The sequence below is a fragment of the Parambassis ranga genome, chromosome 2 (genome assembly GCF_900634625.1).
Source record: "Parambassis ranga chromosome 2, fParRan2.1, whole genome shotgun sequence".
Lineage (NCBI taxonomy): Eukaryota > Metazoa > Chordata > Actinopteri > Ambassidae > Parambassis > Parambassis ranga.
The window spans coordinates 45464623-45608801 of NC_041023.1; the positions used below are offsets into that span (position 1 = coordinate 45464623).

The 144179-nt window shown below is 44.0% G+C and overlaps 1 protein-coding gene and 12 gene segments (V, D, J or C); 12 read left to right on the forward strand and 1 right to left on the reverse strand.

Moving 5' to 3' along the window:
• The first annotated feature begins 1005 nt into the window (after positions 1-1005).
• LOC114449969 (Ig kappa chain V region Mem5-like) lies at positions 1006-9198 on the forward strand. The segment is given in 4 exon segments: positions 1006-1057; positions 1221-1515; positions 7730-7767; positions 8591-9198. Coding segments are annotated over 4 exon segments (714 nt in total).
• Positions 9199-14323: 5125 nt separating this feature from the next.
• LOC114445129 (Ig kappa chain V region 3547-like) lies at positions 14324-14787 on the forward strand. The segment is given in 2 exon segments: positions 14324-14376; positions 14465-14787. Coding segments are annotated over 2 exon segments (375 nt in total).
• Positions 14788-20449: 5662 nt separating this feature from the next.
• Positions 20450-42238, forward strand: LOC114449838 (Ig kappa chain V region Mem5-like). The segment is given in 4 exon segments: positions 20450-20501; positions 20665-20962; positions 40776-40810; positions 41631-42238. Coding segments are annotated over 4 exon segments (714 nt in total).
• Positions 42239-46776: 4538 nt separating this feature from the next.
• LOC114445140 (Ig kappa chain V-VI region NQ2-48.2.2-like) lies at positions 46777-47254 on the forward strand. The segment is given in 2 exon segments: positions 46777-46828; positions 46917-47254. Coding segments are annotated over 2 exon segments (390 nt in total).
• Positions 47255-58720: 11466 nt separating this feature from the next.
• On the forward strand, positions 58721-59198 carry LOC114445151 (immunoglobulin kappa variable 6D-21-like). The segment is given in 2 exon segments: positions 58721-58772; positions 58861-59198. Coding segments are annotated over 2 exon segments (390 nt in total).
• A 1533-nt stretch (positions 59199-60731) lies between these two features.
• Positions 60732-91111, forward strand: LOC114449878 (Ig kappa chain V region Mem5-like). The segment is given in 4 exon segments: positions 60732-60783; positions 60947-61244; positions 89850-89884; positions 90705-91111. Coding segments are annotated over 4 exon segments (714 nt in total).
• On the forward strand, positions 73277-73799 carry LOC114450168 (immunoglobulin kappa variable 1D-12-like). The segment is given in 2 exon segments: positions 73277-73328; positions 73492-73799. Coding segments are annotated over 2 exon segments (360 nt in total).
• A 2359-nt stretch (positions 91112-93470) lies between the features above and the next one.
• LOC114449863 (Ig kappa chain V region Mem5-like) lies at positions 93471-115818 on the forward strand. The segment is given in 4 exon segments: positions 93471-93607; positions 93771-94068; positions 114356-114390; positions 115211-115818. Coding segments are annotated over 4 exon segments (714 nt in total).
• Positions 115819-116219: 401 nt separating this feature from the next.
• LOC114450117 (Ig kappa chain V region 3547-like) lies at positions 116220-116849 on the forward strand. The segment is given in 2 exon segments: positions 116220-116272; positions 116361-116849. Coding segments are annotated over 2 exon segments (408 nt in total).
• Positions 116850-123468: 6619 nt separating this feature from the next.
• LOC114449813 (Ig kappa chain V-III region MOPC 63-like) lies at positions 123469-133529 on the forward strand. The segment is given in 4 exon segments: positions 123469-123520; positions 123609-123954; positions 132064-132101; positions 132922-133529. Coding segments are annotated over 4 exon segments (765 nt in total).
• A 402-nt stretch (positions 133530-133931) lies between these two features.
• Positions 133932-141537, forward strand: LOC114449949 (Ig kappa chain V-III region MOPC 63-like). The segment is given in 5 exon segments: positions 133932-133983; positions 134072-134386; positions 135665-135678; positions 140072-140105; positions 140926-141537. Coding segments are annotated over 5 exon segments (744 nt in total).
• Positions 141538-141928: 391 nt separating this feature from the next.
• On the forward strand, positions 141929-142407 carry LOC114445161 (immunoglobulin kappa variable 4-1-like). The segment is given in 2 exon segments: positions 141929-141981; positions 142070-142407. Coding segments are annotated over 2 exon segments (390 nt in total).
• A 1280-nt stretch (positions 142408-143687) lies between these two features.
• rnmt (RNA (guanine-7-) methyltransferase) overlaps positions 143688-144179 on the reverse strand; it is a 5541-nt gene continuing 5049 nt past the window's right edge. Inside the window, exon 11 of the mRNA XM_028427018.1 lies at positions 143688-143988. Coding sequence (XP_028282819.1) covers positions 143951-143988 — 38 coding nt within the window. The 3' untranslated portion in view covers positions 143688-143950. The remainder of the gene's footprint in view (positions 143989-144179) is intronic.

Below are 144179 nucleotides of genomic sequence, written 5' to 3' on the forward strand. Positions count from 1 at the left end.
CTCTACTTCCTGAGGAAGCTGAGGTCCTTCAACTGTGCAGCAAGATGCTGGAGATGTTTTACCAGTCTGTTGTTGCAGCACTCTGTTCTCCTCTGTGGTCTGCTGGGGGGCAGCATTGCAGCCAGTGACACCAACAGACTGAACAAACTGATCAGGAAGGCCGGCTCTGTCATTGGCTGCAGACGAGAGACATTTGAAGCAGTGGTGGAGAGGAGGACACTGAACAAACCGTGATCCATCATGGATCACCCCGACCACCCTCTCCTCCCTGTACTGGATAGACAACGGAGCACCTTTTCCAAAAGGCTCAGACAGCTTCACTGTCACACAGAACGCTACAGGAAATCTTTCCTGCCTCATGCTGCAAGACTGTACAACACCTCATCTCTGTGCCAGAGATAACACAGACTCACTGCTGTAAGGGACACGTTCTGCACAAGGTGTTGCACAAGGTTTTTTTTACTTTCAAATTGTACACTGTTGTTCTTGTATATCATATCTCTTCATATCTTCATGCCAAATTGCACAATCCGATTTAGACTTATATGTATACCTGCATCACAAACTGCACATTTTTTGCTTCTACACCCATGTTTATTTTTTTTTATCTTGCTGTAAATAATGTATATACTGTTTAATTTTTTCCGTTAGAGGTATATTTTTATTCTTTGGTTTGCTTGAGTGACTGTACTTTGCTGCTGCAACAGTGAAATTTCCCAGCTTGGGATGAATAAAGTATTTCTATTCTATTCTACTTACTGAGAACAAATGAAGCTCAGAGAATCTGCTCTCTGTTCACCAACAACAGTCAGGGAACCAAACAGTGGACCAGATGTGGTCCTTGGACCAGCAGATTAACCCCTCTGTTTAAAGTGTGTGTGCTGTGATCAGTGAGGAGGAAACAGCTCCAGCTGACTGACTCTGAGTCTTTGCATATGAGTGTCCTGCCTCTCTGCTCCCAGCCCTTAAAGAGTCCAGCGTCCATCAGCGACTGTCCAGGAAACCATGATGATGTCAGAGACTCTGCTGCTGGCTGCTCTGTGGCTGCTGGTTCAGGGTGAGACTCTGTGCTGAGAGCTTTGCTTCAGGGGGCAGCATGATGCTGTGGTGATGGAGGAAGACTGGAAGGAGCAGCACTGACCTTCTTCCAGCTCTTCTCCATGTCACAGAATCCTCTTCTGTCTGGATGTTGATCTTCTCCTCTTCCTCATGTCTTCCAGGTTCATCAAGAGAAATCACCCTGACTCAGTCTGCTGGAACTCAGTCTGCTGCTCCAGGTCAGACCGTCAACATCAGATGTCAGTCCTCCACACTCATAGGCGACGACATAAACTGGTACCAGCAGAAACCTGGAGAGGCTCCTAAACTCCTCATTGTTGACACAACAATTTGTCAGTCTGGAGTTTCTGATCGTTTCAGTGCGACATACAGTAACACTGACTTCACTCTGAACATCAGAGACGTTCAGGCTGAAGATTCAGGAGTTTATTACTGTCAGCAGCACAACAGCTTCCCACTCACACAGTGAAAAAGAGTCGTACAAAAACCTCCCACAGCTAAAGAGGAACTGATCAGCAGCTGCACTCTAACAAAGGTTTGAATAAAAACTGCAGCAATTTACTCTGAAAATACAACAATTCATATTTACAATAAAAAATATTATTACTCTGAAGTTTATATTTATAATAAATGTGAATTATATTCAGATTCAGAGTGTAACTGACAGACACACTGAGTCTGTGTTTGTGATATTAAATGTGGTATATAAATAAAAGAGACAACACAAAAACAGATCATTAATGTCTGAAAAAGATGAATGATGTCTGACACTGACAGCAGTGCTGAAGCAGTCCACATCTACATGAAGTTTAAAGGAGAAAATAAAACACTGAGCAGAACAGAGTTCCTGTCAAAATGAGCTTCATGATAGAAAGTTGTATCGTCTGCATAACACAACACTTTGTATGTTTTTAGAACACATTTAAAATCAACATTTTAAAGAGTAAAGATCAACACTGAGACTTTTTCAGATCATCAGTCTGTTCATTTCCATAGAGAGCCACTTTGCATCAGCAGCAGCATGCTCCAGTGCTCTGACAGACTTTATAGTCCTGACAGTTGAACACTGGATGACTGACAGCTGTCCTTCATCACAGCACAAATCCCCCTCATCAGAAACATGACTCTGACCTGCGTCCTGGTCTGGACTCTCCTCTGCTGCTGCTTCACAGGTAAAGTCCAGAGAATCAAAGTCCTCTGTCAACATCCGTCCCTCTGACGTGAAGACGCTGCTTTATGTCTCTGTCTCTGTGTCCTCAGAGTCCAGAGGACAGGTCACAGTGACTCAGTCTGCAGCACAGAGATCTGCTCCAGGAGACACCGTCACCATCACATGTTCCACCAGTCAGGATGTTCACTATGATTTTGTTGCTTTAGGTGGTAGTGTACAGCCAGGTTACTACTTATCCTGGTACCAACAGAAAGAACCAGGAGCTCCTAAACTGCTCATTTATTTGGCAATTCTCAGAGCATCAGGGATTCCAGATCGTTTTTCAGGCAGTGGATCAAAGTCTAAATTCACTCTGACCATCAGAGGAGTTCAGGCTGAAGATGCAGCAGTTTATCACTGTATGAGTTATAACTATATCAACAGTCAGCATGTGTTCACACAGTGAAAAAGAGTCGTACAAAAACCTCCCACAGCTAAAGAGGAACTGATCAGCAGCTGCACTCTAACAAAGGTTTGAATAAAAACTGCAGCAATTTACTCTGAAAATACAACAATTCATATTTAAAATAAAAAATATTATTACTCTGAGGTTTATATTTATAATAAATGTGAATTATATTCAGTTTCTGAGTGTAACTGACAGACACACTGGGTCTGTGTTTGTGACATTGAATGTGGTATATAAATAAAAGAGACAAGACAAAAACAGATCATTAATGTCTGAAAAAGATGAATGATGTCTGACACTGACAGCAGTGCTGAAGCAGTCCACATCTACATGAAGTTTAAAGGAGAAAATAAAACACTGAGCAGAACAGAGTTCCTGTCAAAATGAGCTTCATGATAGAAAGTTGTATCGTCTGCATAACACAACACTTTGTATGTTTTTAGAACACATTTAAAATCAACATTTTAAAGAGTAAAGATCAACACTGAGACTTTTTCAGATCATCAGTCTGTTCATTTCCATAGAGCCACTTTGCATCAGCAGCAGCATGCTCCAGTGCTCTGACAGACTTTATAGTCCTGACAGTTGAGCACTGGATGACTGACAGCTGTCCTTCATCACAGCACAAATCCCCCTCATCAGAAACATGACTCTGACCTGCGTCCTGGTCTGGACTCTCCTCTGCTGCTGCTTCACAGGTAAAGTCCAGAGAATCAAAGTCCTCTGTCAACATCCGTCCCTCTGACGTGAAGACGCTGCTTTATGTCTCTGTCTCTGTGTCCTCAGAGTCCAGAGGACAGGTCACAGTGAGTCAGTCTGCAGCACAGAGATCTGCTCCAGGACACACCGTCACCATCACATGTTCCACCAGGCGAGACTCCTTATCCTGGTACCAACAGAAAGAACTAGGAGCTCCTAAACTGATCATTTATAGAACAGATGACAGAGCATCAGGGATTCCAGATCGTTTTTCAGGCAGTGGATCAAACCCTGACTTCACTCTGACCATCAGAGGAGTTCAAGCTGAAGATGCAGCAGTTTATTACTGTATGAGTTATAACAACATCAACAGTCAGCATGTGTTCACACAGTGAAAAAGAGTCGTACAAAAACCTCCCACAGCTAAAGAGGAACTGTTCATCACCAGCTAGAAGCTTCTGCACATAGTGACACACTTCACTGAACACACACACACTTGCCTGTCACCTACATTTCCAACATCCATCCACCAATATAACCACCATCTCTCCTCTGACAGGCTGAAACAAAAACCCAGCAGAGGGACTGAAAGGCAGCAGTCCTCCAGGTCAGAGCAGCAGCAGGTCACAGAGAGCCATCTTTAAAAAGACCTGCTCATAAAGACTCAGTCAGGTGAGATCTGAAGACGAAGAAGCAGACAGGATGTTGGACTCCCCCTTTACCTTCCTGTAAGAGGATTCTATCTATTAACCCGCTTTGTCGTACAGTGCATTAGGACTGCAATGATTACTCGAGTACTCGAGTAATATTTGAGGCCAAAATGCATCGACAACTAATTTAGTACTCGATGACTCGTTAGTGGCGTTACTGAGAATGATTCTCTCGTGGAGCAGCGGGATGATCAGTGTTTTGGGTACAAGAGGCCCTGGGTTCAAAACGCGGGCGAGTGCACACACACACACACACACACACACACCAGTTATGGCTTCGGTCGCAGACCAATCAGGATGTAAATGAGTTTTTCTGGCTTTTGCCCAAGCCAGATTACACTCATGTCACAAATTTGACAGTTCAGGAGTAAACCAAGCATTGTTCCGTCCCTTTACTCTGTGTTTTTTGAAACGGGCATGCTTATCGACAATGCTGCTAAAACCATCATAACAGAACTTCCATGCATTTTCTACATCTGCAGTGGTCTCCATATTATCCCAGTTAAAGTTGTGTAGATCATCAAAAATTCTTTGCTCAGAGAAATGTTTCATGTCCCGCTTAAAAATGATACAAGGTTTTGATTTAGGTAGTTTAGTATTCTGAACTGTTGCAACAACACAACGATCACTGATGTCGTAGATGTCTAGGTATGATGACCTGGATGACTGAGAATCTTCATCAACATCACTGATGTCATTCGCAAATATGGAAGCAGTTGAGTATTTGTGAGGGACATTAGTCAGAATTAAGTCAATCAAGGTAGACTTGTCTTCATTTTTTGGGTTTGGTCTAGTAGGGCTGTCAACTATTTGATTGAGATTCACTAAGTCACATTGGGCTTTAAAATCATCAGACACTGGTTGCAACCAGTTAAAATTAAAATCACCAAAAGCTATTATTTCATTATATTTCAGCTCTGACAGGAGCTGTGTTAACTAAGTTAAGGCAACATGATCAGCTGAGGGTGTCCGATAGCACCCAATAACAGTTAGGTGCAGATCTTTAAATACTTAAAATTCAAACTGCTTAACCACTGATTTTTAGATTAAAACATTTACATGGAATTTGTGTTTTATAAAATTTGCTACACCCTCTCCTTTATTGGGACGGTCAGTCCTAAAAACATTATAACCATCAATATGAATATCCAGATTTGTAACAGATTTCCTGAGTCAAGTTTCAGATACAACAATTACATCTGCATCCATCGACTGAGCCCAGATGCGGATCGTGTCCATTTTGGGAACCAAGCTGCGGACATTCAAATGGAAAAAGCCTAGACCAGACCTTGCTTTAAAATCAGCAGGAGTATTAAAACTTAAGACAGAATCTGGACCAGGATTTGGCTGCACATTCCCAGAGATCAGAAGCAACATGACAATTAGCCATCTCTGCTTATATGAGGTACTGCGGGACTTGTTATCCGGGGTTAGTGCTTCTGATACATTGTCACAACAGGACGTAGCAGAGATGTTAAAATTCTCCTTTAAAAACATGACATTACTGAGCTGAACCAGCTCCACAATGTGGAGTTCAGCATGTACGCTAGCTGCCACCAAGGTTTACCTATTGAAGTGACCTCATGATACTCTGCTGGTAATCAGATTACTCCAATTTAACAGTAGATGTTTTCTCCTTAGACACACTTTAAATCACTGATCCCAGACAACTCTTTGTAAAACACTCAACACATGTTGACTGAACTTTTGACCCCGTGTACAGAACAATACTTTACCTTTGGTAAACACAGAGCCAGTAAACACATGATAAATTACAGCCCTTTGAAATAAACTGCTCCCTCTGTAAATACTGTGAACATTACTTTGACCTTACAACCTTACTCGGCACTTCTAACTGGCCTTCTCCCCAAAACATCAACTCATTCATTTACATTTCTCCCAGATCTCTGAAAAACACTCGACCTGTGGATAAAGTCTCTTTCCTCAGCAAAGTAACACTCAACTGGTTTAACTCACAGTTCAGCGTGGAGCCTGAAGAACCAGTCCTCGGTCTGTGGAGAAGAAATGAGATGACAGCGGCCATGGCCTCCTCTCCAGGAAATACACCGAGCCCGCTTCAAGACGGAGCTTGACCAATTACTGCAGGTGACACTGATTGACAGCTGCAGTAACCAATCAGACAGAGCAGCTGAGAATAAAGGCTCAGTCTGTAATGACCTCTTATTCAGATCACTTCAGTTTTCACAGCTTATTCTTGCAGCTTTATTTCTACATTGATCGACCTTTTAATCCTAAATTATCTTCATCAATAAGTTAACCATTTCCTGCCCATTTACTGATATTATTGATATATATTTATGATTGGATTCATGAAGCTACTTTCAGCTGGTTTTCATCCACCACATCATGCTTTCATTGAACAGTGCGGGTTCACCTTATTTAACTCCCTTTCATGTTTACACTGGGCTACATTCACATAGATCAGAGGCTGTAGTTCATCAATACTTTCCTCTGCTGCAGCCTTTAAACAAACAACTGGGATCATTAAGTTGAAGTCATTAAAACAAAAATACACAAAACCAGCAGAACACAACAATCTGACACAACTCAGACACACAACATGAGCTAACAGAGCTTCAAATGATCGCTAGTTTCAGTGTGTGTGAAATGAACTGATCAGCCGACAGAGGTTCACTCTGATGTTTGAAAATGATTTTCATTCAGTGTAAATATGAATTGTTGTATTTTCAGAGTAAATTGCTGCAGTTTTTATTCAAACCTTTGTTAGAGTGCAGCTGCTGATCAGTTCCTCTTTAGCTGTGGGAGGTTTTTGTACGACTCTTTTTCACTGTGTGAACACAGCTTGACTGTTGATTTCATGAAAACTCTGACAGTAATAAACTGCTGCATCTTCAGCCTGAACTCCTCTGATGGTCAGAGTGAAGTCAGAGTCTGATCCACTGCCTGAAAAACGATCTGGAATCCCTGATTCTCTTTCATCTGCTGCATAAATGAGCAGTTTAGGAGCTGCTGGTTCTTTCTGTTGGTACCAGGATAAGAGGTAACCATTATAAACATCCTGACTGGTGGAACATGTGATGGTGACGGTGCCTCCTGGAGCAGATCTCTGTGCTGCAGACTGAGTCACTGTGACCTGTCCTCTGAGGACACAGAGACAGAGACATAAAGCAGCGTCTTCACGTCAGAGGGACGGATGTTGACAGAGGACTTTGATTCTCTGGACTTTACCTGTGAAGCAGCAGCAGAGGAGAGTCCAGACCAGGACGCAGGTCAGAGTCATGTTTCTGATGAGGAGGGTTTGTGCTGTGATGAAGGACAGCTGTCAGTCATCCAGTGTTCAGCTGTCAGGACTATAAAGTCTGTCAGAGCACTGGAGCATGCTGCTGCTGATGCAAAGTGGCTCTCTATGGAAATGAACAGGGATCGGTCTGATCAGCTGCTGATCAATGGATCAATCACTGTATTGGATCATTGATCAGGAATCAATATGTTTTTCAATCAGAACAAAGTGATGGATGTCAGAATCTTCAGTCGGTGTGTTTCATTGATTTGCACATTGATCAGCTGAGTGTGACAGACACAGTGTTTCAGAGTCAGAGTGTGTGTCTGTGTGCAGTCAGAGGTTTTTGTACGACGCCTCCATCAGTCTGAATCACTGTGGTACACGTTCGGTGGAGGAACCAGACTGGATGTTGGAGGTAAGTTGAAACTTTTCATTTCAGACTAATTCTTATTTGTTGTGTCCGTTTCTGATCAGACAGAACAAATAAAAACCATCTTTCAGTCTTTATGTTGAATTTTCTTGGTGCTCAAACACACAGTGACTGTAAAAAGTGACTGTGCTGAATTGAACCCATGAGGATGGTTCAGAGGGGGCTGACTGCTTCTGCTTCTAACGGCTGGATTTTGAGGAGTGTAGCTCGGTCAGACAGTCGGAGCGCCCGTCTGTGTGCAGTCAGAGGTTTTTGTAGGACGCCTCCATCAGTCTGTGTCTCTGTGGTGGACGTTGGGTGGAGGAACCAGACTGGAGGTCGACTGTAAGAACCTCTGACTGCTGCTCAAGCCCACAGAAACAACATGTGTTCAGCTCACAGTGGATGAACTGAGTCTTTACTGGATGACTCCGATCTGTTCTTGTTGTTGGAGGCTGTTTAGCTCATGACTGATACACAGAGAAAGTTTAAACCTGAAAGAAAACACATGTCAGTATTTTAAATGTAGTCATTGTTGAATGTTGTTGGAATCATTTGTGTAAAATGTGTTTTTAAACATTGGAAACATTTCAAATCCTCATTAGAACCATCATCATGTCCCTCAGGAGCTTTTTACCTTCAGTACTGAAACCTGTCTGTTGCCACGGTTCAGCAGTGATGCCTGTCTGTTGCCGTGGTTACCGAGCTCAGAGAGGGAAGTGAAACAGTGAGGAGCAGTTTCCTCCCCTCTGAGGACCAGCAGCTGGACTTTCTGTTCTCTGTCTTCATGTCCTCTCTCTGTCTCCTCCTCCTCCTCCTCCTCCTCCAGTGGGTCCAGTCCCCCCCTCCCTGACGGTGCTGCCCCCCTCCAAAGAGGAGCTGCAGAAGGGCCAGGCCACGCTGCTGTGCCTGGCTGACAGAGGCTTCCCCTCTGACTGGACCCTGTCCTGGAAGGTGGACGAACAGAACAGGGACAGCTCGGAGCAGAGCCGGAGCACCGCGCTGCTGCAGGACGACGGGCGCTACAGCTGGAGCAGCACCCTGAGGCTCTCTGTGGACCAGTGGAGGACGGCGGGCTCTGTGACCTGTGAGGCCAGGCAGGGCTCCCAGAATCCAGTGATACACACACTGAGTACAAACCAGTGCTCCCAGTCCTGAGTCTCTCTCTGCTCTCTGTGACTCTCTGTCTGCATCCCTGTCGCTTCAACATTTAGAAACAAGTGAACAAAGTTTGGACTTCATGTGTTTGTCGTGTTAACTTCAGAGAAGAACCATGATGACTGTAAACAACAAGAACAAAAGAACACTGACTGATGACTGAACATCCAACATGTGGAAGAGTTCCTGATTAGAATCATCAGTGACTTACTCTTTCTTCACTCTCATGCTTCTGTCACATTTTCTATTCTTTCATCACAATAAAGACTTTTTCATCCACTCAGCTGTTTTTGTGTTTGAATCAATAAATGTTGTTTGAGCTGAAGTGAAAGTCAAAGGAGGAGAATAATAAAGAGAGTCTGTCTGAGAGGAAACCACTGCAGCTGAACCACAAAGGTGGATTTTACATGAAGGTTATATCAGCACAGACTCCTCATCCTCATCTTCATCACTTCCATCATCTGCACTGGAGACATTAAACATTATAGGGTGTAGTAACACACTCCCGTCCACTAGATGGAGCTGATGCTCCTAAAACTGTCTGTTCATTTCCATAGAGAGCCACTTTGCATCAGCAGCAGCATGCTCCAGTGCTCTGACAGACTTTATAGTCCTGACAGCTGAACACTGGATGACTGACAGCTGTCCTTCATCACAGCACAAACCCTCCTCATCAGAAACATGACTCTGACCTGCGTCCTGGTCTGGACTCTCCTCTGCTGCTGCTTCACAGGTAAAGTCCAGAGAATCAAAGTCCTCTGTCAACATCCGTCCCTCTGACGTGAAGACGCTGCTTTATGTCTCTGTCTCTGTGTCCTCAGAGTCCAGAGGACAGGTCACAGTGACTCAGTCTGCAGCACAGAGATCTGCTCCAGGAGACACCGTCACCATCACATGTTCCACCAGTGAGGATGTTCACTATGATGAAGTTTTTACTGATGATGGTACTGAATATAATCGTTACTACTTATCCTGGTACCAACAGAAAGAACCAGCAGCTCCTAAACTGCTCATTTATGCAGCAGATCAGAGAGAATCAGGGATTCCAGATCGTTTTTCAGGCAGTGGATCAGACTCTGACTTCACTCTGACCATCAGAGGAGTTCAGGCTGAAGATGCAGCAGTTTATTACTGTATGAGTTTTCATGCCATCAACAGTCAAGCTGTGTTCACACAGTGAAAAAGAGTCGTACAAAAACCTCCCACAGCTAAAGAGGAACTGGTCAGCAGCTGCACTCTAACAAAGGTTTGAATAAAAACTGCAGCAATTTACTCTGAAAATACAACAATTCATATTTACACTGAATGAAAATCATTTTCAAACATCAGAGTGAACCTCTGTCGGCTGATCAGTTCATTTCACACACACTGAAACTAGTGATCATTTCTGGTTCATGGTGAAAACACTCAGAGACACGGCTGATTGTGAACTTAAGTCAACAAATAAAACTGAACATTAATGTTTAAAGAAAGATGAACGATGTCATGAAAACACATTGTGTTCATGTTGTGTGTTTGTGTTGTATTCTATGATGATAACCTTCATGTTGTGTCCAAGAGGTTAAATCAAGGTAACTGGACTTGTAGATCTTTCTGAAGACGTGTCCCCCCTGAGTGTCTTCCTCAGTTCAAAAACACAAAGTCCAAACCACAACAGCATCCAAGTCCAGGTCTCTACTTGAAGGAATATAAATGCGTATTTAAAAATGAATGTAAGTTGTGCACACGCAGAGATTTACACAACACCTTCCTCTGCTCTGTGGCAGCAGCACCAAGTCTGTGAGAATATTTCAGCACCATCATCTGGATTAACAGCAAACGTTCAGCCTCACAGTCAAAGAAGTCAAATGAACATGATGCACAAACAGTCATATTATTTAGCAGCTGTGTGTAGCGTGTTAACACCGACATGAAGGTCAATACATGTGACCCAGCTGCTTTATAACATGGGTTTTTAATTAAGTAACTTCATTTAATTGATTTTAACCCTCGGGCGTCATTGGAGACTTTTTTGTCCATTTGGGTAATTTTTGCCTCTTTACCTGGCCACCATTTTATCTGTGTTGGTGCATATGGCACAATTTTTTCTAACAAAGACTCTCTCTAGACACATTTTAGAATTCCAATTTAAATTTTTCAAATACATCACCAGAACATGGTGAAACAAATTTACTACCCTTTTGTGTCATTAGGGGACAAAAAAGTCCACTTCCAAAAAACTGCTATAAAAACTTAAAAGATTAATGTTTTTTCTTACTTCAGCCCTGCTCAAAACTACCAAACATTAAATCATTTTGAGGAATTTAACCCTTTAAATGCCAGTTTGATTACTTGATGTCACAGTATTTTTTTTATGAAGAAAACACAAAAAATGAGTTATTTTCCACAAAACAAAAGTTAGGTGGCTGAGGCATTATTTTTATATCTGTCATGGATAGGTCAAAGATTAGCCAAAATATTGAGTTTGATGCATAATTAGTTTTTGTGTAGCAGCAGTTTAAAATGGTATTTTCCACTTAGGGCCCATTAACTCCTATTATAATACTACATTTTTTAATATCATAACTATAACAACATATAACCATGCATTTCTTGATGTAAGGGTTTCATTTTTGAAAAAAATAGTTAAATTTGACATTTTCTACTGTTCACCACTAAAATCAGCCATTAACCCATTATATTCCTATGCATAAAATCCTTGTGTTTTGTGGCTGTGTTTTGGATTGTGTTCAGTAGGCTGTTTTAAGTGTGTGTGCATGTGTTTGTACATGTGTGTATGTGTCCATGTGTGTGCATACGTGTGTGTGTGTGTGTGGTGTGTGTGTGTGTGTGTGTGTGTGTGTGTGCGCATGCATCTGTGTGCTGTTTCATGTGTCTTTGCAGTAGTCATTGTTGGTGTTAAAACTTATGTATGTAATGTCTGATGAAGTTACTTCAGTATTTACCATCTACAGACATACAAACACTCTTTCAAGTAAACAAAAACATGCCCCCTTCAATGTGTCAAGGTGAAGAAAACATAATTTTGTTTCTGTGACAACCAAGGAGCAAGATGAAGATGGTGTTTCTATGTGGAAGAGGCTCAGGATGAAATGATGCTGCCTGTAACTGCTAGAGAGATTCAGGGAAGTGAAACATCCAGAAAAAGAGGAGTCTGGACGCCAGGACTGCAGCCAGGTGCTGCTGGCTAACTGCTGTTTGTGTTTTCTCCACATTGACCTCCTTGAAGTGCAGTAGGAAGAGGTGGGGGGGCATGTTTTTGTGTACTTCAAAGAGTGCATTTGTGGCTGTTTGTGACAGTGTACTGCAGAAACTTCATCAGACATTACAAGCTTTACAAGGTCAACATACATACTACAAAAACACATGAAACGGCAAACACACACACATGCACACACACACACATGCACATGCATGCACACATGCACGCACACACACTTAAAACAGCCTACTAAGCGCAATAACACAACCACAAAAAATGATGAAATCACAAGGATTTCATGCATAGCAATATAATGGGTTCATGGCTGATTTTAGTGCTGAACAGTAGAAAATGTCAAATTTAACTATTTTTTTCAAAAATGGAAGGGGGCATGTTTTTGTTTACTTGAAAGAGTGTCTGTGGATGGTATATACTGAAGTAACTTAATCAGACATTACATACATAAGTTTTAACACCAACAATGACTACTGCAAAGACACATGAAACAGCACACAGATGCATGCATACACACACACACACACACACACACCACACACACACACACGTATGCACACACATGACACATACACACATGTACAAACACATGCACACACACTTAAAACAGCCTACTGAACACAATCCAAAACACAGCCACAAAACACAAGGATTTTATGCATAGGAATATAACGGGTTAATGGCTGATTTTAGTGGTGAACAGTAGAAAATGTCAAATTTAACTATTTTTTTCAAAAATGAAACCCTTACATCAAGAAACGCATGGTTATATGTTGTTATAGTTATGATAATAAAAAATGTAGTATTATAATAGGAGTTAATGGGCCCTAAGTGGAAAATACCATTTTAAACTGCTGCTACACAAAAACTAATAATGCATCAAACTCAGTATTTTGGCTAATCTTTGACCTATCCATGACAGATATAAAAATAATGCCTCAGCCACCTAACTTTTGTTTTGTGGAAAATAACTCATTTTTTGTGTTTTCTTCATAAAAAAATTACTGTGACATCAAGTAATCAAACTGGCATTTAAAGGGTTAACCCTTTAAGTGCCAGTTTGATTACTTTTTGAGGAATTTAAATTCCTCAAAATGATTTAATGTTTGGTAGTTTTGAGCAGGGCTGAAGTTGTTTAACATATTTATGCAGAAAAAAGTAAGAAAAAATATTAATCTGTTAATTTTTTATAGCAGTTTTCTGGAAGTGGACTTTTTTGTCCCCTAATGACACAAAAGGGTAGTAAATTAAAGTGACGCCTGAGGGTTAAGTAACAGAGGTCACTGTGAAAGACATGATGTCCAGCAGTACGGCGACCAAGTCTGGCCTCACTGCTGTAATAATACACTGGATAAGTGGTACAGCACGCCGCCCCGTACATACAGACCCTTTCCAAAAAATTTGAATATTAAGGAAAAGTTCATTAATTTCCATAATTTCATGCAAAAAGTTAACCTTTCATAGATTATAGATTCAGGGCCCACATTTTAAATGATTTCAAGTATTTATTTGTTTATTTTTACATAATTTGGGCTCCCAGCTCATAAACCCACGAAAAAAGGAATTCAGAACTGAACTTAAAGCACCTCCACAGATTTCCCCAGGTGTCATTTATTTGCTTTAGTTCAGTTTAATATGGGGAAGACTGCAGACTTGACAACTGGCCAAAAGACCATCATTGAAATTGTTTAAGATGTGGGCCCCAAATCTATAATCTATGAAAGTTTAACTTTTTGAACGGAATTATGGAAATTAATGAACTTTTCCTTGATATTCAAATTTTTTGGAAAGGGTCTGTATTTCAGACAGGTCGCCACACGGGAGCTACGCAAAAAATACAGACAGAGTCACTGCGGAGCTGAAAACAGTTTCTCTCTGCTACAACAGACATGTGGTCAAGCTGTAAAGCAGAGTCCTGTCAGAGTCTTACAGTGCATTTCATTACTGAAGACCTGGAGCTCAAAGCTCGCTGCCTTCAAACTGCAGACTTCCCAGAAGACCACACAGGAGAAAATACTGCAGCCAGCCTGAGAGAGAGGCAAACCAGCTTTCCATCATTTCCATAGAGCCACTTTGCATCAGCAGCAGCATGCTCCAGTGCTCTGACAGACTTTATAGTCCTGACAGCTGAACACTGGATGACTGACAGCTGTCCTTCATCACAGCACAAACCCTCCTCATCAGAAACATGACTCTGACCTGCGTCCTGGTCTGGACTCTCCTCTGCTGCTGCTTCACAGGTAAAGTCCAGAGAATCAAAGTCCTCTGTCAACATCCGTCCCTCTGACGTGAAGACGCTGCTTTATGTCTCTGTCTCTGTGTCCTCAGAGTCCAGAGGACAGGTCACAGTGACTCAGTCTGCAGCACAGAGATCTGCTCCAGGAGGCACCGTCACCATCACATGTTCCACCAGTCAGGATGTTCACTATGGTTACCTCTTATCCTGGTACCAACAGAAAGAACCAGCAGCTCCTAAACTGCTCATTTATGCAGCAGATGACAGAGAATCAGGGATTCCAGATCGTTTTTCAGGCAGTGGATCAGACTCTGACTTCACTCTGACCATCAGAGGAGTTCAGGCTGAAGATGCAGCAGTTTATTACTGTATGAGTGTTAATGTGATCAACAGTCAAGATGTGATCACACAGTGAAAAAGAGTCGTACAAAAACCTCCCACAGCTAAAGAGGAACTGACTGCTGCAGCTTCTGCACATAGTGACACACTTCAGTGAACTAACACACACACACACACACACTCATTAAAACTCATTTAAAACTTGCTGATTTTAATAACCCACGTCTCATATCAATCTTCCATTTCTTCTTTTAAACATTGTTGCTTCTGAACTTCATGCTCACCTCACTGAACCTAAACTTCAGGAATAATTCCAATCTGTCTTCAGACCCCTTCACAGCACTGAGACAGCTTTCATTAAAATCACTAATGATCTTGCAGAGATGGACTCCTCACTGTTCTCATTGTATTGGACTGATATGCAGCTTTCAGTAGAACTTCTCACTCCCCCCTCACTGACAGATTGATCTCAGCTGGCCTCTCACACACAACCCTCCACTGGTTCACTTCATATCTGACCACTCTCAGTGTATTCAGCTTGGTCCAACTTCATCCCAGCATTCCTCTGTCTCCTCAGGTGTCCCCCAAGGCTCCGTCCTGGGCACTGTTTTATTCATTATTTCCCTCCTTCCCCTTGGTCACATTTTCATTGTTATGCTGATGACACCCAGCTCTACATCTCCTCCAGACCAGCCAGTGTCCTTCCTCCATCCTCCCTTATCACCTGTAAAGAAACTACATGTTGGTTCTCCTCCAACTTCTTCAAATTAAACAGCAATAAAACTCAAGTCTCACTAACTGGCACCAAATCCACACTGAACAAAGCTGACAGTCTCTCCATCACCACTGGACAGCACCCTGTCATTATATTCACACATCAACAGCATCACCTGCTCTGCCTGTTTTCACCTCAGAAACATCAACCATCTTCCTCTTCTTTCTTCTGTCTCGTCTTCTGCTCCAGATTCTCACAGTGTTCACACAGAGATGGTTTAAATCAGGAGTGTCAGACTCAGACTGACTTCTGGGAGCCTCTGCTGCTGTTGTCCTCCCATATGAGGGCCCCTTCAGTGTTTACACACTACATTAAAGTGCAGGTGTGTGTCTGTTTTATGTGAAAGACTTTACTGAGATGTTGGTCCTCTCTGTAGCTGTGCGGCTGGTTTTGTCCTCTCTGCTACTTTCATACTGTTCTCTGTGTTTAGTCGAGTGATGGCGCTTGATTTTTACTCCTTTAGGACGGAGACCTTTTCTTCGTATATCAGACTGGCAGCGTTTCCACTGAACAACACTGCACATAAAAATACTGAAGGATCCATGGATCTTCAGACTCTCCTCATTTACTTACTGAGAACAAATGAAGCTCAGAGAATCTGCTCTCTGCTCACCAACAACAGCCAGGGAACCAACCTTTGACCTTTGACCTTACTCTCCCCTGTGTTTTGGACATCAGGTGGAGACCAGATGAAGGACAGCAGTGTACCAGAAGTGGTCCTTGGACCAGCAGATTAACACCTCTGTTTAAAGTGTGTGTGCTGTGATCAGTGAGGAGGAAACAGCTCCAGCTGACTGACTCTGAGTCTTTGCATATGAGTGTCCTGCCTCTCTGCTCCCAGCCCTTAAAGAGTCCAGCATCAATCAGCGGCTGTCCAGGAAACCATGATGATGTCAGAGACTCTGCTGCTGGCCGCTCTGTGGCTCCTGGTTCAAGGTGAGACTCTGTGCTGAGAGCTTTGCTTCAGGGGGCAGCATGATGCTGTGGTGATGGAGGAAGACTGGAAGGAGCAGCACTGACCTTCTTCCATCTCTTCTCCATGTCACAGAATCCTCTTCTGTCTGGATGTTGATCTTCTCCTCTTCCTCATGCCTTCCAGGTTCATCAGGAGAAATCACCCTGACTCAGTCTGCTGGACCTCAGTCTGCTGCTCCAGGTCAGACAGTCAACATCAGATGTCAGTCCTCCACACTCATAGGCGACGACATAAACTGGTACCAGCAGAAACCTGGAGAGGCTCCTAAACTCCTGATCTGGGACACAACAGAGCGTCAGTCTGGAGTTTCTGATCGTTTCATTGCAACATACAGTAACACTGACTTCACTCTGAACATCAGAGACGTTCAGGCTGAAGATTCAGGAGTTTATTACTGTCAGCAGCGCAACAGCTTCCCACTCACACAGTGAAAAAGAGTCGTACAAAAACCTCCCACAGCTAAAAGGGAACTGATCAGCAGCTGCACTCTAACAAAGGTTTGAATAAAAACTGCAGGAATTTACTCTAAAAATACAACAATTCATATTTAAAATAAAACTACAATTATTATTACTCTGAGGTTTATATTTATAATAAATGTGAATTATATTCAGATTCTGAGTGTAACTGACAGACACACTGAGTCCGTTTGTGACATTAAATGTGGTATATAAATAAAAGAGACAACACAAAAACAGATCATTGAGGTCTGAAAAAGATGAATGATGTCTGACACTGACAGCAGTGCTGAAGCAGTCCACATCTACATGAAGTTTAAAGGAGAAAATAAAACAGCTGAGCAGAACAGAGTTCCTGTCAAAATGAGCTTCGTGATAGAAAGTTGTATCGTCTGCATAACACACTTTGTATGTTTTTACAACACATTTAAAATCAACATTTTAAAGAGTAAAAATCAACACTGAGACTTTTTTAGATCATCAGTCTGTTCATTTCCATAGAGAGCCACTTTGCATCAGCAGCAGCATGCTCCAGTGCTCTGACAGACTTTATAGTCCTGACAGCTGAACACTGGATGACTGACAGCTGTCCTTCATCACAGCACAAACCCTCCTCGTCACAAACATGACTCTGACCTGCGTCCTGGTCTGGACTCTCCTCTGCTGCTGCTTCACAGGTAAAGTCCAGAGAATCAAAGTCCTCTGTCAACATCCGACCCTCTGACGTGAAGACGCTGCTTTATGTCTCTGTCTCTGTGTCCTCAGAGTCCAGAGGACAGGTCACAGTGACTCAGCCTGCAGCACAGAGATCTGCTCCAGGAGGCACCGTCACCATCACATGTTCCACCAGTCAGGATGTTTATGCTGCCTTATCCTGGTACCAACAGAAAGAACCAGCAGCCCCTAAACTGCTCATTTATTGGGCAACTCGCAGAGCATCAGGGATTCCAGATCGTTTTTCAGGCAGTGGATCAAAGACTGACTACACTCTGACCATCAGAGGAGTTCAGGCTGAAGATGCAGCAGTTTATTACTGTCAGAGTTATCGTGAAATCAACAGTCAGCGAGTGTTCACACAGTGAAAAAGAGTCATACAAAAACCTCCCACAGCTAAAGAGGAACTGACTGCTGCAGCTTCTGCACATAGTGACACACTTCAGTGAACACACACACACACATTAAAACTCATAAAACTCATTTAAAACTTGCTGATTTTAATAACCCACGTCTCATATCAATCTTCCATTTCTTCTTGAAAACATTGTTGCTTCTGAACTTCATGTTCACCTCACTGAAATAAACTTCAGGAATAATTCCAATCTGTCTTCAGACCCCTTCACAGCACCGAGACAGCTTTCATTAAAATCACTAATGATCTTGCAGAGATGGACTCCTCACTGTTCTCATTGTATTGGACTGATATGCAGCTTTCAGTAGAACTTCTCACTCCCCCCTCACTGACAGATTGATCTCAGCTGGCCTCTCACACACAACCCTCCACTGGTTCACTTCATATCTGACCACTCTCAGTGTATTCAGCTTGGTCCAACTTCATCCCAGCATTCCTCTGTCTCCTCAGGTGTCCCCCAAGGCTCCGTCCTGGGCACTGTTTTATTTATTATTTCCCTCCTTCCCCTTGGTCACATTTTCATTGTTATGCTGATGACACCCAGCTCTACATCTCCTCCAGACCAGCCAGTGTCCTTCCTCCATCCTCTCTTATCACATGTAAAGAAACTACATGTTGGTTCTCCTCCAACTTCTTCAAATTAAACAGCAATAAAACTCAAGTCCTACTAACTGGCACCAAATCCACACTGAACAAAGCTGACAGACTCTCCATCACCACTGGACAGCACCCTGTCATTATATTCACACATCAACAGCATCACCTGCTCTGCCTGTTTTCACCTCAGAAACATCAACCATCTTCGTTCCTCCCTCACCCCTCACACAGCGGCCATCTTTGGTTACCTCCCCAACAAAACTCTCCTCAAACCACAGCTTCTCCAAAACTCTTCAGCCTGGACCATAACCAGAACACCCTCCATCACCCACATCATTCCAGTCCTGCAGCAGCTCCAGCAGCTCCCAGTTCAAGATCCTGCCCCACAGGGCACTGTGCTTTCTCCATTCCTGTTCACCTTATACACCTCAGACATTCAGTACAACTCAGTCATGTCACTTACAGAAGTTTTCTGATGACTCTGCAGTTGTGGGGTGTATAAGTGGTGGACAGGAGGAAGAGTACAGGGGGCTGGTGGACAGATTTGTGGAGTGGGCTGGAGATAATCACCTGCTGCTTAATGTAGACAAGACCAGAGAGATGGTGATTGACTTCAGGAAGAAGGGAGCAACATTGCAGCCCCTTTGCATCCTGGGTAAGGATGTGGAGAGGGTGGAGGAGTACAAGCACCTGGGAGTGACCATCGACAGCAGACTGTGTACAAGAAGGCCTGCAGCAGACTCTTCTTCCTGAGGAAGCTGAGCTCCTTCAACTGTGCAGCAACATGCTGGAGATGTTTTACCAGTCTGTTGTTGCAGCACTCTGTTCTCCTCTGTGGTCTGCTGGGGGGCAGCATTGCAGCCAGTGACACCAACAGACTGAACAAACTGATCAGGAAGGCCGGCTCTGTCATTGGCTGCAGACGAGAGACATTTGAAGCAGTGGTGGAGAGGAGGACACTGAACAAACCGTTATCCATCATGGATCACCCCGACCACCCTCTCCTCCCTGTACTGGACAGACAACGGAGCACCTTTTCCAAAAGGCTCAGACAGCTTCACTGTCACACAGAACACTACAGGAAATCTTTCCTGCCTCATGCTGCAAGACTGTACAACACCTCATCTCTGTGCCAGAGATAACACAGACTCACTGCTGTAAGGGACACGTTCTGCACAAGGTTTAGGTTTTTTTACTTTCAAATTGTACACTGTTGTTCTTGTATATCATATCTTTTCATATCTTCATGCCAAATTGCTCAATCCGATTTAGACTTATATGTATACCTGCATCACAAACTGCACATTTTTTGCTTCTGCACCTATGTTTATTTTTTTTTTATCTTGCTGTAAATAATGTTTATACTGTTTAATTTTTCCGTTAGAGGTATATTTTTATTCTTTGGTTTGCTTGAGTGACTGTACTTTGCTGCTGCAACAGTTAAATTTCCCAGCTTGGGATGAATAAAGTATTTCTATTCTATTCTACTTACTGAGAACAAATGAAGCTCAGAGAATCTGCTCTCTGCTCACCAACAACAGTCAGGGAACCAACCTTTGACCTTTGACCTTACTGTCCCCTGTGTTTTGGACATCAGGTGGAGACCAGATGAAGGACAGCAGGGGACCAGAAGTGGTCTTTGGACCAGCAGATTAACACCTCTGTTTAAAGTGTGTGTGCTGTGATCAGTGAGGAGGAAACAGCTCCAGCTGACTGACTCTGAGTCTTTGCATATGAGTGTCCTGCCTCTCTGCTCCCAGCCCTTAAAGAGTCCAGCATCCATCAGCGGCTGTCCAGGAAACCATGATGATGTCAGAGACTCTGCTGCTGGCCGCTCTGTGGCTCCTGGTTCAGGGTGAGACTCTGTGCTGAGAGCTTTGCTTCAGGGGGCAGCATGATGCTGTGGTGATGGAGGAAGACTGGAAGGAGCAGCACTGACCTTCTTCCATCTCTTCTCCATGTCACAGAATCCTCTTCTGTCTGGATGTTGATCTTCTCCTCTTCCTCATGTCTTCCAGGTTCATCAGGAGAAATCACCCTGACTCAGTCTGCTGGACCTCAGTCTGCTGCTCCAGGTCAGACCATCAACATCAGATGTCAGTCCTCCACACTCATAGGCGACGACATAAACTGGTACCAGCAGAAACCTGGAGAGGCTCCTAAACTCCTCATTTATGACACAACAAATCGTCAGTCTGGAGTTTCTGATCGTTTCAGTGCGACATACAGTAACACTGACTTCACTCTGAACATCAGAGACGTTCAGGCTGAAGATTCAGGAGTTTATTACTGTCAGCAGCGCAACAACTTCCCACTCACACAGTGAAAAAGCGTCGTACAAAAACCTCCCACAGCTAAAGAGGAACTGATCAGCAGCTGCACTCTAACAAAGGTTTGAATAAAAACTGCAGCAATTTACTCTGAAAATACAACAACTCATATTTACAATAAAAATATTATTACTCTGAAGTTTATATTTATAATAAATGTGAATTATATTCAGATTCTGAGTGTAACTGACAGACACACTGAGTCCGTTTGTGACATTAAATGTGGTATATAAATAAAAGAGACAACACAAAAACAGATCATTAAGGTGTGAAAAAGATGAATGATGTCTGACACTGACAGCAGTGCTGAAGCAGTCCACATCTACATGAAGTTTAAAGGAGAAAATAAAACATCTGAGCAGAACAGAGTTCCTGTCAAAATGAGCTTCATGATAGAAAGTTGTATCGTCTGCATAACACAACACTTTGTATGTTTTTAGAACTCATTTAAAATCAACATTTTAAAGAGTAAAAATCAACACTGAGACTTTTTTAGATCATCAGTCTGTTCATTTCCATAGAGAGCCACTTTGCATCAGCAGCAGCATGCTCCAGTGCTCTGACAGACTTTATAGTCCTGACAGCTGAACACTGGATGACTGACAGCTGTCCTTCATCACAGCACAAACCCTCCTCATCAGAAACATGACTCTGACCTGCGTCCTGGTCTGGACTCTCCTCTGCTGCTGCTTCACAGGTAAAGTCCAGAGAATCAAAGTCCTCTGTCAACATCCGTCCCTCTGACGTGAAGACGCTGCTTTATGTCTCTGTCTCTGTGTCCTCAGAGTCCAGAGGACAGGTCACAGTGACTCAGCCTGCAGCACAGAGATCTGCTCCAGGAGGCACCGTCACCATCACATGTTCCACTAGTCAGGATGTTCACTATAGTACTGACTATGCTGCTTACCTCTTATCCTGGTACCAACAGAAAGAACCAAAAGCTCCTAAACTGCTCATTTATGGGGTAACTCACAGAGCATCAGGGATTCAAGATAATTTTTCAGGCAGTGGATCAAATTCTGCTTTCACTCTGACCATCAGAGGAGTTCAGGCTGAAGATGCAGCAGTTTATTACTGTCAGAGTCTTCATAGAACTCAATGGGTGATCACACACTGAAAAAGAGTGGTACAAAAACCTCCCACAGCTCAAGAGGAACGACACCAGCGAGAAGCTTCTGCACATAGTGACACACTTCACTGAACGCACACACACTTGGCTGTCACCTTCATTTCCAACATCCATCCACTAGGGCTGCACGATTTTAAGAATGAATTGAATTGCGATTTTTCTGGCAAATATTGCGATTTCGATTTCATCCACGATTTTTTTCAAATCAAGTTTTAGTGGACATGAGCATTTGCAAAGATCACAGAAACTTACATCATACCAGTCAATAACCAGATCCCGTAACTCTAATGCAAGAATGAAAATTAAAGTCAAGAACTGATTTCAAATGTAGTCCTATTAACAACAAACATGCTATACATAAGCTACATTGAGTGCTTGATCAACAACAGTTATTATAACTGAAAGTGAGCCATCTTTGCCTTAACTTAAAGTAAACTTAAACTTTTCTCAGCTACAAAATATGTCAGACATCGAGCACCAATATATTGCACTTCTGTAAAAAATATAGCATAAATTACAGCAAAAATAGTAAACAGCTTTTTAAAACAAAGGAATTCAACCCTGTATTAAGAAATCTGAAATGGTAATAAAAAAAACGTTTACTAAAATAAAATGACCCTACCTTTTTCGTAGATGGGAAAAGGTAAGACATTAAAATAGGTGGGTTGACTATTGATTGCTGAGAAGCACCAAAATATTGCATGTCTATTTTGTAAAAAATATAGCATTTCAAAAACAGTTAGCGCCTTTTTTTTAAACAAAGACTTTAAACCACAAGTCAGGGTAAAGTGAAGAACAAACACAATCAACACTAACATTTGCGTCCTGACATCTCTACATCACCTTACAGATTTTTAGCCAAGAAAACCAGCATGTCAACCTTTGATGGTTTTAGACTTGAGCGCTGACTAGTTCTACTGCCGCTTTGATGGACTATCAGCCAGCCCTGACACCTCTCCACACCCCATCAACATGGACATCCACATCAAAGATACCCCATCAGAGTCCTCCTTGCCCCCCTCCTCCTCCCCCTCAGCTGCCCTCTCAATCCTGGAGGAGGATGTTAACAGGCTGTTCAGGAGACTGAACCCCCGCAAGGCTCCTGGACCTGATGGTGTGTCCCCCTCCTCCCTAAGACACTGTGCAGACGAGCTGACTCCAGTGCTCACAGACATCTTTAACACCTCTCTGGAGTCATGCCATGTGCCCCCAAGAAACCAAGGATCACTGGTCTTAATGACTACAGACCTGTGGCACTGACGTCTGTAGTCATGAAGTCCTTTGAGCGCCTGGTACTGTCCCACCTCAAGACCATCACAGCCCCCCTCCTGGACCCCCTGCAGTTCGCCTACAGAGCTAACAGATCTGTGGACGATGCTGTCAACCTGGCTCTTCACTACATCCTGCAGCATCTGGACTCCCCGGGAACCTATGCTAGGATCCTGTTTGTGGACTTCAGCTCTGCTTTCAACACAATCCGCCCAGCTCTCCTCCAAGACAAGCTGTCCCTGCTGCATGTTCCAGACTCCTTCTGCCGGTGGATCACTGACTTCCTGACAGACAGGAGACAGCATGTGAGGCTGGGGACGAATGTCTCGGAAACAAGGACCATCAGCACCGGTACCCCCCAAGGCTGTGTACTTTCCCCTCTGCTCTTCTCCCTGTACACCAACTGCTGCACCTCCAGCCACCAGTCTGTCAAGCTGATTAAGTTTGCTGACGACACCACCCTCATTGGACTCATCTCAGACGGGGATGAGTCTGCCTACAGGATGGAGGTGGACCGTCTGGTGTCCTGGTGTGCTGACTACAACCTGGAGCTGAATGCCCAGAAGACAGGGGAGATGACAGTAGACTTTCGGAAAGTGCCAGCTCCATCACCCCCCCTCACCCTGACAGACACCCCCATCTCCACAGTGGACTCTTTCCGCTTCCTGGGTACCACCATCACCCAGGACCTCAAGTGGGAGCTCACCATCAGCTCCCTCATCAAAAAGGCCCAGCAGAGGATGTACTTCCTGCGGCAGCTGAGGAAACTCAAGGTGCCAGCCAGGATGATGGTTCAGTTCTACACGGCCATCATTGAGTCCATCCTCACCTCCTCCATCACAGTGTGGTACGCTGGGGCCACTGCCAGGGACAGGCACAGACTGCAGCGTGTTGTGCGCTCTGCTGAGAAGGTGATCGGCTGCAGCCTGCCATCTATCGAGGACCTGTACGTCTCCAGGACTCTGAGGCGTGCAGGTCGGATCACAGCTGACCCTTCTCACCCTGGACACGGACTCTTTGAGCCACTCCCCTCAGGCAGGAGGTTACGGTCCATTCGGACCAGAACCTCATGCCACAAGAACAGCTTCTTCCCCTCGCTGTTGGACTGTTGAACTGTAATTAATGCACTGCTCTGCACTGTCACTTCACAAGGACACTTTAGTATAGTCACTGCACAATGATGACTATTTGCACTGTTTACTCCAACTTGCACTACTTGCACACGAGTACCACCTCACCGATCCATGTGGTACCTGCTACATTACTACATTATTACACTGTTCCATTCGATCATATAAGGGTCTATGTTTACCATTACATCCGCCAAGTATTTTATGTTCTGTTCATTGTATGTCTGTTACGCCATGTCTGTCATGTAAATTTAGCCTTACTTTAGTTTATTTACTTAATTTTATCTTAGTTTTTATCTTATTTCATGTTAATTATTATATGTTCTTTGTATGCAGCAATCACTAAGGCAAATTCCTAGTAATGTGAACCCCCTTCACTTACATGGCAATAAACACGATTCTGATTCTGATTCTGATACTGTTCTCTGTGTTTAGTCGAGTGATGGCACTTGATTTTTAGGACGGAGACCTTTTCTTCGTATATCAGACCGGCAGCATTTCCACTGAACAACACTGCACATAAAACTACTGCATCCATGGTTCTTCAGACGTTCCTCATTTACAAACTGAAAACTGAAGATTCAGGAGTTTATTACTGTCAGCAGCACAACAGCTTCCCACTCACACAGTGAAAAAGAGTCGTACAAAAACCATCTCCCACTTATCAGCAGCTGCACTCTAACGAAGGTTTGAATAAAAACTGCAGCAATTTACTCTGAAAATACAACAATTCATATTTACAATAAAAACTATTATAACTCTGAAGTTTATGTTTATAATAAATGTGAATTATATTCAGATTCTGAGTGTAACTGACAGACACACTGTGTTTGTGACATTAAATGTGGTATATAAATAAAAGAGACAAGACAAAAACAGATCATTAATGTCTGAAAAAGATGAATGATGTCTGACACTGACAGCAGTGCTGAAGCAGTCCACATCTACATGAAGTTTAAAGGAGAAAATAAAACACTGAGCAGAACAGAGTTCCTGTCAAAATGAGCTTCATGATAATTCTTCATAATTCTGCATAACAACACTTTGTATGTTTTTAGAACACAATTAAAATCAACATTTTAAAGAGTAAAAATCAACACTGAGACTTTTTCAGATCATCAGTCTGTTCATTTCCATAGAGAGCCACTTTGCATCAGCAGCAGCATGCTCCAGTGCTCTGACAGACTTTATAGTCCTGACAGCTGAACACTGGATGACTGACAGCTGTCCTTCATCACAGCACAAACCCTCCTCATCAGAAACATGACTCTGACCTGCGTCCTGGTCTGGACTCTCCTCTGCTGCTGCTTCACAGGTAAAGTCCAGAGAATCAAAGTCCTCTGTCAACATCCGTCCCTCTGACGTGAAGACGCTGCTTTATGTCTCTGTCTCTGTGTCCTCAGAGTCCAGAGGACAGGTCACAGTGACTCAGTCTGCAGCACAGAGATCTGCTTCAGGAGACACCGTCACCATCACATGTTCCACCAGTCAGGATGTTTACTATAGTTATAACGATCCTGCTGCTTACGTCTTATCCTGGTACCAACAGAAAGAACCTGGAGCTCCTGAACTGCTCATTTATAGGACAACTCACAGACCATCAGGGATTCCAGATCGTTTTTCAGGCAGTGGATCAAAGTCTGACTTCACTCTGACCATCAGAGGAGTTCAGGCTGAAGATGCAGCAGTTTATTACTGTCAGAGTTATCATTACATCAACAGTCAAGATGTGTTCACACAGTGAAAAAGAGTCGTACAAAAACCTCCCACAGCTAAAGAGGAACTGACTGCTGCAGCTTCTGCACATAGTGACACACTTCAGTGAACACACACACACACTCATTAAAACTCATTTAAAACTTGCTGATTTTAATAACCCACGTCTCATATCAATCTTCCATTTCTTCTGGAAAACATTGTTGCTTCTGAACTTCATGTTCACCTCACTGAAACTAAACTTCAGGAATAATTCCAATCTGTCTTCAGACCACTTCACAGCACCGAGACAGCTTTCATTAAAATCACGAATGATCTTCCAGAGATGGACTCCTCACTGTTCTCATTGTATTGGACTGATATGCAGCTTTCAGTAGAACTTCTCACTCCCCCCTCATTGACAGATTGATCTCAGCTGGCCTCTCACACACAACCCTCCACTGGTTCACTTCATCTCTGACCAGTCTCAGTACAGTGGTCAGCATAAATGAATACACCACACTACATACCGTACTACAAAATACTCCCACAAATGTGGCTCATTGATTGAAACAAGATTGGTTCATTTGCACACAAAAAGTGATTTTCCTAACAAATTCATTCAAGTCCATGTTGCAAAAATGAGTACACCCCAATTATAGTCTTAGGGAAAAAGCCACATTTAAAACTACAAAATTCTAATGAACAGGCATTCAACCACAGGTGAGTCTAATGATTCATTAAAGAGGTGTCCAGCAGACAGGTGACTATAAAAGGCTGTCAGCAATGGCTCCCTATGGAAGATATGAAAATATTTCTTTACCAAAAAAGGTGAGGGCTACAAGAAGATCAGCAAAGCTTCACATATCTGTCAAAATACTGCAGCAAAAGTGATCCAAGCATTTAAGAAAGATGGAAGTGCAACCATCTTACAGAGACGTCCAGGACGTCCACGGAAGTTAACATCTCGACAGGAGCATCTTCTGATGAGAGGGGTTGAAGAAAATCACCAGCAAGTTCACTGCAGTTAGCTAAAGCAGTAGAAAGCCAAAGTGGAGTGAATGTTTGCTGAAAAAGATGAAGACTACTGGATCTATATACTCTGGAGGGATGAGACAAAGATCACTGTTTTTGGAACTAATGGTTTTAAACCTGTATGGTGTCGTCAAGGTGAGGATTTCAAAGAAGAATGCATGGTGCCTACAGTGAACCATGGTGGTGGCAGTGTCCTCATGTGGGGCTGCATGAGTGCTGCTGGTGTTGGGGAGCTGCATTTCATTGATGGTATCATGAACTCAACACTGTGCTGGTCTGTACTGAAGGAGAAGATGCTGCCATCACACGACAACACGACAATGATCCAAAACACACATGGAATGGAAAAAGATAAATGTTGCAATATGTCACCAACTTGTTCATTCCATGCCTAGAAGACTTGGTGCTGTCCTTAAAAATCACGGTGCTCATACAAAACACTTGATGTAACAGGTTTTGTTGTGGGGTGTACTCATTTTTGCTTCAAGATTTTGTGATCTAAGTTAGATTATTAACCTTAACTTCATGTTATGGAGTTAAATAAGTGTTTAATAAAACTCAGCCTTGTGAAAAGTTTGGAAATTGTTCTTTTGTTCATTGAGCTACTGAATAAATTTTTACTTTTCAAAGGGGGTGTACTCATTTATGCCGAGCACTGTGAGTCTGTGTTAGTGACATTAAATGTGGTATATAAATAAAAGAGACAACACAAAAAAGTCTGAAAAAGATGAATGATGTCTGACACTGACAGCAGTGCTGAAGCAGTCCACATCTACATGAAGTTTAAAGGAGAAAATAAAACAGCTGAGCAGAACAGAGTTCCTGTCAAAATGAACTTCATGATAGAAAGTTGTATCGTCTGCATAACACAACACTTTGTATGTTTTTAGAACACATTTAAAATCAACATTTTAAAGAGTAAAACTCAACACTGAGACTTTTTTAGATCATCAATCTGTTCATTTCCATAGAGAGCCACTTTGCATCAGCAGCAGCATGCTCCAGTGCTCTGACAGACTTTATAGTCCTGACAGCTGAACACTGGATGACTGACAGCTGTCCTTCATCACAGCACAAATCCTCCTCATCAGAAACATGACTCTGACCTGCGTCCTGGTCTGGACTCTCCTCTGCTGCTGCTTCACAGGTAAAGTCCAGAGAATCAAAGTCCTCTGTCAACATCCGTCCCTCTGACATGAAGACGCTGCTTTATGTCTCTGTCTCTGTGTCCTCAGAGTCCAGAGGACAGGTCACAGTGACTCAGTCTGAAGCACAGAGATCTGCTCCAGGAGACACCGTCACCATCACATGTTCCACCAGTCAGGATGTTTACTATGATCATGGTGGTTACGACCTATCCTGGTACCAACAGAAAGAACCAGCAGCTCCTAAACTGCTCATTTATGCAGCAGATGAAAGAGAATCAGGGATTCCAGATCGTTTTTCAGGCAGTGGATCAGACTCTGACTTCACTCTGACCATCAGAGGAGTTCAGGCTGAAGATGCAGCAGTTTATTACTGTGTGAGTGGACATGTAATCAACAGTCAAGCTGTGTTCACACAGTGAAAAAGAGTCGTACAAAAACCTCCCACAGCTAAAGAGGAACTGATCAGCAGCTGCACTCTAACAAAGGTTTGAATAAAACCTGCAGCAATTTACTCTTTAATTTAACCTGAGGTTTATGGTTTGAGTACAAATCCTATTTTTTTGATTATGTAAAAACGATCAACAAATGAACATTTCACATAGATGAATGAAAACAGTTGTTACACCTGCAACCTGCACCTGTTACACCTGTCAGGAGATAACACCAGGAGAATCACACACAAACTTCACAGGGTTGAGAAATTTGTAGAAAGAACGGCAACATGAGGTCAATAAAAACAACAATGAATGAAAACTAAGATCGCACAAACACACAACTAAGACACCAACCAAAACCCACAGAGGGACTGAAAGGTAGCAGCCCTCCAGGTCAGAGCAGCACCAGGTCACACCAGCAGCAGCTCAAAGAGAGCCACCTTAACAAAGACCTGCTCATAAAGCCTTCAGACATCCTGAGCACCAAATAAAAGGAAAATCCACAAGAGCTTTGTTACAGGATCCAACAGAGCAGAAAGAGTTCAACAGAAGTCAGAGTAAAACCCCTCCAACCCCAGAAACCTCATCAGCTCAGAGCTGGGCAATATGGCCTTCCACTAATATCCTGATATTTTTAGGTCATGCCAGTATGATCTGTATGTCTACATTACAACAATATTGTTCACAATGCAATAATATATGCTGGTTTTTAACTAGGGCTGGGTGATAAATTGATTTTATGGATTCATTTCAATTTGCTATTTAGGACGACCTGTTTTCAATGAAAATTGAAAATTTGAACTTCCACCGCAGACACACCCCGCTGTGCTCCCGTAGCCAGCAGAGAAGAGCTCGCCCCTAAGAAAGGCAGTTTGGACTTGGTTCCGTTTTGTGGCATCAGAGCCAGAAGCCAGTGGCTTTTCAAACTTTCTATCATCTGTCCTCAACAGGGTCCAGTAAATTACAAGCCAAGACAGATGCGCTGCACTCAACCGCGGATTCACTGGTCGTGTGTTAAACGGGTTCCAATCTTACATGATAGGGACTACTTTGTGTCAGTTGATAACTATGTCACATGCAGGGTTCCTCAAGGGTCCATTCTTAGACCACTTCTGTTCAACATCTACATGCCTCCCCTAGCTCAGATCATAGAACAGCACAACATCTCTTATCACACCTATGCAGCAACACACAACTTCATATTTCAGTGTCATCACATGACTACAGTCCCTTACACTCACTAAGTAAGTGTACTCAACAAATCAATGAGTGGATGAGCCAGAACTTTCTCCAGATGAATGCTGACAAAACAGAGATGATTGTTTTTGGCCCCAAAAATGAAAGAGCTAAGATCAGTGCTTACCTTGACTCCATGTAACTGAAGGTCACAAACCAAGCAGGATGAATTTTACCTGAATATTAACACCCATGTAAAAGCCATTACTAAGTCTGCCTATTGCCACCTGAAAAACATTGCTAGGATCAAGGGCTTTCTGTCCAAACAAGACAGAGAAAAACTTCATGCATTCATTTTCAGTAGGCTAGATTACTGTAACGGCGTCCTCACAGGTATTAGCAAAAAAATCTGTCAGGCAGCTGCAGCTGGTCCAAAATGCTGCTGCTAGAGTTCTGAGTAACACCAGGAAACTGGACCACATCACACCGGTCCTCAAATCACTGCACTGGCTTCCTGTGAGTCAAAGGATACATTTCAAAACTTTCCTCCTGGTCTACAAAGCACTGAATGGTCTTGGACCAAAACACATCCTGGACTTTAGGTTCCCTATGAACCATCCAGACCCCTGAGATCATCAGGCACAGGCCTACTGTGTGTACCCAGGGTCAGGACCAAACAGAGTGAAGCAGGATTCAGTTGTTCTGTCACTTTATTTAAGTCAGGCCTGAAAACACTGTTTACTGCAGCGTTCTCTTAAATTCTCTAACTCTGCTCATGTAATCATCCTGATTTTATTTGATGTTTTTATTCTTTTTATGATTGAATTTCCTTCTTAATTTAATGTTTTAAAATGTTTTTATTCTGTGATTTCACCTTCTGTAAAGCACTCTGAATTGCCTTGTGTATGAATTGTGCTAAATAAATAAAGCTTGCCTTGCCAAAAGCTACTGTTGCATTTCTGAAGTAGAACAGGCTGAAGGTGATTAAACAGCCGAGTATGTCTCCTGATCTGAACTCAATCCAACACCTGTGGGGAATTCTGAAGCCACAAGTTGAGCATCAATCTCCATCCAGGATCCAGGCCTTAAAAAAAGTGGTTATTCTTGAAGAATGGAAAAAGACAGATGTTGCAAAATGTCACCAACTTGTTCATTGCATGCCTAGAAGACTTGGTGCTGTGATTTTTTAAGGAGGTGTACTCATTTATGCTGAGCACTGTACTGAGTCTGCGTTTGTGACATTAAATGTGGTTTATAAATAAAAGAGACAACACAAAAACAGGTCATTAAGGTCTGAAAAAGATGAATGATGTCTGACACTGACAGCAGTGCTGAAGCAGTCCACATCTACATGAAGTTTAAAGGAGAAAAATAAAACAGCTGAGCAGAACAGAGTTCCTGTCAAAATGAGCTTCATGATAGAAAGTTGTATCGTCTGCATAACACAACACTTTGTATGTTTTTAGAACACATTTAAAATCAACATTTTAAAGAGTAAAACTCAACACTGAGACTTTTTCAGATCATCAGTCTGTTCATTTCCATAGAGAGCCACTTTGCATCAGCAGCAGCATGCTCCAGTGCTCTGACAGACTTTATAGTCCTGACAGCTGAACACTGGATGACTGACAGCTGTCCTTCATCACAGCACAAATCCTCCTCATCAGAAACATGACTCTGACCTGCGTCCTGGTCTGGACTCTCCTCTGCTCCTGCTTCACAGGTAAAGTCCAGAGAATCAAAGTCCTCTGTCAACATCCATCCCTCTGACGTGAAGACGCTGCTTTATGTCTCTGTCTCTGTGTCCTCAGAGTCCAGAGGACAGGTCACAGTGACTCAGCCTGCAGCACAGAGATCTGCTCCAGGAGGCACCGTCACCATCACATGTTCCACCAGTCAGGATGTTCACTATAGTACTGACTATGCTGCTTACCTCTTATCCTGGTACCAACAGAAAGAACCAAAAGCTCCTAAACTGCTCATTTATGGGGCAACTCACAGAGCATCAGGGATTCAAGATAATTTTTCAGGCAGTGGATCAAATTCTGCTTTCACTCTGACCATCAGAGGAGTTCAGGCTGAAGATGCAGCAGTTTATTACTGTCAGAGTCTTCATAGAACTCAATGGGTGATCACACACTGAAAAAGAGTGGTACAAAAACCTCCCACAGCTCAAGAGGAACGACACCAGCGAGAAGCTTCTGCACATAGTGACACACTTCACTGAACGCACACACACTTGGCTGTCACCTTCATTTCCAACATCCATCCACTTGGGCTGCACGATTTTAAGAATGAATTGAATTGCGATTTTTCTGGCAAATATTGCGATTTCGATTTCATCCACGATTTTTTTCAAATCAAGTTTTAGTGGACATGAGCATTTGCAAAGATCACAGAAACTTACATCATACCAGTCAATAACCAGATCCCGTAACTCTAATGCAAGAATGAAAATTAAAGTCAAGAACTGATTTCAAATGTAGTCCTATTAACAACAAACATGCTATACATAAGCTACATTAAGTGCTTGACCAACAACAGTTATTATAACTGAAAGTGAGCCATCTTTTCCTTAACTTAAAGTAAACTTAAACTTTTCTCAGCTACAAAATATGTCAGACATCGAGCACCAATATATTGCACTTCTGTAAAAAAATATAGCATAAATTACAGCAAAAATAGTAAACAGCTTTTTAAAACAAAGGAATTCAGCCCTGTATTAAGAAATCTGAAATGGTAATAAAAAAAACGTTTACTAAAATAAAATGACCCTACCTTTTTCGTAGATGGGAAAAGGTAAGACATTAAAATAGGTGGGTTGACTATTGATTGCTGAGAAGCACCAAAATATTGCATGTCTATTTTGTAAAAAATATAGCATTTCAAAAACAGTTAGGGCCTTTTTTTTAAACAAAGACTTTAAACCACAAGTCAGGGTAAAGTGCAGAACAAACACAATCAACACTAATATATGCGTCCTGACATCTCTACATCACCTTACAGATTTTTAGCCAAGAAAACCAGCATGTCAACCTTTGATGGTTTTAGACTTGAGCGCTGACTAGTTCTACTGCCGCTTTGATGGACTATCAGCCAGCCCTGACACCTCTCCACACCCCATCAACATGGACATCCACATCAAAGATACCCCATCAGAGTCCTCCTTACCCCCCTCCTCCTCCCCCTCAGCTGCCCTCTCAATCCTGGAGGAGGATGTTAACAGGCTGTTCAGGAGACTGAACCCCCGCAAGGCTCCTGGACCTGATGGTGTGTCCCCCTCCTCCCTAAGACACTGTGCAGACGAGCTGACTCCAGTGTTCACAGACATCTTTAACACCTCTCTGGAGTCATGCCATGTGCCAGCCTGCTTTAAATCCTCCACCATTGTTCCAGTTCCCAAGAAGCCAATGATCACTGGTCTTAATGACTACAGACCTGTGGCACTGACGTCTGTAGTCATGAAGTCCTTTGAGCGGTACTGTCCCACCTCAAGACCATCACAGCCCCCCTCCTAGACCCCCTGGAGTTCGCCTACAGAGCTAACAGATCTGTGGACGATGCTGTCAACCTGGCCCTTCACTACATCCTGCAGCATCTGGACTCCCCGGGAACCTATGCTAGGATCCTGTTTGTGGACTTCAGCTCTGCTTTCAACATAATCAGCCCAGCTCTCCTCCAAGACAAGCTGTCCCTGCTGCATGTTCCAGACTCCATCTGCCGGTGGATCACTGACTCCCTGACAGACAGGAGACAGCATGTGAGGCTGGGGACGAATGTGTCGGACACAAGGACCATCAGCACCGGTACCCCCCCAAGGCTGTGTACTTTCCCCTCTGCTCTTCTCCCTGTACACCAACTGCTGCACCTCCAGCCACCAGTCTGTCAAGCTGATTAAATTTGCTGATGACACCACCCTCATTGGACTCATCTCAGACAGGGATGAGTCTGCCTACAGGATGGAGGTGGACCGTCTGGTGTCCTGGTGTGCTGACAACAACCTGGAGCTGAATGCCCAGAAGACAGTGGAGATGACAGTAGACTTTCGGAAAGTGCCAGCTCCATCACCCCCCCTCACCCTGACAGACACCCCCATCTCCACAGTGGACTCTTTCCGCTTCCTGGGTACCACCATCACCCAGGACCTCAAGTGGGAGCTCACCATCAGCTCCCTCATCAAAAAGGCCCAGCAGAGGATGTACTTCCTGCGGCAGCTGAGGAAACTCAAGGTGCCAGCCAGGATGATGGTTCAGTTCTACACGGCCATCATTGAGTCCATCCTCACCTCCTCCATCACAGTGTGGTACGCTGGGGTCACTGCCAGGGACAAGCACAGACTGCAGCGTGTTGTGCACTCTGCTGAGAAGGTGATCGGCTGCAGCCTGCCATCTATCGAGGACCTGTACGTCTCCAGGACTCTGAGGCGTGCAGGTCGGATCACAGCTGACCCTTCTCACCCTGGACACGGACTCTTTGAGCCACTCCCCTCAGGCAGGAGGTTACGGTCCATTCGGACCAGAACCTCACACCACAAGAACAGCTTCTTCCCCTCTGCTGTTGGACTGTTGAACTGTAATTAATGCACTGCTCTGCACTGTCACTTCACAAGGACACTTTAGTATAGTCACTGCACAATGATGACTATTTGCACTGTTTACTCCATCTTGCACTACTTGCACACGAGTACCACCTCACCGATCCATGTGGTACCTGCTACATTACTACATTATTACACTGTTCCATTCGTTCATATAAGGGTCTATGTTTACCATTACATCCGCCAAGTATTTTATGTTCTGTTCATTGTATGTCTGTTACGCCATGTCTGTCATGTAAATTTAGCCTTACTTTAGTTTATTTACTTAATTTTATCTTAGTTTTTATCTTATTGCATGTTAATTATTATATGTTCTTTGTATGCACCAATCACTAAGGCAAATTCCTAGTAATGTGAACCCCCTTCACTTACATGGCAATAAACACGATTCTGATTCTGATACTGTTCTCTGTGTTTAGTCGAGTGATGGCGCTTGATTTTTAGGACGGAGACCTTTTCTTCGTATATCAGACCGGCAGCATTTCCACTGAACAACACTGCACATAAAACTACTGCATCCATGGTTCTTCAGACGTTCCTCATTTACAAACTGAAAACTGAAGATTCAGGAGTTTATTACTGTCAGCAGCACAACAGCTTCCCACTCACACAGTGAAAAAGAGTCGTACAAAAACCTCCCACAGCTAAAGAGGAACTTATCAGCAGCTGCACTCTAACAAAGGTTTGAATAAAAACTGCAGCAATTTACTCTGAAAATACAACAATTCATATTTACAATAAAAATATTATTACTCTGAAGTTTATATTTATAATAAATGTGAATTATATTCAGATTCTGAGTGTAACTGACAGACACACTGAGTCTGTGTTTGTGACATTAAATGTGGTATATAAATAAAAGAGACAACACAAAAACAGATCATTAAGGTCTGAAAAAGATGAATGATGTCTGACACTGACAGCAGTGCTGAAGCAGTCCACATCTACATGAAGTTTAAAGGAGAAAATAAAACAGCTGAGCAGAACAGAGTTCCTGTCAAAATGAGCTTCATGATAGAAAGTTGTATCGTCTGCATAACACAACACTTTGTATGTTTTTAGAACACATTTGAAATCAACATTTAAAAGAGTAAAAATCAACACTGAGACTTTTTCAGATTATCAGTCTGTTAATTTCCATAGAGAGCCACTTTGCATCAGCAGCAGCATGCTCCAGTGCTCTGACAGACTTTATAGTCCTGACAGCTGAACACTGGATGACTGACAGCTGTCCTTCATCACAGCACAAACCCTCCTCATCAGAAACATGACTCTGACCTGCGTCCTGGTCTGGACTCTCCTCTGCTGCTGCTTCACAGGTAAAGTCCAGAGAATCAAAGTCCTCTGTCAACATCCGTCCCTCTGACGTGAAGACGCTGCTTTATGTCTCTGTCTCTGTGTCCTCAGAGTCCAGAGGACAGGTCACAGTGACTCAGTCTGCAGCACAGAGATCTGCTCCAGGAGGCACCGTCACCATCACATGTTCCACCAGTCAGGATGTTCACTATAGTTATAATGATCCTGCTGCTTACGTCTTATCCTGGTACCAACAGAAAGAACCTGGAGCTCCTGAACTGCTCATTTATAGGACAACTCACAGACCATCAGGGATTCCAGATCGTTTTTCAGGCAGTGGATCAAACTCTCACTTCACTCTGACCATCAGAGGAGTTCAGGTTGAAGATGCAGCAGTTTATTACTGTCAGAGTGCACATAAAATCAGTCAGTGGGTGTTCACACAGTGAAAAAGAGTCGTACAAAAACCTCCCACAGCTAAAGAGGAACTGGTCAGCAGCTGCACTCTAACAAAGGTTTGAATAAAAACTGCAGCAATTTACTCTGAAAATACAACAATTCATATTTACACTGAATGAAAATCATTTTCAAACATCAGAGTGAACCTCTGTCGGCTGATCAGTTCATTTCACACACACTGAAAAGCTCAAAGTTCAGCAAGAAGAGTCCACACAAGAAGACTGCATGTTCCTCAGCATGTGTTGAATTAAAGTGCTCTAAGGAAGTGGTGAGTGGGTCCATGTTTGCACAATAAAATGCAGAAAATAGAACAAAGAAATCCTAAAAAACAAAAGTAAACAAAGGTCCTCTGGACAAACACAGACGACACAACTGGAACTTTTAGGAACGTCAGCTCAGGTGTGAGACTCCTGACACACACCTGTCACAGCTGCAGGAAAGCGTTACGTTGCCTCTTGAATTTCTCATCACCTAAAGCCAGGCATACATTGTGCGTTATTTGGTCCAATTTTGACCTGAAATATGAGACGTACGTTTTTTGGGTCGGGCTGAATTTCAGCTTTGTTGTGCGTTTTTAAACGTGCAGTGTACTGGGGCTCACGAGAGGCGATTACCGCCGCACGAACATCGATCGGATGATCGGTAGAATTTCTTTCGATACTGTGAGTATCGCACAGTTACTGAAACAACACGCTTCCTCAACATGGTAACATACAGTATCAGAAACAAGCAGCAAGTGATGAAACTTTAGTCGACTTATTATAAAACCAAACATTTAAACTTCTTCAAGGGGAACTTAAACAAGTTATTCCAGCTGTAGTTAGTCTGTGAGCTCCCCTCTCTACAAGTTTCCCACCTCATCTGTGCAACTGTTGATATGTCATATGTTCTTATTTTAATTCTCTTGTATATTTATTGGTAGTTTTACTTCATACTGTATATTATTTTCTATCTTGTCCTTAGGGAAAATTCTGGGCCGATACCGATGTTTAACATAACAACTTGGCCGATGCCGATATTTTTTATTTTTGTTATTTATTGTGCACAGAAACATACAACAAGTCTTTCAGCTCTTCATCATACTATCCTTGAATGAGCACAAATTCAATCAGACAAATTTATGAAACTACCTTTAATGTCACTTTTTAGTTGACATATAAGATTAACCTTAATTCACATGACAGGTTCTTTTCTTAAAAATTGCTGCTAACTAATCAATGAAAAGATTGTACTTGAATTGCCCAACAAAATTATATGAGTGGTTTTAGCCTGATAAAAACTTAATGAGAAGATTTTTTTATGGCCCAACAAAAAATATTTTTGCGAAACACATCAAGTGTAAATGTAAAAATAAGTGGAAAATAAAAATTAATAAATTATGTTCTTCAATACAAACAGGGCTACCTTTCACCTTGTGTACTTCTCATATTAAAACATTACAGTGGTTCAGAAGTCACAGGTTGGAACGTGGGGCATCTTTAAACAAAATCGGCCTCTCAGGAAGAACAGTCCCATACAGCGGACTTTCTTTTCTGAACATTAATGATACCATGAAGTCACCTGCTGTATCTCTCGCCTACTTTTTAGTAAGATGCATGTTTTTATTTACACAGACAAGCATCTCTGCCTTGTCGCAGCAAAGTCTATTTCTCTTTTCATCCAAGACATGAGACACAGCTGAATAACCGCTCACTCTCTGTGCTGGTGCGTGGCGCACAAAGGTATTTGCCACATCGCCATGGTTACAGTGTTTTGAAAGGGGAGGGGCTCAGTCTGTGGAAGGGCGTTCTCGTGCCACCCGTATTAGCTTCCCTCCGTGCAGTTCCCCCTGATCATACGCTCCTCTTACACACAAAAACAGCACTACAGTCAAATTATGTCATTACTCCACAATATTCCGTGTTAAAATGTAAATTCCGTTTTAATCTGCCAATTCCGCGATAGTCTGACACTCACAACACAGAGAGCCACACAACAAACAACTGAAACCAAACACACACAAAGCCCAGCAGAGGGACTGCAAGGAACCAGCAGCAGGCCAGAGAGCCATCTCTACAAAGACCTGCTCACACAGACTCAGACAGGTGAGATCAATCCCTCAACCATGTAGGAGGAGCCAACCTGGAGGCAAATCATCCAGCAGGCCCAGGGCCGTCACTCAGTGTCGTCATGATGAGTGTTTGTGTTTCATGATGTTAACTTTCATGCTGATTCGGACAACAAAGGGTTACCAGCTGCTCTTCATGTAGCACCCACCGCTCTCTGTGACCTCAGACTCAGTCACCTCACCCTCAGCTGGAATGATGGGGTGTTAGGGTTCAGTGTGTAAGCTAGCTGCCACCAAGGTTTACCTATTGAAGTGAACTCATGATACTCTGCTGGTAATCAGATTACTCTATCCAATTTAACAGTAGATGTTTTCTCCTTGGACACACTTTAAATCACTGATCCCAGACAACTCTTTGTAAAACACTCAACACATGTTGACTGAACTTTTGACCCCGTGTACAGAACAATACTTTACCTTTGGTAAACACAGAGCCAGTAAACACATGATAAATTACAGCCCTTTGAAATAAACTGCTCCCTCTGTAAATACTGTGAACATTACTTTGACCTTACAACCTTACTCGGCACTTCTAACTGGCCTTCTCCCCAAAACATCAACTCATTCATTTACATTTCTCCCAGATCTCTGAAAAACACTCGACCTGTGGATAAAGTCTCTTTCCTCAGCAAAGTAACACTCAACTGGTTTAACTCACAGTTCAGCGTGGAGCCTGAAGAACCAGTCCTCGGTCTGTGGAGAAGAAATGAGATGACAGCGGCCATGGCCTCCTCTCCAGGAAATACACCGAGCCCGCTTCAAGGCGGAGCTTGACCAATTACTGCAGGTGACACTGATTGACAGCTGCAGTAACCAATCAGACAGAGCAGCTGAGAATAAAGGCTCAGTCTGTAATGACCTCTTATTCAGATCACTTCAGTTTTCACAGCTTATTCTTGCAGCTTTATTTCTACATTGATCAACCTTTTAATCCTAAATTATCTTCATCAATAAGTTAACCATTTCCTGCCCATTTACTGATATTATTGATATATATTTATGACTGGATTCATGAAGCTACTTTCAGCTGGTTTTCATCCACCACATCATGCTTTCATTGAACAGTGCGGGTTCACCTTATTTAACTCCCTTTCATTTTTACACTGGGCTACATTCACATAGATCAGAGGCTGTAGTTCATCAATACTTTCCTCTGCTGCAGCCTTTAAACAAACAACTGGGATCATTAAGTTGAAGTCATTAAAACAAAAATACACAAAACCAGCAGAACACAACAATCTGACACAACTCAGAGACACAACATGAGCTAACAGAGCTTCAAATGATCGCTAGTTTCAGTGTGTGTGAAATGAACTGATCAGCCGACAGAGGTTCACTCTGATGTTTGAAAATGATTTTCATTCAGTGTAAATATGAATTGTTGTATTTTCAGAGTAAATTGCTGCAGGTTTTATTCAAACCTTTGTTAGAGTGCAGCTGCTGATCAGTTCCTCTTTAGCTGTGGGAGGTTTTTGTACAACTCTTTTTCACTGTGTGAACACATCTTGAATGTTGATTACATGAAAACTCTGACAGTAATAAACTGCTGCATCTTCAGCCTGAACTCCTCTGATGGTCAGAGTGAAGTCAGAGTCTGATCCACTGCCTGAAAAACGATCTGGAATCCCTGATTCTCTTTCATCTGCTGCATAAATGAGCAGTTTAGGAGCTGCTGGTTCTTTCTGTTGGTACCAGGATAAGGAGCCAGAATCCTCACTGGTGGAACATGTGATGGTGACGGTGCCTCCTGGAGCAGATCTCTGTGCTGCAGACTGAGTCACTGTGACCTGTCCTCTGGACTCTGAGGACACAGAGACAGAGACATAAAGCAGCGTCTTCACGTCAGAGGGACGGATGTTGACAGAGGACTTTGATTCTCTGGACTTTACCTGTGAAGCAGCAGCAGAGGAGAGTCCAGACCAGGACGCAGGTCAGAGTCATGTTTCTGATGAGGAGGGTTTGTGCTGTGATGAAGGACAGCTGTCAGTCATCCAGTGTTCAGCTGTCAGGACTATAAAGTCTGTCAGAGCACTGGAGCATGCTGCTGCTGATGCAAAGTGGCTCTCTATGGAAATGAACAGGGATCGGTCTGATCAGCTGCTGATCAATGGATCAATCACTGTATTGGATCATTGATCAGGAATCAATATGTTTTTCAATCAGAACAAAGTGATGGATGTCAGAATCTTCAGTCGGTGTGTTTCATTGATTTGCACATTGATCAGCTGAGTGTGACAGACACAGTGTTTCAGAGTCAGAGTGTGTGTCTGTGTGCAGTCAGAGGTTTTTGTACGACGCCTCCATCAGTCTGAATCACTGTGGTACACGTTCGGTGGAGGAACCAGACTGGATGTTGGAGGTAAGTTGAAACTTTTCATTTCAGACTAATTCTTATTTGTTGTGTCCGTTTCTGATCAGACAGAACAAATAAAAACCATCTTTCAGTCTTTATGTTGAATTTTCTTGGTGCTCAAACACACAGTGACTGTAAAAAGTGACTGTGCTGAATTGAACCCATGAGGATGGTTCAGAGGGGGCTGACTGCTTCTGCTTCTAACGGCTGGATTTTGAGGAGTGTAGCTCGGTCAGACAGTCGGAGCGCCCGTCTGTGTGCAGTCAGAGGTTTTTGTAGGACGCCTCCATCAGTCTGTGTCTCTGTGGTGGACGTTGGGTGGAGGAACCAGACTGGAGGTCGACTGTAAGAACCTCTGACTGCTGCTCAAACCCACAGAAACAACATGTGTTCAGCTCACAGTGGATGAACTGAGTCTTTACTGGATGACTCCGATCTGTTCTTGTTGTTGGAGGCTGTTTAGCTCATGACTGATACACAGAGAAAGTTTAAACCTGAAAGAAAACACATGTCAGTATTTTAAATGTAGTCATTGTTGAATGTTGTTGGAATCATTTGTGTAAAATGTGTTTTTAAACATTGGAAACATTTCAAATCCTCATTAGAACCATCATCATGTCCCTCAGGAGCTTTTTACCTTCAGTACTGAAACCTGTCTGTTGCCACGGTTCAGCAGTGATGCCTGTCTGTTGCCGTGGTTACCGAGCTCAGAGAGGGAAGTGAAACAGTGAGGAGCAGTTTCCTCCCCTCTGAGGACCAGCAGCTGGACTTTCTGTTCTCTGTCTTCATGTCCTCTCTCTGTCTCCTCCTCCTCCTCCTCCTCCAGTGGGTCCAGTCCCCCCCTCCCTGACGGTGCTGCCCCCCTCCAAAGAGGAGCTGCAGAAGGGCCAGGCCACGCTGCTGTGCCTGGCTGACAGAGGCTTCCCCTCTGACTGGACCCTGTCCTGGAAGGTGGGCGGACAGAACGGGGACAGCTCGGAGCAGAGCCGGAGCACCGCGCTGCTGCAGGACGACGGGCGCTACAGCTGGAGCAGCACCCTGAGGCTCTCTGTGGACCAGTGGAGGACGGCGGGCTCTGTGACCTGTGAGGCCAGGCAGGGCTCCCAGAATCCAGTGATACACACACTGAGCACAAACCAGTGCTCCCAGTCCTGAGTCTCTCTCTGCTCTCTGTGACTCTCTGTCTGCATCCCTGTCGCTTCAACATTTAGAAACAAGTGAACAAAGTTTGGACTTCATGTGTTTGTCGTGTTAACATTAGAGAAGAACCATGATGACTGTAAACAACAAGAACAAAAGAACACTGACTGATGACTGAACATCCAACATGTGGAAGAGTTCCTGATTAGAATCATCAGTGACTTACTCTTTCTTCACTCTCATGCTTCTGTCACATTTTCTATTCTTTCATCACAATAAAGACTTTTTCATCCACTCAGCTGTTTTTGTGTTTGAATCAATAAATGTTGTTTGAGCTGAAGTGAAAGTCAAAGGAGGAGAATAATAAAGAGAGTCTGTCTGAGAGGAAACCACTGCAGCTGAACCACAAAGGTGGATTTTACATGAAGGTTATATCAGCACAGACTCCTCATCCTCATCTTCATCACTTCCATCATCTGCACTGGAGACATTAAACATTATAGGGTGTAGTGACACACTCCCGTCCACTAGATGGAGCTGATGCTCCTGAAACTGTCTGTTCATTTCCATAGAGCCACTTTGCATCAGCAGCAGCATGCTCCAGTGCTCTGACAGACTTTATAGTCCTGACAGCTGAACACTGGATGACTGACAGCTGTCCTTCATCACAGCACAAACCCTCCTCATCAGAAACATGACTCTGACCTGCGTCCTGGTCTGGACTCTCCTCTGCTGCTGCTTCACAGGTAAAGTCCAGAGAATCAAAGTCCTCTGTCAACATCCGTCCCTCTGACATGAAGACGCTGCTTTATGTCTCTGTCTCTGTGTCCTCAGAGTCCAGAGGACAGGTCACAGTGACTCAGTCTGCAGCACAGAGATCTGCTCCAGGAGGCACCATCACCATCACATGTTCCACCAGTCAGGATGTTGACAATGGTTATGTTGTTGCTTTAGATGGTAGTGTACAGTCGGGTTACCTCTTATCCTGGTACCAACAGAAAGAACCAGCAGCTCCTAAACTGCTCATTTATTTGGCAACTCACAGAGAATCAGGGATTCCAGATCGTTTTTCAGGCAGTGGATCAGACTCTCACTTCACTCTGACCATCAGAGGAGTTCAGGCTGAAGATGCAGCAGTTTATTACTGTCAGAGTTATCATTACATCAACAGTCAGCGATTGTTCACACAGTGAAAAAGAGTCGTACAAAAACCTCCCACAGCTAAAGAGGAACTGACTGCTTCAGCTTCTGCACATAGTGACACACTTCAGTGAACACACACACACACACACACTCATTAAAACTCATTTAAAACTTGCTGATTTTAATAACCCACGTCTCATATCAATCTTCCATTTCTTCTGGAAAACATTGTTGCTTCTGAACTTCATGCTCACCTCACTGAACCTAAACTTCAGGAATAATTCCAATCTGTCTTCAGACCCCTTCACAGCACTGAGACAGCTTTCATTAAAATCACTAATGATCTTGCAGAGATGGACTCCTCACTGTTCTCATTGTATTGGACTGATATGCAGCTTTCAGTAGAACTTCTCACTCCCCCCTCACTGACAGATTGATCTCAGCTGGCCTCTCACACACAACCCTCCACTGGTTCACTTCATATCTGACCACTCTCAGTACAGTGGTCAGCATAAATGAATACACCACACTACATACCGTACTACAAAATACTCCCACAAATGTGGCTCATTGATTGAAACAAGATTTGTTCATTTGCACACAAAAAGTGATTTTCCTAACAAATTCATTCAAGTCCATGTTGCAAAAATGAGTACACCCCAATTATAGTCTTAGGGAAAAATCCACATTTAAAACTACAAAATTCTAATGAACAGGCATTCAACCACAGGTGAGTGTAATGATTCATTTAAGAGGTGTCCAGCAGACAGGTGACTATAAAAGGCTGTCAGCAATGGCTCCCTATGGAAGATATGAAAATATTTCTTTACAAAAAAAGGTGAGGGCTACAAGAAGATCAGCAAAGCTTCACATATCTGTCAAAATACTGCAGCAAAAGTGATCCAAACATTTAAGAAAGATGGAAGTGCAACCATCTTACAGAGACGTCCAGGACGTCCACGGAAGTTAACGTCTCGACAGGAGCGTCTTCTGATGAGAGGGGTTGAAGAAAATCGCCAGCAAGTTCACTGCAGTTAACTAAAGCAGTAGAAAGCCAAACTGGAGTGACCGTTTGCTGAAAAAGATGAAGACTACTGGGACTCTATACTCTGGAGGGATGAGACAAAGATCACTGTTTTTGGAACGAATGGTTTTAAACCTGTATGGTGTCGTCAAGGTGAGGATTTCAAAGAAGAATGCATGGTGCCTACAGTGAACCATGGTGGTGGCAGTGTCCTCATGTGGGGCTGCATGAGTGCTGCTGGTGTTGGGGTCAGGGTTGCCAGATCTGAGTGACAGTTTCCAGCCCAAACTGAACGTAAAACCCGCCCAATGCGAAAAACATCAGCCCAAATCACAACCTCCCTAGAATCTTAACGTTCAGACTGCCATATGCAAGAACAACACGTCATAAGCACACGTAACTTTGCTGCAGCACTAAATAACTAAACAAAGTAACACAAACAAGCAAAGAGTGCAATCAGGCAACAGCATAGACTGACCATTCAATACCAACAGACATGTGATTAACCCAACACTAGAATCCAACTTACTGTAAAATAATGCAGGCAGAATCTCAATGACTAGAACCCTGCCCTCGCCTAAAGGTGCACATTGTGCACTCACACACACACACAGGGACATGAGTGTAGGTCTATCAAACGTTTCTCTCTAACATGTTCATCAGGTGAATGAATCAGTCATTATTACTTCGTCACAGTGATTCAGTTCAGACAGAACAGCACAGTGTTCCGTTCATGGAAATGACCTGTGCTCAGCAGCAGTGTTTATCTGTGAGCTTCTCTTGGACTGAACACTGAGGATCAGGCCACCGTCAGTAAAAGCCAGGTCAGCGGGCTGATACGTCAAAACCTCCAACAACTGCCGGTCTGAGTGTGGCTGATGTTTATGTTCATGTAGATTGGTTGACCTCTTCACTCCACTGACCAGTAGGATTTCATGTTGCCATTGGACCAATGACCGTCATGCTTGATGCCACTCGATCAATTTAAAACAGACTGATAATATGAGGGGGAGGGCACCGCCGTTTTTATTTCAATTAATCAAATTGACATTTACTTTTTGCATAAAATGACAACTCGGATATTTTCTAAAAAAAACACCAAATGCTGTGAAAATCAGCCCAAATTTTACTAACCCGCCCAGTGCTATTTTTTTTAGCAAAACGTGTTTAAAAGAAGCGGAAGCACAAGTTGAGCATCACTCTCCATCCAGCATCCAGGCTCTAAAAGAGGTTATTCTTGAAGAATGGAAAAAGACAGATGTTGCAATATGTCACCAACTTGTTCATTCCATGCCTAGAAGACCTGGAGCTCAAAGCTCGCTGCCTTCAAACTGCAGACTTCCCAGAAGACCACACAGGAGAAAATACTGCAGCCAGCCTGAGAGAGAGGCGAACCAGCTTTCCATCATTTCCATAGAGAGCCACTTTGCATCAGCAGCAGCATGCTCCAGTGCTCTGACAGACTTTATAGTCCTGACAGCTGAACACTGGATGACTGACAGCTGTCCTTCATCACAGCACAAACCCTCCTCATCAGAAACATGACTCTGACCTGCGTCCTGGTCTGGACTCTCCTCTGCTGCTGCTTCACAGGTAAAGTCCAGAGAATCAAAGTCCTCTGTCAACATCCGTCCCTCTGACGTGAAGACGCTGCTTTATGTCTCTGTCTCTGTGTCCTCAGAGTCCAGAGGACAGGTCACAGTGACTCAGTCTGTAGCACAGAGCTCTGCTCCAGGAGGCACCGTCACCATCACATGTTCCCCCAGTCAGTATGTTTACTTTGATGATGGTGGTTACCATTTATCCTGGTACCAACAGAAAGAACCAGAAGCTCCTAAACTGCTCATTTATTGGGCAGATCACAGAGCATCAGGGATTCCAGATCGTTTTTCAGGCAGTGAAACAGACTCTGACTTCACTCTGACCATCAGAGGAGTTCAGGCTGAAGATGAAGCAGTTTATTACTGTCAGAGTTATCATGAAATCAACAGTCGGAGAGTGTTCACACAGTGAAAAAGAGTCGTACAAAAACCTCCCACAGCTAAAGAGGAACTGATCAGCAGCTGCACTCTAACAACGGTTTGAATAAAAACTGCAGCAATTTACTCTGAAAATACAACAATTCATATTTACAATAAAAAATATTATTACTCTGAGGTTTACGTTTATAATAAATGTGAATTATATTCAGATTCTGAGTGTAACTGACAGACACACTGGGTCTGTGTTTGTGACATTAAATGTGGTATATAAATAAAAGAGACAACACAAAAACAGATCATTAATGTCTGAAAAAGATGAATGATGTCTGACACTGACAGCAGTGCTGAAGCAGTCCACATCTACATGAAGTTTAAAGGAGAAAATAAAACAGCTGAGCAGAACAGAGTTCCTGTCAAAATGAGCTTCATGATAGAAAGTTGTATCGTCTGCATAACACAACACTTTGTATGTTTTTAGAACACATTTAAAATCAACATTTTAAAGAGTAAAAATCAACACTGAGACTTTTTCAGATTATCAGTCTGTTAATTTCCATAGAGAGCCACTTTGCATCAGCAGCAACATGCTCCAGTGCTCTGACAGACTTTATAGTCCTGACAGCTGAACACTGGATGACTGACAGCTGTCCTTCATCACAGCACAAATCCTCCTCATCAGAAACATGACTCTGACCTGCGTCCTGGTCTGGACTCTCCTCTGCTGCTGCTTCACAGGTAAAGTCCAGAGAATCAAAGTCCTCTGTCAACATCAGTCCCTCTGATATGAAGACGCTGCTTTATGTCTCTGTCTCTGTGTCCTCAGAGTCCAGAGGACAGGTCACCGTGACTCAGTCTGCAGCACAGAGATCTGCTCCAGGAGGCACCGTCACCATCACATGTACAGTCAGACCACAGGTTCATGTTGGACGCAGCAGTGGTAAAGATATTTTATACTGGTACCAACAGAAAGAACCAGCAGCTCCAAAGCCTCTCATTTATAAAGCAGATCAGAGAGCATCAGGGATTCCAGATCGTTTTTCAGGCAGTGGATCAAAGACTGACTTCACTCTGACCATCAGAGGAGTTCAGGCTGAAGATGCAGCAGTTTATTACTGTCAGAGTTATCATGAAATCAACAGTCAATGGGTGTTCACACAGTGAAAAAGAGTCGTACAAAAACCTCCCACAGCTAAAGAGGAACTGACTGCTGCAGCTTCTGCACATAGTGACACACTTCAGTGAACACACACACACACACACACTCATTAAAACTCATTTAAAACTTGCTGATTTTAATAACCCACGTCTCATATCAATCTTCCATTTCTTCTTGAAAACATTGTTGCTTCTGAACTTCATGCTCACCTCACTGAACCTAAACTTCAGGAATAATTCCAATCTGTCTTCAGACCCCTTCACAGCACTGAGACAGCTTTCATTAAAATCACTAATGATCTTGCAGAGATGGACTCCTCACTGTTCTCATTGTATTGGACTGATATGCAGCTTTCAGTAGAACTTCTCACTCCCCCCTCACTGACAGATTGATCTCAGCTGGCCTCTCACACACAACCCTCCACTGGTTCACTTCATATCTGACCACTCTCAGTACAGTGGTCAGCATAAATGAATACACCACACTACATACCGTACTACAAAATACTCCCACAAATGTGGCTCATTGATTGAAACAAGATTGGTTCATTTGCACACAAAAAGTGATTTTCCTAACAAATTCATTCAAGTCCATGTTGCAAAAATGAGTACACCCCAATTATAGTCTTAGGGAAAAAGCCACATTTAAAACTACAAAATTCTAATGAACAGGCATTCAACCACAGGTGAGTCTAATGATTCATTAAAGAGGTGTCCAGCAGACAGGTGACTATAAAAGGCTGTCAGCAATGGCTCCCTATGGAAGATATGAAAATGTTTCTTTACCAAAAAAGGTGAGGGCTACAAGAAGATCAGCAATGCTTCACATATCTGTCAAAATACTGCAGCAAAAGTGATCCAAACATTTAAGAAAGATGGAAGTGCAACCATCTTACAGAGACGTCCAGGCCGTCCACGGAAGTTAACGTCTCGACAGGAGCGTCTTCTGATGAGAGGGGTTGAAGAAAATCACCAGCAAGTTCACTGCAGTTAGCTAAAGCAGTAGAAAGGCAAACTGGAGTGACTGTTTGCTGAAAAAGATGAAGACTACTGGGACTCTATACTCTGGAGGGATGAGACAAAGATCACTGTTTTTGGAACTAATGGTTTTAAACCTGCATGGCTTCATAAAGGTGAGGATTTCAAAGAAGAATGCATGGTGCCTACAGTGAACCATGGTGGTGGCAGTGTCCTCATGTGGGGCTGCATGAGTGCTGCTGGTGTTGGGGTCAGGGTTGCCAGATCTGAGTGACAGTTTCCAGCCCAAACTGAACGTAAAACCCGCCCAATGCGAAAAACAACAGCCCAATTCACAACCTCCCTAGAATCTTAACGTTCAGACTGCCACATGCAAGAAAAACACGTCATAAGCACACGTAACTTTGCTGCAGCTCTAAATAACTAAACAAAGTAACACAAACAAGCAAAGAGTGCAATCAGGCAACAGCATAGACTGGCCATTCAATACCAACAGACATGTGATTAACCCAACACTAGAATCCAACTTACTGTAAAATAATGCAGGCAGAATCTCAATGACTAGAACCCTGCCCTCACCTAAAGGTGCACATTGTGCGCTCACACACACACAGGGACATGAGTGTAGGTCTATCAAACGTTTCTCTCTAACATGTTCATCAGGTGAATGAATCAGTCATTATTACTTCGTCACAGTGATTCAGTTCAGACAGAACAGCACAGTGTTCCGTTCATGGAAATGACCTGTGCTCAGCAGCAGTGTTTATCTGTGAGCTTCTCTTGGACTGAACACTGAGGATCAGGCCACCGTCAGTAAAAGCCAGGTCAGCGGGCTGATACGTCAAAACCTCCAACAACTGCCGGTCTGAGTGTGGCTGATGTTTATGTTCATGTAGATTGGTTGACCTCTTCACTCCACTGACCAGTGTTGGGTGAAAGAATTTATTCTGCATGGTGTTAACATGCAGTGTGTTCAGATATATAAGTATTCATGTTTATATGTGTTTATCGCTTAATAATGTGATTTTCATAAGTGTTTATGTGTTAGGAAATTTTATAGAAAATCAAAGTCATTTGCGGATACTGAATGTATACAAAAGGTTAATAAGTAATTTCATAGTATGTCATATAACGTTGTTTTCTGCAGTTCAGGCTGTGGCAGATGAGATCAGTTGTTTTTCTGTTCTCTGGAGAGAGCTCCGGTTGGTACGAGATGGTCATAAATTCAGACTCAGGACAGCAGCACCTTTGACCTGATAAAAGCCAGATTCTAAAGGAATGTGTTTTTCTCCTGAGTACCCAGTTTTATGGTCACCCCCAGATTGGACTCACAACCTATGAGATTTGAGGAATTGAAGTTTTACCTTATTTGGCAGTAAACACTAATGGTCTATTCGCTGTATGAACCAGGGTCTGCAGGGGGGCGGTAGATGCCCCTGTGGGCCGGCAGGCAGGAACGCCCATGGGGTATATCAATGTGTGAATTCCATGTCCAGTTGTTGCATTGTTCGTTGTTGCTGTGTGGTTGTTTGTTCTTGTTGGTTGTCCTGTTCTTGTGTTGTTCTTGTTTGGTTCTGTGTGTGCAACAACCCAGAGCTCTGCGACTCAGAATTTGCCTCATTGTTTAATAAATTATAATTTTGAGACCAGAATTTATCCGCTCCTTCCTTACAAACTAATTCAGGGGGAGATCAGAAGGAAACAAGGGGATTTTCACCCCGACAATTTGGCGCCCGAACAGGGACACGAAGGAGTGTGGGTCAAATGACATCTTGCCTGACGGAGTGACTACTGGCTGGCCAATAATAACAAGGTAAGCAGATACCTGTTTAATCAAAATTCTGCACATTGGACAATCTAAATTAAGTAGTCACTGGGATGGGTACGGTGTTTTAGAGTTCAAATTGTAAGAGGCAGATTGTAAGTCTTAATAAGTGAAGTAAAATGAGATGAAGTAAAAGAGAAAATGAGATGAAGTAAAAGAGAAAATGAGATGAAGTAAAAGAGAAAAAGGAAAAGTGACACTGAGAGAGATATTAACCAATTAAAAATAAAAAGAATAAAAAAAGGGTTAATACAATAACGTGAATGAGCGTTATGTCATTGGGAGTGGCATCCCCCGCTATATTTGGACGCAAATATAGATAAAGCTCGGTTGAAAGCCCGTGGGATTTGATGACCCCTGAAACGACAGTGATGACCGCCTAAAGCTTAAAAAATAAAAAAAAAGGGTCACACAGAGGAAAAGTGTCACAGTGATCACAAAATAATAAAGACAAAAAAAGGATCACGAGAAAAGAGAAAAGAGAAAAGAGAAGAAAATATATAGCCTATTGTTTAAGTTGTGTTTTATGTATTGAAAATTGTGTTTAATTGTTTTGACCTTGCGCCGTCGAGGAAAGGTGTTTACTCCGTGCCGTCGGAGAAGTGAGTGTGTGTGTGTAGGCCTAAGTGTGTGTGTTGCAGGTTGAATGAGTGTCTGTGTGTGTGTGTGTGTGAAAGTGTGTTTAAGTGAAGGTGTGTGACTCTGTTGCCAGAGTCACAGTGAGGGATAGGAGAAGGCACATATAGAAGGTACATTTTTAACATACAGCAGGTACGCAAGAAGGATTTGGTGAGTGGTAATCATGTCTACGTGGAAGACAATTGATGAACAGATGAGTAAGATGTTGAGCCATTGCTGCGGACAGGCAGGACCAGAGGGACAACAGAAGGCTGCAGCTGAGATGGAAGCAGCAGTGTGTACAGCAATGACAGAGCAGGGAGTGAAAGGAGATGATAAAAAGCCACTAAAAAGTGTGATTGCAACAGTGGAGAATAGAGTTAAACTAGAGAGAGAGAGAGGAGGAGATTATTAGATTATTAGTGTTAGAGACAGTTGAGTTGGAGGAGGCAGTGAAGGCTGATGAGGAGAGACGTAAGATTCTATATCAGGCATATCTGTACTGCATAGATGATGATTGTAAGAAGTCTGGTAGTACCACTGACATTAAACAGGAAGTAGAGAGTGAGGGAACTCAGGGGGCGGAGATACCGCCTGCCTATTCACCAGCCTCTGCTGTAGCTTCTGCTTCGCCTCAGACCCCACTTCCTGGGATGTACCCCATCATGACTGTCCCTGATGGGAGGGGGCGAGTAACAGACAGACAGACAGGAGTGAACTCTAGTCAACTTGGTGCCCAGCAGCACTGGTATAGACAGGCAACAGAGGAGGGGCTTCCCCTGTTGCTTCAGCAGGCCCTGAAAAATGACCCTGATTTACCAGGAAGTGACTCTATTGCTTGGGAGAGACATGTTGTACACCATATGAATTTACACACAGACACAGAGACCATGGAGATGAAAGGGCTGCAGACACAATTATTAAAGCTGCAGTTAGCTCAAGCTAGAAAGAAAGCAGCATATCAGAGGAAAATGAAGAAATACACCCCTGCATCACAGAGGGTGGTTCAGCCTCAGCCTGCTCCCCCACCTCAGCCACAGTCCCCAGTTGTGGGAAATCTTGATATGTATTTAACCCCATCTTGGGTCACCCGCCCCCACTATCAAGGTGGGTGGGGTCAATATCATAGAGGAGGTAACTGGAGGGGAAAAGAGGGTGGCCGTAGGGGAGGGGGGCATGGAAAGGGTGGATACAGCGGTTTGAGTGGAGGTGACTGCTTCTATTGTGGAAAACCTGGCCACTGGGAAAGAGACTGTCACTACAAGCAGCCCCGTCAGTGACCACAAGGGGCTCCCTGGTATCCTCCCCAGGGAAATGGCTGTCAAAGATCACACCGGCATCTCACATCGTTTCGTCGGTTGGCTTCTTTTGGGAAACCTTTGCCATTCACAGAACTTGTGAAACTGTGTTAGCAGCACCACAGACATTGTTTCATTTGCTCCAGCTCATCACCAGTGAATTTGATGGGCAGAGACTTGTTGATCAAAACTGGAACCTCCATTATGTGCTCCCCAGATGGATTAATGGTGACTTTTCTTACTGGACAGACTTTTTATGCTCCCAGAGTGTTGGAGTAGCTGGACAGTGGCTGATGAGAACCACTATGATACAGATGTCTTGTGAAGATATCTGCTGGACTCGTTTTTACCTGAGTCTCCTTAAGGGGGCGGTCTCCTCAGTCTATTCCAGCTGTGGAAACCCTGGATAATGTCTTTCTGACCCTATAGGCTGTCCACTGATCCCTGTAGGTTATTCTCTTCTATGACAGGTGTGAGGATCTCTCCTATCAGGAGAGGTTCTACCTCCTAATGAGAGGGACTACATTGGTCCATCACAGCAGATAAATTGTTTGTGACTGAGGAGGGAGTAGCTGCTGATGTATAGTTAACACCAGAACAGTTTTAAATGGCTCAAAATGGCAGATGATAGTGTGCCACTTGTTTGCTTAGTCATTGTACCACACATAATATTAAAGAATTAGGCTCCATGGTTAGGAAATGTAAAGCTATTTCTAATGAATAGGCACAGAGGATAGGTGTTTAGAATTCTTCATCCTTTAAAGCTTATTATGTTGCCATTCATACAGTAGAGGCATAATAAGGCTCAGGAGATGTTAGCCACACTACCACATAACATCTGGTCTTCATCATTTACTGATGTAGGTTTTGTGCCTCCTGTACTCTTGTCTCTTTCATTGTCTCAACTTCTATAACGATCTGGTTCTCCTAGATCACTTAGTCCCATTTTATCTTGATGTTTCTGAAACAGGTGGAGTTGTGAATGGTGTTCTGTTTCAGAAAAAAGAGGGTGAGACAGGTATTATTGTATTTGAGTTTTAAACCGGACGATAAACTGTTTGATTAACTATTACATTCCACAGCATGGATTCCCAGAATGGATCTCATTTTAAGAGTTCAGACCTGGAAAAGGTGGAGCAGGCTTTAGGCCTAAAACATAGGTATGGTGCAGTGTATCAATCACAGTTACAGGGAAAAGTGGAAAGGATGAAACTACAACCTAAAACAAAAATTGGCTAAAATCTGTGCACAGACCAAATTTATATGGGTTCAAGTATTGTCTATTGTATTGATGTTCTGTTAATAACGCCATATAATGTACACCCTATGAGCTTCTTACAGGTCGACAGTTTCCTGGACCAGCTGGCCGGCTGAGACTGAAGAAGTATGCAGTATGGTATTAATATAAACCATAATATAATGAATTTAAAGCTTTGGTGTTAGTATTTGTATTACAGGAGAAAGGAGAGATGGAGAGTCCAGAAGGAGCCACACACAGCTGAGTGGGTCCTCCTGAAGGTGATAAAGAGAAAGTGGTCGGAGCCACAGTGGACAGGTCCTTACCAGGTGGTGGAGCGCACCTCCCACGCGGTGCGGCTGAAAGGCAAAGGAGACACCTGGTATCACTGGAGCCAGTGCACCCCAGCTACAGAACCAGGGAGAACGCTGAGCGACATCCAACAGCAGCAGGAGGAGGATAAAATGAAAGGGGCAGAATAATCCCCTGAAACCAGGAGTGTGACCAGTAGGTAGTCTACCCTACTTGGTTGAAGAGGATGAGACGGTGAATACACATACATGAGCAATCATCAGGATCAGCGTGGGACTAAGAGTGATAGGCGAAGTTAAGCGCATCACTCCAACTAAGGGTGATAGGCGAAGTTAAGCGCATCACCCCACCAGGAAACGAACCACAGTCATCAGTAAGGTCAGCTGTCGAGAGGAAGGTCTAAAGTTTCAGGAGCAGAGGTTCTAGTTCCTGTATTAAGAAAACTCCGGCTGACAAGATGGGACTGTGGGGTAACTGGAGGGTGTTGGGAGCTTGTGTTTTCATGTCTGTAATTAGTATCTTTGACTTTATTTTTGTGTGTACATAATTATTTTGTCAGTTTTCCAGGATCCAATGGTATATCAAATCCAGGGCCCAGCACACGCAGGGTGAGGAGAGCACCAGGGACAGGAGGAGATGCATGTGTGAGAAACGGGGAGGTATAGAGTTAGACTACTATAAGGGTTCAGAGTTCTCTTTTATCTTTGATTTGTGCGCAGTAATCAACTGCGGGGGATATAATGTGTCGTGGAGACAGTATGGAGAAGTTTGTGGATTGGGGTGGCAGCACACAAATTGGGCACCTAAAAAAGCTAAAACCACCTCAGGCGGGCGGATCTTGTTCAGTGGGTATTTCCATATACAAAGAGATTGGAGCTGCACGCAGAATCCCATTATGTTATCAATTACTGGCCTGGACCACAACCCTTATGTTAAATCTTCCGGAGTGCCTGGCCAATGTTGGGACTCCTAACCCGACATTGTAGTCCATAAGCTCACCCCGTTTGCTGTATTAGCGTAATCTACTGGATATGAGGATGATAATATTTGGCTCGGATGGTAAAACAGGTGAGGGAGCAAAATATGTCAGGTTGTGTTGCCTGTGCATCAGCGAGGCCCCACCTGTGCACTGAACCTGCCCCATTATATCCAGACGATGCATGGGGATTTGATTTCAGTACAGGACCGGATGACTTTGGATATGTTATTGGCAGAGAAAGGAGGTGTATGTGCTATGTTTGATGAAATGTGTTGTACGTTCATTCCCAAAAACACTGCTCCCGACGGTAAGGTCACTAAAGCTTTAGAAGGTTTGAGAACTCTTTCCAGTATGTTGCATGAGCACTCAGGGATAGATAACCCCCTGGACGACTGGCTGATTAGGGTGCTGGGACCCTGGAAGGCGGTAGTATGGTATGTCACTAATCACTTCTTTTGCAGCATTCTTGGGTATTTTGACTATATGTGGTTGTTGTTGTTATATTCCCTGTGTGCACTGTTTAGGTTACAGGTTAATTGTGTCAGCAATTGAAAAGCAGGATTCAGGTTTTCATTCTCCTTCATATCAGATGCCTCTGCTGGCAGCAGAGGTGCCCGTGCCAGGTGACGACGAGGAAGATTTGTTGTGAGCTCTTATAAGAGCTCAAAAGAGGGAATTGTTGGGTGAAAGAATTTATTCTGCATGGTGTTAACATGCAGTGTGTTCAGATATATAAGTATTCATGTTTATATGTGTTTATCGCTTAATAATGTGATTTTCATAAGTGTTTATGTGTTAGGAAATTTTATAGAAAATCAAAGTCATTTGCGGATACTGAATGTATACAAAAGGTTAATAAGTAATTTCATAGTATGTCATATAACGTTGTTTTCTGCAGTTCAGGCTGTGGCAGATGAGATCAGTTGTTTTTCTGTTCTCTGGAGAGAGCTCCGGTTGGTACGAGATGGTCATAAATTCAGACTCAGGACAGCAGCACCTTTGACCTGATAAAAGCCAGATTCTAAAGGAATGTGTTTTTCTCCTGAGTACCCAGTTTTATGGTCACCCCCAGATTGGACTCACAACCTATGAGATTTGAGGAATTGAAGTTTTACCTTATTTGGCAGTAAACACTAATGGTCTATTCGCTGTATGAACCAGGGTCTGCAGGGGGGCGGTAGATGCCCCTGTGGGCCGGCAGGCAGGAACGCCCATGGGGTATATCAATGTGTGAATTCCATGTCCAGTTGTTGCATTGTTCGTTGTTGCTGTGTGGTTGTTTGTTCTTGTTGGTTGTCCTGTTCTTGTGTTGTTCTTGTTTGGTTCTGTGTGTGCAACAACCCAGAGCTCTGCGACTCAGAATTTGCCTCATTGTTTAATAAATTATAATTTTGAGACCAGAATTTATCCGCTCCTTCCTTACAAACTAATTCAGGGGGAGATCAGAAGGAAACAAGGGGATTTTCACCCCGACACCAGTAGGATTTCATGTTGCCATTGGACCAATGACCGTCATGCTTGATGCCACTCGATCAATTTAAAACAGACTGATAATATGAGGGGGAGGGCACCACCGTTTTTATTTAAATTAATCAAATGACATTTACTTTTTGCATAAAATGACAACTCGGATATTTTCTAAAAAAAATGCTATTTTTTTTTAGCAAAACGTGTTTAAAAGAAGCGGAAGCACAAGTTGAGCATCACTCTCCATCCAGCATCCAGGCTCTGAAAGAGGTTATTCTTGAAAAATGGAAAAAGACAGATGTTGCAATATGTCACCAACTTGTTCATTCCATGCCTAGAAGACCTGGAGCTCAAAGCTCGCTGCCTTCAAACTGCAGACTTCCCAGACGACCACACAGGAGAAAATACTGCAGCCAGCCTGAGAGAGAGGCAAACCAGCTTTCCATCATTTCCATAGAGCCACTTTGCATCAGCAGCAGCATGCTCCAGTGCTCTGACAGACTTTATAGTCCTGACAGCTGAACACTGGATGACTGACAGCTGTCCTTCATCACAGCACAAACCCTCCTCATCAGAAACATGACTCTGACCTGCGTCCTGGTCTGGACTCTCCTCTGCTGCTGCTTCACAGGTAAAGTCCAGAGAATCAAAGTCCTCTGTCAACATCCGTCCCTCTGACGTGAAGACGCTGCTTTATGTCTCTGTCTCTGTGTCCTCAGAGTCCAGAGGACAGGTCACAGTGACTCAGTCTGCAGCACAGAGCTCTGCTCCAGGAGGCACCATCACCATCACATGTTCCACCAGTCAGGATTCTGGCTCCTTATCCTGGTACCAACAGAAAGAACCAGCAGCTCATAAACTGCTCATTTATTGGGCAGATCAGAGAGCATCAGGGATTCCAGATCGTTTTTCAGGCAGTGGATCAAAGTCTAAATTCACTCTGACCATCAGAGGAGTTCAGGCTGAAGATGCAGCACTTTATTACTGCATGAGTTATAACAACATCAACAGTCAGCATGTGTTCACACAGTGAAAAAGAGTCGTACAAAAACCTCCCACAGCTAAAGAGGAACTGATCAGCAGCTGCACTCTAACAAAGGTTTGAATGAAAACTGCTGCAATTTACTCTGAAAATACAACAATTCATATTTACACTGAATGAAAATCATTTTCAAACATCAGAGTGAACCTCTGTCGGCTGATCAGTTCATTTCACACACACTGAAACTAGTGATCATTTCTGGTTCATGGTGAAAACACTCAGAGACACGGCTGATTGTGAACTTAAGTCAACAAATAAAACTGAACATTAATGTTTAAAGAAAGATGAACGATGTCATGAAAACACATTGTGTTCATGTTGTGTGTTTGTGTTGTATTCTATGATGATAACCTTCATGTTGTGTCCAAGAGGTTAAATCAAGGTAACTGGACTTGTGGATCTTTCTGAAGACGTGTCCCCCTGAGTGTCTTCCTCAGTTCAAAAACACACAGTCCAAACCACAACAGCATCCAGGTCCAGGTCTCTACTTGAAGGAATATAAATGCGTATTTAAAAATGAATGTAAGTTGTGCACACGCAGAGATTTACACAACACCTTCCTCTGCTCTGTGGCAGCAGCACCAAGTCTGTGAGAATATTTCAGCACCATCATCTGGATTAACAGCAAACGTTCAGCCTCACAGTCAAAGAAGTCAAATGAATATGATGCACAAACAGTCATATTATTTAGCAGCTGTGTGTAGCGTGTTAACACCGACATGAAGGTCAATACATGTGACCCAGCTGCTTTATAACATGGGTTTTTAATTAAGTAACTTCATTTAATTGATTTTAAGTAACAGAGGTCACTGTGAAAGACATGATGTCCAGCAGTACGGCGACCAAGTCTGGCCTCACTGCTTTAATAATACACTGGATAAGTGGTACAGCACGCCGCCCCGTACATACAGACCCTTTCCAAAAAATTTGAATATCAAGGAAAAGTTCATTAATTTCCATAATTTCATGCAAAAAGTTAACCTTTCATAGATTATAGATTCAGGGCCCACATTTTAAATGATTTCAAGTATTTATTTGTTTATTTTTACATAATTTGGGCTCCCAGCTCATAAACCCACGAAAAAAGGAATTCAGAACTGAACTTAAAGCACCTCCACAGATTTCCCCAGGTGTCATTTATTTGCTTTAGTTCAGTTTAATATGGGGAAGACTGCAGACTTGACAACTGGCCAAAAGACCATCATTGAAATTGTTTAAGATGTGGGCCCCAAATCTATAATCTATGAAAGTTTAACTTTTTGAACGGAATTATGGAAATTAATGAACTTTTCCTTGATATTCAAATTTTTTGGAAAGGGTCTGTATTTCAGACAGGTCGCCACACGGGAGCTACGCAAAAAATACAGACAGAGTCACTGCGGAGCTGAAAACAGTTTCTCTCTGCTACAACAGACATGTAGGGTCAAGCTGTAAAGCAGAGTCCTGTCAGAGTCTTACAGTGCATTTCATTACTGAAGACATGGAGATCAAAGCTCGCTGCCTTCAAACTGCAGACTTCCCAGACGACCACACAGGAGAAAATACTGCAGCCAGCCTGAGAGAGAGGCGAACCAGCTTTCCATCATTTCCATAGAGCCACTTTGCATCAGCAGCAGCATGCTCCAGTGCTCTGACAGACTTTATAGTCCTGACAGCTGAACACTGGATGACTGACAGCTGTCCTTCATCACAGCACAAACCCTCCTCATCAGAAACATGACTCTGACCTGCGTCCTGGTCTGGACTCTCCTCTGCTGCTGCTTCACAGGTAAAGTCCAGAGAATCAAAGTCCTCTGTCAACATCCGACCCTCTGACGTGAAGACGCTGCTTTATGTCTCTGTCTCTGTGTCCTCAGAGTCCAGAGGACAGGTCACAGTGAATCAGTCTGCAGCACAGAGATCTGCTCCAGGAGGCACCGTCACCATCACATGTAGAGTCAGACCACAGGTTGCTGTTGGAAGCAGCAGTCGTAAAGATCTGTTACACTGGTACCAACAGAAAGAACCAGAAGCTCCTAAACTGCTCATTTATTGGGCAGATCACAGAGAATCAGGGATTTCAGATCGTTTTTCAGGCAGTGGATCAAAGACTGACTTCACTCTGACCATCAGAGGAGTTCAGGCTGAAGATGCAGCAGTTTATTACTGTATGAGTGGACATAACATCAACAGTCAGCGAGTGTTCACACAGTGAAAAAGAGTCGTACAAAAACCTCCCACAGCTAAAGAGGAACTGACTGCTGCAGCTTCTGCACATAGTGACACACTTAAGTGAACACACACACACACTCATTAAAACTCATTTAAAACTTGCTGATTTTAATAACCCACGTCTCATATCAATCTTCCATTTCTTCCTGAAAACATTGTTGCTTCTGAACTTCATGCTCACCTCACTGAAACTAAACTTCAGGAATAATTCCAATCTGTCTTCAGACCCCTTCACAGCACTGAGACAGCTTTCATTAAAATCACTAATGATCTTGCAGAGATGGACTCCTCACTGTTCTCATTGTATTGGACTGATATGCAGCTTTCAGTAGAACTTCTCACTCCCCCCTCATTGACAGATTGATCTCAGCTGGCCTCTCACACACAACCCTCCACTGGTTCACTTCACATCTGACCACTCTCAGTGTATTCAGCTTGGTCCAACTTCATCCCAGCATTCCTCTGTCTCCTCAGGTGTCCCCCAAGGCTCCGTCCTGGGCACTGTTTTATTTATTATTTCCCTCCTTCCCCTTTGTCACATTTTCATTGTTATGCTGATGACACCCAGCTCTACATCTCCTCCAGACCAGCCAGTGTCCTTCCTCCATCCTCCCTTATCACCTGTAAAGAAACTACATGTTGGTTCTCCTCCAACTTCTTCAAATTAAACAGCAATAAAACTCAAGTCACTCAAGCACCAAATCCACACTGAACAAAGCTGACAGTCTCTCCATCACCACTGGACAGCACCCTGTCATTATATTCACACATCAACACCATCACCTGCTCTGCCTGTTTTCACCTCAGAAACATCAACCATCTTCCTCTTCTTTCTTCTGTCTCGTCTTCTGCTCCAGATTCTCACAGTGTTCACACAGAGATGGTTTAAATCAGGAGTCTCAGACTCAGACTGACTTCTGGGGGCCTCTGCTGCTGTTGTCCTCCCATATGAGGGCCCCTTCAGTGTTTACACACTACAGGAAAGTGCAGGTGTCTGTTTTATGTGAAAGACTTTACTGAGATGTTGGTCCTCTCTGTAGCTGTGCGGCTGGTTTTGTCCTCTCTGCTACTTTCATACTGTTCTCTGTGTTTAGTCGAGTGATGGCGCTTGATTTTTACTCCTTTAGGACGCAGACCTTTTCTTCATATATAAGACCTGCAGCGCTTCCACTAAACAACACTGCACATGAAAATACTGCAGCATCCAAAACAAATGAAGCTCAGAGAATCTGCTCTCTGCTCACCAACAACAGCCAGGGAACCAACCTTTGACCTTTGACCTTACTGTCCCCTGTGTTTTGGACATCAGGTGGAGACCAGATGAAGGACAGCAGTGGACCAGAAGTGGTCTTTGGACCAGCAGATTAACACCTCTGTTTTAAAGTGTGTGTGCTGTGATCAGTGAGGAGGAAACAGCTCCAGCTGACTGACTCCGAGTCTTTGCATATGAGTGTCCTGCCTCTCTGCTCCCAGCCCTTAAAGAGTCCAGCGTCCATCAGCGGCTGTCCAGGAAACCATGATGATGTCAGAGACTCTGCTGCTGGCCGCTCTGTGGCTCCTGGTTCAGGGTGAGACTCTGTGCTGAGAGCTTTGCTTCAGGGGGCAGCATGATGCTGTGGTGATGGAGGGAGACTGGAAGGAGCAGCACTGACCTTCTTCCAGCTCTTCTCCATGTCACAGAATCCTCTTCTGTCTGGATGTTGATCTTCTCCTCTTCCTCATGTCTTCCAGGTTCATCAGGAGAAATCACCCTGACTCAGTCTGCTGGACCTCAGTCTGCTGCTCCAGGTCAGACCGTCAACATCAGATGTCAGTCCTCCACACTCATAGGCGACGACATGAACTGGTACCAGCAGAAACCTGGAGAGGCTCCTAAACTCCTCATTGCTGACACAACAGCACGTCAGTCTGGAGTTTCTGATCGTTTCAGTGCAACATACAGTAACACTGACTTCACTCTGAACATCAGAGACATTCAGGCTGAAGATTCAGGAGTTTATTACTGTCAGCAGCGCAACAGCTTCCCACTTACACAGTGAAAAAGAGTCGTACAAAAACCTCCCACAGCTAAAGAGGAACTGGTCAGCAGCTGCACTCTAACAAAGGTCTGAATAAAAACTGCAGCAATTTACTCTGAAAATACAACAATTCATATTTACACTGAATGAAAATCATTTTCAAACATCAGAGTGAACCTCTGTCGGCTGATCAGTTCATTTCACACACACTGAAACTAGTGATCATTTCTGGTTTATGGTGAAAACACTCAGAGACACAGCTGATTGTGAACTTAAGTCAACAAATAAAACTGAACATTAATGTTTAAAGAAAGATGAACGATGTCATGAAAACACATTGTGTTCATGTTGTGTGTTTGTGTTGTATTCTATGATGATAACCTTCATGTTGTGTCCAAGAGGTTAAATCCAGGTAACTGGACTTGAGCGTCTTCCTCAGTTCAAAAACACAAAGTCCAAACCACAACAGCATCCAGGTCCAGGTCTCTATTTGAAGGAATATAAATGCGTATTTAAAAATGAATGTAAGTTGTGGTAACGGAGGTCACTGTGAAAGACATGATGTCCCTCAGTAAGGCGACCAAGTCTGGCCTCACTGCTTTAATAATACACTGGATAAGTGGTACAGCACGCCGCCCCGTACATACAGACCCTTTCCAAAAAATTTGAATATCAAGGAAAAGTTCATTAATTTCCATAATTTCATGCAAAAAGTTAACCTTTCATAGATTATAGATTCAGGGCCCACATTTTAAATGATTTCAAGTATTTATTTGTTTATTTTTACATAATTTGGGCTCCCAGCTCATAAACCCGCGAAAACAGGATTTCAAAAAATTAGAATACTACAAAGAAATCACCATTTACTTCTCAGTTTTAGCAGAGAAAAGAAAGAAATTAGGATCAAATCAATCAAAATATGGTACTGTCTAAGCGATATGTGAATACTTGGTTGGGAATCCCTTTGCCTTAATCACTGCCTTGGTGCGCCATGGCATTGCATGGGCGTTATGGAAGCCCACATGTCCTTGATACTTCTTTGTTTTTGTGTCTGGTGTCCCTCATTTTCCTCTTAAGAATACCTCAGAGATTCTCAATGGGGTTTATGTCTGGTGAGTTGGCTGGCCAGTCAAGCACTGTGATGGCATGTGCATTAAACCAGGTTTTGGTGCTCCTGGCAGTATGGGAGGGGGGCAGGTCCTGCTGGAAGATGAAATCTGCATCTCCATACAGATCCTCAGCAGAAGGAATCATGAAGTCCTCCAAAACATTCTGGTAGACTTTTGGGGTGACCCTGGATTTGAGAAAGCAGAGTTTACCAACACCTGCACCGGACATCGCACCCCAAATCATCACTGACTGTGGACATTTCACACTTGACCTCAAGCAGCTTGGGTTCTTTTCCTCGCCCGTCTTCCTCCAAACCCTTGGACCTTGTTTCCCGAATTTAAAGGCACAATTTACTTTCATTGGAAAATGAGAAGGAACTTGGACCACTGGCCAACAGTCCAGTCCTTCTTCTCCTTATCCCAGTTGAGATGCTTCCTACGAACCCGACAGTTGTGGCCCATCTCCTGGATGCCTCTGAATGTGGTGGTATTTGACTGTGGTGACTCCTGCCTCATTCCACTCTTTCTGGATCTCTGCCGGATCTCTGACAGAATCCTGTTTGATAATCCGCTGAACCCACGGTCATCTCTTGTGCTGGTGCATTTTCTCCTGCCACATTTTGCCCTTCTACTAGACTTTCCATTGATATGCTTGGACACGGCACTTTGTGAACAGCCAGCCTCCTTAGCTATGAACTTTTGTGGCTTACCCATATGGAGGGTATCAATGATGGTCTTTTGGCCAGTTGTCAAGTCTGCAGTCTTCCCCATATTAAACTGAACTAAAGCAAATAAATGACACATGGGGAAATCTGTGGAGGTGCTTTAAGTTCAGTAGATGATTAGTGGGTGACACTCAGTTTAAAACATCCATGGCCTGCACAATTTGGGCTGATTTCTTCACAGTATTCTAATTTTCTGAATTCTTGTTTTCGTGGGTTTTATGAGCTGGTATCCCAAATTATGTAAAAATATACAAATAAATACGTGAAGTGGTTTAAGAATCTATAATCTATGAAAGTTTAACTTTTTGAATGGAATTATGGAAATTAATGAACTTTTCCTTGATATTCAAATTTTTTGGAAAGGGTCTGTATTTCAGACAGGTCGCCACACGGGAGCTACGCAAAAAATACAGACAGAGTCACTGCGGAGCTGAAAACAGTTTCTCTCTGCTACAACAGACATGTAGGGTCAAGCCGTAAAGCAGAGTCCTGTCAGAGTCTTACAGTGCATTTCATTACTGAAGACATGGAGCTCAAAGCTCGCTGCCTTCAAACTGCAGACTTCCCAGACGACCACACAGGAGAAAATACTGCAGCCAGCCTGAGAGAGAGGCGAACCAGCTTTCCATCATTTCCATAGAGAGCCACTTTGCATCAGCAGCAGCATGCTCCAGTGCTCTGACAGACTTTATAGTCCTGACAGCTGAACACTGGATGACTGACAGCTGTCCTTCATCACAGCACAAATCCTCCTCATCAGAAACATGACTCTGACCTGCGTCCTGGTCTGGACTCTCCTCTGCTGCTGCTTCACAGGTAAAGTCCAGAGAATCAAAGTCCTCTGTCAACATCCGTCCCTCTGACGTGAAGACGCTGCTTTATGTCTCTGTCTCTGTGTCCTCAGAGTCCAGAGGACAGGTCACAGTGACTCAGTCTGCAGCACAGAGATCTGCTCCAGGAGACACCGTCACCATCACATGTACAGTCAGACCACAGGTTTATGTTGGACGCAGCAGTGGTAAAGATCTCTTATCCTGGTACCAACAGAAAGAACCAGCAGCTCCAAAGCCTCTCATTTATAAAGCAGATCAGAGAGCATCAGGGATTCCAGATCGTTTTTCAGGCAGTGGATCAAAGACTGACTTCACTCTGACCATCAGAGGAGTTCAGGCTGAAGATGCAGCAGTTTATTACTGTCAGAGTTATCATGAAATCAACAGTCAAGCTGTGTTCACACAGTGAAAAAGAGTCGTACAAAAACCTCCCACAGCTAAAGAGGAACTGACTGCTGCAGCTTCTGCACACAGTGACACACTTCAGTGAACACACACACACACACACACTCATTAAAACTCATTTAAAACTTGCTGATTTTAATAACCCACGTCTCATATCAATCTTCCATTTCTTCTTGAAAACATTGTTGCTTCTGAACTTCATGCTCACCTCACTGAACCTAAACTTCAGGAATAATTCCAATCTGTCTTCAGACCCTTTCACAGCACTGAGACAGCTTTCATGAAAATCACTAATGATCTTGCAGAGATGGACTCCTCACTGTTCTCATTGTATTGGACTGATATGCAGCTTTCAGTAGAACTTCTCACTCCCCCCTCACTGACAGATTGATCTCAGCTGGCCTCTCACACACAACCCTCCACTGGTTCACTTCATCTCTGACCAGTCTCAGTACAGTGGTCAGCATAAATGAATACACCACACTACATACCGTACTACAAAATAGTCCCACAAATGTGGCCCATTGATTGAAACAAGATTGGTTCATTTGCACACAAAAAGTGATTTTCCTAACAAATTCATTCAAGTCCATGTTGCAAAAATGAGTACACCCCAATTATAGCCTTAGGGAAAAAGCCACATTTAAAACTACAAAATTCTAATGAACAGGCATTCAACCACAGGTGAGTCTAATGATTCATTTAAGAGGTGTCCAGCAGACAGGTGACTATAAAAGGCTGTCAGCAATGGCTCCCTATGGAAGATATGAAAATGTTTCTTTACCAAAAAAGGTGAGGGCTACAAGAAGATCAGCAATGCTTCACATATCTGTCAAAATACTGCAGCAAAAGTGATCCAAACATTTAAGAAAGATGGAAGTGCAACCATCTTACAGAGACGTCCAGGCCGTCCACGGAAGTTAACGTCTCGACAGGAGCGTCTTCTGATGAGAGGGGTTGAAGAAAATCACCGGCAAGTTCACTGCAGTTAGCTAAAGCAGTAGAAAGGCAAACTGCAGTGACCGTTTGCTGAAAAAGATGAAGACTACTGGGACTCTATACTCTGGAGGGATGAGACAAAGATCACTGTTTTTGGAACTAATGGTTTTAAACCTGCATGGCTTCATAAAGGTGAGGATTTCAAAGAAGAATGCATGGTGCCTACAATGAACCATGGTGGTGGCAGTGTCCTCATGTGGGGCTGCATGAGTGCTGCTGGTGTTGGGGTCAGGGTTGCCAGATCTGAGTGACAGTTTCCAGCCCAAACTGAACGTAAAACCCGCCCAATGCGAAAAACAACAGCCCAAATCACAACCTCCCTAGAATCTTAACGTTCAGACTGCCACATGCAAGAAAAACACGTCATAAGCACACGTAACTTTGCTGCAGCACTAAATAACTAAAGAAAGTAACACAAACAAGCAAAGAGTGCAATCATGCAACAGCATAGACTGACCATTCAATACCAACAGACATGTGATTAACCCAACACTAGAATCCAACTTACTGTAAAATAATGCAGGCAAAATCTCAATGACTAGAACCCTGCCCTCACCTAAAGGTGCACATTGTGCGCTCACACACACACAGGGACATGAGTGTAGGTCTATCAAACGTTTCTCTCTAACATGTTCATCAGGTGAATGAATCAGTCATTATTACTTCGTCACAGTGATTCAGTTCAGACAGAACAGCACAGTGTTCCGTTCATGGAAATGACCTGTGCTCAGCAGCAGTGTTTATCTGTGAGCTTCTCTTGGACTGAACACTGAGGATCAGGCCACCGTCAGTAAAAGCCAGGTCAGCGGGCTGATATAGTTGGCTGGCCAGTCAAGCACTGTGATGGCATGGGCATTAAACCAGGTTTTGGTGCTCCTGGCAGTATGGGAGGGGGCCAGGTCCTGCTGGAAGATGAAATCTGCATCTCCATACAGATCCTCAGCAGAAGGAATCATGAAGTCCTCCAAAAGATTCTGGTACACTTTTGCGGTGACCCTGGATTCGAGAAAGCAGAGTTTACCAACACCTGCACCGGGCATTGCACCCCAAATAATCACTGACTGTGGATATTTCACACTTGACCTCAAGCAGCTTTGGTTCTGTTCCTCGCCCGCCTTCCTCCAAACCCTTGGATGACCACACAGAAGAAAATACTGCAGCCAGCCTGAGAGAGAGGCAAACCAGCTTTCCATCATTTCCATAGAGAGCCACTTTGCATCAGCAGCAGCATGCTCCAGTGCTCTGACAGACTTTATAGTCCTGACAGCTGAACACTGGATGACTGACAGCTGTCCTTCATCACAGCACAAATCCTCCTCATCAGAAACATGACTCTGACCTGCGTCCTGGTCTGGACTCTCCTCTGCTGCTGCTTCACAGGTAAAGTCCAGAGAATCAAAGTCCTCTGTCAACATCCGTCCCTCTGACGTGAAGACGCTGCTTTATGTCTCTGTCTCTGTGTCCTCAGAGTCCAGAGGACAGGTCACAGTGACTCAGTCTGCAGCACAGAGCTCTGCTCCAGGAGGCACCGTCACCATCACATGTTCCACCAGTCAGGATGTTTACTTTGGTGGTACTTACCACTACTTATCTTGGTACCAACAGAAAGAACCAGCAGCTGCTAAACTGCTCATTTATTATGCAACTCTCAGAGCATCAGGGATTCCAGATCATTTTTCAGGCAGTGGATCAAACTCTAAATTCACTCTGACCATCAGAGGAGTTCAGGCTGAAGATGCAGCAGTTTATTACTGTATGAGTTATAACAACATCAACAGTCAGCGAGTGTTCACACAGTGAAAAAGAGTTGTAGAAAAACCTCCCACAGCTAAAGAGGAACTGATCAGCAGCTGTACTGGTTTATAGTGAAAACACTCATTCAGCTGATTGTAAACTTATAACTTATATAGGTTCACTTCATTCATAGAACCGTTCTATTTCATATCAGTGAACCTGTAACCCTGTGACAATTGTTTGTTTTAATGTAACTAAGACTGCCCTCTTGGCCAGGTCTCCCTTGTAAAAGAGATTGTTGATCTCAATGGGACAAACCTGGTTAAATAAAGGCCAAATAAAATCAACATTGCCAAATCAGTCACGAACAAGGTGAGTGCCACCCAACAGAAAGGCAGCTGTCAATAACAGAACAGAGCACAGCAACAATTGCAGGCAAATGCAAAATAATCCATTACAAGGTTGTTGAACAGAAAGTGATTCCGGGACAACCATTGAAGTAATGGCCAAGCAATACTACCCAGAACATAACAAGCACCATAATAAAACAAATAAAGTTTGAGGAGGATGCCCAACCAGCAGTGTCACACACCTCTTCCAGTGACGCACCTCAAAACAGTGCCCATGATGCAGCCATCCCCCGTGTAGAGTGGGGGATCACTCCTGAGGGGGAGGTTGCCTCACCTGTGCATATAGGCCAGTGCAAAGAGATCAACCATCATCCAATGGGCAAGACTAGGTTTTATTACAGGCCTGCCCACTGTGGCCTCACCATAAGACACAGATTGTTGGTGGAACAATGGGACTGAATGCAGTCTACATATGACCTAAGAGCCCTCACGGGACACAACACACAGTGAAGGTTTTCACTGTTTCTACCATCCTCTCAGAACACCACTCACCAAACACCCTCCACCTAGGCATACAAGCACTGAGTGGAGTGAGCCTGTTAAGCCTGTAAGGTGTCCACCACATCATTACCCAGCCCAAGATCACGCTAGCGGCGCAGTCCAAGGGCCACACATGAAGGCTCAGGGACTCTGGCTGAGGGTGCCACACTCTGCCTTGTGCTTGCAACAACAAGTCTGGCCTGGTGAGAAGCCGCCAGTTGTCAGCACTCGAGGACATGAGGTGCACTGGCACCAAGTCCTGAGATGGGTGATGGAAAGGCAGGCACCAGGGGACAAGGATTGCCATGAATGCTGATGGGGTTTAACCCCCTGCCACCACATTCACAGGGGCGTGCCTGTGACTGCCCCTGCACATGACTGGGCCCCTGCAGAAGGGTGTTTGCCCACCTAGAGGCCGTAGCGATCACCAAACCATCTGTGGCCCTACACTTCTCATTTGGGTGACGAGCCACCCTGCCTGAGGGGGATGCCCCGGCCAGGAGTGCAAATGTGGAACCAATCTCTGAGGTCCCATCCAACCCATGCTCTGCCGCTCCATGCAAGGCACCAAGTGCTGAGCGGGGGGCCGAGGCTTCCCATGGTTGCGCCCAGGAATCTTGGAGGCAGCAAACAAGATCAGTATACACGGGCAACAACATCCGCCCCTGACGGCCAGAACCATGATCCAATGCAGAGCAGGGTCCCAGCTGCAGCCGCCTTGTGCAGTAGAGTGTCCAGGGAAACACCACAGGACTCAGATGGACCAGCAACTTCAGCGAAGCCACCCAGAGATACAGCGTGGTCTTCTCCACAGCCATCCAGCAGGACAGAGGAGGAGCCAGAACTGTTGGTCTTATCCAGATTACCTGATGCTGCCAAAGAGACAACATCATGATGAGAATGTGCAGGCAGGGGTGCCTGTCTCTGCAGTAGCATCTGCTGGGCTGCTGCCATGACATCCATGGTCTTACGCATGTCATAAAGTTGCTGCTGGAGGAGGCCCACTCTGGGATCATAGACCTGTCCCAGCTTCTGCTTCTTCCCAGACTCTCCCCTCGCCTTGCAGGGTGGGGGCAGATCATGATCTTCCAGGACAGACGCCACATGGTTACTGACCATCTCTGAAACCATCACACTGCGATCACACAAATACAAACTGCAGGGCAACACACACAAACCACCATCACACTCACACCTACGGGCAATTTAAGAGTCACCAATGAACCTAGCATGTCTTAAAGGTAGTGTAGGAGAGTTCATTCTGATGCACTTTTTGTTAAATTAGTGTAACTTCTCTTTACAATCCAATAGCAACCAATTAGTTTGGCAGTTTCGCTTTAAAACGAAGAATATGAATCATCTGTGGAAGCTATAAAACGCAATAACAAACCCTGGATCACCAAAGATCTCAAGCAGATGCTGAACAAAAAGAAGAGGGTCTTCTTCACAGGATCTGAACTGGAAAAGAAGGAGGTCAACAAGGAGGTGAAGCGGGCCACTAAGGATGCCAAGCTTTAGTATCACCAGTGGGAACCTATGCGCAGCTTGGCAGGGCCTCAAAACCATGGCCTCCGCTAACAGTGCTACCACTCCCATCTCCATCCAGGTGGAGGGACACAACACCACATCCCTCCCTGATGACCTCAACTCCTTCTACACCAGGTGTGAAACAGACAACACCACCCAGCTTGAGATTATAACATCCTCACTCAACCCTGAAGGCTCTGCGCTCACCTTCAACACACAGGACGTGGTGAGAGCCTTTAGGGAGAGTAGCTCACCTGGCCCATATATCCTGGCCACTAAACTCTCCTCCTGCTTCCACCTAGAAGACCAGTTAATTCTGTGGATACTGGACTTTCCCACTAACAGGTCCCAGAGAGTACTGGTCAACAACACCTTCTCAGACCTCTGTTCTACCTCGACCGGCTCCAGCTAGGTTGTGTGCTTTCACCCCTACTCTTCATCCTTTAAACTGATGACTGTAGATCCACAAAGCCCAACTGTCATCTGGTTAAGTTCGCTGATGACACCATTCTCCTGTCCCTGCTGTCAGGACCCTCACATCAACATGGTCCAGCTCTTCAGGAATCAATTGAATGTTGCGACAGCTCACACCTGGAACTGAACGTCAGCAAGACCAAGGAGCTAGTCGTGACTTACTCCAAAAAACTGAGGGACTTGACTTCAGCAGCCACCACCATCATCCACGGAGAGCCAGTGGAGCTGGTCGAGGAGGTCAGATATCTGGGCACCATCTTTGACAACCTCCTGAAATTCTCCTCCAACACCGAGGACACTCTCAGAAGGTGCCAACATCTCCTTTGCAGTCAGTAAAGACATTCTATAGACTTTCTACTTCAGCTTTATTGAGAGCATCATCACCTTCTCAATAACCTGCTGGTTCCACTCCATCAGCCTCCACAACAGGACCCGACTGCAGAGCACTGTTTCAGTCAGCTTTGAGATCATCAGCCTGCCTGTAAGAACTCTTGCTCATACTCATGACCAACAGACCAACAACTTGGCAGCAAAAATCATCAGAGAGCCATCACTGATGATTTTACTATAGCAATAAACTGATTTTACAAAAAATTTTCAAAGATGTGCAGACATTTGTTTTTCTGCACTTTTAGTGTTGTTACATCAGTAAGATGTATTTTTATTGATTTATCTATCTTTAAAAAATGCAGTCCACCTGTTTTCATGTTTATTACAGTGACTTTAAATCACCTAAAGTCTGAGTAAGTTAAAGCCAAAAATTAGTTTTACTTGTTATTACTTGTTGAATAATACAGAAAATGAAGGGTTTAAAAAAGCCCAACACACAGTACAAAGTTGCAAAACACAACACTTCGTATATTTTAGAACACATTTAAAATCAACATTTTAAAGAGTAAAAATCAACACTGAGACTTTTTTAGATCATCAGTCAATCTGTTCATTTCCATAGAGAGCCACTTTGCATCAGCAGCAGCATGCTCCAGTGCTCTGACAGACTTTATAGTCCTGACAGCTGAACACTGGATGACTGACAGCTGTCCTTCATCACAGCACAAACCCTCCTCATCAGAAACATGACTCTGACCTGCGTCCTGGTCTGGACTCTCCTCTGCTGCTGCTTCACAGGTAAAGTCCAGAGAATCAAAGTCCTCTGTCAACATCTGTCCCTCTGACCTGAAGACGCTGCTTTATGTCTCTGTCTCTGTGTCCTCAGAGTCCAGAGGACAGGTCACAGTGACTCAGTCTGCAGCACAGAGATCTGCTCCAGGAGACACCGTCACCATCACATGTAGAGTCAGACCACAGGTTACTGTTGGAGGCAGCAGTGGTAAAGATCTGTTACACTGGTACCAACAGAAAGAACCAGCAGCTCCAAAGCTTCTCATTTACAGAGTTGATGAAAGAGCATCAGGGATTCCAGATCGTTTTTCAGGCAGTGGATCAAAGACTGACTTCACTCTGACCATCAGAGGAGTTCAGGCTGAAGATGCAGCAGTTTATTACTGTATGAGTGTTCATTACATCAACAGTCAAGATGTGTTCACACAGTGAAAAAGAGTCGAACAAAAACCTCCCACAGCTAAAGAGGAACTGACTGCTGCAGCTTCTGCACATAGTGACACACTTCAGTGAACACACACACACACACACTCATTAAAACTAATTTAAAACTTGCTGATTTTAATAACCCATGTCTCATATCCAATCTCATTGTCATGCTGATGACACTCAGCTCTACATCACCTACAAACCAGCCAGTGTCCTTCCTCCATCCTCCTGTCGGGTGAAAGACTTTATTCTGCATGGTGTTATTATTTAGTGTGGGTCCACATATCTAGAAGTGTACCCTAACATCAAGTTTTCATTCTTGTTTATTACTCTATACATACTACTGTAATATGTTTTTATGAGTGTTTATGTGTAGTTTTATAGAAGATCAAAATGTGCCAGGTACACTGAATGTATTGAGAAGTGTGGAATTTCATTCTTCTCATAGATTTTGTAATTCACTCCCTCTGTCAGTTGTTGTCTGCTCTTTGGAGACAGCTCTGGTTGATATCAAGCTAAGGTTGTAAATCCAGATCTTGACACAAAGAATGTGTCCATCTCCTAGAATCAACTTTACGACGTGCCCCTCCTGTGAGTTTCTCTTCCTGGTCACTTTAGATCTGACCCACAGCCTATGAGATTTCAGGACTTGAAGTGAACTTACATGGGGAAGAGGTGTAAGCGTTTAAGGCGCGTCATGAAGTCACTCTCTTATGGGAAAGTGATCATTCCTGTGGGGGAAATTATGTTCAACTTAAGCTTATTATCAACAGAGTGGGACCCCCTGCTATTTCCTTCCTGTTTTTCTCCTGACTCTCAGGTTTAACCATTACCAAATAAGGTAAACTAAACAGCAGTTGAGCTGACCCTATTGGTGCAGGATTAGGGGAGGACATGATTTTATGGTACCTCTGGGGATCTCAAGATAGGATAAAAGGTGTTTGTAAAAGAGGAGCATGTTGTTCTCCTGCCTTAATACTGGGCAACCGCAGAGATCTCTGTTTCTGTGACTCAGAATTTGCTTCTTCATTGTTAGAATAAATAGTAATTTTGAGACCAGATATAGTCCACTTCCTCTTAATCAAAGAACCCAGGAAGATGACTAAAAGAATCTAGAAGGTCATCCCTAACACTCCCTTATCACCTGTAAAGAAACTACATGTTGGTTCTCCTCCAACTTCTTCAAATTAAACAGCAATAAAACTCAAGTCTCACTAACTGGCACCAAATCCACACTGAACAAAGCTGACAGTCTCTCCATCACCACTGGACAGCACCCTGTCATTATATTCACACATCAACAACATCACCTGCTCTGCCTGTCTTCACCTCAGAAACATCAACCATCTTCGTCCATCCCTCACCCCTCACACAGCGGCCATCTTTGGTTACCTCCCCAACAAAACTCTCCTCAAACCACAGCTTCTCCAAAACTCTTCAGCCTGGATCATAACCAGAACACCCTCCATCACCCACATCAGCCCAGTCCTGCAGCAGCTCCACTGGCTCCCATTTAGAGATCTTGCTCCAGCAGCTACAGCCAGGGAACCAACCTTTGACCTTACTGTCCCCTGTGTTTTGGACATCAGGTGGAGACCAGATGAAGGACAGCAGTGGACCAGAAGTGGTCTTTGGACCAGCAGATTAACACCTCTGTTTTAAAGTGTGTGTGCTGTGATCAGTGAGGAGGAAACAGCTCCAGCTGACTGACTCTGAGTCTTTGCATATGAGTGTCCTGCCTCTCTGCTCCCAGCCCTTAAAGAGTCCAGCGTCCATCAGCGGCTGTCCAGGAAACCATGATGATGTCAGAGACTCTGCTGCTGGCTGCTCTGTGGACCCTGGTTCAGGGTGAGACTCTGTGCTGAGAGCTTTGCTTCAGGGGGCAGCATGATGCTGTGGTGATGGAGGAAGACTGGAAGGAGCAGCACTGACCTTCTTCCAGCTCTTCTCCATGTCACAGAATCCTCTTCTGTCTGGATGTTGATCTTCTCCTCTTCCTCATGTCTTCCAGGTTCATCAGGAGAAATCACCCTGACTCAGTCTGCTGGACCTCAGTCTGCTGCTCCAGGTCAGACCGTCAACATCAGATGTCAGTCCTCCACTCACATAAGTGATGACATGAACTGGTACCAGCAGAAACCTGGAGAGGCTCCTAAACTCCTCATTTATGAAACAACGGGTCGTCATTCCGGAGTTTCTGATCGTTTCAGTGCGACATACAGTAACACTGACTTCACTCTGAACATCAGAGACGTTCAGGCTAAAGATTCAGGAGTTTATTACTGTCAGCAGGCCAACAGCTTCCCATTCACACAGTGAAAAAGAGTCGTACAAAAACCTCCCACAGCTAAAGAGGAACTGATCAGCAGCTGCACTCTAACAAAGGTTTGAATAAAAACTGCAGCAATTTACTCTGAAAATACAACAATTCATATTTACAATAAAAATATTATTACTCTGAAGTTTATATTTATAATAAATGTGAATTATAGTCAGATTCTGAGTGTAACTGACAGACACACTGAGTCTGCGTTTGTGACATTAAATGTGGTTTATAAATAAAAGAGACAAGACAAAAACAGATCATTAATGTCTGAAAAAGATGAATGATGTCTGACACTGACAGCAGTGCTGAAGCAGTCCACATCTACATGAAGTTTAAAGGAGAAAATAAAACAGCTGAGCAGAACAGAGTTCCTGTCAAAATGAGCTTCATGATAGAAAGTTGTATCGTCTGCATAACACAACACTTTGTATGTTTTTAGAACACATTTAAAATCAACATTTTAAAGAGTAAAGATCAACACTGAGACTTTTTTAGATCATCAGTCTGTTCATTTCCATAGAGAGCCACTTTGCATCAGCAGCAGCATGCTCCAGTGCTCTGACAGACTTTATAGTCCTGACAGCTGAACACTGGATGACTGACAGCTGTCCTTCATCACAGCACAAACCCTCCTCATCAGAAACATGACTCTGACCTGCGTCCTGGTCTGGACTCTCCTCTGCTGCTGCTTCACAGGTAAAGTCCAGAGAATCAAAGTCCTCTGTCAACATCCGTCCCTCTGACGTGAAGACGCTGCTTTATGTCTCTGTCTCTGTGTCCTCAGAGTCCAGAGGACAGGTCACAGTGACTCAGTCTGCAGCACAGAGATCTGCTCCAGGAGGCACCGTCACCATCACATGTAGAGTCAGACCACAGGTTACTGTTGGACGCAGCAGTGGTAAAGATCTGTTACACTGGTACCAACAGAAAGAACCAGCAGCTCCAAAGCTTCTCATTTACAGAGTTGATGAAAGAGCATCAGGGATTCCAGCTCGTTTTTCAGGCAGTGGATCAAAGACTGACTTCACTCTGACCATCAGAGGAGTTCAGGCTGAAGATGCAGCAGTTTATTACTGTCAGAGTTATCATTACATCAGTCAAGGTGTGTTCACACAGTGAAAAAGAGTCGTACAAAAACCTCCCACAGCTAAAGAGGAACTGACTGCTGCAGCTTCTGCACATAGTGACACACTTCAGTGAACACACACACACACACACATTAAAACTCATTTAAAACTTGCTGATTTTAATAACCCACGTCTCATATCAATCTTCCATTTCTTCCTGAAAACATTTTTGCTTCTGAACTTCATGCTCACCTCACTGAACCTAAACTTCAGGAATAATTCCAATCTGTCTTCAGACCCCTTCACAGCACTGAGACAGCTTTCATTAAAATCACTAATGATCTTGCAGAGATGGACTCCTCACTGTTCTCATTGTATTGGACTGATATGCAGCTTTCAGTAGAACTTCTCACTCCCCCCTCACTGACAGATTGATCTCAGCTGGCCTCTCACACACAACCCTCCACTGGTTCACTTCATATCTAACCACTCTCAGTACAGTGGTCAGCATAAATGAATACACCACACTACATACCGTACTACAAAATACTCCCACAAATGTGGCTCATTGATTGAAACAAGATTGGTTCATTTGCACACAAAAAGTGATTTTCCTAACAAATTCATTCAAGTCCATGTTGCAAAAATGAGTACACCCCAATTATAGTCTTAGGGAAAAAGCCACATTTAAAACTACAAAATTCTAATGAACAGGCATTCAACCACAGGTGAGTCTAATGATTCATTAAAGAGGTGTCCAGCAGACAGGTGACTATGAAAGGCTGTCAGCAATGGCTCCCTATGGAAGATATGAAAATGTTTCTTTACCAAAAAAGGTGAGGGCTACAAGAAGATCAGCAATGCTTCACATATCTGTCAAAATACTGCAGCAAAAGTGATCCAAACATTTAAGAAAGATGGAAGTGCAACCATCTCACAGAGACGTCCAGGCCGTCCACGGAAGTTAACGTCTCGACAGGAGCGTCTTCTGATGAGAGGGGTTGAAGAAAATCACCAGCAAGTTCACTGCAGTTAACTAAAGCAGTAGAAAGGCAAACTGCAGTGACCGTTTGCTGAAAAAGATGAAGACTACTGGGACTCTATACTCTGGAGGGATGAGACAAAGATCACTGTTTTTGGAACTAATGGTTTTAAACCTGCATGGCTTCATAAAGGTGAGGATTTCAAAGAAGAATGCATGGTGCCTACAGTGAACCATGGTGGTGGCAGTGTCCTCATGTGGGGCTGCATGAGTGCTGCTGGTGTTGGGGTCAGGGTTGCCAGATCTGAGTGACAGTTTCCAGCCCAAACTGAACGTAAAACCCGCCCAATGCGAAAAACAACAGCCCAAATCACAACCTCCCTAGAATCTTAACGTTCAGACTGCCATATGCAAGAAAAACACGTCATAAGTCAAGTCAAGTCAGCTTTATTGTCAACTCTGCTATATGTGCTGAACATACAGAGAATCGAAATTGCGTTACTCTTCACTCCGCAACATATAACATGTAACTAAAAACTAAAGATAAATATAAAGTGTAAAAAAATGTACCTACAATGAGGCACACACAAAATACAAGGCACATAATGAAGGCACAATGCAGTAAGAGTGCAAAAGATGTATAGTGCAAGTCAGTGCAGTTGGCATAATATAAACAGGAATGGTTTAACTTATAACAGCTTATTGAGACTGGTATGAGAGTGCAAAAGATGCAATGGTGCAAGTCAGTGCAGTTGGCATAATGTAACATAAGCACACGTAACTTTGCTGCAGCACTAAATAACTAAACAAAGTAACACAAACAAGCAAAGAGTGCAATCAGGCAACAGCATAGACTGACCATTCAATACCAACAGACATGTGATTAACCCAACACTAGAATCCAACTTACTGTAAAATAATGCAGGCAGAATCTCAATGACTAGAACCCTGCCCTCGCCTAAAGGTGCACATTGTGCGCACACACACACACACACAGGGACATGAGTGTAGGTCTATCAAACGTTTCTCTCTAACATGTTCATCAGGTGAATGAATCAGTCATTATTACTTCGTCACAGTGCTTCAGTTCAGACAGAACAGCACAGTGTTCCGTTCATGGAAATGACCTGTGCTCAGCAGCAGTGTTTATCTGTGAGCTTCTCTTGGACTGAACACTGAGGATCAGGCCACCGTCAGTAAAAGCCAGGTCAGCGGGCTGATACGTCAAAACCTCCAACAACTGCCGGTCTGAGTGTGGCTGATGTTTATGTTCATGTAGATTGGTTGACCTCTTCACTCCACTGACCAGTAGGATTTCATGTTGCCATTGGACCAATGACCGTCATGCTTGATGCCACTCGATCAATTTAAAACAGACTGATAATATGAGGGGGAGGGCACCGCCATTTTTATTTCAATTAATCAAATGATATTTACTTTTTGCATAAAATGACAACTCGGATATTTTCTAAAAAAAATGCCATTTTTTTTAGCAAAACGTGTTTAAAAGAAGCGGAAGCATAAGTTGAGCATCACTCTCCATCCAGCATCCAGGCTCTAAAAGAGGTTATTCTTGAAGAATGGAAAAAGACAGATGTTGCAATATGTCACCAACTTGTTCATTCCATGCCTAGAAGACCTGGAGCTCAAAGCTCGCTGCCTTCAAACTGCAGACTTCCCAGACGACCACACAGGAGAAAATACTGCAGCCAGCCTGAGAGAGAGGCGAACCAGCTTTCCATCATTTCCATAGAGAGCCACTTTGCATCAGCAGCAGCATGCTCCAGTGCTCTGACAGACTTTATAGTCCTGACAGCTGAACACTGGATGACTGACAGCTGTCCTTCATCACAGCACAAACCCTCCTCATCAGAAACATGACTCTGACCTGCGTCCTGGTCTGGACTCTCCTCTGCTGCTGCTTCACAGGTAAAGTCCAGAGAATCAAAGTCCTCTGTCAACATCCGTCCCTCTGACGTGAAGACGCTGCTTTATGTCTCTGTCTCTGTGCCCTCAGAGTCCAGAGGACAGGTCACAGTGAATCAGCCTGCAGCACAGAGATCTGCTCCAGGAGGCACCATCACCATCACATGTTCCACCAGCCAGGATGTTTATGGTGTTTATGCCTTATCCTGGTACCAACAGAAAGAACCAGCAGCTCCTAGACTGCTCATTTATTGGGCAGATGACAGAGCATCAGGGATTCCAGATCGTTTTTCAGGCAGTGGATCAAACTCTAAATTCACTCTGACCATCAGAGGAGTTCAGGCTGAAGATGCAGCAGTTTATTACTGTCAGAGTTATCATGTAATCAACAGTCAAGCTGTGTTCACACAGTGAAAAAGAGTCGTACAAAAACCTCCCACAGCTAAAGAGGAACTGACTGCTGCAGCTTCTGCACATAGTGACACACTTCAGTGAACACACACACACACACATTAAAACTCATTTAAAACTTGCTGATTTTAATAACCCACGTCTCATATCAATCTTCCATTTCTTCTGGAAAACATTGTTGCTTCTGAACTTCATGCTCACCTCACTGAAAATAAACTTCAGGAATAATTCCAATCTGTCTTCAGACCCCTTCACAGCACTGAGACAGCTTTCATTAAAATCACTAATGATCTTGCAGAGATGGACTCCTCACTGTTCTCATTGTATTGGACTGATATGCAGCTTTCAGTAGAACTTCTCACTCCCCCCTCACTGACAGATTGATCTCAGCTGGCCTCTCACACACAACCCTCCACTGGTTCACTTCATCTCTGACCACTCTCAGTACAGTGGTCAGCATAAATGAATACACCACACTACATACCGTACTACAAAATACTCCCACAAATGTGGCTCATTGATTGAAACAAGATTGGTTCATTTGCACACAAAAAGTGATTTTCCTAACAAATTCATTCAAGTCCATGTTGCAAAAATGAGTACACCCCAATTATAGTCTTAGGGAAAAAGCCACATTTAAAACTACAAAATTCTAATGAACAGGCATTCAACCACAGGTGAGTCTAATGATTCATTAAAGAGGTGTCCAGCAGACAGGTGACTATAAAAGGCTGTCAGCAATGGCTCCCTATGGAAGATATGAAAATATTTCTTTACAAAAAAAGGTGAGGGCTACAAGAAGATCAGCAAAGCTTCACATATCTGTCAAAATACTGCAGCAAAAGTGATCCAAACATTTAAGAAAGATGGAAGTGCAACCATCTTACAGAGACGTCCAGGCCGTCCACGGAAGTTAACGTCTCGACAGGAGCGTCTTCTGATGAGAGGGGTTGAAGAAAATTACCAGCAAGTTCACTGCAGTTAGCTAAAGCAGTAGAAAGGCAAACTGGAGTGAATGTTTGCTGAAAAAGATGAAGACTACTGGGACTCTATACTCTGGAGGGATGAGACAAAGATCACTGTTTTTGGAACTAATGGTTTTAAACCTGTATGGTGTCGTCAAGGTGAGGATTTCAAAGAAGAATGCATGGTGCCTACAGTGAACCATGGTGGTGGCAGTGTCCTCATGTGGGGCTGCATGAGTGCTGCTGGTGTTGGGGAGCTGCATTTCATTGATGGTATCATGAACTCAACACTGTGCTGGTCTGTACTGAAGGAGAAGATGCTGCCATCACACGACAACACGACAATGATCCAAAACACACATGGAATGGAAAAAGATAGATGTTGCAATATGTCACCAACTTGTTCATTCCATGCCTAGAAGACTTGGTGCTGTCCTTAAAAATCACGGTGCCCATATAAAACACTAGATGTAGTAGGTTTTGTTGTGGGGTGTACTCATTTTTGCTTCAAGATTTTGTGATCTAAGTTAGATTATTAACCTTAATTTCATGTTATGGAGTTAAATAAGTGTTTAATAAAACTCAGCCTTGTGAAAAGTTTGGAAATTGTTCTTTTGTTCATTGAGCTACTGAATAAATTTTTACTTTTCAAAGGGGGTGTACTCATTTATGCCGAGCACTGTGAGTCTGTGTTAGTGACATTAAATGTGGTATATAAATAAAAGAGACAACACAAAAAAGTCTGAAAAAGATGAATGATGTCTGACACTGACAGCAGTGCTGAAGCAGTCCACATCTACATGAAGTTTAAAGGTGAAAATAAAACAGCTGAGCAGAACAGAGTTCCTGTCAAAATGAACTTCATGATAGAAAGTTGTATCGTCTGCATAACACAACACTTTGTATGTTTTTAGAACACATTTAAAATCAACATTTTAAAGAGTAAAACTCAACACTGAGACTTTTTTAGATCATCAATCTGTTCATTTCCATAGAGAGCCACTTTGCATCAGCAGCAGCATGCTCCAGTGCTCTGACAGACTTTATAGTCCTGACAGCTGAACACTGGATGACTGACAGCTGTCCTTCATCACAGCACAAACCCTCCTCATCAGAAACATGACTCTGACCTGCGTCCTGGTCTGGACTCTCCTCTGCTGCTGCTTCACAGGTAAAGTCCAGAGAATCAAAGTCCTCTGACGTGAAGACGCTGCTTTATGTCTCTGTCTCTGTGTCCTCAGAGTCCAGAGGACAGGTCACAGTGACTCAGCCTGCAGCACAGAGATCTGCTCCAGGAGGCACCGTCACCATCACATGTTCCACCAGTCAGGATGTTCACTATAGTACTGACTATGCTGCTTACCTCTTATCATGGTACCAACAGAAAGAACCAGCAGCTCCTAAACTGCTCATTTATGGGGCAACTCACAGAGCATCAGGGATTCAAGATAATTTTTCAGGCAGTGGATCAAATTCTGCTTTCACTCTGACCATCAGAGGAGTTCAGGCTGAAGATGCAGCAGTTTATTACTGTCAGAGTCTTCATAGAACTCAATGGGTGATCACACACTGAAAAAGAGTGGTACAAAAACCTCCCACAGCTCAAGAGGAACGACACCAGCGAGAAGCTTCTGCACATAGTGACACACTTCACTGAACGCACACACACTTGGCTGTCACCTTCATTTCCAACATCCATCCACTAGGGCTGCACGATTTTAAGAATGAATTGAATTGCGATTTTTCTGGCAAATATTGCGATTTCGATTTCATCCACGATTTTTTTCAAATCAAGTTTTAGTGGACATGAGCATTTGCAAAGATCACAGAAACTTACATCATACCAGTCAAAAACCAGATCCCGTAACTCTAATGCAAGAATGAAAATTAAAGTCAAGAACTGATTTCAAATGTAGTCCTATTAACAACAAACATGCTATACATAAGCTACATTAAGTGCTTGACCAACAACAGTTATTATAACTGAAAGTGAAAGAGCCATCTTTTCCTTAACTTAAAGTAAACTTAAACTTTTCTCAGCTACAAAATATGTCAGACATCAAGCACCAATATATTGCACTTCTGTAAAAAATATAGCATAAATTACAGCAAAAATAGTAAACAGCTTTTTAAAACAAAGGAATTCAGCCCTGTATTAAGAAATCTGAAATGGTAATAAAAAAAACGTTTACTAAAATAAAATGACCCTACCTTTTTCGTAGATGGGAAAAGGTAAGACATTAAAATAGGTGGGTTGACTATTGATTGCTGAGAAGCACCAAAATATTGCATGTCTATTTTGTAAAAAATATAGCATTTCAAAAACAGTTAGCGCCTTTTTTTTTAAACAAAGACTTTAAACCACAAGTCAGGGTAAAGTGAAGAACAAACACAATCAACACTAATATATGCGTCCTGACATCTCTACATCACCTTACAGATTTTTAGCCAAGAAAACCAGCATGTCAACCTTTGATGGTTTTAGACTTGAGCGCTGACTAGTTCTACTGCCGCTTTGATGGACTATCAGCCAGCCCTGACACCTCTCCACACCCCATCAACATGGACATCCACATCAAAGATACCCCATCAGAGTCCTCCTTACCCCCCTCCTCCTCCCCCTCAGCTGCCCTCTCAATCCTGGAGGAGGATGTTAACAGGCTGTTCAGGAGACTGAACCCCCGCAAGGCTCCTGGACCTGATGGTGTGTGTCCCTCCTCCCTAAGACACTGTGCAGACGAGCTGACTCCAGTGCTCACAGACATCTTTAACACCTCTCTGGAGTCATGCCATGTGCCAGCCTGCTTCAAATCCTCCACCATTGTTCCAGTTCCCAAGAAGCCAATGATCACTGGTCTTAATGACTACAGACCTGTGGCACTGACGTCTGTAGTCATGAAGTCCTTTGAGCGCCTGGTACTGCCCCACCTCAAGACCATCACAGCCCCCCTCCTGGACCCCCTGGAGTTCGCCTACAGAGCTAACAGATCTGTGGACGATGCTGTCAACCTGGCTCTTCACTACATCCTGCAGCATCTGGACTCCCCAGGAACCTATGCTAGGATCCTGTTTGTGGACTTCAGCTCTGCTTTCAACACAATCAGCCCAGCTCTCCTCCAAGACAAGCTGTCCCTGCTGCATGTTCCAGACTCCATCTGCCGGTGGATCACTGACTTCCTGACAGACAGGAGACAGCATGTGAGGCTGGGGACGAATGTCTCAGACACAAGGACCATCAGCACCGGTACCCCCCAAGGCTGTGTACTTTCCCCTCTGCTCTTCTCCCTGTACACCAACTGCTGCACCTCCAGCCACCAGTCTGTCAAGCTGATTAAATTTGCTGATGACACCACCCTCATTGGACTCATCTCAGACAGGGATGAGTCTGCCTACAGGAGGGAGGTGGACCGTCTGGTGTCCTGGTGTGCTGACAACAACCTGGAGCTGAATGCCCAGAAGACAGTGGAGATGACAGTAGACTTTCGGAAAGTGCCAGCTCCATCACCCCCCCTCACCCTGACAGATACCCCCATCTCCACAGTGGACTCTTTCCGCTTCCTGGGTACCACCATCACCCAGGACCTCAAGTGGGAGCTCACCATCAGCTCCCTCATCAAAAAGGCCCAGCAGAGGATGTACTTCCTGCGGCAGCTGAGGAAACTCAAGGTGCCAGCCAGGATGATGGTTCAGTTCTACACGGCCATCATTGAGTCCATCCTCACCTCCTCCATCACAGTGTGGTACGCTGGGGCCACTGCCAGGGACAGGCACAGACTGCAGCGTGTTGTGCGCTCTGCTGAGAAGGTGATCGGCTGCAGCCTGCCATCTATCGAGGACCTGTACGTCTCCAGGACTCTGAGGCGTGCAGGTCGGATCACAGCTGACCCTTCTCACCCTGGACACGGACTCTTTGAGCCACTCCCCTCAGGCAGGAGGTTACGGTCCATTCGGACCAGAACCTCATGCCACAAGAACAGCTTCTTCCCCTCTGCTGTTGGACTGTTAAACTGTAATTAATGCACTGCTCTGCACTGTCTTCAGAAGGTCACTTTAGTATAGTCACTGCACAATGATGACTATTTGCACTGTTTACTCCAACTTGCACTACTTGCACACTAGTACCACCTCACCGACCCATGTGGTACCTGCTACATTATTACATTATTACACTGTTCCATTCGATCATATAAGGGTCTATGTTTACCATTACATCCGCCAAGTATTTTATGTTCTGTTCATTGTATGTCTGTTACGCCATGTCTGTCATGTAAATTTAGCCTTACTTTAGTTTATTTACTTAATTTTATCTTAGTTTTTATCTTATTTCATGTTAATTATTATATGTTCTTTGTATGCAGCAATCACTAAGGCAAATTCTTAGTAATGTGAACCCCCTTCACTTACATGGCAATAAACACGATTCTGATTCTGATACTGTTCTCTGTGTTTAGTCGAGTGATGGCACTTGATTTTTAGGATGGAGACCTTTTCTTCGTATATCAGACCGGCAGCATTTCCACTGAACAACACTGCACATAAAACTACTGCATCCATGGTTCTTCAGACGTTCCTCATTTACAAACTGAAAACTGAAGATTCAGGAGTTTATTACTGTCAGCAGCACAACAGCTTCCCACTCACACAGTGAAAAAGAGTCGTACAAAAACCATCTCCCACTTATCAGCAGCTGCACTCTAACAAAGGTCTGAATAAAAACTGCAGCAATTTACTCTGAAAATACAACAATTCATATTTACAATAAAAAATATTATTACTCTGAGGTTTATGTTTATAATAAATATGAATTATATTCAGATTCTGAGTGTAACTGACAGACACACTGAGTCTGTGTTTGTGACATTAAATGTGGTATATAAATAAAAGAGACAACACAAAAACAGATCATTAAGGTCTGAAAAAGATGAATGATGTCTGACACTGACAGCAGTGCTGAAGCAGTCCACATCTACATGAAGTTTAAAGGAGAAAATAAAACAGCTGAGCAGAACAGAGTTCCTGTCAAAATGAGCTTCATGATAATTCTTCATAATTCTGCATAACAACACTTTGTATGTTTTTAGAACACAATTAAAATCAACATTTTAAAGAGTAAAAATCAACACTGAGACTTTTTCAGATCATCAGTCTGTTCATTTCCATAGAGAGCCACTTTGCATCAGCAGCAGCATGCTCCAGTGCTCTGACAGACTTTATAGTCCTGACAGCTGAACACTGGATGACTGACAGCTGTCCTTCATCACAGCACAAACCCTCCTCATCAGAAACATGACTCTGACCTGCGTCCTGGTCTGGACTCTCCTCTGCTGCTGCTTCACAGGTAAAGTCCAGAGAATCAAAGTCCTCTGTCAACATCCGTCCCTCTGACGTGAAGACGCTGCTTTATGTCTCTGTCTCTGTGTCCTCAGAGTCCAGAGGACAGGTCACAGTGACTCAGTCTGCAGCACAGAGATCTGCTCCAGGAGGCACCGTCACCATCACATGTAGAGTCAGACCACAGGTTTATGTTGGACGCAGCAGTGGTAAAGATATTTTACACTGGTACCAACAGAAAGAACCAGCAGCTCCAAAGCTTCTCATTTACAGAGTTGATGAAAGAGAATCAGGGATTCCAGATCGTTTTTCAGGCAGTGGATCAAAGACTGACTTCACTCTGACCATCAGAGGAGTTCAGGCTGAAGATGCAGCAGTTTATTACTGTCAGAGTTATCATGAAATCAACAGTCAAGCTGTGTTCACACAGTGAAAAAGAGTCGTACAAAAACCTCCCACAGCTGAACAGGAACTGACTGCTGCAGCTTCTGCACACAGTGACACACTTCAGTGAACACACACACACACACACTCATTAAAACTTATTTAAAACTTGCTGATTTTAATAACCCACGGCTCATATCCAATTTTCCATTTCTTCTTGAAAACATTGGTGCTTCTGAACTTCATGCTAGTAACACAAACAAGCAAAGAGTGCAATCAGGCAACAGCATAGACTGACCATTCAATACCAACAGACATGTGATTAACCCAACACTAGAATCCAACTTACTGTAAAATAATGCAGGCAGAATCTCAATGACTAGAACCCTGCCCTCACCTAAAGGTGCACATTGTGCGCACACACACACACACACAGGGACATGAGTGTAGGTCTATCAAACGTTTCTCTCTAACATGTTCATCAGGTGAATGAATCAGTCATTATTACTTCGTCACAGTGATTCAGTTCAGACAGAACAGCACAGTGTTCCGTTCATGGAAATGACCTGTGCTCAGCAGCAGTGTTTATCTGTGAGCTTCTCTTGGACTGAACACTGAGGATCAGGCCACCGTCAGTAAAAGCCAGGTCAGCGGGCTGATATAGTTGGCTGGCCAGTCAAGCACTGTGATGGCATGGGCATTAAACCAGGTTTTGGTGCTCCTGGCAGTATGGGAGGGGGCCAGGTCCTGCTGGAAGATGAAATCTGCATCTCCATACAGATCCTCAGCAGAAGGAATCATGAAGTCCTCCAAAACATTCTGGTACACTTTTGCGGTGACCCTGGATTTGAGAAAGCAGAGTTTACCAACACCTGCACCGGGCATTGCACCCCAAATAATCACTGACTGTGGATATTTCACACTTGACCTCAAGCAGCTTGGGTTCTGTTCCTCGCCCGCCTTCCTCCAAACCCTTGGATGACCACACAGAAGAAAATACTGCAGCCAGCCTGAGAGAGAGGCGAACCAGCTTTCCATCATTTCCATAGAGAGCCACTTTGCATCAGCAGCAGCATGCTCCAGTGCTCTGACAGACTTTATAGTCCTGACAGCTGAACACTGGATGACTGACAGCTGTCCTTCATCACAGCACAAACCCTCCTCATCAGAAACATGACTCTGACCTGCGTCCTGGTCTGGACTCTCCTCTGCTGCTGCTTCACAGGTAAAGTCCAGAGAATCAAAGTCCTCTGTCAACATCCGTCCCTCTGACGTGAAGACGCTGCTTTATGTCTCTGTCTCTGTGTCCTCAGAGTCCAGAGGACAGGTCACAGTGACTCAGTCTGCAGCACAGAGATCTGCTCCAGGAGGCACCGTCACCATCACATGTTCCACCAGTCAGGATGTTCGCTATATTGGTGTTTTTTACCTCTTATCCTGGTACCAACAGAAAGAACCAGCAGCTCCTAAACTGCTCATTTATGCAGCAGATCAGAGAGAATCAGGGATTCCAGATCGTTTTTCAGGCAGTGGATCAAAGACTGACTTCACTCTGACCATCAGAGGAGTTCAGGCTGAAGATGCAGCAGTTTATTACTGTATGAGTTTTCATGTAATCAACAGTCAAGCTGTGTTCACACAGTGAAAAAGAGTCGTACAAAAACCTCCCACAGCTAAAGAGGAACTGGTCAGCAGCTGCACTCTAACAAAGGTTTGAATAAAAACTGCAGCAATTTACTCTGAAAATACAACAATTCATATTTACACTGAATGAAAATCATTTTCAAACATCAGAGTGAACCTCTGTCGGCTGATCAGTTCATTTCACACACACTGAAAAGCTCTAAGTTCAGCAAGAAGAGTCCACACAAGAAGACTGCATGTTCCTCAGCATGTGTTGAATTAAAGTGCTCTAAGCTTCCTTAGAGCACTTTAATGAGTGGGTCCATGTTTGCGCAATAAAATGCAGAAAATAAAACAAAGAAATCCTAAAAGACAAGTAAAAAATCGGCCTCTCAGGAAGAACAGTCCCATACAGCGGACTTCCTTTTCTGAACATTAATGACACATAGGTCACCTGCTGTATCTCTCGCCTACTTTTTAGTAAGATGCATGTTTTTATTTAAAGATAAGCATCTCTGCCTCGCCCCAGCAAAGTCTATTTCTCTTTTCATCCAAGACATGAGACACAGAGCTGAATAACCGCTCATGCTGGTGCATGGCAGGTATTTGCCGCTTCGCCTTGGTTACAGTGTTTTGAAAGGGGAGGGGCTCAGTCTGTGGAAGGGGGTTCTCGTGCCACCCGGATTAGCTTCCCTCCGTGCAGTTTTCCCCGGACATACGCTCCTCTTACACACAAAAACAGCACTACAGTCAAATTATGTCAAATTCTGTGATATCTGTGTTAAAATGTAAATTCCGTTTTAATCTGCCAATTCCGCGATTCCGTCCGCATATGTATATTTATGGCCTGCACTTCATCTGCACAGACAACACAAAAACCAACACAGGCACAGTTCTTAGCACACAAAGTCCAGCAGAGGGACTGCAAGGAACCAGCAGCAGGCCAGAGAGCCATCTCTACAAAGACCTGCTCACACAGACTCAGACAGGTGAGATCAATCCCTCAACCAGGTAGGAGGAGCCAACCTGGAGGCAAATCATCCAGCAGGCCCAGGGCCGTCACTCAGTGTCGTCATGATGAGTGTTTGTGTTTCATGATGATAACTTTCATGCTGATTCGGACAACAAAGGGTTACCAGCTGCTCTTCATGTAGCACCCACCGCTCTCTGTGACCTTAGACTCAGTCACCTCACCCTCAGCTGGAATGATGGGGTGTTAGGGTTCAGTGTGTAAGCTAGCTGCCACCAAGGTTTACCTATTGAAGTGACCTCATGATACTCTGCTGGTAATCAGATTACTCTATCCAATTTAACAGTAGATGTTTTCTCCTTAGACACACTTTAAATCACTGATCACAGACAACTCTTTGTAAAACACTCAACACATGTTGACTGAACTTTTGACCCCGTGTACAGAACAATACTTTACCTTTGGTAAACACAGAGCCAGTAAACACATGATAAATTACAGCCCTTTGAAATAAACTGCTCCCTCTGTAAATACTGTGAACATTACTTTGACCTTACAACCTTACTCGGCACTTCTAACTGGCCTTCTCCCCAAAACATCAACTCATTCATTTACATTTCTCCCAGATCTCTGAAAAACACTCGACCTGTGGATAAAGTCTCTTTCCTCAGCAAAGTAACACTCAACTGGTTTAACTCACAGTTCAGCGTGGAGCCTGAAGAACCAGTCCTCGGTCTGTGGAGAAGAAATGAGATGACAGCGGCCATGGCCTCCTCTCCAGGAAATACACCCAGCCCGCTTCAAGGCGGAGCTTGACCAATTACTGCAGGTGACACTGATTGACAGCTGCAGTAACCAATCAGACAGAGCAGCTGAGAATAAAGGCTCAGTCTGTAATGACCTCTTATTCAGATCACTTCAGTTTTCACAGCTTATTCTTGCAGCTTTATTTCTACATTGATCGACCTTTTAATCCTAAATTATCTTCATCAATAAGTTAACCATTTCCTGCCCATTTACTGATATTATTGATATATATTTATGATTGGATTCATGAAGCTACTTTCAGCTGGTTTTCATCCACCACATCATGCTTTCATTGAACAGTGCGGGTTCACCTTATTTAACTCCCTTTCATTTTTACACTGGGCTACATTCACATAGATCAGAGGCTGTAGTTCATCAATACTTTCCTCTGCTGCAGCCTTTAAACAAACAACTGGGATCATTAGGTTGAAGTCATTAAAACAAAAATACACAAAACCAGCAGAACACAACAATCTGACACAACTCAGAGACACAACATGAGCTAACAGAGCTTCAAATGATCGCTAGTTTCATTGTGTGTGAAATGAACTGATCAGCCGACAGAGGTTCACTCTGATGTTTGAAAATGATTTTCATTCAGTGTAAATATGAATTGTTGTATTTTCAGAGTAAATTGCTGCAGTTTTTATTCAAACCTTTGTTAGAGTGCAGCTGCTGATCAGTTCCTCTTTAGCTGTGGGAGGTTTTTGTACGACTCTTTTTCACTGTGTGAACACTTCTTGACTGTTGATTACATGAAAACTCTGACAGTAATAAACTGCTGCATCTTCAGCCTGAACTCCTCTGATGGTCAGAGTGAAGACAGAGTCTGATCCACTGCCTGAAAAACGATCTGGAATCCCTGATTCTCTCTGATCTACATAATAAATGAGCAGTTTAGGAGCTGCTGGTTCTTTCTGTTGGTACCAGGATAAGAGGTAAGCAGCACCATTATAGAAAACATCCTGACTGGTGGAACATGTGATGGTGACGGTGTCTCCTGGAGCAGATCTCTGTGCTGCAGACTGAGTCACTGTGACCTGTCCTCTGGACTCTGAGGACACAGAGACAGAGACATAAAGCAGCGTCTTCACGTCAGAGGGACGGATGTTGACAGAGGACTTTGATTCTCTGGACTTTACCTGTGAAGCAGCAGCAGAGGAGAGTCCAGACCAGGACGCAGGTCAGAGTCATGTTTCTGATGAGGAGGGTTTGTGCTGTGATGAAGGACAGCTGTCAGTCATCCAGTGTTCAGCTGTCAGGACTATAAAGTCTGTCAGAGCACTGGAGCATGCTGCTGCTGATGCAAAGTGGCTCTCTATGGAAATGAACAGGGATCGGTCTGATCAGCTGCTGATCAATGGATCAATCACTGTATTGGATCATTGATCAGGAATCAATATGTTTTTCAATCAGAACAAAGTGATGGATGTCAGAATCTTCAGTCGGTGTGTTTCATTGATTTGCACATTGATCAGCTGAGTGTGACAGACACAGTGTTTCAGAGTCAGAGTGTGTGTCTGTGTGCAGTCAGAGGTTTTTGTACGACGCCTCCATCAGTCTGAATCACTGTGGTACACGTTCGGTGGAGGAACCAGACTGGATGTTGGAGGTAAGTTGAAACTTTTCATTTCAGACTAATTCTTATTTGTTGTGTCCGTTTCTGATCAGACAGAACAAATAAAAACCATCTTTCAGTCTTTATGTTGAATTTTCTTGGTGCTCAAACACACAGTGACTGTAAAAAGTGACTGTGCTGAATTGAACCCATGAGGATGGTTCAGAGGGGGCTGACTGCTTCTGCTTCTAACGGCTGGATTTTGAGGAGTGTAGCTCGGTCAGACAGTCGGAGCGCCCGTCTGTGTGCAGTCAGAGGTTTTTGTAGGACGCCTCCATCAGTCTGTGTCTCTGTGGTGGACGTTGGGTGGAGGAACCAGACTGGAGGTCGACTGTAAGAACCTCTGACTGCTGCTCAAACCCACAGAAACAACATGTGTTCAGCTCACAGTGGATGAACTGAGTCTTTACTGGATGACTCCGATCTGTTCTTGTTGTTGGAGGCTGTTTAGCTCATGACTGATACACAGAGAAAGTTTAAACCTGAAAGAAAACACATGTCAGTATTTTAAATGTAGTCATTGTTGAATGTTGTTGGAATCATTTGTGTAAAATGTGTTTTTAAACATTGGAAACATTTCAAATCCTCATTAGAACCATCATCATGTCCCTCAGGAGCTTTTTACCTTCAGTACTGAAACCTGTCTGTTGCCACGGTTCAGCAGTGATGCCTGTCTGTTGCCGTGGTTACCGAGCTCAGAGAGGGAAGTGAAACAGTGAGGAGCAGTTTCCTCCCCTCTGAGGACCAGCAGCTGGACTTTCTGTTCTCTGTCTTCATGTCCTCTCTCTGTCTCCTCCTCCTCCTCCTCCTCCAGTGGGTCCAGTCCCCCCCTCCCTGACGGTGCTGCCCCCCTCCAAAGAGGAGCTGCAGAAGGGCCAGGCCACGCTGCTGTGCCTGGCTGACAGAGGCTTCCCCTCTGACTGGACCCTGTCCTGGAAGGTGGACAAACAGAACAGGGACAGCTCGGAGCAGAGCCGGAGCACCGCGCTGCTGCAGGACGACGGGCGCTACAGCTGGAGCAGCACCCTGAGGCTCTCTGTGGACCAGTGGAGGACGGCGGGCTCTGTGACCTGTGAGGCCAGGCAGGGCTCCCAGAATCCAGTGACACACACACTGAGCACAAACCAGTGCTCCCAGTCCTGAGTCTCTCTCTGCTCTCTGTGACTCTCTGTCTCTGTCACATTTTCTATTCTTTCATCACAATAAAGACTTTTTCATCCACTCAGCTGTTTTTGTGTTTGAATCAATAAATGTTGTTTGAGCTGAAGTGAAAGTCAAAGGAGGAGAATAATAAAGAGAGTCTGTCTGAGAGGAAACCACTGCAGCTGAACCACAAAGGTGGATTTTACATGAAGGTTATATCAGCACAGACTCCTCATCTTCATCACTTCCATCATCTGCACTGGAGACATTAAACATTATAGGGTGTAGTAACACACTCCCGCCCACTAGATGGAGCTGATGCTCCTGAAACTGTCTGTTCATTTCCATAGAGAGCCACTTTGCATCAGCAGCAGCATGCTCCAGTGCTCTGACAGACTTTATAGTCCTGACAGCTGAACACTGGATGACTGACAGCTGTCCTTCATCACAGCACAAACCCTCCTCATCAGAAACATGACTCTGACCTGCGTCCTGGTCTGGACTCTCCTCTGCTGCTGCTTCACAGGTAAAGTCCAGAGAATCAAAGTCCTCTGTCAACATCCGTCCCTCTGACGTGAAGACGCTGCTTTATGTCTCTGTCTCTGTGTCCTCAGAGTCCAGAGGACAGGTCACAGTGACTCAGTCTGCAGCACAGAGATCTGCTCCAGGAGGCACCGTCACCATCACATGTAGAGTCAGACCACAGGTTGCTGTTGGAAGCAGCAGTGGTAAAGATCTGTTACACTGGTACCAACAGAAAGAACCAGCAGCTCCTAAACTGCTCATTTATTGGGCAGATCACAGAGAATCAGGGATTTCAGATCGTTTTTCAGGCAGTGGATCAAAGACTGACTTCACTCTGACCATCAGAGGAGTTCAGGCTGAAGATGCAGCAGTTTATTACTGTATGAGTGGACATTACATCAACAGTCAAGGTGTGTTCACACAGTGAAAAAGAGTCGTACAAAAACCTCCCACAGCTAAAGAGGAATTGACTGCTGCAGCTTCTGCACATAGTGACACACTTAAGTGAACACACACACACACTCATTAAAACTCATTTAAAACTTGCTGATTTTAATAACCCACGTCTCATATCAATCTTCCATTTCTTCCTGAAAACATTGTTGCTTCTGAACTTCATGCTCACCTCACTGAAACTAAACTTCAGGAATAATTCCAATCTGTCTTCAGACCCCTTCACAGCACTGAGACAGCTTTCATTAAAATCACTAATGATCTTGCAGAGATGGACTCCTCACTGTTCTCATTGTATTGGACTGATATGCAGCTTTCAGTAGAACTTCTCACTCCCCCCTCACTGACAGATTGATCTCAGCTGGCCTCTCACACACAACCCTCCACTGGTTCACTTCACATCTGACCACTCTCAGTATATTCAGCTTGGTCCAACTTCATCCCAGCATTCCTCTGTCTCCTCAGGTGTCCCCCAAGGCTCCGTCCTGGGCCCCGTTTTATTTTTTATTTCCCTCCTTCCCCTTGGTCACATTTTCATTGTTATGCTGATGACACCCAGCTCTACATCTCCTCCAGACCAGCCAGTGTCCTTCCTCCATCCTCCCTTATCACCTGTAAAGAAACTACATGTTGGTTCTCCTCCAACTTCTTCAAATTAAACAGCAATAAAACTCAAGTCTCACTAACTGGCACCAAATCCACACTGAACAAAGCTGACAGTCTCTCCATCACCACTGGACAGCACCCTGTCATTATATTCACACATCAACAACATCACCTGCTCTGCCTGTCTTCACCTCAGAAACATCAACCATCTTCCTCTTCTTTCTTCTGTCTCGTCTTCTGCTCCAGATTCTCACAGTGTTCACACAGAGATGGTTTAAATCAGGAGTCTCAGACTCAGACTGGCTTCTGGGGGCCTCTGCTGCTGTTGTCCTCCCATATGAGGGCCCATTCAGTGTTTACAGACTACAGGAAATTGCAGGTGTCTGTTTTATGTGAAATACTTTACTGAGATGTTGGTCCTCTCTGTAGCTGTGCAGCTGGTTTCTGTCCTCTCTGCTACTTTCATACTGTTCTCTGTGTTTAGTCGAGTGATGGCGCTTGATTTTTACTCCTTTAGGACAGAGACCTTTTCTTCGTATATCAGACCGGCAGCGTTTCCACTGAACAACACTGCACATAAAAATACTAAAGGATCCATGGTTCTTCAGACTCTCCTCATTTATTTACTGAGAACAAATGAAGCTCAGAGAATCTGCTCTCTGCTCACCAACAACAGCCAGGGAACCAACCTTTGAGCTTTGACCTTACTGTCCCCTGTGTTTTGGACATCAGGTGGAGACGAGATGAAGGACAGCAGTGGACCAGAAGTGGTCCTTGGACCAGCAGATTAACCCCTCTGTTTAAAGTGTGTGTGCTGTGATCAGTGAGGAGGAAACAGCTCCAGCTGACTGACTCTGAGTCTTTGCATATGAGTGTCCTGCCTCTCTGCTCCCAGCCCTTAAAGAGTCCAGCATCAATCAGCGGCTGTCCAGGAAACCATGATGATGTCAGAGACTCTGCTGCTGGCCGCTCTGTGGCTCCTGGTTCAGGGTGAGACTCTGTGCTGAGAGCTTTGCTTCAGGGGGCAGCATGATGCTGTGGTGATGGAGGAAGACTGGAAGGAGCAGCACTGACCTTCTTCCATCTCTTCTCCATGTCACAGAATCCTCTTCTGTCTGGATGTTGATCTTCTCCTCTTCCTCATGTCTTCCAGGTTCATCAGGAGAAATCACCCTGACTCAGTCTCCTGGACCTCAGTCTGCTGCTCCAGGTCAGACTGTCAACATCAGATGTCAGTCCTCCACACTCATAGGCGACGACATGAACTGGTACCAGCAGAAACCTGGAGAGGCTCCTAAACTCCTCATTTATGACACAACATATCGTCAGCCTGGAGTTTCTGATCGTTTCAGTGCAACATACAGTAACACTGACTTCACTCTGAACATCAGAGACGTTCAGGCTGAAGATTCAGGAGTTTATTACTGTCAGCAGCGCAACAGCTTCCCACTCACACAGTGAAAAAGAGTCGTACAAAAACCTCCCACAGCTAAAGAGGAACTGATCAGCAGCTGCACTCTAACAAAGGTCTGAATAAAAACTGCAGCAATTTACTCTGAAAATACAACAATTCATATTTAAAATAAAAAATATTATTACTCTGAGGTTTATATTTATAATAAATGTGAATTATATTCAGATTCTGAGTGTAACTGACAGACACACTGAGTCTGTGTTTGTGACATTAAATGTGGTATATAAATAAAAGAGACAACACAAAAACAGATCATTAATGTCTGAAAAAGATGAATGATGTCTGACACTGACAGCAGTGCTGAAGCAGTCCACATCGACATGAACTTTAAAGGAGAAAATAAAACAGCTGACAGCTGAACACTGGATGACTGACAGCTGTCCTTCATCACAGCACAAATCCTCCTCATCAGAAACATGACTCTGACCTGCGTCCTGGTCTGGACTCTCCTCTGCTGCTGCTTCACAGGTAAAGTCCAGAGAATCAAAGTCCTCTGTCAACATCCGTCCCTCTGACGTGAAGACGCTGCTTTATGTCTCTGTCTCTGTGTCCTCAGAGTCCAGAGGACAGGTCACAGTGACTCAGTCTGCAGCACAGAGATCTGCTCCAGGAGACACCGTCACCATCACATGTTCCACCAGTCAGGATGTTCACTATGATTTTGTTGCTTTAGGTGGTAGTGTACAGCCAGGTTACTACTTATCCTGGTACCAACAGAAAGAACCAGGAGCTCCTAAACTGCTCATTTATTTGGCAATTCTCAGAGCATCAGGGATTCCAGATCGTTTTTCAGGCAGTGGATCAAAGTCTAAATTCACTCTGACCATCAGAGGAGTTCAGGCTGAAGATGCAGCAGTTTATCACTGTATGAGTTATAACTATATCAACAGTCAGTGGGTGTTCACACAGTGAAAAAGAGTCGTACAAAAACCTCCCACAGCTAAAGAGGAACTGATCAGCAGCTGCACTCTAACAAAGGTTTGAATAAAACCTGCAGCAATTTACTCTGAAAATACAACAATTCATATTTAAAATAAAAAATATTATTACTCTGAGGTTTATATTTATAATAAATGTGAATTATATTCAGTTTCTGAGTGTAACTGACAGACACACTGGGTCTGTGTTTGTGACATTAAATGTGGTATATAAATAAAAGAGACAAGACAAAAACAGATCATTAATGTCTGAAAAAGATGAATGATGTCTGACACTGACAGCAGTGCTGAAGCAGTCCACATCTACATGAAGTTTAAAGGAGAAAATAAAACAGCTGAGCAGAACAGAGTTCCTGTCAAAATGAGCTTCATGATAGAAAGTTGTATCGTCTGCATAACACAACACTTTGTATGTTTTTAGAACACATTTAAAATCAACATTTACAAGAGTAAAAGTCAACACTGAGACTTTTTTAAATCATCAGTCAGTTCATTTCCATAGAGAGCCACTTTGCATCAGCAGCAGCATGCTCCAGTGCTCCGACAGACTTTATAGTCCTGACAGCTGAACACTGGATGACTGACAGCTGTCCTTCATCACAGCACAAACCCTCCTCATCAGAAACATGACTCTGACCTGCGTCCTGGTCTGGACTCTCCTCTGCTGCTGCTTCACAGGTAAAGTCCAGAGAATCAAAGTCCTCTGTCAACATCCGTCCCTCTGACATGAAGACGCTGCTTTATGTCTCTGTCTCTGTGTCCTCAGAGTCCAGAGGACAGGTCACAGTGACTCAGCCTGCAGCACAGAGATCTGCTCCAGGAGGCACCGTCACCATCACATGTTCCACCAGTCAGGATGTTGACTATAGTTCTAACCATTTTTCTTACCTCTTATCCTGGTACCAACAGAAAGAACCAGGAGCTCCTAAACTGCTCATTTATTGGGCAACTCGCAGAGCATCAGGGATTCCAGGTGGTTTTTCAGGCAGTGGATCAATCTCTGACTTCACTCTGACCATCAGAGGAGTTCAGGCTGAAGATGCAGCAGTTTATTACTGTATGAGTCTTCATATCATCAACAGTCAAGGTGTGTTCACACAGTGAAAAAGAGTCGTACAAAAACCTCCCACAGCTAAAGAGGAACTGACTGCTGCAGCTTCTGCACATAGTGACACACTTCAGTGAACACACACACACACACACTCATTAAAACTCATTTAAAACTTGCTGATTTTAATAACCCACGTCTCATATCAATCTTCCATTTCTTCTTGAAAACATTGTTGCTTCTGAACTTCATGTTCACCTCACTGAAAATAAACTTCAGGAATAATTCCAATCTGTCTTCAGACCCCTTCACAGCACTGAGACAGCTTTCATGAAAATCACTAATGATCGTGCAGAGATGGACTCCTCACTGTTCTCATTGTATTGGACTGATATGCAGCTTTCAGTAGAACTTCTCACTCCCCCCTCATTGACAGATTGATCTCAGCTGGCCTCTCACACACAACCCTCCACTGGTTCACTTCATATCTAACCACTCTCAGTACAGTGGTCAGCATAAATGAATACACCACACTACATACCGTACTACAAAATACTCCCACAAATGTGGCTCATTGATTGAAATAAGATTTGTTCATTTGCACACAAAAAGTGATTTTCCTAACAAATTCATTCAAGTCCATGTTGCAAAAATGAGTACATCCCAATTAAAGTCTTAGGGAGAAAGCCACATTTAAAACTACAAATTTCTAATGAACAGGCATTCAACCACAGGTGAGTCTAATGATTCATTTAAGAGGTGTCCAGCAGACAGGTGACTATAAAAGGCTGTCAGCAATGGCTCCCTATGGAAGATATGAAAATGTTTCTTTACCAAAAAAGGTGAGGGCTACAAGAAGATCAGCAATGCTTCACATATCAGTCAAAATACTGCAGCAAAAGTGATCCAAACATTTAAGAAAGATGGAAGTGCAACCATCTTACAGAGACGTCCAGCCGTCCACGGAAGTTAACGTCTCGACAGGAGCATCTTCTGATGAGAGGGGTTGAAGAAAATCACCAGCAAGTTCACTGCAGTTAGCTAAAGCAGTAGAAAGCCAAACTGGAGTGACCGTTTGCTGAAAAAGATGAAGACTACTGGGACTCTATACTCTGGAGGGATGAGACAAAGATCACTGTTTTTGGAACTAATGGTTTTAAACCTGCATGGCTTCATAAAGGTGAGGATTTCAAAGAAGAATGCATGGTGCCTACAGTGAACCATGGTGGTGGCAGTGTCCTCATGTGGGGCTGCATGAGTGCTGCTGGGGTTTGGGTCAGGGTTGCCAGATCTGAGTGACAGTTTCCAGCCCAAACTGAACGTAAAACCCGCCCAATGTGAAAAACAACAGCCCAAATCACAACCTCCCTAGAATCTTAACGTTCAGACTGCCATATGCAAGAACAACACGTCATAAGCACACGTAACTTTGCTGCAGCACTAAATAACTAAACAAAGTAACACAAACAAGCAAAGAGTGCAATCAGGCAACAGCATACACTGGCCATTCAATACCAACAGACATGTGATTAACCCAACACTAGAATCCAACTTACTGTAAAATAATGCAGGCAGAATCTCAATGACTAGAACCCTGCTCTCACCTAAAGGTGCACATTGTGCGGTCACACACACACACACAGGGACATGAGTGTAGGTCTATCAAACGTTTCTCTCTAACATGTTCATCAGGTGAATGAATCAGTCATTATTACTTCGTCACAGTGATTCAGTTCAGACAGAACAGCACAGTGTTCCGTTCATGGAAATGACCTGTGCTCAGCAGCAGTGTTTATCTGTGAGCTTCTCTTGGACTGAACACTGAGGATCAGGCCACCGTCAGTAAAAGCCAGGTCAGCGGGCTGATACGTCAAAACCTCCAACAACTGCCGGTCTGAGTGTGGCTGATGTTTATGTTCATGTAGATTGGTTGGCCTCTTCACTCCACTGACCAGTAAGATTTCATGTTGCCATTGGACCAATGACCGTCATGCTTGATGCCACTCGATCAATTTAAAACAGACTGACAATATGAGGGGGAGGGCACCGCCGTTTTTATTTCAATTAATCAAATGATATTTACTTTTTGCATAAAATGACAACTCGGATATTTTCTAAAAAAAATGCCATTTTTTTTTTAGCAAAACGTGTTTAAAAGAAGCGGAAGCACAAGTTGAGCATCACTCTCCATCCAGCATCCAGGCTCTGAAAGAGGTTATTCTTGAAGAATGGAAAAAGACAGATGTTGTAATATGTCACCAACTTGTTCATTCCATGCCTAGAAGACCTGGAGCTCAAAGCTCGCTGCCTTCAAACTGCAGACTTCCCAGACGACCACACAGGAGAAAATACTGCAGCCAGCCTGAGAGAGAGGCGAACCAGCTTTCCATCATTTCCATAGAGAGCCACTTTGCATCAGCAGCAGCATGCTCCAGTGCTCTGACAGACTTTATAGTCCTGACAGCTGAACACTGGATGACTGACAGCTGTCCTTCATCACAGCACAAACCCTCCTCATCAGAAACATGACTCTGACCTGCGTCCTGGTCTGGACTCTCCTCTGCTGCTGCTTCACAGGTAAAGTCCAGAGAATCAAAGTCCTCTGTCAACATCCGTCCCTCTGACGTGAAGACGCTGCTTTATGTCTCTGTCTCTGTGTCCTCAGAGTCCAGAGGACAGGTCACAGTGACTCAGTCTGCAGCACAGAGCTCTGCTCCAGGAGGCACCGTCACCATCACATGTTCCACCAGTCAGGATTCTGGCTCCTTATCCTGGTACCAACAGAAAGAACCAGTAGCTCCTAAACTGCTCATTTATTGGGCAGATCAGAGACCATCAGGGATTCCAGATCGTTTTTCAGGCAGTGGATCAAAGTCTAAATTCACTCTGACCATCAGAGGAGTTCAGGCTGAAGATGCAGCAGTTTATCACTGTATGAGTTATAACAACATCAACAGTCAGTATGTGTTCACACAGTGAAAAAGAGTCGTACAAAAACCTCCCACAGCTAAAGAGGAACTGATCAGCAGCTGCACTCTAACAAAGGTTTGAATAAAAACTGCAGCAATTTACTCTGAAAATACAACAATTCATATTTACACTGAATGAAAATCATTTTCAAACATCAGAGTGAACCTCTGTCGGCTGATCAGTTCATTTCACACACACTGAAACTAGTGATCATTTCTGGTTTATGGTGAAAACACTCAGAGACACGGCTGATTGTGAACTTAAGTCAACAAACAAAACTGAACATTAATGTTTAAAGAAAGATGAACGATGTCATGAAAACACATTGTGTTCATGTTGTGTGTTTGTGTTGTATTCTATGATGATAACCTTCATGTTGTGTCCAAGAGGTTAAATCCAGGTAATTGGACTTGTAGATCTTTCTGAAGATGTGTCCCCCCTGAGTGTCTTCCTCAGTTCAAAAACACACAGTCCAAACCACAACAGCATCCAAGTCCAGGTCTCTACTTGAAGGAATATAAATGCGTATTTAAAAATGAATGTAAGTTGTGCACACGCAGAGATTTACACAACACCTTCCTCTGCTCTGTGGCAGCAGCACCAAGTCTGTGAGAATATTTCAGCACCATCATCTGGATTAACAGCAAACGTTCAGCCTCACAGTCAAAGAAGTCAAATGAATATGATGCACAAACAGTCATATTATTTAGCAGCTGTGTGTAGCGTGTTAACACCGACATGAAGGTCAATACATGTGACCCAGCTGCTTTATAACATGGGTTTTTAATTAAGTAACTTCATTTAATTGATTTTAAGTAACAGAGGTCACTGTGAAAGACATGATGTCCAGCAGTACGGCGACCAAGTCTGGCCTCACTGCTTTAATAATACACTGGATAAGTGGTACAGCACGCCGCCCCGTACATACAGACCCTTTCCAAAAAATTTGAATATCAAGGAAAAGTTCATTAATTTCCATAATTTCATGCAAAAAGTTAACCTTTCATAGATTATAGATTCAGGGCCCACATTTTAAATGATTTCAAGTATTTATTTGTTTATTTTTACATAATTTGGGCTCCCAGCTCATAAACCTGCGAAAACAGGATTTCAAAAAATTAGAATACTACAAAGAAATCACCATTTACTTCTCAGTTTTAGCAGAGAAAAGAAAGAAATTAGGATCAAATCAATCAAAATATGGTACTGTCTAAGCGATATGTCAATACTTGGTTGGGAATCCCTTTGCCTTAATCACTGCCTTGGTGCGCCATGGCATTGCATGGGCGTCATGGAAGCCCACATGTCCTTGATACTTCTTTGTTTTTGGGTCTGGTGTCCCTCATTTTCCTCTTAAGAATACCTCAGAGATTCTCAATGGGGTTTATGTCTGGTGAGTTGGCTGGCCAGTCAAGCACTGTGATGGCATGGGCATTAAACCAGGTTTTGGTGCTCCTGGCAGTATGGGAGGGGGGCAGGTCCTGCTGGAAGATGAAATCTGCATCTCCATACAGATCTTCAGCAGAAGGAATCATGAAGTCCTCCAAAACATTCTGGTAGACTTTTGCGGTGACCCTGGATTTGAGAAAGCAGAGTTTACCAACACCCGCACCGGACATCGCACCCCAAATCATCACTGACTGTGGATATTTCACACTTGACCTCAAGCAGCTTGGGTTCTGTTCCTCGCCCGGCTTCCTCCAAACCCTTGGACCTTGTTTCCCGAATTTGAAGGCACACTTTACTTTCATTGGAAAAGAGGAACTTGGACCACTGGCCAACAGTCCAGTCCTTCTTCTCCTTATCCCAGTTGAGATGCTTCCTACGAACCCGACAGTTGTGGCCCATCTCCTGGATGCCTCTGAATGTGGTGGTGTTTGACTGTGGTGACTCCTGCCTCATTCCACTCTTTCTGGATCTCTGCCGGATCTCTGACAGAATCCTGTTTGATAATCCGCTGAACCCACGGTCATCTCTTGTGCTAGTGCATTTTCTCCTGCCACATTTTGCCCTTCTACTAGACTTTCCATTGATATGCTTGGACACGGCACTTTGTGAACAGCCAGCCTCTTTAGCTATGAACTTTTGTGGCTTACCCATATGGAGGGTATCAATGATGGTCTTTTGGCCAGTTGTCAAGTCTGCAGTCTTCCCCATATTAAACTGAACTAAAGCAAATAAATGACACATGGGGAAACCTGTGGAGGTGCTTTAAGTTCAGTAGATGATTAGTGGGTGACACTCAGTTTAAAACATCCATGGCCTGCACAATTTGGGCTGATTTCTTCACAGTATTCTAATTTTCTGAATTCTTGTTTTTGTGGGTTTTATGAGCTGGTATCCCAAATTATGTAAAAATAAACAAATAAATACGTGAAGTGGTTTAAGAATCTATAATCTATGAAAGTTTAACTTTTTGAATGGAATTATGGAAATTAATGAACTTTTCCTTGATATTCAAATTTTTTGGAAAGGGTCTGTATTTCAGACAGGTCGCCACACGGGAGCTACGCAAAAAATACAGACAGAGTCACTGCGGAGCTGAAAACAGTTTCTCTCTGCTACAACAGACATGTAGGGTCAAGCTGTAAAGCAGAGTCCTGTCAGAGTCTTACAGTGCATTTCATTACTGAAGACATGGAGATCAAAGCTCGCTGCCTTCAAACTGCAGACTTCCCAGAAGACCACACAGGAGAAAATACTGCAGCCAGCCTGAGAGAGAGGCGAACCAGCTTTCCATCATTTCCATAGAGAGCCACTTTGCATCAGCAGCAGCATGCTCCAGTGCTCTGACAGACTTTATAGTCCTGGATGACTGACAGCTGTCCTTCATCACAGCACAAACCCTCCTCATCAGAAACATGACTCTGACCTGCGTCCTGGTCTGGACTCTCCTCTGCTGCTGCTTCACAGGTAAAGTCCAGAGAATCAAAGTCCTCTGTCAACATCCGTCCCTCTGACGTGAAGACGCTGCTATATGTCTCTGTCTCTGTGTCCTCAGAGTCCAGAGGACAGGTCACAGTGACTCAGTCTGCAGCACAGAGATCTGCTCCAGGAGGCACCGTCACCATCACATGTTCCACCAGTCAGGATGTTCGCTATATTGGTGGTTTTTACCATTTATTCTGGTACCAACAGAAAGAACCAGAAGCTCCTAAACTGCTCATTTATGCAGCAGATCAGAGAGAATCAGGGATTCCAGATCGTTTTTCAGGCAGTGGATCAGACTCTGACTTCACTCTGACCATCAGAGGAGTTCAGGCTGAAGATGCAGCAGTTTATTACTGTGTGAGTTTTCATGTAATCAACAGTCAAGCTGTGTTCACACAGTGAAAAAGAGTCGTACAAAAACCTCCCACAGCTAAAGAGGAACTGATCAGCAGCTGCACTCTAACAAAGGTTTGAATAAAACCTGCAGCAATTTACTCTTTAATTTAACCTGAGGTTTATGGTTTGAGTACAAATCCTATTTTTTTGATTATGTAAAAACGATCAACAAATGAACATTTCACATAGATGAATGAAAACGGTTGTTACACCTGCAACCTGCACCTGTTACACCTGTCAGGAGATAACACCAGGAGAATCACACACAAACTTCACAGGGTTGAGAAATTTGTAGAAAGAACGGCAACATGAGGTCAATAAAAACAACAATGAATGAAAACTAAGATCGCACAAACACACAACTAAGACACCAACCAAAACCCACAGAGGGACTGAAAGGTAGCAGCCCTCCAGGTCAGAGCAGCACCAGGTCACACCAGCAGCAGCTCAATGAGAGCCACCTTAACAAAGACCTGCTCATAAAGCCTTCAGACATCCTGAGCACCAAATAAAAGGAAAATCCACAAGAGCTTTGTTACAGGATCCAACAGAGCAGAAAGAGTTCAACAGAAGTCAGAGTAAAACCCCTCCAACCCCAGAAACCTCGTCAGCTCAGAGCTGGGCAATATGGCCTTCCACTAATATCCTGATATTTTTAGGTCATGCCAGTATGATCTATATGTCTACATTACAACAATATTGTTCATACTGCATTAATATATGCTGGTTTTTAACTAGGGCTGGGTGATAAATTGATTTTATGGATTCATTTCAATTTGCTATTTAGGACGACCTGTTTTCAATGAAAATTGAAAATTTGAACTTCCACCGCAGACACACCCCGCTGTGCTCCCGTAGCCAGCAGAGAAGAGCTCGCCCCTAAGAAAGGCAGTTTGGACTTGGTTCCGTTTTGTGGCATCAGAGCCAGAAGCCAGTGGCTTTTCAAACTTTCTATCATCTATCCTCAACAGGGTCCAGTAAATTACAAGCGAAGACAGATGCGCTGCACTCAACCGCGGATTCACTGGTCGTGTGTTAAACAGGTTCCAATCTTACATGATAGGGACTACTTTGTGTCAGTTGATAACTATGTCACATGCAGGGTTCCTCAAGGGTCCATTCTTAGACCACTTCTGTTCAACATCTACATGCCTCCCCTAGCTCAGATCATAGAACAGCACAACATCTCTTATCACACCTATGCAGCAACACACAACTTCATATTTCAGTGTCATCACATGACTACAGTCCCTTACACTCACTAAGTAAGTGTACTCAACAAATCAATGAGTGGATGAGCCAGAACTTTCTCCAGATGAATGCTGACAAAACAGAGATGATTGTTTTTGGCCCCAAAAATGAAAGAGCTAAGATCAGTGCTTACCTTGACTCCATGTAACTGAAGGTCACAAACCAAGCAGGATGAATTTTACCTGAATATTAACACCCATGTAAAAGCCATTACTAAGTCTGCCTATTGCCACCTGAAAAACATTGCTAGGATCAAGGGCTTTCTGTCCAAACAAGACAGAGAAAAACTTCATGCATTCATTTTCAGTAGGCTAGATTACTGTAACGGCGTCCTCACAGGTATTAGCAAAAAAATCTGTCAGGCAGCTGCAGCTGGTCCAAAATGCTGCTGCTAGAGTTCTGAGTAACACCAGGAAACTGGACCACATCACACCGGTCCTCAAATCACTGCACTGGCTTCCTGTGAGTCAAAGGATACATTTCAAAACTTTCCTCCTGGTCTACAAAGCACTGAATGGTCTTGGACCAAAACACATCCTGGACTTTAGGTTCCCTATGAACCATCCAGACCCCTGAGATCATCAGGCACAGGCCTACTGTGTGTACCCAGGGTCAGGACCAAACAGAGTGAAGCAGGATTCAGTTGTTCTGTCACTTTATTTAAGTCAGGCCTGAAAACACTGTTTACTGCAGCGTTCTCTTAAATTCTCTAACTCTGCTCATGTAATCATCCTGATTTTATTTGATGTTTTTATTCTTTTTATGATTGAATTTCCTTCTTAATTTAATGTTTTAAAATGTTTTTATTCTGTGATTTCACCTTCTGTAAAGCACTCTGAATTGCCTTGTGTATGAATTGTGCTAAATAAATAAAGCTTGCCTTGCCAAAAGCTACTGTTGCATTTCTGAAGTAGAACAGGCTGAAGGTGATTAAACAGCCGAGTATGTCTCCTGATCTGAACTCAATCCAACACCTGTGGGGAATTCTGAAGCCACAAGTTGAGCATCAATCTCCATCCAGGATCCAGGCCTTAAAAAAAGTGGTTATTCTTGAAGAATGGAAAAAGACAGATGTTGCAAAATGTCACCAACTTGTTCATTGCATGCCTAGAAGACTTGGTGCTGTGATTTTTTAAGGAGGTGTACTCATTTATGCTGAGCACTGTACTGAGTCTGCGTTTGTGACATTAAATGTGGTTTATAAATAAAAGAGACAACACAAAAACAGGTCATTAAGGTCTGAAAAAGATGAATGATGTCTGACACTGACAGCAGTGCTGAAGCAGTCCACATCTACATGAAGTTTAAAGGAGAAAAATAAAACAGCTGAGCAGAACAGAGTTCCTGTCAAAATGAGCTTCATGATAGAAAGTTGTATCGTCTGCATAACACAACACTTTGTATGTTTTTAGAACACATTTAAAATCAACATTTTAAAGAGTAAAACTCAACACTGAGACTTTTTCAGATCATCAGTCTGTTCATTTCCATAGAGAGCCACTTTGCATCAGCAGCAGCATGCTCCAGTGCTCTGACAGACTTTATAGTCCTGACAGCTGAACACTGGATGACTGACAGCTGTCCTTCATCACAGCACAAATCCTCCTCATCAGAAACATGACTCTGACCTGCGTCCTGGTCTGGACTCTCCTCTGCTCCTGCTTCACAGGTAAAGTCCAGAGAATCAAAGTCCTCTGTCAACATCCATCCCTCTGACGTGAAGACGCTGCTTTATGTCTCTGTCTCTGTGTCCTCAGAGTCCAGAGGACAGGTCACAGTGACTCAGCCTGCAGCACAGAGATCTGCTCCAGGAGGCACCGTCACCATCACATGTTCCACCAGTCAGGATGTTCACTATAGTACTGACTATGCTGCTTACCTCTTATCCTGGTACCAACAGAAAGAACCAAAAGCTCCTAAACTGCTCATTTATGGGGCAACTCACAGAGCATCAGGGATTCAAGATAATTTTTCAGGCAGTGGATCAAATTCTGCTTTCACTCTGACCATCAGAGGAGTTCAGGCTGAAGATGCAGCAGTTTATTACTGTCAGAGTCTTCATAGAACTCAATGGGTGATCACACACTGAAAAAGAGTGGTACAAAAACCTCCCACAGCTCAAGAGGAACGACACCAGCGAGAAGCTTCTGCACATAGTGACACACTTCACTGAACGCACACACACTTGGCTGTCACCTTCATTTCCAACATCCATCCACTTGGGCTGCACGATTTTAAGAATGAATTGAATTGCGATTTTTCTGGCAAATATTGCGATTTCGATTTCATCCACGATTTTTTTCAAATCAAGTTTTAGTGGACATGAGCATTTGCAAAGATCACAGAAACTTACATCATACCAGTCAATAACCAGATCCCGTAACTCTAATGCAAGAATGAAAATTAAAGTCAAGAACTGATTTCAAATGTAGTCCTATTAACAACAAACATGCTATACATAAGCTACATTAAGTGCTTGACCAACAACAGTTATTATAACTGAAAGTGAGCCATCTTTTCCTTAACTTAAAGTAAACTTAAACTTTTCTCAGCTACAAAATATGTCAGACATCGAGCACCAATATATTGCACTTCTGTAAAAAAATATAGCATAAATTACAGCAAAAATAGTAAACAGCTTTTTAAAACAAAGGAATTCAGCCCTGTATTAAGAAATCTGAAATGGTAATAAAAAAAACGTTTACTAAAATAAAATGACCCTACCTTTTTCGTAGATGGGAAAAGGTAAGACATTAAAATAGGTGGGTTGACTATTGATTGCTGAGAAGCACCAAAATATTGCATGTCTATTTTGTAAAAAATATAGCATTTCAAAAACAGTTAGGGCCTTTTTTTTAAACAAAGACTTTTAAACCACAAGTCAGGGTAAAGTGCAGAACAAACACAATCAACACTAATATATGCGTCCTGACATCTCTACATCACCTTACAGATTTTTAGCCAAGAAAACCAGCATGTCAACCTTTGATGGTTTTAGACTTGAGCGCTGACTAGTTCTACTGCCGCTTTGATGGACTATCAGCCAGCCCTGACACCTCTCCACACCCCATCAACATGGACATCCACATCAAAGATACCCCATCAGAGTCCTCCTTACCCCCCTCCTCCTCCCCCTCAGCTGCCCTCTCAATCCTGGAGGAGGATGTTAACAGGCTGTTCAGGAGACTGAACCCCCGCAAGGCTCCTGGACCTGATGGTGTGTCCCCCTCCTCCCTAAGACACTGTGCAGACGAGCTGACTCCAGTGTTCACAGACATCTTTAACACCTCTCTGGAGTCATGCCATGTGCCAGCCTGCTTTAAATCCTCCACCATTGTTCCAGTTCCCAAGAAGCCAATGATCACTGGTCTTAATGACTACAGACCTGTGGCACTGACGTCTGTAGTCATGAAGTCCTTTGAGCGGTACTGTCCCACCTCAAGACCATCACAGCCCCCCTCCTAGACCCCCTGGAGTTCGCCTACAGAGCTAACAGATCTGTGGACGATGCTGTCAACCTGGCTCTTCACTACATCCTGCAGCATCTGGACTCCCCGGGAACCTATGCTAGGATCCTGTTTGTGGACTTCAGCTCTGCTTTCAACATAATCAGCCCAGCTCTCCTCCAAGACAAGCTGTCCCTGCTGCATGTTCCAGACTCCATCTGCCGGTGGATCACTGACTCCCTGACAGACAGGAGACAGCATGTGAGGCTGGGGACGAATGTGTCGGACACAAGGACCATCAGCACCGGTACCCCCCAAGGCTGTGTACTTTCCCCTCTGCTCTTCTCCCTGTACACCAACTGCTGCACCTCCAGCCACCAGTCTGTCAAGCTGATTAAATTTGCTGATGACACCACCCTCATTGGACTCATCTCAGACAGGGATGAGTCTGCCTACAGGATGGAGGTGGACCGTCTGGTGTCCTGGTGTGCTGACAACAACCTGGAGCTGAATGCCCAGAAGACAGTGGAGATGACAGTAGACTTTCGGAAAGTGCCAGCTCCATCACCCCCCCTCACCCTGACAGACACCCCCATCTCCACAGTGGACTCTTTCCGCTTCCTGGGTACCACCATCACCCAGGACCTCAAGTGGGAGCTCACCATCAGCTCCCTCATCAAAAAGGCCCAGCAGAGGATGTACTTCCTGCGGCAGCTGAGGAAACTCAAGGTGCCAGCCAGGATGATGGTTCAGTTCTACACGGCCATCATTGAGTCCATCCTCACCTCCTCCATCACAGTGTGGTACGCTGGGGTCACTGCCAGGGACAAGCACAGACTGCAGCGTGTTGTGCACTCTGCTGAGAAGGTGATCGGCTGCAGCCTGCCATCTATCGAGGACCTGTACGTCTCCAGGACTCTGAGGCGTGCAGGTCGGATCACAGCTGACCCTTCTCACCCTGGACACGGACTCTTTGAGCCACTCCCCTCAGGCAGGAGGTTACGGTCCATTCGGACCAGAACCTCACACCACAAGAACAGCTTCTTCCCCTCTGCTGTTGGACTGTTGAACTGTAATTAATGCACTGCTCTGCACTGTCACTTCACAAGGACACTTTAGTATAGTCACTGCACAATGATGACTATTTGCACTGTTTACTCCATCTTGCACTACTTGCACACGAGTACCACCTCACCGATCCATGTGGTACCTGCTACATTACTACATTATTACACTGTTCCATTCGTTCATATAAGGGTCTATGTTTACCATTACATCCGCCAAGTATTTTATGTTCTGTTCATTGTATGTCTGTTACGCCATGTCTGTCATGTAAATTTAGCCTTACTTTAGTTTATTTACTTAATTTTATCTTAGTTTTTATCTTATTGCATGTTAATTATTATATGTTCTTTGTATGCACCAATCACTAAGGCAAATTCCTAGTAATGTGAACCCCCTTCACTTACATGGCAATAAACACGATTCTGATTCTGATACTGTTCTCTGTGTTTAGTCGAGTGATGGCGCTTGATTTTTAGGACGGAGACCTTTTCTTCGTATATCAGACCGGCAGCATTTCCACTGAACAACACTGCACATAAAACTACTGCATCCATGGTTCTTCAGACGTTCCTCATTTACAAACTGAAAACTGAAGATTCAGGAGTTTATTACTGTCAGCAGCACAACAGCTTCCCACTCACACAGTGAAAAAGAGTCGTACAAAAACCTCCCACAGCTAAAGAGGAACTTATCAGCAGCTGCACTCTAACAAAGGTTTGAATAAAAACTGCAGCAATTTACTCTGAAAATACAACAATTCATATTTACAATAAAAATATTATTACTCTGAAGTTTATATTTATAATAAATGTGAATTATATTCAGATTCTGAGTGTAACTGACAGACACACTGAGTCTGTGTTTGTGACATTAAATGTGGTATATAAATAAAAGAGACAACACAAAAACAGATCATTAAGGTCTGAAAAAGATGAATGATGTCTGACACTGACAGCAGTGCTGAAGCAGTCCACATCTACATGAAGTTTAAAGGAGAAAATAAAACAGCTGAGCAGAACAGAGTTCCTGTCAAAATGAGCTTCATGATAGAAAGTTGTATCGTCTGCATAACACAACACTTTGTATGTTTTTAGAACACATTTGAAATCAACATTTAAAAGAGTAAAAATCAACACTGAGACTTTTTCAGATTATCAGTCTGTTAATTTCCATAGAGAGCCACTTTGCATCAGCAGCAGCATGCTCCAGTGCTCTGACAGACTTTATAGTCCTGACAGCTGAACACTGGATGACTGACAGCTGTCCTTCATCACAGCACAAACCCTCCTCATCAGAAACATGACTCTGACCTGCGTCCTGGTCTGGACTCTCCTCTGCTGCTGCTTCACAGGTAAAGTCCAGAGAATCAAAGTCCTCTGTCAACATCCGTCCCTCTGACGTGAAGACGCTGCTTTATGTCTCTGTCTCTGTGTCCTCAGAGTCCAGAGGACAGGTCACAGTGACTCAGTCTGCAGCACAGAGATCTGCTCCAGGAGGCACCGTCACCATCACATGTTCCACCAGTCAGGATGTTCACTATAGTTATAATGATCCTGCTGCTTACGTCTTATCCTGGTACCAACAGAAAGAACCTGGAGCTCCTGAACTGCTCATTTATAGGACAACTCACAGACCATCAGGGATTCCAGATCGTTTTTCAGGCAGTGGATCAAACTCTCACTTCACTCTGACCATCAGAGGAGTTCAGGTTGAAGATGCAGCAGTTTATTACTGTCAGAGTGCACATAAAATCAGTCAGTGGGTGTTCACACAGTGAAAAAGAGTCGTACAAAAACCTCCCACAGCTAAAGAGGAACTGGTCAGCAGCTGCACTCTAACAAAGGTTTGAATAAAAACTGCAGCAATTTACTCTGAAAATACAACAATTCATATTTACACTGAATGAAAATCATTTTCAAACATCAGAGTGAACCTCTGTCGGCTGATCAGTTCATTTCACACACACTGAAAAGCTCAAAGTTCAGCAAGAAGAGTCCACACAAGAAGACTGCATGTTCCTCAGCATGTGTTGAATTAAAGTGCTCTAAGGAAGTGGTGAGTGGGTCCATGTTTGCACAATAAAATGCAGAAAATAGAACAAAGAAATCCTAAAAAACAAAAGTAAACAAAGGTCCTCTGGACAAACACAGACGACACAGCTGGAACTTAAAGGTTTTAGGAACGTCAGCTCAGGTGTGAGACTCCTGACACACACCTGTCACAGCTGCAGGAAAGCGTTACGTTGCCTCTTGAATTTCTCATCACCTAAAGCCAGGCATACATTGTGCGTTATTTGGTCCAATTTTGACCTGAAATATGAGACGTACGTTTTTTGGGTCGGGCTGAATTTCAGCTTTGTTGTGCGTTTTTAAACGTGCAGTGTACTGGGGCTCACGAGAGGCGATTACCGCCGCACGAACATCGATCGGATGATCGGTAGAATTTCTTTCGATACTGTGAGTATCGCACAGTTACTGAAACAACACGCTTCCTCAACATGGTAACATACAGTATCAGAAACAAGCAGCAAGTGATGAAACTTTAGTCGACTTATTATAAAACCAAACATTTAAACTTCTTCAAGGGGAACTTAAACAAGTTATTCCAGCTGTAGTTAGTCTGTGAGCTCCCCTCTCTACAAGTTTCCCACCTCATCTGTGCAACTGTTGATATGTCATATGTTCTTATTTTAATTCTCTTGTATATTTATTGGTAGTTTTACTTCATACTGTATATTATTTTCTATCTTGTCCTTAGGGAAAATTCTGGGCCGATACCGATGTTTAACATAACAACTTGGCCGATGCCGATATTTTTATTTTTGTTATTTATTGTGCACAGAAACATACAACAAGTCTTTCAGCTCTTCATCATACTATCCTTGAATGAGCACAAATTCAATCAGACAAATTTATGAAACTACCTTTAATGTCACTTTTTAGTTGACATATAAGATTAACCTTAATTCACATGACAGGTTCTTTTCTTAAAAATTGCTGCTAACTAATCAATGAAAAGATTGTACTTGAATTGCCCAACAAAATTATATGAGTGGTTTTAGCCTGATAAAAACTTAATGAGAAGATTTTTTTATGGCCCAACAAAAAATATTTTTGCGAAACACATCAAGTGTAAATGTAAAAATAAGTGGAAAATAAAAATTAATAAATTATGTTCTTCAATACAAACAGGGCTACCTTTCACCTTGTGTATTTCTCATATTAAAACATTACAGTGGTTCAGAAGTCACAGGTTGGAACGTGGGGCATCTTTAAACAAAATCGGCCTCTCAGGAAGAACAGTCCCATACAGCGGACTTTCTTTTCTGAACATTAATGATACGATGAAGTCACCTGCTGTATCTCTCGCCTACTTTTTAGTAAGATGCATGTTTTTATTTACACAGACAAGCATCTCTGCCTTGTCGCAGCAAAGTCTATTTCTCTTTTCATCCAAGACATGAGACACAGCTGAATAACCGCTCACTCTCTGTGCTGGTGCGTGGCGCACAAAGGTATTTGCCACATCGCCATGGTTACAGTGTTTTGAAAGGGGAGGGGCTCAGTCTGTGGAAGGGCGTTCTCGTGCCACCCGTATTAGCTTCCCTCCGTGCAGTTCCCCCTGATCATACGCTCCTCTTACACACAAAAACAGCACTACAGTCAAATTATGTCATTACTCCACAATATTCCGTGTTAAAATGTAAATTCCGTTTTAATCTGCCAATTCCGCGATAGTCTGACACTCACAACACAGAGAGCCACACAACAAACAACTGAAACCAAACACACACAAAGCCCAGCAGAGGGACTGCAAGGAACCAGCAGCAGGCCAGAGAGCCATCTCTACAAAGACCTGCTCACACAGACTCAGACAGGTGAGATCAATCCCTCAACCATGTAGGAGGAGCCAACCTGGAGGCAAATCATCCAGCAGGCCCAGGGCCGTCACTCAGTGTCGTCATGATGAGTGTTTGTGTTTCATGATGTTAACTTTCATGCTGATTCGGACAACAAAGGGTTACCAGCTGCTCTTCATGTAGCACCCACCGCTCTCTGTGACCTCAGACTCAGTCACCTCACCCTCAGCTGGAATGATGGGGTGTTAGGGTTCAGTGTGTAAGCTAGCTGCCACCAAGGTTTACCTATTGAAGTGAACTCATGATACTCTGCTGGTAATCAGATTACTCTATCCAATTTAACAGTAGATGTTTTCTCCTTGGACACACTTTAAATCACTGATCCCAGACAACTCTTTGTAAAACACTCAACACATGTTGACTGAACTTTTGACCCCGTGTACAGAACAATACTTTACCTTTGGTAAACACAGAGCCAGTAAACACATGATAAATTACAGCCCTTTGAAATAAACTGCTCCCTCTGTAAATACTGTGAACATTACTTTGACCTTACAACCTTACTCGGCACTTCTAACTGGCCTTCTCCCCAAAACATCAACTCATTCATTTACATTTCTCCCAGATCTCTGAAAAACACTCGACCTGTGGATAAAGTCTCTTTCCTCAGCAAAGTAACACTCAACTGGTTTAACTCACAGTTCAGCGTGGAGCCTGAAGAACCAGTCCTCGGTCTGTGGAGAAGAAATGAGATGACAGCGGCCATGGCCTCCTCTCCAGGAAATACACCGAGCCCGCTTCAAGGCGGAGCTTGACCAATTACTGCAGGTGACACTGATTGACAGCTGCAGTAACCAATCAGACAGAGCAGCTGAGAATAAAGGCTCAGTCTGTAATGACCTCTTATTCAGATCACTTCAGTTTTCACAGCTTATTCTTGCAGCTTTATTTCTACATTGATCGACCTTTTAATCCTAAATTATCTTCCTCAATAAGTTAACCATTTCCTGCCCATTTACTGATATTATTGATATATATTTATGACTGGATTCATGAAGCTACTTTCAGCTGGTTTTCATCCACCACATCATGCTTTCATTGAACAGTGCGGGTTCACCTTATTTAACTCCCTTTCATTTTTACACTGGGCTACATTCACATAGATCAGAGGCTGTAGTTCATCAATACTTTCCTCTGCTGCAGCCTTTAAACAAACAACTGGGATCATTAAGTTGAAGTCATTAAAACAAAAATACACAAAACCAGCAGAACACAACAATCTGACACAACTCAGAGACACAACATGAGCTAACAGAGCTTCAAATGATCGCTAGTTTCAGTGTGTGTGAAATGAACTGATCAGCCGACAGAGGTTCACTCTGATGTTTGAAAATGATTTTCATTCAGTGTAAATATGAATTGTTGTATTTTCAGAGTAAATTGCTGCAGGTTTTATTCAAACCTTTGTTAGAGTGCAGCTGCTGATCAGTTCCTCTTTAGCTGTGGGAGGTTTTTGTACGACTCTTTTTCACTGTGTGAACACTTCTTGACTGTTGATTACATGAAAACTCTGACAGTAATAAACTGCTGCATCTTCAGCCTGAACTCCTCTGATGGTCAGAGTGAAGTCAGAGTCTGATCCACTGCCTGAAAAACGATCTGGAATCCCTGATTCTCTTTCATCTGCTGCATAAATGAGCAGTTTAGGAGCTGCTGGTTCTTTCTGTTGGTACCAGGATAAGGAGCCAGAATCCTCACTGGTGGAACATGTGATGGTGACGGTGCCTCCTGGAGCAGATCTCTGTGCTGCAGACTGAGTCACTGTGACCTGTCCTCTGGACTCTGAGGACACAGAGACAGAGACATAAAGCAGCGTCTTCACGTCAGAGGGACGGATGTTGACAGAGGACTTTGATTCTCTGGACTTTACCTGTGAAGCAGCAGCAGAGGAGAGTCCAGACCAGGACGCAGGTCAGAGTCATGTTTCTGATGAGGAGGGTTTGTGCTGTGATGAAGGACAGCTGTCAGTCATCCAGTGTTCAGCTGTCAGGACTATAAAGTCTGTCAGAGCACTGGAGCATGCTGCTGCTGATGCAAAGTGGCTCTCTATGGAAATGAACAGGGATCGGTCTGATCAGCTGCTGATCAATGGATCAATCACTGTATTGGATCATTGATCAGGAATCAATATGTTTTTCAATCAGAACAAAGTGATGGATGTCAGAATCTTCAGTCGTTTCATTGATTTGCACATTGATCAGCTGAGTGTGACAGACACAGTGTTTCAGAGTCAGAGTGTGTGTCTGTGTGCAGTCAGAGGTTTTTGTACGACGCCTCCATCAGTCTGAATCACTGTGGTACACGTTCGGTGGAGGAACCAGACTGGATGTTGGAGGTAAGTTGAAACTTTTCATTTCAGACTAATTCTTATTTGTTGTGTCCGTTTCTGATCAGACAGAACAAATAAAAACCATCTTTCAGTCTTTATGTTGAATTTTCTTGGTGCTCAAACACACAGTGACTGTAAAAAGTGACTGTGCTGAATTGAACCCATGAGGATGGTTCAGAGGGGGCTGACTGCTTCTGCTTCTAACGGCTGGATTTTGAGGAGTGTAGCTCGGTCAGACAGTCGGAGCGCCCGTCTGTGTGCAGTCAGAGGTTTTTGTAGGACGCCTCCATCAGTCTGTGTCTCTGTGGTGGACGTTGGGTGGAGGAACCAGACTGGAGGTCGACTGTAAGAACCTCTGACTGCTGCTCAAACCCACAGAAACAGCATGTGTTCAGCTCACAGTGGATGAACTGAGTCTTTACTGGATGACTCCGATCTGTTCTTGTTGTTGGAGGCTGTTTAGCTCATGACTGATACACAGAGAAAGTTTAAACCTGGAAGAAAACACATGTCAGTATTTTAAATGTAGTCATTGTTGAATGTTGTTGGAATCATTTGTGTAAAATGTGTTTTTAAACATTGGAAACATTTCAAATCCTCATTAGAACCATCATCATGTCCCTCAGGAGCTTTTTACCTTCAGTACTGAAACCTGTCTGTTGCCACGGTTCAGCAGTGATGCCTGTCTGTTGCCGTGGTTACCGAGCTCAGAGAGGGAAGTGAAACAGTGAGGAGCAGTTTCCTCCCCTCTGAGGACCAGCAGCTGGACTTTCTGTTCTCTGTCTTCATGTCCTCTCTCTGTCTCCTCCTCCTCCTCCTCCTCCAGTGGGTCCAGTCCCCCCCTCCCTGACGGTGCTGCCCCCCTCCAAAGAGGAGCTGCAGAAGGGCCAGGCCACGCTGCTGTGCCTGGCTGACAGAGGCTTCCCCTCTGACTGGACCCTGTCCTGGAAGGTGGACAGACAGAACAGGGACAGCTCGGAGCAGAGCCGGAGCACCGCGCTGCTGCAGGACGACGGGCGCTACAGCTGGAGCAGCACCCTGAGGCTCTCTGTGGACCAGTGGAGGACGGCGGGCTCTGTGACCTGTGAGGCCAGGCAGGGCTCCCAGAATCCAGTGACACACACACTGAGCACAAACCAGTGCTCCCAGTCCTGAGTCTCTCTCTGCTCTCTGTGACTCTCTGTCTGCATCCCTGTCGCTTCAACATTTAGAAACAAGTGAACAAAGTTTGGACTTCATGTGTTTGTCGTGTTAACATTAGAGAAGAACCATGATGACTGTAAACAACAAGAACAAAAGAACACTGACTGATGACTGAACATCCAACATGTGGAAGAGTTCCTGATTAGAATCATCAGTGACTTACTCTTTCTTCACTCTCATGCTTCTGTCACATTTTCTATTCTTTCATCACAATAAAGACTTTTTCATCCACTCAGCTGTTTTTGTGTTTGAATCAATAAATGTTGTTTGAGCTGAAGTGAAAGTCAAAGGAGGAGAATAATAAAGAGAGTCTGTCTGAGAGGAAACCACTGCAGCTGAACCACAAAGGTGGATTTTACATGAAGGTTATATCAGCACAGACTCCTCATCCTCATCTTCATCACTTCCATCATCTGCACTGGAGACATTAAACATTATAGGGTGTAGTAACACACTCCCGTCCACTAGATGGAGCTGATGCTCCTAAAACTGTCTGTTCATTTCCATAGAGAGCCACTTTGCATCAGCAGCAGCATGCTCCAGTGCTCTGACAGACTTTATAGTCCTGACAGCTGAACACTGGATGACTGACAGCTGTCCTTCATCACAGCACAAACCCTCCTCATCAGAAACATGACTCTGACCTGCGTCCTGGTCTGGACTCTCCTCTGCTGCTGCTTCACAGGTAAAGTCCAGAGAATCAAAGTCCTCTGTCAACATCCGTCCCTCTGACGTGAAGACGCTGCTTTATGTCTCTGTCTCTGTGTCCTCAGAGTCCAGAGGACAGGTCACAGTGACTCAGTCTGCAGCACAGAGATCTGCTCCAGGAGGCACCGTCACCATCACATGTTCCACCAGTCAGGATGTTGAGTATGCTGGTGGTGTTCACCATTTATCCTGGTACCAACAGAAAGAACCAGCAGCTCCTAACCTGCTCATTTATTCAGCAGATGACAGAGCATCAGGGATTCCAGATCGTTTTTCAGGCAGTGGATCAAACTCTAAATTCACTCTGACCATCAGAGGAGTTCAAGCTGAAGATGCAGCAGTTTATTACTGTATGAGTGTTCATAATACCTACCATCAAATCACCGATATGGTTTTTGTACGACAGTTTTTCACACAGTGAGAAAGAGTCGTACAAAAACCTCCCACAGCTAAAGAGGAACCGACTGCTGCAGCTTCTGCACATGGTGACACACTTCAGTGAACACACACACACACACACTAATTAAAACTCATTTAAAACTTGCTGATTTTAATAACCCACGTCTCATATCAATCTTCTATTTCTTCTTGAAAACATTGGTGCTTCTGAACTTCATGCACATTCAACCACAGGTGAGTCTAATGATTCATTAAAGAGGTGTCCAGCAGACAGGTGACTATAAAAGGCTGTCAGCAATGGCTCCCTATGGAAGATATGAAAATATTTCTTTACCAAAAAAGGTGAGGGCTACAAGAAGATCAGCAAAGCTTCACATATCTGTCAAAATACTGCAGCAAAAGTGATCCAAGCATTTAAGAAAGATGGAAGTGCAACCATCTCACAGAGACGTCCAGGCCGTCCACGGAAGTTAACGTCTCGACAGGAGCGTCTTCTGATGAGAGGGGTTGAAGAAAATCACCAGCAAGTTCACTGCAGTTAACTAAAGCAGTAGAAAGCAACTGGAGTGACTGGCACCAAGATTTTGTGATCTAAGTTAGATTATTAACCTTAACTTCATGTTATGGAGTTAAATAAGTGTTTAATAAAACTCAGCCTTGTGAAAAGTTTGGAAATTGTTCTTTTGTTCATTGAGCTACTGATTAAATTCTTAATTTTTAAAGGGGGTGTACTCATTTATGCCGAGCACTGTGAGTCTGTGTTAGTGACATTAAATGTGGTATATAAATAAAAGAGACAACACAAAAAAGTCTGAAAAAGATGAATGATGTCTGACACTGACAGCAGTGCTGAAGCAGTCCACATCTACATGAAGTTTAAAGGAGAAAATAAAACACTGAGCAGAACAGAGTTCCTGTCAAAATGAGCTTCATGATAGAAAGTTGTATCGTCTGCACAACACAACACTTTGTATGTTTTTAGAACACATTTAAAATCAACATTTAAAAGAGTAAAAATCAACACTGAGACTTTTTTAGATCATCAGTCTGTTCATTTCCATAGAGAGCCACTTTGCATCAGCAGCAGCATGCTCCAGTGCTCTGACAGACTTTATAGTCCTGACAGCTGAACACTGGATGACTGACAGCTGTCCTTCATCACAGCACAAACCCTCCTCATCAGAAACATGACTCTGACCTGCGTCCTGGTCTGGACTCTCCTCTGCTGCTGCTTCACAGGTAAAGTCCAGAGAATCAAAGTCCTCTGTCAACATCCGTCCCTCTGACGTGAAGACGCTGCTTTATGTCTCTGTCTCTGTGTCCTCAGAGTCCAGAGGACAGGTCACAGTGACTCAGCCTGCAGCACAGAGATCTGGTTCTGGGAACACCTTAACCATCACATGTTCAGTCAGACCGGATGTTCGCTATGCTGGTGGTACTTACCTCTTATCCTGGTACCAACAGAAAGAACCAGCAGCTCCTAAACTGCTCATTTATAGGGCAAAACACAGAGAATCAGGGATTTCAGATCGTTTTTCAGGCAGTGGATCAGAATCTCACTTCACTCTGACCATCAGAGGAGTTCAGGCTGAAGATGCAGCAGTTTATTACTGTATGAGTCTTCATATCATCAACAGTCAAGCTGTGATCACACAGTGAAAAAGAGTCGTACAAAAACCTCCCACAGCTAAAGAGGAACTGACTGCTGCAGCTTCTGCACATAGTGACACACTTCAGTGAACACACACACACACTCATTAAAACTCATTTAAAACTTGCTGATTTTAATAACCCACGTCTCATATCAATCTTCCATTTCTTCTGGAAAACATTGTTGCTTCTGAACTTCATGCTCACCTCACTGAAATAAACTTCAGGAATAATTCCAATCTGTCTTCAGACCCCTTCACAGCACTGAGACAGCTTTCATTAAAATCACTAATGATCTTGCAGAGATGGACTCCTCACTGTTCTCATTGTATTGGACTGATATGCAGCTTTCAGTAGAACTTCTCACTCCCCCCTCACTGACAGATTGATCTCAGCTGGCCTCTCACACACAACCCTCCACTGGTTCACTTCATCTCTGACCAGTCTCAGTACAGTGGTCAGCATAAATGAATACACCACACTACATACCATACTACAAAATACTCCCACAAATGTGGCTCATTGATTGAAACAAGATTTGTTCATTTGCACACAAAAAGTGATTTTCCTAACAAATTCATTCAAGTCCATGTTGCAAAAATGAGTACACCCCAATTATAGTCTTAGGGAAAAAGCCACATTTAAAACTACAAAATTCTAATGAACAGGCATTCAACCACAGGTGAGTCTAATGATTCATTAAAGAGGTGTCCAGCAGACAGGTGACTATAAAAGGCTGTCAGCAATGGCTCCCTATGGAAGATATGAAAATGTTTCTTTACCAAAAAAGGTGAGGGCTACAAGAAGATCAGCAAAGCTTCACATATCTGTCAAAATACTGCAGCAAAAGTGATCCAAACATTTAAGAAAGATGGAAGTGCAACCATCTTACAGAGACGTCCAGGCCGTCCACGGAAGTTAACGTCTCGACAGGAGCGTCTTCTGATGAGAGGGGTTGAAGAAAATCACCGGCAAGTTCACTGCAGTTAGCTAAAGCAGTAGAAAGCAACTGGAGTGACTGTTTGCTGAAAAAGATGAAGACTACTGGGACTCTATACTCTGGAGGGATGAGACAAAGATCACTGTTTTTGGAACTAATGGTTTTAAACCTGCATGGCTTCATAAAGGTGAGGATTTCAAAGAAGAATGCATGGTGCCTACAGTGAACCATGGTGGTGGCAGTGTCCTCATGTGGGGCTGCATGAGTGCTGCTGGTGTTGGGGTCAGGGTTGCCAGATCTGAGTGACAGTTTCCAGCCCAAACTGAACGTAAAACCCGCCCCATGCGAAAAACAACAGCCCAAATCACAACCTCCCTAGAATCTTAACGTTCAGACTGCCATATGCAAGAAAAACACGTCATAAGCACACGTAACTTTGCTGCAGCACTAAATAACTAAAGAAAGTAACACAAACAAGCAAAGAGTGCAATCATGCAACAGCATAGACTGACCATTCAATACCAACAGACATGTGATTAACCCAACACTAGAATCCAACTTACTGTAAAATAATGCAGGCAGAATCTCAATGACTAGAACCCTGCCCTCACCTAAAGGTGCACATTGTGCGCTCACACACACACAGGGACATGAGTGTAGGTCTATCAAACGTTTCTCTCTAACATGTTCATCAGGTGAATGAATCAGTCATTATTACTTCGTCACAGTGATTCAGTTCAGACAGAACAGCACAGTGTTCCGTTCATGGAAATGACCTGTGCTCAGCAGCAGTGTTTATCTGTGAGCTTCTCTTGGACTGAACACTGAGGATCAGGCCACCATCAGTAAAAGCCAGGTCAGCGGGCTGATATAGTTGGCTGGCCAGTCAAGCACTGTGATGGCATGGGCATTAAACCAGGTTTTGGTGCTCCTGGCAGTATGGGAGGGGGCCAGGTCCTGCTGGAAGATGAAATCTGCATCTCCATACAGATCCTCAGCAGAAGGAATCATGAAGTCCTCCAAAACATTCTGGTACACTTTTGCGGTGACCCTGGATTTGAGAAAGCAGAGTTTACCAACACCTGCACCGGGCATTGCACCCCAAATAATCACTGACTGTGGATATTTCACACTTGACCTCAAGCAGCTTGGGTTCTGTTCCTCGCCCGCCTTCCTCCAAACCCTTGGATGACCACACAGAAGAAAATACTGCAGCCAGCCTGAGAGAGAGGCAAACCAGCTTTCCATCATTTCCATAGAGAGCCACTTTGCATCAGCAGCAGCATGCTCCAGTGCTCTGACAGACTTTATAGTCCTGACAGCTGAACACTGGATGACTGACAGCTGTCCTTCATCACAGCACAAACCCTCCTCATCAGAAACATGACTCTGACCTGCGTCCTGGTCTGGACTCTCCTCTGCTGCTGCTTCACAGGTAAAGTCCAGAGAATCAAAGTCCTCTGTCAACATCCGTCCCTCTGACGTGAAGACGCTGCTTTATGTCTCTGTCTCTGTGTCCTCAGAGTCCAGAGGACAGGTCACAGTGAATCAGCCTGCAGCACAGAGATCTGCTCCAGGAGGCACCATCACCATCACATGTTCCACCAGCCAGGATGTTTATTATGATGGTTCTGACTACATACTATCCTGGTACCAACAGAAAGAACCAGCAGCTCCTAAATGGCTCATTTATTGGGCAACTCGCAGAGCATCAGGGATTCCAGATCGTTTTTCAGGCAGTGGATCAAAGTCTAAATTCACTCTGACCATCAGAGGAGTTCAAGCTGAAGATGCAGCAGTTTATTACTGTCAGAGTTTTCATGAAATCAACAGTCAAGCTGTGTTCACACAGTGAAAAAGAGTCGTACAAAAACCTCCCACAGCTAAAGAGGAACTGACTGCTGCAGCTTCTGCACATAGTGACACACTTCAGTGAACTAACACACACACACATTAAAACTCATTTAAAACTTGCTGATTTTAATAACCCACGTCTCATATCAATCTTCCATTTCTTCTTTTAAACATTGTTGCTTCTGAACTTCATGCTCACCTCACTGAACCTAAACTTCAGGAATAATTCCAATCTGTCTTCAGACCCCTTCACAGCACTGAGACAGCTTTCATTAAAATCACTAATGATCTTGCAGAGATGGACTCCTCACTGTTCTCATTGTATTGGACTGATATGCAGCTTTCAGTAGAACTTCTCACTCCCCCCTCATTGACAGATTGATCTCAGCTGGCCTCTCACACACAACCCTCCACTGGTTCACTTCATATCTGACCACTCTCAGTACAGTGGTCAGCATAAATGAATACACCACACTACATACCGTACTACAAAATACTCCCACAAATGTGGCCCATTGATTGAAACAAGATTGGTTCATTTGCACACAAAAAGTGATTTTCCTAACAAATTCATTCAAGTCCATGTTGCAAAAATGAGTACACCCCAATTATAGTCTTAGGGAAAAAGCCACATTTAAAACTACAAAATTCTAATGAACAGGCATTCAACCACAGGTGAGTCTAATGATTCATTGAAGAGGTGTCCAGCAGACAGGTGACTATAAAAGGCTGTCAGCAATGGCTCCCTATGGAAGATATGAAAATATTTCTTTACCAAAAAAGGTGAGGGCTACAAGAAGATCAGCAAAGCTTCACATATCTGTCAAAATACTGCAGCAAAAGTGATCCAAACATTTAAGAAAGATGGAAGTGCAACCATCTAACAGAGACGTCCAGGACGTCCACGGAAGTTAACATCTCGACAGGAGCGTCTTCTGATGAGAGGGGTTGAAGAAAATCACCAGCAAGTTCACTGCAGTTAGCTAAAGCAGTAGAAAGCCAAACTGCAGTGACCGTTTGCTGTGACACCGTACGGCCACACTGCAGAGGAATGGCATGCACGGGTATCGTCCATGAACAAAGCCTCTCCTAAAGCCCATGAACAAAAAAGCAGGCCTAGAATTTGCTAGGGCCCACGCTGAAAAAGATGAAGACTACTGGATCTATATACTCTGGAGGGATGAGACAAAGATCACTGTTTTTGGAACTAATGGTTTTAAACCTGTATGGTGTCGTCAAGGTGAGGATTTCAAAGAAGAATCCATGGTGCCTACAGTGAACCATGGTGGTGGCAGTGTCCTCATGTGGGGCTGCATGAGTGCTGCTGGGGTTGGGGAGCTGCATTTCATTGATGGTATCATGAACTCAACACTGTGCTGGTCTGTACTGAAGGAGAAGCTGCCATCACACGACAACACAACAATGATCCAAAACACACATGTAGAGCTACTGTTGCATTTCTGAAGAACAGGCTGAATGTGATTGAACTGCCGAGTATTTCTCTTGATCTGAACCCAATCCAACACCTGTGGGGAATTCTGAAGCCATAAGTTGAGCATCACTCTCCATCCAGCATCCAGGCTCTAAAAGAGGTTATTCTTGAAGAATGGAAAAAGATAGATGTTGCAATATGTCACCAACTTGTTCATTCCATGCCTAGAAGACTTGGTGCTGTCCTTAAAAATCACGGTGCACATATAAAACACTAGATGTAGCAGGTTTGTTGTGGGGTGTACTCATTTTTGCTTCAAGATTTTGTGATCTAAGTTAGATTATTAACCTTAACTTCATGTTATGGAGTTAAATAAGTGTTTAATAAAACTCAGCCTTGTGAAAAGTTTGGAAATTGTTCTTTTGTTCATTGAGCTACTGAATAAATTTTTACTTTGAGTCTTTTAGTGACATTAAATGTGGTATATAAATAAAAGAGACAACACAAAAACACATCATTAAATTCTGAAAAAGATGAATGTCTGACACTGACAGCAGTGCTGAAGCAGTCCACATCTACATGAAGTTTAAAGGAGAAAATAAAACAGCTGAGCAGAACAGAGTTCCTGTCAAAATGAGCTTCATGATAGAAAGTTGTATCGTCTGCATAACACAACACTTTGTATGTTTTTAGAACACATATAAAATCAACATTTAAAAGAGTAAAAGTCAACACTGAGACTTTTTTAGATCATCAGTCTGTTCATTTCCATAGAGAGCCACTTTGCATCAGCAGCAGCATGCTCCAGTGCTCTGACAGACTTTATAGTCCTGACAGCTGAACACTGGATGACTGACAGCTGTCCTTCATCACAGCACAAACCCTCCTCATCAGAAACATGACTCTGACCTGCGTCCTGGTCTGGACTCTCCTCTGCTGCTGCTTCACAGGTAAAGTCCAGAGAATCAAAGTCCTCTGTCAACATCCGTCCCTCTGACGTGAAGACGCTGCTTTATGTCTCTGTCTCTGTGTCCTCAGAGTCCAGAGGACAGGTCACAGTGACTCAGTCTGCAGCACAGAGCTCTGCTCCAGGAGACACCGTCACCATCAAATGTTCCACCAGTCAGGATGTTGACAATGGTTATGTTGTTGCTTTAGATGGTAGTGTACAGTCGGGTTACTTCTTATCCTGGTACCAACAGAAAGAACCAGCAGCTCCTAAACTGCTCATTTATGGGGCAACTCACAGAGAATCAGGGATTCCAGATCGTTTTTCAGGCAGTGGATCAGACTCTGACTTCACTCTGACCATCAGAGGAGTTCAGGCTGAAGATGCAGCAGTTTATTACTGTCAGAGTTATCATTACATCAACAGTCAGCATGTGTTCACACAGTGAAAAAGAGTCGTACAAAAACCTCCCACAGCTAAAGAGGAACTGACTGCTTCAGCTTCTGCACATAGTGACACACTTCAGTGAACACACACACACACACATTAAAACTCATGAAACTCATTTAAAACTTGCTGATTTTAATAACCCACGTCTCATATCAATCTTCCATTTGTTCTTTTAAACATTGTTGCTTCTGAACTTCATGCTCACCTCACTGAAACTAAACTTCAGGAATAATTCCTATCTGTCTTCAGACCCCTTCACAGCACTGAGACAGCTTTCATTAAAATCACTAATGATCTTGCAGAGATGGACTCCTCACTGTTCTCATTGTATTGGACTGATATGCAGCTTTCAGTAGAACTTCTCACTCCCCCCTCACTGACAGATTGATCTCAGCTGGCCTCTCACACACAACCCTCCACTGGTTCACTTCATATCTGACCACTCTCAGTACAGTGGTCAGCATAAATGAATACACCACACTACATACCGTACTACAAAATACTCCCACAAATGTGGCCCATTGATTGAAATAAGATTTGTTCATTTGCACACAAAAAGTGATTTTCCTAACAAATTCATTCAAGTCCATGTTGCAAAAATGAGTACACCCCAATTATAGTCTTAGGGAAAAAGCCACATTTAAAACTACAAAATTCTAATGAACAGGCATTCAACCACAGGTGAGTGTAATGATTCATTAAAGAGGTGTCCAGCAGACAGGTGACTATAAAAGGCTGTCAGCAATGGCTCCCTATGGAAGATATGAAAATATTTCTTTACAAAAAAAGGTGAGGGCTACAAGAAGATCAGCAAAGCTTCACATATCTGTCAAAATACTGCAGCAAAAGTGATCCAAACATTTAAGAAAGATGGAAGTGCAACCATCTTACAGAGACGTCCAGGCCGTCCACGGAAGTTAACGTCTCGACAGGAGCGTCTTCTGATGAGAGGGGTTGAAGAAAATCGCCAGCAAGTTCACTGCAGTTAGCTAAAGCGGTAGAAAGGCAAACTGGAGTGACCGTTTGCTGAAAAAGATGAAGACTACTGGGACTCTATACTCTGGAGGGATGAGACAAAGATCACTGTTTTTGGAACTAATGGTTTTAAACCTGTATGGTGTCGTCAAGGTGAGGATTTCAAAGAAGAATGCATGGTGCCTACAGTGAACCATGGTGGTGGCAGTGTCCTCATGTGGGGCTGCATGAGTGCTGCTGGTGTTGGGGTCAGGGTTGCCAGATCTGAGTGACAGTTTCCAGCCCAAACTGAACGTAAAACCCGCCCAATGCGAAAAACAACAGCCCAAATCACAACCTCCCTAGAATCTTAACGTTCAGACTGCCACATGCAAGAAAAACACGTCATAAGCACACGTAACTTTGCTGCAGCACTAAATAACTAAACAAAGTAACACAAACAAGCAAAGAGTGCAATCAGGCAACAGCATAGACTGACCATTCAATACCAACAGACATGTGATTAACCCAACACTAGAATCCAACTTACTGTAAAATAATGCAGGCAAAATCTCAATGACTTGACCCCTGCCCTCACCTAAAGGTGCACATTGTGCGCACACACACACACACAGGGACATGAGTGTAGGTCTATCAAATGTTTCTCTCTAACATGTTCATCAGGTGAATGAATCAGTCATTATTACTTCGTCACAGTGATTCAGTTCAGACAGAACAGCACAGTGTTCCGTTCATGGAAATGGCCTGTGCTCAGCAGCAGTGTTTATCTGTGAGCTTCTCTTGGACTGAACACTGAGGATCAGGCCACCGTCAGTAAAAGCCAGGTCAGCGGGCTGATACGTCAAAACCTCCAACAACTGCCGGTCTGAGTGTGGCTGATGTTTATGTTCATGTAGATTGGTTGACCTCTTCACTCCACTGACCAGTAGGATTTCATGTTGCCATTGGACCAATGACCGTCATGCTTGATGCCACTCGATCAATTTAAAACAGACTGATAATATGAGGGGGAGGGCACCGCCATTTTTATTTCAATTAATCAAATGACATTTACTTTTTGCATAAAATGACAACTCGGATATTTTCTAAAAAAAAACACCAAATGCTGTGAAAATCAGCCCAAATTTTACGAACCCGCCCAGTGCTAATTTTTTTTAGCAAAACGTGTTTAAAAGAAGCGGAAGCACAAGTTGAGCATCACTCTCCATCCAGCATCCAGGCTCTAAAAGAGGTTATTCTTGAAGAATGGAAAAAGACAGATGTTGCAATATGTCACCAACTTGTTCATTCCATGCCTAGAAGACCTGGAGCTCAAAGCTCGCTGCCTTCAAACTGCAGACTTCCCAGATGACCACACAGGAGAAAATACTGCAGCCAGCCTGAGAGAGAGGCAAACCAGCTTTCCATCATTTCCATAGAGAGCCACTTTGCATCAGCAGCAGCATGCTCCAGTGCTCTGAAAGACTTTATAGTCCTGACAGCTGAACACTGGATGACTGACAGCTGTCCTTCATCACAGCACAAACCCTCCTCATCAGAAACATGACTCTGACCTGCGTCCTGGTTTGGACTCTCCTCTGCTGCTGCTTCACAGGTAAAGTCCAGAGAATCAAAGTCCTCTGTCAACATCCGTCCGTCTGACATGAAGACGCTGCTTTATGTCTCTGTCTCTATGTCCTCAGGGTCCAGAGGACAGGTCACAGTGACTCAGTCTGCAGCACAGAGATCTGCTCCAGGAGGCACCGTCACCATCACATGTAGAGTCAGACCACAGGTTGCTATTGGACCCAGTAGTCGTAAAGATCTGTTACAGTGGTACCAACAGAAAGAACCAGCAGCTCCAAAGCTTCTCATTTACAGAGTTGATGAAAGAGCATCAGGGATTCCAGATCGTTTTTCAGGCAGTGGATCAAAGACTGACTTCACTCTGACCATCAGAGGAGTTCAGGCTGAAGATGCAGCAGTTTATTACTGTATGAGTGAACATAACATCAACAGTCAAGCTGTGTTCACACAGTGAAAAAGAGTCGTACAAAAACCTCCCACAGCTAAAGAGGAACTGACTGCTGCAGCTTCTGCACATAGTGACACACGTCAGTGTACACACACACACACTCATTAAAACTCATTTAATAACCCACGTCTCATATCAATCTTCCATTTCTTCTTGAAAACATTGTTGCTCACTGAAAATTAGAGGTGGGCGAATCACTGACTTCTGACCATGACAATGACTTCTTTGGACGCTTTGAAGCACTCAACAGCACTCCTGCACAAAAAAATCACATCCTCTCCCACTGACCAGGTATTCTCCCTGTCCCGAGCCAGCGTGAAGACATCTCTCAGCCTGATCAACACACGCAAAGCTCCTGGTCCTGACAACATACCTGGCCGTGTGCTCAGAGACTGTGCTGAGGAGTTCCTGAGGTGTTTACAGACATCTTCAACATCTCACTGAGCCAGGCTGTTGTCCCCACCTGCTTCAAAGCCACCACGATCATCCCTGTGCCGAAGAAGTCCACCCACTTCAATGACTACCGTCCAGTAGCACTCACACCCATCATCATGAAGTGCTTTGAACGGTTAGTCATGAAACACATCCAGACGGCCCTCCCTCCCTCTCTGGACCCCTTCCAGTTTGCATATCGGCCCAACCGGTCAACCAGTGATGCTGTTTCCACAGCACTCCACACAGCTCTCACCCACCTGGAAAATAAAGACTCATACGTTCGAATGCTGTTCATAGACTTCAGCTCAGCATTCAACACCATCATCCCACAGCAGCTCATCAACAAACTGGACCAGCTGGGGCTGAACTCCTTGCTGTGCAACTGGCTGCTGGACTTCCTTACCGGGAGACCTCAGACAGTGCGGGTCGGCAGAAACACATCCAGCACCATCATAATGAACACCAGGGCTCCCCAAGGATGTGTGCTGAGCCCCCTCCTCTTCACTCTGCTGACCCATGACTGCACGCCAACACACAACTCCAACATAATAATAATAATAATAATAATTGAAACCTTTATTAGTCCCACAATGGGGAAATTACTTAAGGCAGCCCAGCAAAGAGCGCCATACACCAGTGAGTACACTGGAGGGTATGCAGGTAAAGTGCCTTGCCCAAGGACACACAACAGTGACTAGGGAGGAGTTGGGATCGAACCACCAACCTTCCTGTTACTGGACAACCCTGCTATACCACTGCGCCACTGCTGCCCACAACATCTTTGTGAAGTCTGCGGACGACACAACTGTGGTGGGTCTCATCTCCGGTGGAGATGAAACATACTACAGGAATGAGGTGCACCTTCTGGCCGAGTGGTGCAGAGACCACAGCCTCTCCCTGAATGTGGAGAAGACAAAGGAGATGGTTGTGGACTACAGGTGAGCACACAGTCAGCACACCCCTCTGACCATCGACAGTGCTGCTGTGGAGCAGGTGAGCAGCACCAAGTTCCTGGGTGTGCACATCACTGAGGACCTCTCCTGGACTAACAACACTGCATCACTGACCAAGAAGGCACAGCAGCGCCTCTACTTCCTCCGCAAGCTCAAAAGAGCCAGAGCACCCACCCTTCACACCGCTTCTTCAGTCTGCTGCCATCAGGAAAGAGACTGCGCAGCCTCCGGGCCAGGACCAGCAGACTGAGGGACAGCTTCATCCACCAGGCTGTCAGGAAGCTGAACTCTCTCCCTGCTGTGCCCCACTTTCTCCCCCTTCCCTGACACTACACCCCACCCCTCATACCAGTCTCAATAAGCTGTTATTATAAGTTAAACCACTCCTGTTTATATTATGCCAACTGCACTGTCTTGCACTATACATCTTTTGCATTCTTACTGCATTGTGCCTTCATTATGTGCCTTGTATTTTGTGTCTGCCTCATTGTAGGTACATTTTTTTACACTTTATATTTATCTTTAGTTTTTAGTTACATGTTATATGTTGCGGAGTGAAGAGCAACGCAATTTCGATTCTCTGTATGTCCAGCACATATAGCAGATTTGACAATAAAGCTGACTTTGACTTAACTCTACTGTGTCTGTGCTGTTACTGTAACTGTGGGACAAATCTTAATGTTAAAAAATTTTCCCTCTGTGATAAATAAAGGAATTCTGACTCTGACAGAGACATCACCACTGAAACACATGATTGACAGCCTCTGTGTGCTGAGCTCAGTGAGTGTCTGTCTGTCTGTGAGGAGCTCTGCACTCAGGCCTCTCCAGTAGTTAGTATCTTTACGTTTCCAGTTGATGGAGTGTTGACAGAATCTGTAAAACAACAGTTCACAGTTCGTTCAGGAACTGCTCGGGTCTGTACTGAGGGGCACAGAGTTTCCCTGTTTTTTTCAGTGTAAAGACAGAGCTGTATGCAGCCGCTTCACCATGGTTACAGTGTTTTGTTTCCGAGTCTGTGGAAGGGGGTTCTCGTGCCACTGTGCAGTTTCCCCTGATCATACGTTCCTCTTACACACGAAAACAGCACTACAGTCAAATTATGTCAAATTCCACGATATTCCGTGTTAAAATGTAAATTCTGTTTTAATCTGCCAATTCTGCGATTCCGTCCGTGATTCAAATCAAACGGCACAAAAAGCACAAACCTGGCAGAGTTCTTAGTCTGACACTCACAACACAGAGAGCCACACAACAAACTGCTGAAACCACACACACAAAGTCCAGCAGAGGGACTGCAAGGAACCAGCAGCCGGCCAGAGAGCCATCTCTACAAAGACCTGCTCACACAGACTCAGACAGGTGAGATCAATCCCTCAACCAGGTAGGAGGAGCCAACCTGGAGGCAAATCATCCAGCAGGCCCAGGGCCGTCACTCAGTGTCGTCATGATGAGTGTTTGTGTTTCATGATGATAACTTTCATGCTGATTCGGACAACAAAGGGTTACCAGCTGCTCTTCATGTAGCACCCACCGCTCTCTGTGACCTCAGACTCAGTCACCTCACCCTCAGCTGGAATGATGGGGTGTTAGGGTTCAGTGTGTAAGCTAGCTGCCACCAAGGTTTACCTATTGAAGTGACCTCATGATACTCTGCTGGTAATCAGATTACTCTATCCAATTTAACAGTAGATGTTTTCTCCTTAGACACACTTTAAATCACTGATCCCAGACAACTCTTTGTAAAACACTCAACACATGTTGACTGAACTTTTGACCCCGTGTACAGAACAATACTTTACCTTTGGTAAACACAGAGCCAGTAAACACATGATAAATTACAGCCCTGAAATAAACTGCTCCCTCTGTAAATACTGTGAACAACATTACTTTGACCTTACAACCTTACTCGGCACTTCTAACTGGCCTTCTCCCCAAAACATCAACTCATTCATTTACATTTCTCCCAGATCTCTGAAAAACACTCGACCTGTGGATAAAGTCTCTTTCCTCAGCAAAGTAACACTCAACTGGTTTAACTCACAGTTCAGCGTGGAGCCTGAAGAACCAGTCCTCGGTCTGTGGAGAAGAAATGAGATGACAGCGGCCATGGCCTCCTCTCCAGGAAATACACCGAGCCCGCTTCAAGGCGGAGCTTGACCAATTACTGCAGGTGACACTGATTGACAGCTGCAGTAACCAATCAGACAGAGCAGCTGAGAATAAAGGCTCAGTCTGTAATGACCTCTTATTCAGATCACTTCAGTTTTCACAGCTTATTCTTGCAGCTTTATTTCTACATTGATCGACCTTTTAATCCTAAATTATCTTCATCAATAAGTTAACCATTTCCTGCCCATTTACTGATATTATTGATATATATTTATGACTGGATTCATGAAGCTACTTTCAGCTGGTTTTCATCCACCACATCATGCTTTCATTGAACAGTGCGGGTTCACCTTATTTAACTCCCTTTCATTTTTACACTGGGCTACATTCACATAGATCAGAGGCTGTAGTTCATCAATACTTTCCTCTGCTGCAGCCTTTAAACAAACAACTGGGATCATTAAGTTGAAGTCATTAAAACAAAAATACACAAAACCACCAGAACACAACAATCTGACACAACTCAGAGACACAACATGAGCTAACAGAGCTTCAAATGATCGCTAGTTTCAGTGTGTGTGAAATGAACTGATCAGCCGACAGAGGTTCACTCTGATGTTTGAAAATGATTTTCATTCAGTGTAAATATGAATTGTTGTATTTTCAGAGTAAATTGCTGCAGTTTTTATTCAAACCTTTGTTAGAGTGCAGCTGCTGATCAGTTCCTCTTTAGCTGTGGGAGGTTTTTGTACGACTCTTTTTCACTGTGTGAACACATCTTGACTGTTGATGATATGATAACTCTGACAGTAATAAACTGCTGCATCTTCAGCCTGAACTCCTCTGATGGTCAGAGTGAAGTCAGAGTCTGATCCACTGCCTGAAAAACGATCTGGAATCCCTGATTCTCTTTCATCTGCTGCATAAATGAGCAGTTTAGGAGCTGCTGGTTCTTTCTGTTGGTACCAGGATAAGAGGTAAGCAACACCATTATAGAAAACATCCTCACTGGTGGAACATGTGATGGTGACGGTGCCTCCTGGAGCAGATCTCTGTGCTGCAGACTGAGTCACTGTGACCTGTCCTCTGGACTCTGAGGACACAGAGACAGAGACATAAAGCAGCGTCTTCACGTCAGAGGGACGGATGTTGACAGAGGACTTTGATTCTCTGGACTTTACCTGTGACGCAGCAGCAGAGGAGAGTCCAGACCAGGACGCAGGTCAGAGTCATGTTTCTGATGAGGAGGGTTTGTGCTGTGATGAAGGACAGCTGTCAGTCATCCAGTGTTCAGCTGTCAGGACTATAAAGTCTGTCAGAGCACTGGAGCATGCTGCTGCTGATGCAAAGTGGCTCTCTATGGAAATGAACAGGGATCGGTCTGATCAGCTGCTGATCAATGGATCAATCACTGTATCGGATCATTGATCAGGAATCAATATGTTTTTCAATCAGAACAAAGTGATGGATGTCAGAATCTTCAGTCGTTTCATTGATTTGCACATTGATCAGCTGAGTGTGACAGACACAGTGTTTCAGAGTCAGAGTGTGTGTCTGTGTGCAGTCAGAGGTTTTTGTACGACGCCTCCATCAGTCTGAATCACTGTGGTACACGTTCGGTGGAGGAACCAGACTGGATGTTGGAGGTAAGTTGAAACTTTTCATTTCAGACTAGTTCTTATTTGTTGTGTCCGTTTCTGATCAGACAGAACAAATAAAAACCATCTTTCAGTCTTTATGTTGAATTTTCTTGGTGCTCAAACACACAGTGACTGTAAAAAGTGACTGTGCTGAATTGAACCCATGAGGATGGTTCAGAGGGGGCTGACTGCTTCTGCTTCTAACGGCTGGATTTTGAGGAGTGTAGCTCGGTCAGACAGTCGGAGCGCCCGTCTGTGTGCAGTCAGAGGTTTTTGTAGGACGCCTCCATCAGTCTGTGTCTCTGTGGTGGACGTTGGGTGGAGGAACCAGACTGGAGGTCGACTGTAAGAACCTCTGACTGCTGCTCAAACCCACAGAAACAACATGTGTTCAGCTCACAGTGGATGAACTGAGTCTTTACTGGATGACTCCGATCTGTTCTTGTTGTTGGAGGCTGTTTAGCTCATGACTGATACACAGAGAAAGTTTAAACCTGAAAGAAAACACATGTCAGTATTTTAAATGTAGTCATTGTTGAATGTTGTTGGAATCATTTGTGTAAAATGTGTTTTTAAACATTGGAAACATTTCAAATCCTCATTAGAACCATCATCATGTCCCTCAGGAGCTTTTTACCTTCAGTACTGAAACCTGTCTGTTGCCACGGTTCAGCAGTGATGCCTGTCTGTTGCCGTGGTTACCGAGCTCAGAGAGGGAAGTGAAACAGTGAGGAGCAGTTTCCTCCCCTCTGAGGACCAGCAGCTGGACTTTCTGTTCTCTGTCTTCATGTCCTCTCTCTGTCTCCTCCTCCTCCTCCTCCTCCAGTGGGTCCAGTCCCCCCCTCCCTGACGGTGCTGCCCCCCTCCAAAGAGGAGCTGCAGAAGGGCCAGGCCACGCTGCTGTGCCTGGCTGACAGAGGCTTCCCCTCTGACTGGACCCTGTCCTGGAAGGTGGACAAACAGAACAGGGACAGCTCGGAGCAGAGCCGGAGCACCGCGCTGCTGCAGGACGACGGGCGCTACAGCTGGAGCAGCACCCTGAGGCTCTCTGTGGACCAGTGGAGGACGGCGGGCTCTGTGACCTGTGAGGCCAGGCAGGGCTCCCAGAGTCCAGTGACACACACACTGAGCACAAACCAGTGCTCCCAGTCCTGAGTCTCTCTCTGCTCTCTGTGACTCTCTGTCTGCATCCCTGTCGCTTCAACATTTAGAAACAAGTGAACAAAGTTTGGACTTCATGTGTTTGTCGTGTTAACTTCAGAGAAGAACCATGATGACTGTAAACAACAAGAACAAAAGAACACTGACTGATGACTGAACATCCAACATGTGGAAGAGTTCCTGATTAGAATCATCAGTGACTTACTCTTTCTTCACTCTCATGCTTCTGTCACATTTTCTATTCTTTCATCACAATAAAGACTTTTTCATCCACTCAGCTGTTTTTGTGTTTGAATCAATAAATGTTGTTTGAGCTGAAGTGAAAGTCAAAGGAGGAGAATAATAAAGAGAGTCTGTCTGAGAAGAAACCACTGCAGCTGAACCACAAAGGTGGATTTTACATGAAGGTTATATCAGCACAGACTCCTCATCCTCATCTTCATCACTTCCATCATCTGCACTGGAGACATTAAACATTATAGGGTGTAGTAACACACTCCCGTCCACTAGATGGAGCTGATGCTCCTGAAACTGTCTGTTCATTTCCATAGAGAGCCACTTTGCATCAGCAGCAGCATGCTCCAGTGCTCTGACAGACTTTATAGTCCTGACAGCTGAACACTGGATGACTGACAGCTGTCCTTCATCACAGCACAAACCCTCCTCATCAGAAACATGACTCTGACCTGCGTCCTGGTCTGGACTCTCCTCTGCTGCTGCTTCACAGGTAAAGTCCAGAGAATCAAAGTCCTCTGTCAACATCCGTCCCTCTGACATGAAGACGCTGCTTTATGTCTCTGTCTCTGTGTCCTCAGAGTCCAGAGGACAGGTCACAGTGACTCAGTCTGCAGCACAGAGATCTGCTCCAGGAGGCACCGTCACCATCACATGTACAGTCAGACCACAGGTTGCTATTGGACCCAGTAGTGGTAAAGATCTGTTACACTGGTACCAACAGAAAGAACCAGCAGCTCCAAAGCGTCTCATTTACAGAGTTGATGAAAGAGCATCAGGGATTCCAGATCGTTTTTCAGGCAGTGGATCAAAGACTGACTTCACTCTGACCATCAGAGGAGTTCAGGCTGAAGATGCAGCAGTTTATTACTGTCAGAGTGCACATGAAATCAACAGTCAAGCTGTGTTCACACAGTGAAAAAGAGTCGTACAAAAACCTCCCACAGCTAAAGAGGAACTGACTGCTGCAGCTTCTGCACACAGTGACCAAGCGGCAACCTTCGGGGCTCAAAGTGGAAGCCCATGCGGAAGTGTCAAAACTTGTAATTCACGCTGCAACAGCTGGGGGCTGGCTCCAAAAGCGAGTCATTTCCCATAGACTCCCATGTTAAAATGGCCGACTTCACAGCAGAAAAAAACATGTTTACAGCCTGGTACAAAAAACCACTCTGGTCTCAGATGATAGGTTCTCTGCTAGTGTCAATTGTAGGGAGGGTGAATTTTTTTACAACTCACTCGTTTCAATTGTATTCGGACTTAAAATTACGCCTAATTATGGGCGTTGCCGCTTGAGTGACAGACAGTTGACGTATCACAGTGTGAGTTTCCTGCTTCCACGATCGCCCGCCCCCCTAAACCCCGCTCGTGCTCCCCCTCTTTGTCCATATTCGGAGTTTTAGTTGACGTGACGCTGCCAACATGGCGGCGGTCATCAAGTCCCGGAACCTCCCACCGAGCCTCAAAACGGCTCTTCAGAAACAAACGGGTGACGTCACGGAGGCTCTGTCCATAGTTTTTACTGTCAATGACAGTGACACACTTCAGTGAACACACACACACACACTCATTAAAACTCATTTAATAACCCACGTCTCATATCAATCTTCCATTTCTTCTTGAAAACATTGTTGCTCACTGAAAATTAGAGGTGGGCGAATCACTGACTTCTGACCATGACAATGACTTCTTTGGACGCTTTGAAGCACTCAACAGCACTCCTGCACAAAAAAATCACATCCTCTCCCACTGACCAGGTATTCTCCCTGTCCCGAGCCAGCGTGAAGACATCTCTCAGCCTGATCAACACACGCAAAGCTCCTGGTCCTGACAACATACCTGGCCGTGTGCTCAGAGACTGTGCTGAGGAGTTCCTGAGGTGTTTACAGACATCTTCAACATCTCACTGAGCCAGGCTGTTGTCCCCACCTGCTTCAAAGCCACCACGATCATCCCTGTGCCGAAGAAGTCCACTCCCGCCTGCTTCAATGACTACCGTCCAGTAGCACTCACACCCATCATCATGAAGTGCTTTGAACGGTTAGTCATGAAACACATCCAGACGGCCCTCCCTCCCTCTCTGGACCCCTTCCAGTTTGCATATCGGCCCAACCGGTCAACCAGTGATGCTGTTTCCACAGCACTCCACACAGCTCTCACCCACCTGGAAAATAAAGACTCATACGTTCGAATGCTGTTCATAGACTTCAGCTCAGCATTTAACACCATCATCCCACAGCAGCTCATCAACAAACTGGACCAGCTGGGGCTGAACTCCTTGCTGTGCAACTGGCTGATGGACTTCCTTACCGGGAGACCTCAGACAGTGCGGGTCGGCAGAAACACATCCAGCACCATCACAATGAACACCGGGGCTCCCCAAGGATGTGTGCTGAGCCCCCTCCTCTTCACTCTGCTGACCCATGACTGCACGCCAACACACAACTCCAACATAATAATAATAATAATAATAATTGAAACCTTTATTAGTCCCACAACGGGGAAATTGCTTAAGGCAGCCCAGCAAAGAGCGCCATACACCAGTGAGTACACTGGAGGGTATGCAGGTAAAGTGCCTTGCCCAAGGACACACAACAGTGACTAGGGAGGAGTTGGGATCGAACCACCAACCTTCCTGTTACTGGACAACCCTGCTATACCACTGCGCCACTGCTGCCCACAACATCTTTGTGAAGTCTGCGGACGACACAACTGTGGTGGGTCTCATCTCCGGTGGAGATGAAACATACTACAGGAATGAGGTGCACCTTCTGGCCGAGTGGTGCAGAGACCACAACCTCTCCCTGAATGTGGAGAAGACAAAGGAGATGGTTGTGGACTACAGGTGAGCACACAGTCAGCACACCCCTCTGACCATCGACAGTGCTGCTGTGGAGCAGGTGAGCAGCACCAAGTTCCTGGGTGTGCACATCACTGAGGACCTCTCCTGGACTAACAACACTGCATCCCTGACCAAGAAGGCACAGCAGCACCTCTACTTCCTCCGCAAGCTCAAAAGAGCCAGAGCACCCACCCTTCACACCGCTTCTTCAGTCTGCTGCCATCAGGAAAGAGACTGCGCAGCCTCCAGGCCAGGACCAGCAGACTGAGGGACAGCTTCATCCACCAGGCTGTCAGGAAGCTGAACTCTCTCCCTGCTGTGCCCCACTTTCTCCCCCTTCCCTGACACTACACCCCACCCCTCATACCAGTCTCAATAAGCTGTTATTATAAGTTAAACCACTCCTGTTTATATTACGCCAACTGCACTGTCTTGCACTATACATCTTTTGCATTCTTACTGCATTGTGCCTTCATTTTGTGCCTTGTATTTTGTGTCTGCCTCATTGTAGGTACATTTTTTTACACTTTATATTTATCTTTAGTTTTTAGTTACATGTTATATGTTGCGGAGTGAAGAGCAACGCAATTTCGATTCTCTGTATGTCCAGCACATATAGCAGATTTGACAATAAAGCTGACTTTGACTTAACTCTACTGTGTCTGTGCTGTTACTGTAACTGTGGGACAAATCTTAATGTTAAAAAATTTTCCCTCTGTGATAAATAAAGGAATTCTGACTCTGACAGAGACATCACCACTGAAACACATGATTGACAGCCTCTGTGTGCTGAGCTCAGTGAGTGTCTGTCTGTCTGTGAGGAGCTCTGCACTCAGGCCTCTCCAGTAGTTAGTATCTTTACGTTTCCAGTTGATGGAGTGTTGACAGAATCTGTAAAACAACAGTTCACAGTTCGTTCAGGAACTGCTCGGGTCTGTACTGAGGGGCACAGAGTTTCCCTGTTTTTTTCAGTGTAAAGACAGAGCTGTATGCAGCCGCTTCACCATGGTTACAGTGTTTTGTTTCCGAGTCTGTGGAAGGGGGTTCTCGTGCCACTGTGCAGTTCCCCCTGATCATACGTTCCTCTTACACACGAAAACAGCACTACAGTCAAATTATGTCAAATTCCACGATATTCCGTGTTAAAATGTAAATTCTGTTTTAATCTGCCAATTCTACGATTCCGTCCGTGATTCAAATCAAACGGCACAAAAAGCACAAACCTGGCAGAGTTCTTAGTCTGACACTCACAACACAGAAAGAGCCACACAACAAACTGCTGAAACCAAACACACACAAAGTCCAGCAGAGGGACTGCAAGGAACCAGCAGCAGGCCAGAGAGCCATCTCTACAAAGACCTGCTCACACAGACTCAGACAGGTGAGATCAATCCCTCAACCAGGTAGGAGGAGCCAACCTGGAGGCAAATCATCCAGCAGGCCCAGGGCCGTCCCTCAGTGTCGTCATGTTGAGTGTTTGTGTTTCATGATGATAACTTTCATGCTGATTCGGACAACAAAGGGTTACCAGCTGCTCTTCATGTAGCACCCACCGCTCTCTGTGACCTTAGACTCAGTCACCTCACCCTCAGCTGGAATGATGGGGTGTTAGGGTTCAGTGTGTAAGCTAGCTGCCACCAAGGTTTACCTATTGAAGTGACCTCATGATACTCTGCTGGTAATCAGATTACTCTATCCAATCTAACAGTAGATGTTTTCTCCTTAGACACACTTTAAATCACTGATCCCAGACAACTCTTTGTAAAACACTCAACACATGTTGACTGAACTTTTGACCCCGTGTACAGAACAATACTTTACCTTTGGTAAACACAGAGCCAGTAAACACATGATAAATTACAGCCCTTTGAAATAAACTGCTCCCTCTGTAAATACTGTGAACATTACTTTGACCTTACAACCTTACTCGGCACTTCTAACTGGCCTTCTCCCCAAAACATCAACTCATTCATTTACATTTCTCCCAGATCTCTGAAAAACACTCGACCTGTGGATAAAGTCTCTTTCCTCAGCAAAGTAACACTCAACTGGTTTAACTCACAGTTCAGCGTGGAGCCTGAAGAACCAGTCCTCGGTCTGTGGAGAAGAAATGAGATGACAGCGGCCATGGCCTCCTCTCCAGGAAATACACCGAGCCCGCTTCAAGGCGGAGCTTGACCAATTACTGCAGGTGACACTGATTGACAGCTGCAGTAACCAATCAGACAGAGCAGCTGAGAATAAAGGCTCAGTCTGTAATGACCTCTTATTCAGATCACTTCAGTTTTCACAGCTTATTCTTGCAGCTTTATTTCTACATTGATCGACCTTTTAATCCTAAATTATCTTCATCAATAAGTTAACCATTTCCTGCCCATTTACTGATATTATTGATATATATTTATGATTGGATTCATGAAGCTACTTTCAGCTGGTTTTCATCCACCACATCATGCTTTCATTGAACAGTGCGGGTTCACCTTATTTAACTCCCTTTCATTTTTACACTGGGCTACATTCACATAGATCAGAGGCTGTAGTTCATCAATACTTTCCTCTGCTGCAGCCTTTAAACAAACAACTGGGATCATTAAGTTGAAGTCATTAAAACAAAAATACACAAAACCAGCAGAACACAACAATCTGACACAACTCAGAGACACAACATGAGCTAACAGAGCTTCAAATGATCGCTAGTTTCATTGTGTGTGAAATGAACTGATCAGCCGACAGAGGTTCACTCTGATGTTTGAAAATGATTTTCATTCAGTGTAAATATGAGTTGTTGTATTTTCAGAGTAAATTGCTGCAGTTTTTATTCAAACCTTTGTTCGAGTGCAGCTGCTGATCAGTTCCTCTTTAGCTGTGGGAGGTTTTTGTACGACTCTTTTTCACTGTGTCAACACTTCTTGACTGTTGATGGCATGATAACTCTGACAGTAATAAACTGCTGCATCTTCAGCCTGAACTCCTCTGATGGTCAGAGTGAAGTCAGAGTCTGATCCACTGCCTGAAAAACGATCTGGAATCCCTGATTCTCTGTGATCTACATAATAAATGAGCAGTTTAGGAGCTGCTGGTTCTTTCTGTTGGTACCAGGATAAGAGGTAAGCAACACCATTATAGAAAACATCCTGACTGGTGGTACATGTGATGGTGACGGTGCCTCCTGGAGCAGATCTCTGTGCTGCAGACTGAGTCACTGTGACCTGTCCTCTGGACTCTGAGGACACAGAGACAGAGACATAAAGCAGCGTCTTCACGTCAGAGGGACGGATGTTGACAGAGGACTTTGATTCTCTGGACTTTACCTGTGAAGCAGCAGCAGAGGAGAGTCCAGACCAGGACGCAGGTCAGAGTCATGTTTCTGATGAGGAGGGTTTGTGCTGTGATGAAGGACAGCTGTCAGTCATCCAGTGTTCAGCTGTCAGGACTATAAAGTCTGTCAGAGCACTGGAGCATGCTGCTGCTGATGCAAAGTGGCTCTCTATGGAAATGAACAGGGATCGGTCTGATCAGCTGCTGATCAATGGATCAATCACTGTATTGGATCATTGATCAGGAATCAATATGTTTTTCAATCAGAACAAAGTGATGGATGTCAGAATCTTCAGTCGTTTCATTGATTTGCACATTGATCAGCTGAGTGTGACAGACACAGTGTTTCAGAGTCAGAGTGTGTGTCTGTGTGCAGTCAGAGGTTTTTGTACGACGCCTCCATCAGTCTGAATCACTGTGGTACACGTTCGGTGGAGGAACCAGACTGGATGTTGGAGGTAAGTTGAAACTTTTCATTTCAGACTAATTCTTATTTGTTGTGTCCGTTTCTGATCAGACAGAACAAATAAAAACCATCTTTCAGTCTTTATGTTGAATTTTCTTGGTGCTCAAACACACAGTGACTGTAAAAAGTGACTGTGCTGAATTGAACCCATGAGGATGGTTCAGAGGGGGCTGACTGCTTCTGCTTCTAACGGCTGGATTTTGAGGAGTGTAGCTCGGTCAGACAGTCGGAGCGCCCGTCTGTGTGCAGTCAGAGGTTTTTGTAGGACGCCTCCATCAGTCTGTGTCTCTGTGGTGGACGTTGGGTGGAGGAACCAGACTGGAGGTCGACTGTAAGAACCTCTGACTGCTGCTCAAACCCACAGAAACAACATGTGTTCAGCTCACAGTGGATGAACTGAGTCTTTACTGGATGACTCCGATCTGTTCTTGTTGTTGGAGGCTGTTTAGCTCATGACTGATACACAGAGAAAGTTTAAACCTGAAAGAAAACACATGTCAGTATTTTAAATGTAGTCATTGTTGAATGTTGTTGGAATCATTTGTGTAAAATGTGTTTTTAAACATTGGAAACATTTCAAATCCTCATTAGAACCATCATCATGTCCCTCAGGAGCTTTTTACCTTCAGTACTGAAACCTGTCTGTTGCCACGGTTCAGCAGTGATGCCTGTCTGTTGCCGTGGTTACCGAGCTCAGAGAGGGAAGTGAAACAGTGAGGAGCAGTTTCCTCCCCTCTGAGGACCAGCAGCTGGACTTTCTGTTCTCTGTCTTCATGTCCTCTCTCTGTCTCCTCCTCCTCCTCCTCCTCCAGTGGGTCCAGTCCCCCCCTCCCTGACGGTGCTGCCCCCCTCCAAAGAGGAGCTGCAGAAGGGCCAGGCCACGCTGCTGTGCCTGGCTGACAGAGGCTTCCCCTCTGACTGGACCCTGTCCTGGAAGGTGGACAAACAGAACAGGGACAGCTCGGAGCAGAGCCGGAGCACCGCGCTGCTGCAGGACGACGGGCGCTACAGCTGGAGCAGCACCCTGAGGCTCTCTGTGGACCAGTGGAGGACGGCGGGCTCTGTGACCTGTGAGGCCAGGCAGGGCTCCCAGAATCCAGTGATACACACACTGAGCACAAACCAGTGCTCCCAGTCCTGAGTCTCTCTCTGCTCTCTGTGACTCTCTGTCTGCATCCCTGTCGCTTCAACATTTAGAAACAAGTGAACAAAGTTTGGACTTCATGTGTTTGTCGTGTTAACTTTAGAGAAGAACCATGATGACTGTAAACAACAAGAACAAAAGAACACTGACTGATGACTGAACATCCAACATGTGGACGAGTTCCTGATTAGAATCATCAGTGACTTACTCTTTCTTCACTCTCATGCTTCTGTCACATTTTCTATTCTTTCATCACAATAAAGACTTTTTCATCCACTCAGCTGTTTTTGTGTTTGAATCAATAAATGTTGTTTGAGCTGAAGTGAAAGTCAAAGGAGGAGAATAATAAAGAGAGTCTGTCTGAGAGGAAACCACTGCAGCTGAACCACAAAGGTGGATTTTACATGAAGGTTATATCAGCACAGACTCCTCATCTTCATCACTTCCATCATCTGCACTGGAGACATTAAACATTATAGGGTGTAGTAACACACTCCCGCCCACTAGATGGAGCTGATGCTCCTGAAACTGTCTGTTAATTTCCATAGAGAGCCACTTTGCATCAGCAGCAGCATGCTCCAGTGCTCTGACAGACTTTATAGTCCTGACAGCTGAACACTGGATGACTGACAGCTGTCCTTCATCACAGCACAAACCCACCTCATCAGAAACATGACTCTGACCTGCGTCCTGGTCTGGACTCTCCTCTGCTGCTGCTTCACAGGTAAAGTCCAGAGAATCAAAGTCCTCTGTCAACATCCGTCCCTCTGACGTGAAGACGCTGCTTTATGTCTCTGTCTCTGTGTCCTCAGAGTCCAGAGGACAGGTCACAGTGACTCAGTCTGCAGCACAGAGATCTGCTCCAGGAGACACCGTCACCATCACATGTAGAGTCAGACCACAGGTTTATGTTGGACGCAGCAGTGGTAAAGATCTGTTACACTGGTACCAACAGAAAGAACCAGCAGCTCCTAAACTGCTCATTTATTGGGCAAAACACAGAGAATCAGGGATTCCAGATCGTTTTTCAGGCAGTGGATCAGACTCTGACTTCACTCTGACCATCAGAGGAGTTCAGGCTGAAGATGCAGCAGTTTATTACTGTCAGAGTTATCATGAAATCAACAGTCAAGCTGTTTTCACACAGTGAAAAAGAGTTGTACAAAAACCTCCCACAGCTAAAGAGGAACTGATCAGCAGCTGCACTCTAACAAAGGTTTGAATAAAAACTGCAGCAATTTACTCTGAAAATACAACAATTCATATTTACACTGAATGAAAATCATTTCATATCTAAATATTTAATGCTGAATATTTGTTAGGTTTCTTTATTCATTTTACTCACTTTAATACTTGACTATATTTCTATTTTAGTACTTTATTTAATTCACTCTTTTAAAGTTTTGATTTTTTTTTTTATGAAAACAGCAAATGGAGCAGCGCTCCCACATCACGTTGTGTGCTCTGGTATATAATGACAATAAAGGCTTTCTGATTCTGGTTTATCAAAGCTTTTAACATTTGCTACTTACCTGCAGAGCCCCAGTCAGGACTGGCCTCTTCTTTCTTTGGACCAAAACGGGCTCAACAAGCCTGAAATTAAATCAAAATTAAAGTGGTGCAACAAACAAGGACATAGCAGTGCATGTGTGTGTGATTGCCGTGATATATCACAACTATTTATTCAGCACTCCTGATGAGACTCACTGCTACTCACACATACTTACCACTAGGGGTCATCGCAGGCCTACTTCACCCAGGACACTGTTCAGAACCGCAACACAGACAGTTGGCAACTTTACCCAGACCTCTGTTTTTCTGTTTAATGGAACATTTGCTCATGTGTTTCTGCATTATTTACCTCGACATGTTTCCACTGCTTCCTGTAGTCTTCTTCAGAAGTCACGTGACGTCACCGGGGACGTGTCCGCTGATCATCAGTCACCTGATCAGCTGATTTTATGCAGGTTGTGGCGCCATTCTCCCACTACTCCAGGTAGTAGGGGAACAGCGGCACCTGTAGTCCGGCTTCTTCAGCACAGTGTCCCAGGTGTGGGACAGCAGTCTGGTCTCCTCAGTACAGTGTCCCAGGTGTGGGACAGTGTGAATGTCTGTCCTGTCGTTGGCCCGCTTCCTGATTTCGATTGCCTCCTTAATGCAACGTTTGAATTTGTTGTCCTCGTTGCCGATTACTTTTGGGACACCTGGGAAAATCAGCTGGCGGACACGTCCCCGGTGACATCACGTGACTTCTGAAGAAGACTGCAGGAAGCAGTCGAAACATGTCAAGGTAAACCCTCGTCTTCCTTTGAGGTTCTACTGAGAACTGTTGTTTTGTGGAAGGAGCAACGATGTATTGTAGCAACAAAGAAATACTTAAAATAAGAAAACACGATGTTACTGAGATACATAAACAATCATGACACAAAAAATTTTCACAAAGTTCTTCATTACACAATCATCAAAACAACACAGGCTTCACCAGCCAATGAGTTACATGGTTTCATATCGGCCTCACGCTAATCCTCTGCACTCTTCTTCTGACCCGACCTAACTGCTCTCGTACGCAATAAACAAACACAGCGACATTCAATTTTACTGTATTCAGAATTCACACCTACAAAAACATTTTAACAAATGAATGACACGCTGTACAGCCACGAGTACAGCACGGATGACGTTTGTTTTCAGCATCAGGAGATCTTCTGGAAAACAAACACCAAGTAGATACCTGCACAGAACAAAAGCTGTAGTTAACCCTCGGCTGGCCTTTAAGCACACACACTGTATCGATACTGGTCACAAACTATACTTATGTACTTGAACACTTGTGTGAACCCGGTCCAGGTTTTTTTTTGTAAAACGACAAATCTCCATGAAGTTTAACAAAGGAAAACATTTGTAGGACACTTTAATCAAATA